This window comes from Sphaerodactylus townsendi, unplaced genomic scaffold (assembly GCF_021028975.2).
Source record: "Sphaerodactylus townsendi isolate TG3544 unplaced genomic scaffold, MPM_Stown_v2.3 scaffold_32, whole genome shotgun sequence".
NCBI classification, from domain to species: Eukaryota; Metazoa; Chordata; class Lepidosauria; order Squamata; family Sphaerodactylidae; genus Sphaerodactylus; species Sphaerodactylus townsendi.
This window is the reverse complement of record NW_025950495.1, coordinates 84,245-227,571: the sequence shown is the minus strand read 5'-3', so window position 1 is coordinate 227,571 and position 143,327 is coordinate 84,245. Positions and strand designations below refer to the sequence as shown.

Here is a 143,327-nt window from a genome sequence, read left to right as displayed (position 1 = left end):
TGGGGGAAGGGAGGAATCGGCACTGTTACTACCATATACATCTAACCAACACAATTCACACACAAAAATCAAGGCACTCTAGTGTAGATAAAAAAGCCCCATTCTCCTACTTATAATTTCTGCTCGAACCCTCTCTCCTGCTGTATGTTTCTAGAGTTTCTTTTTCAATCTGTTGTAAATAGCCTGCAAAGAACCAGTCTGAAACCTTTCATTCTGGAATGATATTTTTTTCAATTTATAAGATGTATGGAATATTTTTTTTTGTTTTTCTCCATTTTTTCAAACATTGCAGTACATGAGGGAAACATCTAAAAATGAATATTCCAACTTCTTACTGTCTGAAGTAGTACAGTTCATCTTCCAACCTCAGAATCCAGAGCAGATCAATATTACTAATGAATCCAAAAAAACCCCTCATGTGATTGAACACTGGCCCGTTCCTCACAGGCCAATAAACGCAGATTAAGGCCGGTAAAAAAACTGTTTTGGGGGGAACTTTGCACAAATCCTGTCCCTAAAATGAGCCTGCCCCATGTTATTTCTCCCAAACCTGTTTTTTTTTTTTGAGATTGCACTATTTGCAAGTCTTTTGAAAAATCCCAGGTTGCAGCCACTTGCAAGCCAACGGCCAGGCAGGAGGCGCTTTATTAGCCTCCATTTTCCTTTTTAATTTTTTTTGCGGTTTACATCTGCGTAGCAACGCAGGTGCAGATGGTTGTATCATGAGACATCAGCATGGCTGTGAGGTGTGTGCATTTCTGCGTAGCTACACATGGGTTGGAAGTAAAATTAAAAAAAGAGATGCATCTCCGTGCGAAGGCATGGCAGCACCCCCGATTGTTTCCATGGGCTCTTATTGCAGCCTGCATGACTGCAACCTACTATACATTTGCTGTATCCTGACTGCAACTTGCTATACATTTGCTGTCCGGAAGGGGCCACTGCATTGAAAGTTGCCATGGCAGAAATTAATAAATGAAATTTGTTTGCCAGTGCATTATTGTCCAGTTTTGTAAAGAATAGAGGTCAGAGCAATTGGCTAGTAGCATTCTGACTGATGAATGGAAGAAGAATGTTTGTTTTCCTCCCTCATTTTCCCAAGTGTATAATAGACATGGATAGAAAAGTGTGCAAAATAAATGATGCATTTTCTTCCTAGAGGAAATGGGATGGGGTGAGAAGAAATTTCTCAAGTCACAAGCACATCAGTATCTCTTGTGCCTTGATTGTAAACTATTTCCCTAATTATAGGGAGAGCAATTGCTGTGTTTGCTAACTTGTAAATTTTTAATTGTGTATTTTGGTCTTTGAATTAGCTGCTGAATACAAAATTAAAGGTGTTGGCGTGCCTGGTGCAGATGGGATGACATCCTGGGGGCATTGTTGCCTTTGATGCTGGTTGCTTTTCCCAGTAAAATAAAACTGAAATGGGCAGTGTGTCACTTCGTTTGTTTAGTTTGGTTTTGTTTGTGGCAATAAAACTCAACAAGCTTTGTTCCTATGTTTCTCAGTACGTGGGATCATAGGCAAGGCTGCTCCAAATTTTGCCAAGCTGAATTATTCACTTAAGTTTTCATATGGCTCTAGATCAGCATCATTCTAAATTACACTGCTGGATTTCGAAAAGGGATGTAAAATTTCCAGATTTTGAACCTGTAACACACACCCCCTCCCTGAAAAATAGAAATCCTTAGAAAAATTAAAATATGTAGTACTTAAGTATTGAGAATAAACTTATTTTTCTGCATTAGCAACATAAAAAGGACAATTTATATCTTAGTACAAAATGGCACTATTGGCATATTTATGTAATTTAAACATATAAATGTCTTCGTTTTCAACAGGAAAGATTGCAAAGGTATTGTCAAAGGTTTTCATGACTGGAACTATTTAAACTATATCTAATATTTGAGGTAGCACATGCATTACTTCTTGTTCGCCTTAGCACAACTGTTATTTTTTACCTCTCAAGTTGCAAAAAAATTGAAATTAGAAAATAAACTTTGTGGTAAACAAAAGTAAGTGCATCATTTCAACTGAAAAAGTGTCATACAGTGAACAATAGGATTGACAGCGTATCCGGATATCAAGTTTTTATAACATTGAAGACACTTAACTGTAAAGATATATAATCATCAAACACATTATAGCTTGTTAATTGCTGTCAACATTATTTACACTTAAACAGTAAACAAATTATTAAAATATGTTGCATATGTCTACAGTATACATGGAAATTATCATTTTCTAATCCTGTAGATTGTTGTGCGTGATTTTTTTCATTATGAGTAGATAATGACTCTTCATAAAAAGCATTGCATTCTTTCAAAAATGGAAAAAAATAGTATATTTTTCCTATGCTCTTCAAATTTTCTAACGAAGAAACTGGAAAAAGGTTACCAGGAAAAATGTCCTTCCCTAAATTTTTCTCCCCCCACCCCATATCTGTAGTGAGGAACCACTCCACTTTCACTTCTGTTGGCGACCATACACGTTGTGCCCTTAAAGATTATTATGGTAGTTGATGGTCTAGTTGGCTTCTCGTGATTTTGTGTACATGTATAATGTCAAATGAAAGAATGGTGACCAGGGACTCAGCATCACATGGGGAGCACCAGAGCAGGATTGTGCACTAAGGTTGAACCGAACTTTCTCAGACTGTACTACCAAGTTGAGTATTTGCTGTTTTGATTTATAAGTTTTCAAGGACCCCTCCCATACTTTCTTGTCAGCATGTACTGCATGCCAGACAGCCCTTTTCCAAAGTCCATGTCAAGCTGCGTATGTCTTGTGGAGACTTCTGTCCGCTACATCCTTCAAATCATCCAAGAACCTTGTCAGATAACTTCAAAAGCCAGTTTTAGCTAGGAAAAAAAAAGGATTCTATACATGGTCTACAAGATCAGATCTCAGTGGATAGCTGACTTAGTGGATAGTTGTGGGGCCATAACTCAAAACCCAAGTTGTAACCAGTCTCACTCCTTGATTAGAAGGGATTGTGAACTAGAGGCAGCAATAAATGTACTTACTGGTTGATAACTGGAAGCTCGAGGCTGACTGAACACATGTGGAAGAGGCATGAAAAAATATTCAGAGCAGTTCATAGAAAACAATCAGCATCACACAAAGTGGGAACTTTTAGCATTTAGGTGTCAACCGCTGTTATTGTCTGTGAATACAGATTGGTATGTCTCTTGTTTACACTGAAACCTTTTGCACTGGAAAATAATGTGAAAACCAGCTCAGTTTTATACTGGGAGTAATTATGATGACTGTATATCTCTGGTGAACTACTCAGCCAACAAGATGTTTGTTTTTTAAAAAAAGTTTAAAAATTTATTTAAAATATATTCATGATCAAAGAATAAAATACAGTCGGGGGGGCAAAACAGGGTTATGATACAAAATAATAACAACCATAATATTCAAAGCCAATAAGCTTTCTAAGAATGGCAAAAAAACCCAAACAAACAAACAATAGACGATAGAGCTGGACCTACTAAAATTCTAAATAGGCAGCAACTCCAAAATCTCATTCCCCTAGCTATACCCTCTCCCCCCTTTCCCAGCCTCAGACTCCACCATACCATCCAGCACACACACCATGCTCCCCCGCAGACAGAAAATAATAACCCTAGAGCAGTGGTGGAATTCAAATAGATTAACAAACGGTTCCGGTGGTGGGATTCAAATAATTTAACAACTGGTTGTTTACAAGTGCCATTTTAACAACCGGTTCTGCTGAAGTGGTGTGAACCGGCTGAATCCCATGACTGCCCTAGAGATATAACCACATTCAGAAACAACCCCCTTCCCCCCCAATCTTTAATCATCCCATCCCATAAGGGAGTAGCTGGTAGATGTACCTGCTACAGAAAAAGTGAATACTTGACAAGGGGAGGTAGCCAAAGTTGGGGGGAAAAAAGAAAAAAGGAGAAAAAAACGGAGGGTGGTGGTGGGAATTATCTGTACATAACTTGCATATCAGTGACAGAGAAGAAAACCGCAACAAAATAAGGAAAATAGTTGTCTAAGCAAGACCTACACACTAAAACAACAACTAAATAGGGGTGGGGGTGGGGGGGGAAGGAAAGTCCAAGCAAAATTTGTGCAGAACCAACATCTATGCTGGAGGGTGTCTGCTCTACATTCCCAATCTGTTCTCATACCCTCCCACTCCTGCTCTGTCCCTGACAATAGCCCCCATCTGCATAGATATGATCTAAACAGCCATCTAAGATCTTACCAAATCCTGCATCGTTTACAATGTATGACTCAATGCTCAGAACAGAAACAAAAACAATTTTGACCACAAAAACCCATCTACTACAAAAATGATGGCGGTTCTACCGTTTGGACTTCCAGTTCAACATTTCCCCTCATTCTTTTCATTTTCCTTCTTTTCAGATTCGTGAAATGTCTACACCACTTGAGGTCCTTCCGTGGTTTCTTAGGATACCTGTTCTTTCTCATCCCTAATCTATAGTGTTGCATCTTGCCTTATATTGGCCTTGATCAACCAACAAGAGTTATTTAGGACTGAGCTATTGGCTTCCAGTTGCCAATTGGGACATTTTCTGGCTAGTGTTCTCAGTGAAATACGTGGAAGCTAGGTGAATACAGGTGGTGGCAATTCTATGAGCTCCCACCTTCCCAAAGACAGGAAATCCAGTTTTATTCTTTTTGTGAGGGTGGCGAGTTCCTGTCTTTTTTCTGTTGAAAACTGAGATGATTCATTTTGCAAATTATTTGGGTGGCTGTGAAGAGGTCTCTGTCTGTTCAAAAGATTCAAAGTACCCTCATGGACTTCCAAGGTAGCCTGGATTTCAGTTTGAGAAATGCTGTGGTGAAATGTGTATAATTTCTTAAGACAAAGCAGGTGAAAGAAAGAGGAAGGAACTCATGAATCTGCCTTATACTGAGAGTCAGATGGTTGGACTATCTAGCTTAGTTTCGTGTTCACTGAATCATCTACCTACTCTTGCAATGACTTTACAGGATGTCAAGTGGAGAGGAGTCTTTTTCCATTCCTAGAACTTGAGATCATTTACGTTGGGCTTAATATGTTCTGTATGAAAACCATGTGCTATACCAGTAAACCACAACTCCAGCCTTACTCTTCATCCAATGATATGTAGGCACTCTGTTGCGATTGTGTGTATATGGGCTTGTGGAAGGAGAAGATAATGTGGTTAAGTTGGGTTTGGCATGGAGTCATTTTGAAATTTCACACCAGTCACAAATTTGGTAGTGTTCCAGAGTTTGACTTAAACCATATTTTTGAAGTTTGAACTTTTTCTTTTTTGCTCTTGAAAATCAATGCGAATGCAGATGGATTCATCCTGTTGTTGACTGGAAAAACGTGTAGCTGGTGAATATCCACTTGGAGGAACAGAGAGGACTCTGTGAAAGACATGTGTACAGATCCCTAATCCTTAAAGTTTTTAAAGTACTTCAGTTGCATTGCCCTTACAAGGACTCTAAGTTTTGCAGGTTTTATTATCATCATCATATATTTTGTGTGTGTGTGGTGGGGGTGGGGAATGCTGCAGCTTAGGGAGAACTTGCCGGGTGCCACAAATGGAGTTCATGACTGTGGTGAGATTCAAACTGTAAGAAGAAAATTAAGGTCTTCAGAGAACACTGCCATTTCCCATGGAAAACAGTGGCATGAAAAGTGAAGAAGGCTGAATTAAAGTTACACAGTGTTTTCCCAACCTCAAAGAGACCTTGGTGCTCTGCAGAGAAACAATTCCAAGTAATGAAAAGTATTATTTTTATCTATTTTTATGACTTTGAATTTGTAACAGATAATAGAGAGCCAAACTGTAGCCAGGGGTGGAAGGCTTCTAGTTTTCACTACTTCTATTCACCATTTTTCTTCAATAAATGTTCTAACTTAGTGGTTCTCAAGCTGTTTCTTGAAGGTGTTGCAAGGCCAAAAGGGAGAAGGAGAGGAACAAAGTGAGCTGGAAGAGGAGGTACTGGGTGGCTTCATAGCAAATTTGGGTTGGCATGGTGCTCAGGAGCTAAGCAGGGTCAGCCCAAGGTAGTATTTGAATTGGAGATCACCAAGAAATACTATGATTGTCGAAGGCTTTCATGGCAGGAATCACTAGGGTGTTGTGGGTTTTTCGGGTTGTATGGTTGTGTTCCAGTAGCATTTTCTCCGGCATTTCGCCTGCAGCTGTGGCTGGCATCTTCAGAGGATTCAGGAGAAAATGTTACTGGAACACAGCCATACAACCTGGAAGACCCACAACACCCTAATACTAGGGTTGTTATGCAGAGGAAGGAAATGGCAAACCACCTCTGTTAGCCTCTTGCCTTGAAAATGCTACTGGGTTGCCAGAAGTCAACTTATGGTACTTCTCACTCACACGTACTACATAGTACAAAATGTCCATGAGCCGTTGGGTCAGTAGTGCTGAATATTCTGCAAAACGTTGTATTCATTAAGGAAATAAATCTTTGTGTATATGCTCCAACGTTTCATTGATGAAAGTAGGAACGTGCTTGTAAATATCTCAGTTCTTATAAAAGGAATCACGGCCTGATACCTCTTCCTGCTGAAGGCAAATGCTTTACAATAGCTGTGTCCTCCATTGATCTGAAAACCACAAAGGAGATTTTGGTAAAGCAATATTTAAAAAAACACAGTAGTCCTTGAACACTGTCGTCACAATTCAAAATAAACATTAGCAGCTGCTGTGTGCAAAGTGGAAGTTGCTGCTCAGTGTGATGCCTTAATGTTTGTTTTCTTTGAAAACATGTGTCTCGCAGTGCTTACAACCAGTGGCCCAAAGGATTATTATAAATGATAACTACAGTTAAAATAATTATAAATCACGCTTAACAGTAATAAACAGGAAGCTGATATGAGATAAAAGTGTGAAATAGTCTCCCCCTCACTGGGCTTCCCCTTTAAATCACAGTTGCAATGTGTTTATTTTAAATAAAAGTTGGGGAACATAATCAGTCACAGAATTACATGTTATATGTGGATCTTCCTTCAGTGTCAGGATCAGCTGTTGACCCAACCCAACTATTTTCTGTTGGAACATATGGACCACTTTGGTTCCATTAGTGGTTCTCAACCAAAGGTATTTGTTCTACTAGCAGGGTGCAGAAGGTGGGACTAGGGAGCCCAAAGCAGACCACCTCTTGCCTTGACCTTGGTCCCTTGTTGCCACTTGATAGGGGAATGCGGGGTGGTTGTCCTTCAATGTCATGATGTCACTTCTGTCTGTGTAATTGGAAGTGATGTCACGATATCGTGGGACACTCTAGGATTCCCCCATAGAATTTTGGGTTATGGTTGGACATCACAGAATATCACTTGAGTGAATCTCCACCCCACCCCCAGTTTCCTGAGGTTGCTAGCCAAGAGCTGGTACCGATAGGTGGGATGCTGGTTTTTCATTATGGTCCCAAAGAAATTGCTCTCCCTCACCTGCAAGTGAGATGTGTCATTTCTTACCCACCCTATCTTTCATGAATTATTCATCGGGGGCCTTTTTTGGTATGCTGCCAATAATGACAGAATGCTTGTAAATGTATAAATCCTTCTTTTTAAAAGTGGGTTTTTGTTTATATCATGGTGGGACCCAGGTTCTTTGAATGATTAGTGAGACATATGAGATATGAAAGGTTGACAGCTACTAGGTATTTAACTACAGTCTGCAGTATATACATGTACAGTTGTACCCATGAGGATACTAATGCGTTGGATGTATATTTTATGTTCCTTAGGTAATTGCATTTAAGGTATGCAAATGAACAGTTCATCATTGCAGTTTGGCTTGGAAGAGTCTTGAGCTGTGTTGCTTGTGATGATTGGTGTGAGCAAACCTACTTTGGTGTAACTCATTTAATATTTTGATGCATGGAATGTATTTCAGGAGGATGTATTTTGTTCAGTAATCCTTAAAACAACAGCCAGTTGAGGCTGGGAGTGGGTAAACTGATAGTGAGGTGGAATTAAAATGTGGCAGCTCCTTGGCTCAGGTCGCAGGCCTTCTGTAGGCTACGACTGCCTACACTTGACAACACCAAAGCTAGCTAGCGTGGTGTAGTGGTTAAAGTGTTGGTCTAGGGTTTAGGAGACCCAGGTTCAAATATCTGACTGATGGCAACCCCACAGGGTTTTTAAAGCAATGTTCAGAGGTGGTTTGTCATTGCCTGCCTAGCATCACCACCTTGGTATTCCTTGGAAGCCTCCCACCCAAATACTAGCCAGGGTCAGGGCCTGGAGTGTGTGACTGGCCCAGGGTCCCCCAGCAAGCTTCCATGGGGCAAGTGGGAATTTGAACCTGGGTTTCCCAGGTCCTAGTGCAACACCCTAACCACTACACCCCACTGCTCTCACGTTACCTAATAAGAATTATATGCTTGCCAACTAGTGACTTGTGCAGTCACTACCTGCTCTCAAGGGTTGTCCCCATACCTGCTTTTTTTGCCTTTAGCAACAGTCTGATATGGAAGAATGCAGAAGCTGGGGTTTTCCGCACCATTTGTCTCCTGTAAAAGTTTAACTTGCTCCATTTTTATGTGACAGGTGGCTGTTAAAAGCATGGGAGCAGATCCAGTAGTAAAACGTGGGTACTCGAAGCCCCCCTCCTCTGTACAGGCTTGGAGCCAGATAGATGGGTGACAGGAAGACCAGTCAGCTGTCGTTTCCGCTAAGCTTATTTTCGCTCCCTGGAATCCTCCCAACTTGCCTGCCTTAGCAGACCCAGTAGTATGAGAGCAGCCCTGGAAGTAATTACTGTGGAGGAGAAGAGTAGATTTTGAAAAGGCCAGCCTGTTGCTTAAAAGGAAAGACTGTTGTTCTCCTCCAAGGTTGTAGATCTTCAGCTTTGTGCGCCGTCTTTCATCATGTGATTAAGCTCTATGCTTTGTTTATTTCATTGCATGCGTATCCCACCTTCTTCCCATTCCAGCACTGACCAGTTCAGGACTAGCATAACTTTAAAAAGTCTACTGCATCTTGTGCCCCTCCAACCGGTCCAAACTTTGACTCACTGATTAAGGAGAGATTTGAGAGCGGCAAGGGGAGGGGGATTGTTATTATGGAATTTTTTTACCTCTTGCTTCTGTGGCCCCTGGCCTGCAGCAACTTGAAAGGAAACAAAAGAGAACGATGTGGTGGAAAACAGCAATTACTACCGATGACAAAAAACCAACCACACTGTATCAACATATAATGAGTCAGGAGGAACACATATATCCAAATACAAAAGCACAACACAAGTCAAACAAAATGACAGCATACAAATAGCAAACGAAATAGACTGAAATTTACAAGCACAAAATACCACAGAAGAAACAGGTAGGGCCAATAATAAGCAACACTTCAAAGTAAGTGTGCAGAAATTCGAGATTCTCCACTGTGGGAGGATTCTTCACACGAGGGAATCTTTTTGTTATGAATTCTTCAAAACAAATGAATGTTTCCAACAACGCTAGCATAGAATGGTTTAGTTTGGCGGCCTCGGGATCCCATCTCAGCCTGCACACTCTGGCCCTCACTTTTATTGCACCGCAGGGCTCTCGCTTGGGCCTCCAACTCGTGCACGTGTGAGACTCCTGGACCCAAACTAAACTATTCTACACTAGCTTTGTTGGAAATATTCTTTTGTTTTGAATAATTGACATCTGACAAGATCAGGCTAGCCTGAGCTATCCAAGTCAGGGCAGAAGTCAACAACGCTTTAAAAAACTAACACTGATTCCAGCATAGACTTTTGTGAGTCTGCAGTCCCTGCTTCAGATGCATAACAGAATAGTTATGAACGAGTAGTTGTTTTGTTTTCTTCTTCTCTGTTCTCTTGTGCTGCTGTCAGCTAGCATGAGATTGTGAGTGACCTCATTGAGTGATTTGGAAAGACCTTTAAGCTGCAAAAAAATGAATGTGTTCTGGTGAATAATGCTAAGTCCATCCACATCCCAGACCATGCTATGTTTAAACCTAGTGCTTGGAGGGTGAAGCTTATGCATTCCATTGCCATGAGCCATAAAAAACACTGGTGGCATTCAAACCTTGTCTAGATTCCTGTCATGGCAGCCAGTACCCCTGTCTGGCATGAAATTAGCTCTCAGTATGCCATTGTGTTTGATTGTGGTTTTTTGTTTTTGGGAGTCTTTACCTGTAGTCTGGGTTGTATGACTTAGTAGAACTTCCCTGTATCTTTAGCAATGTTTTGCCTTCACTGGATAGCTCTTGTGATGATCCCAATTAGATGTGAGAACTCTCTGCCAGACAGCCCTTTTCCCCTCTCCCAACTCACCAAATTATAGCTCCCTGGCAGACAGAATGATTACTAAACCAATTTAAATTTGTCCTGTAAGTATATCTTTTGAGTTTATGATCACTTCAAGAAACTAGAAATGGCTCACTTTCAGTGCAATCCTAAGGGCTCCCTGTGTTGAAGCAATTGTCCACTGGTGTAACTGTGGCACCGCTAATCTGCTCCCTGAAGGGTTTGGTTAGTGAGTTGCAGGCAGGAAAAAGAGTTCATAGCTAGGCTTTTGAGGTTACAACTGCATCAACATCCCCAGCAACTGCACTGTAGCATTCAATCCATGTCTTGTATTGCAACAACTGGGCTGTGATGGACAGGGCAGGCAGAGCCAATCACAGTCTTCCAGCCTTGGGCAGGTGTGTGTGTGCAGCCTAGAGCTGGTCATAGCCTAAGGGTGTAGCCAGGGATGCTGACTCAATGTTGAGCCCCATCAGTCATTTGCCATGCCCCTCCAATCAGCACTAGGGTGTGACATCCATCACAGGCCTTGAGCCTTTCAAGTGTAAATTCTCTATGTAAAAAAAGAAGGAGCTGGGTAAAAAAAATGAGAATCCTGTCATAAATCCTCCAAATGTGAATGGGAGACTATCAAGAAAGTCCCGGGTTGGTACACAGAGATGGACAATGGCAAACCACCTCTGAACATCTCTTGTCTTGTGAACTCCTATAGAGTTGCCATTAAGTCAGCTGTGATTTGATGGCATTTTCCTTCTCTACCACCACCATGGAGGAAGTATTTTAGTTTTATCGATCCAATTAGCATGGCTGTAATTTATTTAACATTTTCCTGTCTCTCTACAGGTTTTCAGCAATTAGCGCAACTGTCTTCCTATGACATTATTGTCCCCGAGAGGATTACTAGAGAACGGCGAGAACTAGCTGGTTCCTCTTTGGCACAGGTATTTTCAGCTGCAAAATAACCAATGGCCGCATCTCTTGAATCACTTAAAGAGTTGGGATAAGCTCCAGTGGAGACAGATGTAGCATTAGTAGAACTATGGGACTGGTTTATTAGCACTGTACTGTACAGTGGAACCTCGGTTTTCGTTGGTAATCCATCCAAAAAGAATAGATGAAAACCGAAACGGATGAAAACCGGGGCAAACTTTTCCATAGGAATCAATGTAAATCCAATTAATCCATTCTAGGCACTCCAAAAAACATACCAAAAACCCATTTTTTGGTGAATAAACATAGTGTTTAATGCTGAAAATAGTAACAAACAATAACACTAGGATAGCTTGAAAACCGAGGTTCCACTGTATATGTTAACATTTAGGAGGAAAGACGACCCACCACTGTTACAAAAGCAGACTGAGAAAAGCACTAATTATCCATCTAGTGCCAGTGATGTCGTCAAGACACTTCCAGTTCGGCTACTACTGATTTTGAATAGTTCTCTTTTAGCAATAAAGGATGCATGTGTAAATTGACAAATGTATGTGGGGTATGTCTGGGAGTACCTTTGCCCCTCCACACACTTACACTGGTGAGAGAAGGTTGTAGGGATCCTCCCCCCAGCCATGGGAGATGGCAGTTAGCTGTGCAGGAGGGGGAGACTTGGAGGAGCCTGGTGAGGCAGGTAGTGGCAACAGGGAGGTGGCTGGATGTGGTGATGGCTATGGGGAGGGGACTGTGGTGGTGGCTGCAGGGAGGTGACAAAGCACAACAGTGCATGAAGATGCTGCCCAAGGCTTGACCACCCAGCCTGGCGGTGATGAGAAATGTGGAGAGGAAGATAGAGGAGGCTGGTGGATGGGGCTGACTGAGGGCAACCTTGCCAGCTAGGGTCCAGCCTCAAGGGTGCTGATTGGAGGAGTGGCAGGAAGGGGAAGGGAAGGTTCTGCCCCTTCCTAGCTCCAGCCTTTAAAGGCTCCAAGGGGGTGGAGAACAATGGCAAGGGTCTTTGCCCGGCATTGAATAGGCTCAGGAGGATCCTGCCCCCATTAGGGGATAAGTGAATGAAATCAGACAGGCTCCATTCCTAGGAAGAGCTTTAAAAGGCGAGACAAGGGCAGGGCAGGGAGGAAGACCCAGCATGTGTCTGAGTACTTAGTAGAGTGTGGAGGTGTCTGAGGATAAGCTGGGGAGAGGAAACAGTGTAAAGTCCAATCCCCACCCCCATCCCTCCTCACTTTTCTGAGGCTTGCCAATAGACCTGCTGGAGAGAAAGGAATCCTGAAAGGCTTAGCATCTTCAAACTCACTCTCAGAACCCCCAGACACTCACAGGATGCTTTTGTTTAAAGGTGTATGTCTGGGGTATATGTGGCCCATCTAAGGCTAGAGAAGAGACCCAAAACTGACAGCGGACCCAGTATTTGACTGGACAGAATGTGCACCTGTTGTGAAAATTGAAGAGCAGGAAAGAAATTGAAGAACCTGCTGTGACTTTCCCCTAAATATTACATGTGTCTTCCCCATAGTTGGGAGGCAGTTCAAATCCTTGGGAAAGATGTGTGAGGTTGAAGAGGGAAATCCATTTGCTTGAATGGGGATATAACCGAAAAGAGTAGTTGGGAAGAGATATGGTTTTATTTAGATCAAAAAGAACAGCAGCACTCAACATCAGTGTGCAGAAGAAAGGAAGATAGATATCACCTGTTAAAGAGTACATATTTATTTATTTATTTATTTATTTATTTATTTATTTATTTATTTATTTATTTATTTATTTATTTATAGGTATATTTTACTAGGAAAGCCTTCAGGCTGCTAACTCTCAGGGTATGGTGGCAGGGTGCAATGCCCAGAAGGTTCAAAGTGCATTGGGAATGTATTGTCGAAGGCTTTCACGGCCGGAATGACTTGGGTGCTGTGTGGTTTCCGGGCTGTATGGCTGTGTTCTAGCAGCATTCTCTCCTGACGTTTCACCTGCATCTGTGGCTGGCATCTTCAGAGGATGATCATGATCCTCTGAAGATGCCAGCCACAGATGCAGGCGAAACATCAGGAGAGAATGCTGCTAGAACACGGCCATACAGCCTGGAAACCACACAGCACCCAAATGCATTGGGAATGTTGGATTAAATAATGTCAAAGGCACCCATAGAACAAAATTAAATAATAAACAACTATTGTTATGGTTTGGGATCCTCCATCTGCTGAGGCCTAAACCTAGTATGGAAACAGAAGCCATCTTACGAAGGCGAGTGGTGAGAAGTCAGGAACGAAAAACAGATAATTAGCTTTGCCTGTTGAATTTTTGGGAGCTCAAACTGGTTCTGTATGATGTCTGAAACTGTGTTTGCAACCCCATTATCTTCATATTTAGTGTTTAGAGATGGGAGTGATTAATTGATGATGCCTGCAGAACTGGGTGGCTGACAAATTCTCTCCCTCCTTTTCCCCAGGACAAATTATCATATGTTATTGAAGTTGAAGGAAGGAAACATATCATTCACTTAGAAAGAAACAAGTAAGTGGCTTCTTTTCTGTGGGGTTGGGCTTATTTCCTTCCTCCTGGATATTCCAGTTTACCAGAAATTGGCACATTGAGTTCTTTCCCTGGACCTGTGTCTGATCCACAAAATGCTTAGTGAACAGATTTCATTACAGCCATCTGAGGAAACTGCCACAAGAGGCTTGATGCCGCCCATCCTATCTGTTTCCCTCCCAAATGCCAGCAAAGCATTTGTGGCTTGGCCTATGTGATAACATATTGACTTAATTTTGGTAAAGGAAGCGACATTTTCATGTAAATGTTTGCTCGCCATGCCCTCATGTGCTCAGTTTGCATTTAGTCATTTACTCATTTTTAAACTGTATCAAATTTATTTAAATAAGTGAATTATTTTGCTTTAAAATTTGCAAAAACATTCACAGTTGCAATTATAGTTTAAAAATGTATTTGTTTTGTTAAATTTATTGATGTTTTCCCAGGAAAACCTTCTTCACGGTTCAATTACTAGAGTCTTTCTTTTTCCTAATCATTCTTTTCTGGCTATTAGACTTTATAAAGTTGCTACTGGGGAGGGGGATGGGAAGTGAGTTCTCTGGGTGTGTGTTGGGGGTGGGGTCAGCTAGGTTAGTAGCTGCTGCTGCTGCTGATCTTATTCTACTTCTTCTCTCTTACCACTTTTCCCTTTTCTTGGGGCCTGGCCTTTTTTTACTTTTAAAAAAGGAGATAAAAAACTCAAATCAAATTTTGCATTAGAAGCTCTGGTAAAGAGTTTGCAAATTTATGTGCACAGTCTTCCCAATCCATTAGTGAAGAGATTGCAGCCCAATACATTTAATCTGGGTACTAAATTTTTCTTCCCTTTTCTCAGTGCCCTGCCCCTTTCCCTATCTTTACTTTTACCTGATTTAAAAAGTAAATATTTTGTATCCTTTGTTTTCCATGCCAGAGGACTTTTGCCTAAAGACTTCACAGTCTATACATACAATGAAGATGGAACACTGCATTCTGAAATTCCAGATGTCCAGGTATACCTTATTTCTCATGTTCAATACAGTCTCTGTTCAAGAATAATGCCAAATCATAGTTTGCTACTAGGTGAATGAACCTGGAAAGTCCTTTCACTCACATCCCTCTCTTTCCCCCGTCCCCAGTGCATGGCCATCTAATGCATGTTTTCCACTTCCATGGCAAACCTTTGTTTGCTGGTGCATCTGAACCAAATGTACTTTGTTCTTTCCCCAAGAGCCAGAATTCCAAACAGGAAATAAATTACTATCTGGAATCTTAGACTGCAGGAAAAGTACAAATCCTTAGTTTGCTGATTCAGATTTACTGACTGTCTGTGAATTGCTATGAAAATGGAAATACAATCATTAACAGTGCCATCCTTAGCAGAGGATTGATATCAGATATTGGCCGAGCCAATCAAGGGAGCACAACTGTCTTTCTAGCTATGTTAGTAGAAGGCAGTAGCCCCTGAGCACTCAAATTCTTAGCCATCTTGTTAGATCACATCCCAGTCAGGAGGTTGCTGGTTCAGATTCCTGTACTCAGGTTTGTCTCCTGCAATGACAAAGGGCCCTTCCGCACTGTGCGAAAGATTATATTTGTCAACACACAAAGATTATATTTGTCAACACACATCTGCTTTTGCCTGTATTGATCACATCTCTTCATGAAAATAAAGCATGGCAGTCTGCTCTTTAGAAACTCAGAGAATGGGTAGTGTGTTCTGACTGCTGTAGAGCATTTATTCAGCAAATGGCTAGGAGAAGCAGCCTGACAACAGGCAACATTTTTGTGACAACTGGCCCAGACTGAAGGGTACTGCGGCCCCTACTCAGAAAGCAATAATTTCCAGGATAGCCAAAAGGCAATGATTCAGCATATGTTATTTCTGATTATACCAGATGTTTAGTCCTGAAAAGAGCAAAAATTGCTTTCAGGCAATCTGGCAGCATGTGAATGCAAATTATACAAGGTGATTACTTTTAGGGCTTAGGGGTAAATTTCTTTCAAGCTTAAAGGTGTGACAGGAATTCCTTTCAGGCTTAAGGTGTGACAGGAATAAAACAGGTATTATTTGGCAAACAGGCCAGTGAAGTTTCATGGACCTCTGCACAAGTCTGGATTACCGTTTTATTAGAACTTTTCTAATGTTTTATTGTAAACAGCTTAGGTTGTATTTCAGAATGAAGCTTACATTGGCTTTGTTTTTTAAGCTGCTCTGAGCATGATTAGTTGCAGCAAACTTTCAGTTTCTGTTCTGGATTCTCCCCCATATTAACTGCATTCATTAGGTATATTAGGCAAATAGCACCAGAACCATTTCAAGTTAGGAAAAGGGTATAGGGGAGGAAAGTTTAAGCACCTTCAATCTGTAGTCCTGGTCTGAACCGGGCCCCCTTGTGCCTGGGATTCATAGTGGGGAACTCACAGTCCACATCTGATAAAAAGACCTCATGCTTGTCATGACACAAGGACTCTGTAACAGGTACTTAGACCCTAAATAACATGAATGGAAACTGTCTCAGGTTGCAGTCATATGCACACTTACTTGTAAGTCTTATTAAACTCTGTGCAACTTTTTCCGAGTGAAGCTTTGCACATTAATGATCCATTTCTGGGGTACTCTGTTCCTGTCCATTCTATCCTCCACTGCTGGCTCTGAATAGCCTACAAATTTCCTGTGCCAGCAGACACTGCTTGTGGAATAAATGGTTGCCCAACTCCTGATGGAGCCTGGAAAACTAGAATGACAACTGATCTTCAGACGACAGAGATTGGTTCCCCTTCAGAAAATGACTGCTTTGGAAGTGTGACTCTCTGGCAATATGTCATGCTGAAGTCTCTCTCCTCCCCAAACCCTGTCCCCGCTCCCCAGACTCTAGTCTGAAATCTCCAGTATCTTCCCAACCTAGAGTTGACAACCTTAGCTTGCCATGATGTGCAGATGTATATCTAACACACTGCTTGGTTTATTATTTAGTTGTTTGTACTGAAACTTTTATCCCAGCATGTGGGATATGCTGGGGATCATTAGGAAAGGAACTGATAATAAAACTGCAAAGATTGTCATGCCCTTATATAAAGCAGTGGTGCGACCACACTTGGAGTACTGTGTCCAGTTCTGGTCGCCGCATCTCAAAAAGGATATTGAGGAGATAGAAAAAGTGCAGAGAAGGGCAACAAGGACGATTGAGGGACTGGAGCACCTTCCCTATGAGGAAAGGCTGCAGCGTTTGGGACTCTTTAGTTTGGAAAGGAGACGAATGAGGGGGGATATGATTGAAGTCTATAAAATTATGCATGGGGTAGAAAATGTTGACAGAGAGAAATTTTTCTCTCTTTCTCACAATACTAGAACCTGGGTGCATTCGTTGAAAATGCTGGGGGGAAGAATTAGGACTAATAAAAGGAAACACTTCTTCACGCAACGTGTGATTGGTGTTTGGAATATGCTGCCACAGGAGGTGGTGATGGCCACTAACCTGGATAGCTTTAAAAGGGGCTTGGACAGATTTATGGAGGAGAAGTCGATTTATGGCTACCAATCTTGCTCCTCTTTGATCTGAGATTGCAAATGCCTTAACAGACCAGGTGCTCAGGAGCAACAGCCGCAGAAGGCCATTGCGTTCACATCCTACATGTGAGCTCCCAAAGGCACCTGGTGGGCCACTGCGAGTAGCAGAGAGCTGGACTAGATGGACTCTGGTCTGATCCAGCTGGCTTGTTCTTATGTTCTTATGTTCATGTGGTGCAGGAGTGCCTTTGGGAGCTGCTAATAATACCATATGAAATGGTTACAAATAAAGCAGTTTCTGTGAATTGTCATTATATATTATCATACCTTTTTAAACATTAAAAAATAACAAAACAGTGGCTTCTAAGTTATGAGACTCCTGCCCACCCCACACACCCATTGGAAGTGCCTGCTGGAATTAGAACAGTTTAATATTAAACAAAAAACAAGAAGAGAACTTCTCTGTCATATGTGTTTGGGGAGGGGATTATTTTCTTACTAAAATGGGGTTTGTCATTTGGAGGAGGACAGGGGTTAGACCAGGGCTTCTTCCAGGTATTGGTGAATGGGGAAGGGGCTCATAAAAAAAAAGGAAGTGTTCCCTAAGGACCAACAGTCCCTCAAATAGATGTATTGGGGGAATTCCAGATTTCAGTACATCCCACCACTTCTGTTTATTTAAATTATTTATGTTCAGATAGTTTTTGTTATACTGGTTAATGTTGACATTGCACTCTTAAAGATAGTTGCAGATAGTTTTAACCAGAAATACTGGTTAATGTTGACATTGCACTCTTAAAGATAGTTGCAGATAGTTTTTAACCCATGTTCTCCAAGATGATGCACAAAAAAACAATTAAAACTACAACTGGAACAATTAAAAAGTGAGCATCTTTGACTGTTCTTTTGGGTGCATCTTTTTTATCAGTTTACCTCACCAAACAACATCCCAGGTTAGCCACCTTCATGCTTCTCCACTTTACCAAAAGATGCCCACAAGAATACTGGTTAGAGATACAGCTAGATTCGAGTCCAGTAGCGCTTTAGACATCATCAAGATTTTTGAGGCATGAGCTTTTATGAGTCAAAACTCCCTTCATCCAACCAGCACAGCTACCATCTGAGACTGGTCTGAGATTTGTTTTGGATATAACAACTAACCCTAACCCTCATATCTATCCCAACTGTCAGAGACCAGGCTGAGATGGATCATTACTCGAGCTAGATGTAACGCATTCCCCTCTGCTGTTCTTAAGGGCCGACAGTTGAATATTCCGCTTCAAGATAGAACATGTGCATATTGTCAGGATACGGTTGAGACCCTCGAGCATATTATGTTTTCTTGCCCGAGGTACGCATTAGCTAGACTCTCCCTACTTGTCCCGGCACCAGGGAATAAAATAAGTTGTTCGGAGCATACAAAGACTATTCACCTGCTGAATAATAGCAGTGGCGGAATAACTGGAAAAACAGCTGAGTTTTTATTAGATGTGCTCAAGTCAAAAACATGATGGAAGTTTGATCACCTCTTCTTTCCTGGCCTTACACGATTTGTCCAGTCTTATGTCCTGTTTTAAGACCTGCTCTGTCCTGTATTTTGTTTTATTTTTTACTGATATGCCTAATAAAGGTCAGTTGAAGTTGATATAACAACTGCCTGTGGCTATCAACAGAGGCATGAGGTAAAATTGACGGAAAAGTGAGAACTTTTTTTAAAAGCAAAGAATAACAAGGTTTATTTGGCACAATAAGAACTTAAGTAATAACAGGTAACACAGAGAAATTGGATTAATGCTCTAACATGCTTGTACATTCTACATGCCAAGAAACCCTTTGCTGGCAGGCTTGAATTTGCTACAAATAAACACAGTGAACCCTGCTGTAACTTTTAAACTCAGTTCCTGGACAGTATAAGACGATTTAAGAAGAAAGTCTTCTCCCTGTACTAATCCTTATCCCTTTTTCCTGTCAGGTTAACACTCCTTCAATTAATCCTCATCTTTAACTGACCTTTTCCAACTGTCAGTCCTAAGTGGCTCAGCTTCTCAACAAGCAGCTCCTCTTGGTTTGCTGGAGTTTGAGTGTCTGGGGCTCTTTTGTTGCTGGGTGTTTGTTGTCCATTAAACCACCCACTGTTAAATTTAAATCGGCAATCTGTAGTAAAAACAATAATAGCAATAAAAAGTCGAGTAAAAGCAAAAGCAGCAGATAAATTCCACAGCCTGCAGTCAGACTAACAAAAGAGTCTTGCAACACCTTAAGCGCAAACCCATTTATTGTGTCAGAATTTTGTGGGCCCGTTTCATCTGATCCTGGCAGTTTTTTTACGTCGTGTATAGGCCATACTTTCAGCAGCTGATGAAACTGGCACTGCCTCGTGGAAGCTTCTGCCATAATTCATTTGTTAGCCTTTATGGTGTCACAAGCCTGTTTGTTACTTCAGCAGGAAATAAGCACTTTACGGGAACAATAAAACACGGGGCAGGCTATTAGCTGCAGCAGTAGAAATCAACGGAATATTAATTCAGCACAAAGCAATGTGCATTATGTGAACAGCAATGGTTATAAAATACTGAAATGTCAGAGCATTAAGAGGTGGCATTAAAGGGCTGGTGGCAGAATTCTACAAAGCTCAAAAAAGGTACTCTGTGGCTGCTTTTCAGACGGTGTACAAAATCACACCCCTGCCATGGCAGTGGCAGCAGCCAGCCGCTTGGAGTAGGTGGGAAGAGCATCCAACACACACCCATCCTGCTCTCTGCTGTCCCCAGTCCTTCTGCCCCTTTTCCCCTTTGGTACAACTAAGCTAAGTGGCAGATGTGATAATGATTGTGCCAGACACTATGCAGTCTGGGCCCCATTCTCCTTCTGTGCTGAGCCATGCATGGCTTGACCAGGCTGGGAATGGAATTGAAGCAAGCTAGAGCAGGGGGCATAGTATTTGGCAGTGAGCGGCCACTTTTGAGAATGAAGTTAAGCTCTGTCTCTCTTCTTGGGGTGACTGCAAGTAGTTTGTCCAGACTGATGCCCTGCCAATGGTCACACGTTGGTTTTTGTTTTCCTCCTATGAAAGACAGAAGTCATGCTTTGAATGACATTCCCTTAAACACAGGGGCATTTTGTGTTCCATGTAGGGGGAAAACGCATATTCCTATGCATGAAAAACTGGGAAAGTGGGGGCCCGTTCTTTCCGTGGTAGAGTGGCTGTGTTTGAGTTTCTTTGCTTCTTAGTAGAAGTGTGATCCACAACTACCAGCCAAAACTACACACGATGCACAGTCAGAAATCATGACTAATTCCAATCATACAAGATTTTGCCCGCACCAAGCACAAACACCGCTCCCCTCCGTCCTCTCACCTCCTGTCTTCTCTTGAATGTGGAGCTTGATAATAAACTTGCCAGGCTAATCAAGCTCCGTGACATGAAAATGCTGGCATCTGGATAAATTTGTTTACTAATGTGCCTGCATTTAAACCCCACGGCAAATTGGAGCTTGATCCAACTGGGAAACTTTCAGACTCGGTGCATGAGAGGAGGAGAGAGGTGGAAGGAGAGGTGGAAGGAGCAAACACAGCAAGCAAGCCTGTTTAATTAATGCTTGCTTGGATGTTGCATTTTGGTTTTTAACAAATTGCAACCAGGGAGGCCACAATCCACAGCAAAGACTGGTGTGGGTGGAGGTGCTTCTGAACTCTTTGCCCTATGGTAGTTTTTCAGTTAAAAAGAAATCCTCACCCATCTTCCGTGGGGACAGAGGAAGAGAAAACAGTTGGGGAGAATGATTTTTCAGCACCCCTCCCTCTGCCAAAAAATCCATCCATAGTACAAAGGTAAGATGTTTCCCCTAGGTTTCTGCCGCAGATCTGCAGCATCTACACTTGTGGTTTGTCAAACTGGAAAATGCTGGAGAAAAAGTACACATAACTGAGTCCTATGCCCTGTTTGGCATTTAGTTCAGCTGCAAATTAGGTACATTCTGTGAGTCTCAGCAGTGTCTAGAAGATTGGGCCAAAGACCACCAGGACTTAAAATGGGAGACATAGATGGACAAATCAATACAGATCAGCACTTTGCAGTGCTGGACACCAAAGCCCTATTTATTGACTTCACTTTTGTTTCACTTTTCTCCCATCATGGAGCCCAAGGGGGCAAACTTAGAATTTCCAAGAGGTCTGCCTGGTAGCCACTGACCAAACTCAGACTTGCTTAGTTCACCAAGGTTGTTTTATCATGTGCCTTCTAACTGAAATCAAGAAAGGCCCATTATACATGGCTCACTTACTTCAGGGGCTTAGCTTCACAGTGGAGCTCCAGTGTGGTCTCCTTGTGTTTCTCTGGAGGCAGCCCACTGACTGCCCTGCTGCTGCTTGCTGAAGTCTGCAGGGCCTCTCCTTTCTCTGGTTCTCTGAACTCTGCCCACCAAGTGGGCCTTAAAGGCACAGATCTCAAGACTGTTGTCTTTATTAAAGTCCTTTAAATTGCTATTATATCGATATATCAGTTATTGCAGTTATACCAATATTGTACACCCCACAAATGAAAGAGGTCAAGCAATTCCCTGTACCACACACTACTAAAGTGCTTCAGCCCATATTCTCTCCCACACACTACTAAAGTGCTTCAGCCCATATTCTCTCCCACTCCACTCCCCCCACATTCATTCTCTCTCTTCTGCAGGAGAAGAGTGAGGCTTGGTTTAAAATAGAGACTTGTATGAAATAAAGTTTTTAAAAGCCCTCCTGATCATCGCAAAGGTCGAAAGTAGAGCAGGGGAAGTGGGGTGGAGCCAAAAGAGACAGTTCTTGAACTGTGCTTTGGAAAAGACTCATCTGTTATTATTATATTGAGATATTGATATCTTGATATGAGCACATAGAGAAGGAGGAAGGAGCTGACATCTTGGAAGTTGGGGTTGGGGAAGGCATGGGTGGAGCAGGGTAGAACTAGATAGATTGACTGTGGGTGGAGGGAAGATGTTCAGGGCAAAGCTGTGCTCACTGGCAAATCTGCCTGCTCTGGCAATGAGGCAAATTAAACATCATTTTTGCTTGCTGCGGAAAGAATGGAAAGTGAAAGCAGGGCTGCAGGAAATACAGCAGTACAAGAAATCTTGCTGCGACTGACATTCTTACCCATTGTGCAGCAGATTTCTGTCCATAATCCCTGAAAGTGTACTTTCCCCAGTAAGTAAGCAAGCCCCACTCAAACTTGATTGGACCTACTTCTGAACAAACGTGATTATGTCTGCACTGTATATTTTCTGCCATCAAATCCAAAGGTTCTGATGCCATGGGACCAGACTCTGACGTTACAAATGGTTGAACAAAACTCTTCATGTGACTAAGAACAGGTGGTAGCTATTTAGAAAAAAGGGTTTTGTATAAAGGAGTTTGTGCATTCTCTATGTTGGCTGTATTTGTGCAAGATGTATTACTTTGTATGAACTTCACAATGTTGAGACTCTTGGCTGCCACAAAATCATAAGTGCTTGGAGTCCGCTGGGGTAATTCATGACTGTATAGAGTTGTTTTAACCAAATAAAGTGTGCCAAGTAAGTGTTGTTTTACATTGCAGTGCCATTTTATGCAGAGCTACATCTTTCGAGCGCGTTGACTTAGAAAAATGTGACTCCACTGAGGACTGGACAGCTTTTTTCTTAGTTTGTTTTCTTTTTTCCTTAGGACCACTGCCACTATCAGGGATACGTTGAAGGAATGCCAGGTTCTGCAGTTGCTGTCAGCATTTGCTTTGGACTCAGGTAATGGATGTGTTCTTTTTATTTGCTGAATTTACCAGCTGTCACCTTTAACGGCACAGAGGAGAAACATTTGAAAAACAGCAATGAATACTAAAAAATGCAGGGCACATTAATTCAGGTTCCTTCATACAGCAACATAGGCCCCTTCCACACACGCAAAATAATGTGTTTTCAAACCACTTTCACAAGTGGATTTTGCAAGTGAATTTTGCCATTCCGCACAGCTTCAAAGAGCACTGAAAGCAGTTTGAAAGTGCATTGTTCTTCATGTGCGAAATGAGCCATAAGTTAGAAATTCAGCCACTTTTTCCTGTAATTTCAGGGTTTTTATCTGATAGAAGAAATGTGATGTTTCTTTCATCTGGCTGATGCATTTCTGGTAAAAATGACAAAATTTGTTGGACTCACCTGCCATTGTATCTTGGACATTATAATAATATATGTTTCGTGGTTTTGGGGACCCTTAATGGACATGGACATATTCTGTCCTCATGTGGAACTTGCCTTTATCTACCAGTTGTCATTTCAGAGGGAAAAATATTCAGTGCTGAGCTACAAGTGTACTTTCTGTCTCCTGGAATATATCAGATGGAGTTCTTCATTCAGAAATTACCTTTTGCAGATGTGGGAACTGTGACTGTGGCTCGAAAATGTGATTTTTTAACCAGGGCTTGAGCACCGCTTCAGTAGTGCAGCAATAGTGTGTTGTGCTGTCCTTCCTGGACTTTTCCACATAAGGGTACAGATTAGGGAAAGCATGTCTGAAATATACCTGAAATAAATATTTGGAAATATTCTGATACTAAAAGCAAGGAGAATGCCCCAGTCCGGTTCTGCATCCTCATGAAATTCACACGAAATGGCAGGTGTCTTTTTACAGGAGACCTTCCCTATCTTATCGCACATGAAATTGCCTCACCTTGAGCCAAAGTATTAGTCTATCAAAGTCAGTATTGTCTACACTGGCTGGCAGAGGTTCTCCATGGTCTCAAGGAAGTTTGTTTGAACTCTGCAACAAACAGGAGGTCTTCCCACTTGCAGTCTGAAGTGGACTGTGCCACATTCTGCTTCTGTGTCGTTGGATCAATCCTTGATGGCCTCCCTATGATGTCATATGACCTTTGTTGGGAGAGGGCTGTTTTCCCCAACCCTGAGAATGATTTTTGACATGTGAGGTAATGTAATCGCCAGGGGGCTGCTGCAAGTTGAGAACATCACCTATGGAATTGAACCTATGGAGTCATCTTTTGGCTTTCAACACATCGTCTACCGCATGGAGAATGTGAAGACAGAGCCCATGGCTTGTGGGGTTGCAGATCCAGATAGGAAATGGGAAGCAACAGACCATTCACACCACCATGATGTGTCTCAGCTTCTGAGAGTGAGTACTTCAGAGGAAGGGGTTGTTTCTTTTTATAGCTCAGAACTGAATTTATGTTTTTTCTCCTTGTTTCATGTTATTCTTTTGATTGACAGCCCTCTTTCCTACAAAACCCCCCAAAGTGGTTTGTGAATGAAGCAAAAAGGTGTGTCCAAATATGTTTAAAAATTCCTAATATGTTTTGTAGCATTTCTCTATAAAGTTCTGGTCACGAGCTGGAGCTTTACCAGACTTTTGTGGGGTTCTTTTTGCAGCCAAAGGTGAAGCTCTAAAAGAGCTTCAACCCACCCTTGGAAAATAACTTTTAAATTAATACCATCACAAGAAGTCACAGGCTATTCATGTCACACTGAAGCTCAGTCCTCCCCCCCTCCCAATTTTGCACTTAGGTTAAAGTATGCATAGTTATTCATATGTACTTTGCATATCTATTCTACTACAATGCAGTAGTCATTGACATGTTACACAATCCTTGCATCTTGTCCAAGTCTACCACAAAATATTTTTTATTAAAAACTCAGTTCACAAGAAAATGGTAGCCAAAATCAGGTTGGGACCATGGTGTGTAAGTAGAGGGTTCTTATGTCTTCCTGCCACCCTGTTTTTCGAACCTGGAATGGCCCTGGGTAGTGCTATTGGGTCTGCTGCTAGACTTGCTATTAGCCCACCCATGATCACCCCCTGCCCCCAATCCCCTGACTTCAAGAAACTGAGGAACAGGATTAAAAATGATTGCAAAATGGCCCCCATAATGATACTCGAGGAATTTCCCTTTGACAAAATGGAGGTTTCTTATTTTGCTCATCTTAACTGCAGCCCATTGACATCCAGAAAGAATGAGATGGCAGGGTCTGCAGCGGGAAGAAGGAATTGACGTAAACTGCCAGTTTGCTCTGGATCCAACCCCATTGTCTGTGAAAGCCAGAAAGCTGCTGCTTTGGTTTTGAGAAAGATCAGAAATTGATCTGGACGTGGGTGAAACTGCTTTGGTGAACATCAAGTTAATTCTATTGTGATTCAGTTTGATTGTTCTTTTGGGTTCTTGACAAATGTTGATCTCTCTACAAAAGAATTGTTGGGAGTGTTTTGGCTCTTTCTGTTTTGGGTGTGTATCTTAATAATGGACTGAGTACAAAGTGGAAACAGGGATTAGAATGACATCATTCTTTGGAATTTAGGCAAGCGATTCAGCTTACTGTAATGTTTTTCTCTCCTCCCCGACCCCCTTCACTTTTTGCAGAGAAAAAGAGGTGTCCTCCTACAGACAAGATACGTGGAGCTCTTCATAGTTGTAGACAATGAAAGGGTATGATTCTTCTGCACTGGCCGGCATAAACCTTTGCCCTTGTCCCAGTGGGAAAATAGCTTTGCCTGGTTTAGCAGTGCTGAAATGTTTGAAACACAGATCTTGCTGGACTTGAGTTTTATCCTCTGAGCAAGTGCTTTGCTGCTGGAAAGGCCAAATGGTTAACTTTCTTCACCCCTCCCCTCTGTGACTGATTGTAGCCCTTTTCGTGTCCTTACATTTCCTTTTCCTGTTAATCGCAGTCATTCTAGATAATCTGCTTGGAAAAGCTAACAGTAAGTTATCTCATTTGGAAATGACACCAAAGAGGTACCTCAAAAAAAATGCCTAACGTTTCATATCTTTAAAAAAAAAAATCCTTAAAACAATCTATTAACATATACATGAAACGGCACCTTTTCTGTTTCCTTTCTTTCTGATACACTTTGTTCTGCTATACAAATACCTGTTTTGTAGACGGGCAGCTTCTGGAGGCTTGTTAGCCATACCACAGACAGCTTATAACCACTATGGCTTGAGGTTTGGTACTTAAGCTGCCCGTGTGTTGTTCTGTTAAAATAATCTTGTTTTTCCTCTCATGCACAAGGCTTTTCCTTCCCTTGTAGTATGTGCAGCTTGGCAAGAATGAAACTGCTGTGAGAGAAGAGATGGTGCAGCTGGCTAACTACTTGGACAGTGTAAGTGAAAATATACGTGACGTGACAGTATTTTCAGCAAAACTACAAACCAAACGCCAGCAGTGCAAGACCTGGACATATCTCGATTCCCTCCTCCTGTTTATTCAGGGTCATGTGCTTTCTGAGCTTTTTTAAAATCCAAATTTTACACTGTCAAAAGTCAAATTTTGCAACTTTGAGCACTGGGGCATGCGGACAGCTCCCAGATTGATTCTCGCTTTGCTCAGTCACTCAGAGATAGAACTGTGCTTTCTGGACTGTGGTAACTCTTCTATTCATTTATTTGTTTGTTTAAGAATGTAAGAGCCGTGCTGGGTCAGAACTGTGGTCCATCTCCCCCAGCATTCTCTCTCACACGGTGGCCAACCAGTTACTCTGAAGGGCCAACAACGGGGCATAAAAAAATACACGACCTTCCGCTAATGTTGCCTCTTGACATTGGTGATCAGGACATTAGTGATCAGAGGTTTACTGCCTCTAAATAAAGGTTTCCTTTATTCACCATGGCTAGTAGCCAGGCCTAAGCTCCTTGAATCTGTCTAGTCTCCTTTTAAATCTGTCTGTGCTTGTGACCATCACTACATCCTCTGGCAGTGAATTCCACAGTTTAATCACTTGTTGGATAATGTTTGTTTACAATGTTTACATCCTGCTTTTCTAGCCAATCAGGGCCACCAAAGCAATTAAGAATTACAACAGCATAGTAAAAATACATTTTAGAACCAATTAAAAACAGAGCTTGTTATTTATATGTGCAATTAAGATCAAAATACAAGAATGAGGGATCATTGAGGGCGCACCAGACAAAACAAGAAAATCTTCACTCACTGGCCGAGGAGAGTGATAGAAGGGACAGGCAAATATCCCTGGAGAGGGTGTTTCATAATTTTGCTGCTGTGACTGATAAGCCCCTAAGATTTCCCTGTGTGATCACCTGTTGCTTAAAATCTCAGTGTACCCCCCAGACCAACTTTTTGAAATGGGACTTTAAAAAGCAAAAAAAAAAAAAAAAAAGATTAACCAGTGTATTTTGGATATAGAATTTCAAAATGAATTGATCCTTCTTCCAACTCTATATATAATAAAATCAAGGGGCGGGACTTTCTGCTGCTGCATATCTAACCACTGTTACTTTCTGCAAGTTCAGGTGGGCTTTTTCTAGAGCTTGTTTTATTGCTCTCTCAGGGGCCTTGCTTACAGGGAGATTTCAACATTGACCTATGGAAGCCCACCTTTGCCACTGTAGTGCTGGTACAGTGGAAACACTTGCTCATGTCTTACTTTATTGTGAGTGGTACAGAGACGATAGGACCCGTTTAGTTTTACCTCTGTTGCACGGAGCCTTCAGCCCCCTAGGACACACTGATGACTTTGTGGTAAACTATGATAAACTATTTGCTTGCTGATAAGGATGTCACAGTTTCTTATATAGAAGTGAAGCTCTGCTACAGTGCTTTGAAAATGCAGAAGGCTTTGGTTGGTAAATCTGCTAGCCAGAGGTTGTTGTGCAATATTTTTGTTCTGAGTTTTACTGTACTGGTCCATGACTGTATTAAATAAACTGAACAGAACTCTCAGTGTGTCCTTTTCTCAGGATGATGTAATTATTCCTGGCAGAGAGAGGGAAGTCAGTTTGCTGTAGGGACATAGAATGGTAGATGTATGCGACCTGCTGGCTTAATTTTTCAAAGCAGCCTTCAGCTCCTCCGGACTGAACAGAGTTCCTTACCACACAGTTTAGGAATAACTGAGATAACTAATTAACCTTGGTGAACCCCATACTAATTCCCACTTTTTTCTTCATGTCTTTCTGCTTTTCTAGATATACAGTATGCTGAATATCCGTGTCGTCTTAGTGGGCTTGGAGATCTGGACAAAGACAAATAGGATCAGCATAGAAGGAGGTGCAGGGGATGTTCTTTCTAACTTTGTCCAGTGGCGAGAACAGGACCTAATCTTGCGCCGAAGACATGACAGTGCACAGTTTGTTCTGTAAGAGTTCCCCATCCCCAGCCACTGTATCACTAAGAGCACTTAAAGGCCTGCAGGCAGAAATTAGGAGTAGGCTAAAGAAAGGGGTTTGGTTGCAATGTTGTTTATGGTTATAAATATGGGAGGTATATTTTATGTCCAGCAATAACTGATCATGCTTTTGCTTGCTTTTTGTTTTGATATATTTCAGAAAAAGAGCGTTTGGTGGAACAGCAGGAATGGCCTATGTGGGAACAGTATGTTCCAAAAGTCACGCCGGAGGGATTAATGTGGTAGGACGTGGTTTATTGCTTCTCTGTAAAATCAAAAACTGAGGTTATGATGTCTGTGGTGGAAACTGTGGGTTGAAATGAGCCTGTTGCGCATTTATTTCGAAGACCTTCCATCCTCCTAGCTTTCAGCCTTAAAACATGATACACACAACAACTCCTCAGCACGAGGTGAAAATACTATAAAATTATAATACAAGTTGCAGTACATCTATATAAAATCTACAAGCTGCCAAGAAAAGCAATCCTAAAAAAGTAATTGTCCATCTATACTGGTTTACATACTCTGTTTCATCCTGCCCGGGAAGTTCCTTAGCAGTTTGGAGCTGCTCCATTCTCATTCTGATGAAAGATGTCTATGCTCTTCACTGCCTATTTTTTAATCTGTGCGCTACAGTTTTTTTCCCAACATGCCCTATGCCTTTTGGCCTCCCTTTGCAAGAGCATCTCTTACCCCCTGCTGTGCTTCTTTAGTTTGTATCCATCTCTCCATAAGTGGTACTCTGGCTCAAGAAAGCACAGTAGTATTTAATAGTGCTAGTCACTAGGGATCCACAAGACACTTTGGCTCATTCCGCACATGCAGAATAATGCACTTTCAAACTGCTTTCAGTGCTCTTTGAAGCTGTGCAGAATAGAAAAATCCACTTGCAAACAGTTGTGAAAGTGGTTTGAACATGCATTATTTTGCATGTGCGGAAGGGGCCTTTGTTTCTTTGAATGAGACCTTATCCTGAAAAATCTGTCCTTAGGGTCAAACAACATGCTACTTCTTTATGAGGTGAATTTGGGTTCCTGGGACCCACTTTGCTTTTCCGGCAATCACAAAGCAGCTATGGGGAAAGACATTTTAAAAGTCCTTGGAATCCTGATTGGGCTTAGGAAGATGGCACAGTGGAAAGAGGAACTCTTGTCCGGCACTATGCCATTTTCTGAAATTGAAATGGCTGGGAGGGGAGTAATCATGGGCAACCTGGACCCAACTCATTAAAAAACATAACATGTAGTTTGGCCCTTAGTTAAACTATGGTTACTTTCTTTCACTTGCTTGTTTGTTTTCACTTCACCTTTCAGTTTGGACAGATGAGCGTGCAGATGTTCGCTTCCATTGTTGCTCATGAACTTGGCCATAACTTGGGAATGAACCATGATGATGAAAGAACCTGCACCTGTGAAATAAAGAACTGCATTATGAGCTCTGGAGCCTCGTAAGTAATGTTTGTGCTCCTGGATGGCTTTTGAGTAGCAGACTATAACTGCAGCCAATTAGGGAGGTAATGGTAGCCATGTGAAACCCAGGAATACCAGACACCAGATGTGGCCACTTTTTGTAGATGCCCCTTTTGTGTTTTTGAAACATGATTGTGAAGGCTCATATCTTGCTAGTTCTAATGCCAAGTCTTATGCAAAAGAAATCTCACAAAGTATTGCATAAAGTCCATGTTCACTGGAGAGCCAGCATGGTATAGTGCAGGGGTAGGGAACCTGCGGCTCTCCAGATGTTCTGGAACTACAATTCCCATCAGCCCCTACCAGCATAGCCAATTGGCCATGCTGATAGAGGCTGATGGGAATTGTAGTTCCTGAACATCTGGAGAGCCGCAGGTTCCCTACCCCTGGTATAGTGGTTAAGAGAGACAGACTCTAATCTGGAGAACCAAGTTTGATTCCCCACTCTTCCACACGAAGCCTGCTGGGTGACCTTGGGCCAGTCACAGTTCTGCAGAACTCTCTCAGCCCCACCTACCTCACAAGGTGTCTGTTGTGAGGAGAGGAAGGGAATGTGATTGTAAACCACTTTGAGACTCCTTCAGGTAGATGAAGACCTATTCTTTATCAGGCCCTTTCACTTTCTGCTCAGCTGTGTCTTGATCTGGAGGGTTCTCTGGATGTGTTTTCTGAAATGCTATTATTTTATGGCCTCATCTGTTGTGGGTTTGATAGTCACTCGCTCTCCTGTAATTATGTGATCGGGTCTTAGAAGATCTTTTATAGAATTCTCAGCACACTACAGTGCAAGTTTCACTGGGGCAGAATAAGCTATGGTGATAAAACTGATGTAACCTGACCGTGTGCTTTAGAGGCTGAGTGTGCCTAGGTTAAGGACTGTTTTTATGTTCTGTGTTTCAGTGGAGCCATGAACTTCAGCAGCTGCAGTGCAGAAGACTTTGAAAAGCTAACTCTGAACAAAGGTGGAAGCTGCCTTCTTAATATTCCTAGGCCAGAAGAAACCTATAGTCCTCCATACTGTGGCAACAAGTTAGTGGATGCTGGAGAGGATTGCGATTGTGGATCACCAGAGGTTGGCAACTGGGATTGCAAAGAGGCACCTCTTATTGGGGCAGTAGCGAATATTTGATGGGATTCCAGTTTGGGGTTGAAATCTGGCGTTTTCATTGAAAGAATGGGAGCTGCATGAGAACATAATTGTGCACTTGCATAGGTCACATTAACTTCTAGTGGGGTTTGATGGGCTGTGTCTAAAATATCTGGCCCATCTATTGCATGTTTATAGGCTTTTTAAAAGTGCTATTTTGTATGTTGCCAGCTTTAGTTTCGCTCGCTGGTTCTCTTCTCCTTTGAGCCATACCTTGCCAGCTATATGGAAAGCTATTTTTTTTAATGAGACTCTGCCACTTCACCAAGGCCAATATGTCTCTAAATACCGTATACTGGGGCCAGATAAACTGGAGACCTTCATTACTATTTGTAAGCTTTCAAAAGCATCTGGATGGTGGCTGTTGGACTGAACGGGCATTTTGTCTAATCCAACAAGAATTTTATTCTGTTCTTACATTCACAGAAAAAGTTTAAAAACTGATAGTAGTTTTTTAAGATGAAGGGGGGAAATTGCTGCAACAGTGGCTCTGCATGGAGATCATGCTGGCCATGCCCACCCAAGAGGCCAGAGGGCTGACTGCAGTGCGCAGCTGCACCGCCCTGCCAGTGGACTTCAGTGAACCTAGGAGGATGTGGCTCTACTTGGGCTGGCTCTCGAAATGTTTAAATAAAACCCTTAACCATGGCTAAATGTTGTATCTGCCTTAGCACTGGTCTGAGATGAGCTTACTATATTCAATGAAGTGTCTGCAGCGTTGAAAACTGAGAATGACCTCCTTTTTCCTCCGTTTTTTCCCCCTCTTTCCCTAACTTTTGAAGGAATGTAAATCCGATCCTTGCTGTGAACCAGGAACTTGTAAACTCCGCTCAGGAACTGAGTGTGCTTATGGAGACTGCTGTCTGAACTGTTATGTAAGACCTTCCTATCCTTAAGTGTTATAAGAAAAAGCTGAGACAAGGGGGACATTATACTAGAACTTAAGGCTGTAAAGTATGGTAAAGATAGCTTGGTCTGCATTAGAGCTACTGTGGGGTAGTGGCTAGTATGTTGGACTAAGACCAGGGAAACATGGGTTCATATCCATTCTCTGGGTAACCTTAAGTCTGCTGCTTTTTCTTTTCACCTGACGTACCCTGGTTATATGGCTGTAGACAGGGTAAAAAGTGTGGTGTTCGGACCTTGAGTTAACGGTAGGATAAATTTGTGATGACTGGAGTGGATGGGCAGGTTCATATGGGAGAGGTCTTTCCTTAAATTATGCAGGCTCCATATAGGACTTTAAAGGTCAAAACCAGCACCAGAGTCGGGGCCAGAAGCAAATTGGGATCCCCCTGCCAGCAGATTAAAGCAGCCAGAAGGAGCAAAATGGCAGTATGTGGCTGGTCTCAAACGTCCAAGAATTCTGTCCACGTCCTGAGATTGGGCACGCTGAAAGGTTTCCCACACAACAATAAGTGCTATATCATCCGCAGTTTAGAATACAGTTGAGGACTGTTACATCCAAAAGCTTGAAAAAATGCAATATTGAGACTGAGCTATGGATCGAGAAATACCTGATTCAAATCTTGCCTATTATGAACTCACTGCCTTAGGCAGCCCAGTCTGTCTCAGCTTGAGCATCCTCCTCCTTCCACCCATAGGTAAATAACATTATTATACTGTAGGAGCAGCAGTGGCATAGTGGTTAAGAGCAGGTGCACTCTAATCTGGAGAACTGGGTTTGATTCCCTGCTCTGCTACTTGAGCTGTGGAACCAGATTAGCCTGTGTACTCCAAAACACACCAGCTGGGTGACCTTGGGCTAGTGACAGCTTTTTGGAGCTCAGCCCTACCCACCTCACAGGGTGTTAGTTGTGGGGGGGGGGAAGGGAAAGGAGATTGTAAGCCCCTTTGAGTCTCTTTACAAGAGAGAAAATGGGGGGGGGGTTATAAATCCAAGCTCTTCTTCTTCTAAAGGTTATTGTGAATACCAACTGTTTTGTTTGTGCTTTTTTGCCTTGTTGTGGGGTGATGTTATTGGACTATTGAGTCTACATCACTGAATTTCTTTGAGTTTATTGCTGCACTGGAAATGAGTGGCAACTGACATTGGCCCCTATGTTTTTTGGTCCCATGCTAGTACCTTTCCCAAGGCACTGAGTGCCGAGAGAGTGCCAGTGAGTGTGACCTCCCTGAGTACTGCAACGGGACGTCCCCATTCTGCCCACAAGATGTTGCCATGCAGAATGGGCACCCATGCCACAACGACGAAGCTTATTGCTACAATGGGATGTGCCAGTATTACGACGCACAGTGCCAGGCCATCTTTGGCTCAAGTAAGGAGGATGGTTGTCTATCATCTTATTCCTCTTCGGTGAAAACACATACAAGTTTTGACTTTGTTGGTTTCTGCACAAACAGAGGCTGCAATTGTAATCAAGGAATTAGCATTTCTTTATGGATTTCATAGGAATACTAAAAATTTATAAGTTTGTTTGCTTCTTTTAAAGAATCCTTGGAATTTTAGTTTGGTGAATTGTGCAGGGAAGACTCCGTTAGAGAATTCTCATTCTTTGAATCAGTTATAGTTTCTAGGATTCTTAAAGATACCAGTTTCAGTGCTGAACATGCAGTTTCCACTGAGTATTTTGTTTATGCAGAATCCTAGAGGATTAGCAATCCTAACAGTGTTCCACTTTCCTGCAATTAGCTTGTCAGTAAGTTTGGCTTGTTTTGATTCCTCAGGCAGAAAATCTCAACCTCTCACTAATCCTTTTACTAATTAACACAAGGCACATTCCAGTTCCAGCACTGCCCATTTTCTACTGGTTTCAGTGAGATTTTTTGCTGGCTCCTGTTGACACTTGGGGCTAATTCTATCTTTCATTCTGCTGTCCTTTACATCTGAAAACTAGCACCTGAAGAAGATTCCTTTCCATACCTCATGGGAGACCTACCTGTGGTTTGGCTGAAGCATTTGGCCCTGATTGAGCAAGTTGCAGAAGCTTGGGCAACTTATGCACATGCGGGTGTGTGTGTGTGTGTGTGTGTGTGTGTGTGTGTGTGTGTGTGTGTGTGTGTGTGTGTGTGTGTGTGTGTGTATGAAGCAATAGAGTATTATTTATATTGTCTAAACTGGAGCCTTTGAGGCACTCATGCTGCTAAGTAGTCTGAAATTTGTGGTATGTATATATGCATGCATGTGGAAGAAGTGGTTTGTTTATTCAACAGTGGCATAAACCATTCTTGCTTGCTCAATTGCTTTATGTTGCTGTTCTTGCTACAGCACCATAGAGCAGGAGTCCACTCTCCAACATTGGTAAGCCTGGAAGCACTTCTGAAATTCTGAGAAAGATTGTGGAGCATCACCACAAAATGGCTACTGTGGGAGGCAGAATCAGTCACAAAATGGCTGCCATGGGCAACAATCCCGGAATGCTGAGAGATTCCAAGCCAAATATCTTACTATGATGGGAGCAGCTATTTCTGCATGGCCTCCTGGATTTTCAGAAGCTGCTGTTGCTATAATGAGGGGGAAGAAAGGCAGGATTGGTTCTTTGAAGAAGACACTTGTAGGCAACATAGCACCCGTGGGCACCAGGTTGTGGATCACTGCACTAGAGGAGCAAATTCATGTGCCACACGTGTGAGTGATGCACTGATTGCTAACCTAGTTTTCTAAATCTGTTTTGCAGAGGCAAAGACCGCCCCTGAGGTTTGCTTTTCGGAAGTGAATTCCAAAGGCGACAGGTTTGGAAACTGCGGTTATCATGGCCACGACTACAAGAAATGCTCAAGCTGGTAGGTTGATATGGCTTCACATGCAATGAATTTTTTGCAGCTGTTGTGGGTTCTGTTGAAGGACATATATAGGCTAGGAGTGTTTAATTGAAGGACATATATAAGCTAGATTGCCAAGGGTCAAACCAAGAGGTTGGGGGTGCATGCTTTGCACCAGAGTGCAAAGAACAGCAGTATTTGTTTCATCGCAAGTTTTCCACTGTCATATATAAACCAGCAAGTGGGTCGGTGGGACTATCATTCTTGCATTAAAACATGCATGCAGATGAGGGGAGGTGAATCTTCCCCCAGCTGCATTGCCTGCTGTCAGTTCATTATTTCCAGCAGTTTTCCTTGGTCCAGCTCTGATACCTGACTAGAATTAAGCATGACAGGGGGGCTATTTGCATCCTTGTGCACTTTTGATGCTATACTTCATTTGAGTCAGGAATGGGTTGTGCATAAACAAAATCTAGGTGCCCCAGGCCACATACAGTTTGGTCTGCAGAATGATATGAGATGGGCAAGTTGCTGTAGAAATAGGCAGCTAGGAGATGCATCGTTAGTCAATAATGAATTGCAAGTGCAGCATTTAGAAAATATGAAGAGTCCTGATGGATCAGATGAAATTCAGCTGGCTGTCCAGGCACTTTGGAAGGCCTATGAGCAGAGCACAGAGGCCAAAGAATGCCTCTGTTGTCGCCTCTCCCAGCAAATATTATTCAATTTGTACTATGGGAGGGGGAATAATGATAATTTAATTTGGTTTTGGTGCATATTATGTTTTTAAAATCAGTTGCAGTTTGTTTTTACTTCTGTTTTAGTTGTTTGTAGTTTGCTTCAGTTTTTAGCTGGTCCAGTGGGTTTCTGTGTTTGATTATATTGCTATGAGTGTTTTTTTTAAAGTGGGTTATATTCTTGTGACCTACCTTGGGCAGTTGTGGCAAAGAAGCAGCACCAAATGTCAAAAGAAACACACTGCCTCTGACAGTGGGCATGCTTTTTAGTCTCTTTGGACTTGCTGCAGTTAACTAACAAATAGCAAGGTAAATTCCCATTCGGCAGATAAGGTTCATGTGCCTTTATCTCGTTTTGTTTATCCATGCCAGTGACATACATAAACCCAGGCTCTCATCATGCAATTATACCAACATCAGTCTTGCTCTTTTGATACCTGATTCAAGGGTTACTGTCAGGGAGTGTCACTTTCTGTAAATCCCTAAATCATGCCAGCAATCATAACAGTAATTTAAAATGTCATGCTGCAGGAACGCCATGTGTGGGAAGCTGCAGTGTGAGAATGTGAAAACTCTCCCAGTCTTTGGGATTGAGCCTGCTATTATTCAGTCTCGCATCAAAGGCAGCGTCTGTTGGGGAGTGGACTTCCAGCTGGGGTCAGATGTACCAGATCCAGGGATGGTGAATGAAGGCACAAAATGTGCCCCTGGAAAGGTAAACCAGGAGATTTCTCTACATATAAACTCTGTTGCGCTCTGCAACGTTGTATGGGCTATTCAGCAGGCCCAGAATTTTGATTTGCAAACCCACCAGTTCATTGTGGGGCAACATTTAATCTCCGAAGAAAGCTTTTAGGAGTTAAAATTTGATTGAATGGTGAGTTGATTTTCAAGCTTGCAGCCCCGGTCATCATGAATTTGGGGTGTTGTGTGTTTATTTTTCCAGATATGTAAGCACTACCAGTGCGTAGATGTAGCTGTTCTGGGTTATGACTGTGACATACATGATAAATGTAATGGACATGGGGTAAGTAAAATAAAAATCACATATAAGTGTGTATTTCACCTGGGATGTAACACTGAGGTTTGTTTTGTCTGACAGTTTATAATAGCTGACTTACAGGCCAGAAGAACCACCCTTAAATTCCCAGCTCCTGAGTTTTGGATGAGCTGTCCTGGAATATTCACAAACATTCTGAGTTCCAAAAGAATGAAACAGGTAGCACAGAATGTTCACAAATGGACTTATTCGAGGAAAGTGACAGGTCAGTTGGACTAGAGCTTCACACTGGCCATGTGGAGAGGAATAACTATGTGGGCAAAGCAGGGAGGTTAAAAGACAAACTACACATGTCACAGTCCTTTCAGTGTGTCCAGGTCCATCTTGAGGACTTTCAATCAGATGTATGCTGCAAGTTCCACACTGGGAACTCACAGAAGACCAGTGCTGATCAGGATCCTAGCGCGCAAGTGGAGAATGCCTAAACCTTCCCCTCTGTGCTGTTGTCTTGACTGAAATCACCCTGGAGGAATGGGGTTTCCCATGTTGGAGAAACATATATATCCAATAAGCACAAATAGAGCAAGTAGTGCCACGTGGGCCAAGTTATTATGGTAGAGCTGAAGAAAAGTATCTCAGGTCCCACTGCTGTAATCTGTGATTTGAAATTTGAAATCCCTGGTTCTTTACAAAATTAGGTTAATAATATGCTTTTTTAAACAAACAGGTGTGCAACAGTAATAAGAACTGCCACTGTCATCCAGGATGGGCTCCCCCCTACTGTGACTCCAAAGGCTACGGGGGCAGCGTGGACAGCGGTCCTACGTATAATGGCAAGTATCCTAAGGAGAACTCTGTGGTGTGTCCCATCCTCCTGCAGTCAGTGGTAGGTGAAGGAACTGCAGGTGCAGGGCCTAGCTGCTTCCAAGTAGCTAAGTTCCGATTGGCTAACTTGGTGGTGGCTGACTCTGTCTCTTAGGTTTAACTTTACAAGTGGAAGTGGAACTTGGGCTTTGATTTATCTGCCTTTGGAAACTTCTGGCTGCTGTACTTTAAGGTGGGGTGAAATGTGAATCTTTCTAATTCTGGGGCTTGTTCTCTTGGGCCACTTTTTGCAAGAGCAACTGTATCCAAGTTAAAATAAGATTATTTCCAAATATATGCATTTATTAAAAATGTGTATCCCACCTTGGCCTTGATAACTAGACTGGCTTAAGGCAGTTTTTAAAAAAAATCAGAATTAGAAAGCATACAAATATATATAACAACACATTTTAAAATCCATGTGGCAAATAAGTCCAGATACTAATCCACAGACATTTTCACTAGTTTGCCTGTTTACATATGCAAATACAGTCATGTGGGGCAACAAAGACTTGAAAAGGGGTGGGGGGAAGTATCTCTTTCTGGTCATGAAACATCATTCTTTATTTACCAAAGGCAACTAGCCAAGTAGCTACTTACAAGCCTGTGCAACACGCTCATCCAGAGAAAACGGTTTTAAATTATTGTTGAAAAATTCAATGTTTAACATAAGCTAATTGAAGATAGCACCTTTTTGGACTGATGGCTTATTAACTTTAGAATCTGAAAAGATTATTCTATTAATGTTACAGTTATTATTTTACATTTTAATAAGTTTAGGGCCCACTAGTCAACCAACAAAATTACCTTTAAATCACTATTCTTCAGGTTTCTTTCACCCCTGCTTACATCTCCAACCTGCCCTGTTCCATTCCTTAAACACCGTTCTTACAATTTAAATCCTCTCTAAAGTTTCTCTTGATTTAAAAAGTCAGATGTTTTCTTACAGACCTTTTACGCTTTCCACCCCTGCTTTTACCACCATACATACAACAGAGATGTTTTCAAATAAGCAGGAAGGATTAAACGACAAAGAAGGGGAGAAAAGAGGGTCAGGGAGAAAAAAACAAGAAGGGCAAAGAAAGGGGGGAAAGTATAAAGAAAAACCAACAAAAAGCCTGCTTTTCCTGCTGTATGGATTTCCCCATATTTCTTTAAAGCTCTCCTGCATATCTGGATTTTTATATGCTGCTTCTTCCTTGGCTGAGGTTCTTTAAATGAAGGCAATTTATCTTGGGGCGTCTTTAGAAACAAAGCCCAAAGGTAAACATTGCCTGGACAGCAAGTGACTTGTTGCAGATCGTATACATCTGCTGTGTCACAGAGGTGTGGCTGGTGAAGGAGGGTCTTGCTTCTAGCTTCCAATGATATTGCAACATTGCTGCCTAATATATTTATTATTTGAGAACAGACTCTGCACTGCATGTTGCACTCAATGCAGACAATAAGGCAACCCCTTCCCCAAAGGCCTTACGTTATCGAAGATCGATCCAGAAACAACCGCAGACAGATAAAACGAACCCGAATCAACAGCTGGTAGATAATACGTACTCAGTTAAGCAGCAGACCGATACTTTGTACCCTCTACAGCACCCAGACTATGTACCCGGCTATTACCCGGGTAATAGCTCAGGTTGGTAACTATTTAGTTCATTTTCCAAGTCATGCTGTGCAATCTTAGTCTCTCCTGAAGAATACATTAGATTGATGGGCTACTTTTAGAAAACAGGTCTTGCAGGGATGTGGTACACATGTGGGAAAGAGGGGGAAATTTTAATATAGAATAATAGCATTTTGAGGAGGTTATTGAAAGGTAGATGAAGAACTGAGAGCCAGTGTGGCATAGTGGTTAAGAGCAGCAGGCTCTGATCTGGAGAACTGGGTTCAGTTCCCCACTCCTGCACCTGAAATTTTCTGAGTGACTTTGGGCCAGTCACAGTTCTCTCAGGACTCTCTCAACCCACATGGAGGAAGGCAATTGCAAACCACCTGCAAATGTCTCTTGCCTTATGGCGACTCTTTGTGGCCACCATAAGTCAGTTATGACTTCCGAGTACACACACACACCCAGAGAGAGTTGAAGAAATAGAATGATTAAGCTGAGGTGACACGGTCCAGGGAAGAGCTGTAGCCATCTGGAGACTGTAGCAAACTGATCTCCTTGCTTGTTCCCACCTTTCCTCTGAATTCTATCAAAGATATTGTCCAGCCCACCTATTAACATATGCCTCACAAGGCCTGCGGTCCGTGTCGCTGCTTTCAGAGGTGAAGTGGTTGGTGATTAGAGACAACACCTCACATCTGGGATGCCCTCTCCTTTGAGGATTGCCTGGCGCCTACATTATTCTCTTTTAGGCACCGGGCCAAACCACTTTTGTTTATACAAGCTTTCAGTTAAGGGGTTAATATTTTAAAATCGTTTTATAGTGCGCTCTGAGGGCCTTTCCGCACAGGCCAGTGAAGCAGCTGCACACCGGTATACAGGATACTGGTGGAGCCCTGGGGCTGTTCACACGCTTCCATGCGGGGGTCCCAGAGCTGCCACAGCTCACGCCTTCGCGCTGGTATTATTGTCTTCATGGAATATTTGGGTGGGGGATGAGGCAGAGAGGGAATGACTTACCCAAGGCCATTTGAATGAGTTCATTGCCGAGGAGAGATTCGAAGACATCTTAGCTACAGCAACTTTCTTCCCTATTGAATTCATTGCTCATTGTTTTGGCTGAAGTGATACTAGAAAAGATCTAGTATCATACTTCTTGGAATCATAAACGAGGACATGACAGGACACAGCTATATTTGTATTTATGTGCCCAAAGGTGGTAAGGCTTAACTTGTTTTGGAAGAATGTAACCGAAAATAACACATTGGCTACTACTGATAACCATAGAGAGCCTTCTAACCTTCACAAAGACACTACTACTTGTCTGTAGCATTCTTTCAGTACCTGGGTTCTTCTTTGTTAATCTCTGAGTGAGGGAGAGAATGTAGGTGAGTTGAACAAGACTCTCTACTGATATCCAAAGCAGCTCTCAAAAATGTGTCTGATATGATTCACAGGCTCCTGTGTGACCCAGTCCTTTCTTCTGTTAGATGACTGGAGTTTTAGACCTTGACTCTAAGCTTTGGCTTATGATTAGCATTGTGTTTAGTATGATTAGTATTGTGCTTATGTAGCGTTTGCATGTAGCATTTGCATGTAGCATGTAGTAATATGATTAGTATTGTGTTTTATGCAGCATTTGCATCCTTCGAAGTGGCTCACATTCATTTTCTTGTAATTTTTATCACATCCCTTTCAGGTGGTCCACTATTATTCTGTCTGTTTTGAAAGAATGCAGTTTCCCTGAGGCCATGCATTGAACTCGTTAGAGGAGAGATCTGAACTAGTGACTTCCTGGAGTAGAGTTCAGTCTCTCAACTCTACCAGCAACCAATTTAGGATGCTGCAAAGTAACTGCTGAGGATTATGTATACTCCTCTGCCCCCCTGATTGTGTTCCATTTGCTCTCCTGAAACTCCCACTATCTCACCTCTTGCTTCAGCTATCACAAGTGCAACTTTATTTGAGCTTCTGATGCTGAACAAGAGGTTGGAGAGGTTCCTGTTCCTGCAAGGCATCGCCATGACCATTGTATAGGGACCATGGCCCAGGGAATAGCTTAGATCATTGTATGTGTTTTGTGTGTGGAAGGATCCTTGGTTCTCGAGTTGAAGGATCTCTGATATCAGGTGTTAAAAAGACCATGTTTGCTTGAGACCTCTCATCAGTTGGCATAAGCAGTACTCCACTAAACTGATCTAAATAAAACAGCTTCATATGTTCATTGTTTAACAAAAGACTTTGAGTTAGGCCCAAGCACTAGCATCCAAATGTAAGAATGGAGCCACTGGTCAAACCAATGTGGCTAATTCTGCTTGCTGCTACCTCATTGTAGAGGCTATGGGATAATTCAGTCAGTGAACATGAGCTGGTATGTACACACCAGTTATCACTGTGTGGGTGCTGCTCGTATCTTCAGGACTGCTGCAAGCCTTTTAGCCAACACTGTTGTGCTGGGGGCTGCCTGCAAGGACAAGCCAGGCCCTTGTGTGCTGTGGCAACTCCATTTCTGTTCTTGTTTGTCACGTGAACTTGAAAAAGCTTTGCAAGAGTGAGTTTAGGAAAAAAAATAACCAAAACTGCTTCTCATCTTTCTCTCCCCCACCCCAGGAATGGACGAGACAACAAAAAATTGGGTATTTGGATTCTTCTTCGTAGTGGTTCCTATACTGCTCATTCTGCTGTTCTTTCATTTAACAAAAGACAGTTGGGTTCATTCCCTAATGCCACTGGTAGAGCAATGTAGGTGAGTATTCCTCACTCCTTCCTGATCCTCCTCTCTAACTCTTAAATGATTAGCATTTGTACAACAGTCTCAAGTGTTCAGAGCACTCATAATCATAACCTTACTGTTATCCTGTAAGGTAGGGTTGGAAGAAGAGGAGTTTGGATTTGTACCCCGCCCCCTTCTCTCCTGTAAGGAGACTCAAAGGGGCTTACAATCTCCTTTCCCTTCCCCACCCCCACCACAAACACCCTGTGAGGCGGGTGGGGCTGAGAGAGCTCCGAAGAGACTAGTCCAAGGTCACCCAGCTGTTGTGTGTTGGAGTGCACGGGCTAATCTAGTTCCCTAGATAAGCCTCCACAGCTCAAGTAGCAGAGCGGGGAACCAAACCCAGTTCTCCAGATTAAAGTGCACCTGCTCTTAATCACTCCACCATTGCTGCTACTACAGTATAATAATGTTATTTACCTATGGGTGGGAAGGGGGCGGGATGCTCATGCTGAGAGAGACTGGGCTGCCTAAGGCAGTGAGTTCATAATAGGTAAGATTTGAATCAGGTATTTACTGATCCATAGCTCAGACTCAATATTGCATTTTTTCAAGCTTTTGGATGTATCAGTCTTCAACTGTATTCTAAACTGTGGATAATATATGCTGTAAATCTCCCTGAGCCCACGTGGGGAAGGACGCCCTATAAAACAAACATACAGTCACTTTAAAGCTTTGGAAGGAGTTAGTGGTGTAATTCAATATTTTTATATTTCTGTTTATTGAGATGTTGGGGTGAGCCAACAGTGATTGCAACTCCAGAGCCTGTACACACGGAATACCCACCGAGTCTTCCCTATTCTCCAAGGCGTGCATCTGTTCAAATGGTAAGAGATGGTGGAATATGATTTTAGCATGCAATTATGAAAAGAGCTGGGAAAGGAGAGCTCAGTCACAATCAATGGGAGCAGTACAAGCAGAGCTCTGTAAATGGCAAGTGTACCCCTGTTTAAATATGTCTTTTGCCACCAATTACTGGAAATTGTATCTTGGAGAGAATGCTGAGAATTTTCTTATGCAATCCTCAGCTCCCTCACAGAACTAGTTCCTAGGCTTCCCGGAGAAGGGGGAGGGGATTGCCTTTTAAACTGGTTTAAGTTGGTGGCCTTGAAAAGCATGATGTTTTTTTTAAAATGGGGGTTGGAACTCTTGAAGCTGTCTTATATTGTGGCAAACCATTTGCTCATCCAGTCTACTGCTGCCTACTTTGACTGGCCGCAGCTTTCCAGGGTCTCAGACAAGGAATTATTATTATTATTCATTACATTTGATAACCCGCTCACCCCCAAATGGTCTTTCTAATCACATGTTATCTCCCCCTTTAACTGGAGATGTCACTGGAATGTTCTGTGAAAAACATAACATGCATTGGCTGTAGTTGAAATGTCATTCCTGTATTTGAAAAAAGAAGTAATTTTTATATAACAACAAATATAGGTGATAGATTACAAATATTAATTAACTAATTAATCCATTAATTAATCCATTAATTAATCCATTAATTAATCCATTAATTAATCCATTAATTAATAAATATCCCAGAAGGGCAGTGTACAACACAAACTTCCCCACAAAAATAATTAAACCCAACCCCAACAAGTGAAGCAAATGGCTAATACAAATAAATAATTTAATAATAATAAATACACAACTCTATTTGCTATGAGCTAAAAATCCATTAAAACAACAGTTAATACAATAAAACGGCGTCCAGCAAATATCTGAATTTAAATTTAAAACTCTCCCAGAGAGGGGAAAACGGTGGGTCCCATTGATGTTAAGGGACCCCTGATAATATATGTGTGTGATGGATTATATATAATATATATGTGTGTGTGTGTGTGTGTGTGTGTGTGTGTGTGTGTGTGTGTGTGTGTGTGTGTGTGTGTGTGTGTGTGTGGTTAGATAACTGGAGAGGATCACCATGTAGCCTGTGGGGTAGAGGGGGATGTGAGAAAATGACAAGGTCTGAAAATGACATGGTTAGTTTAGGGACGGATTTGGAAGTTTGCCTGATAGATGCCGTCAACTCATGACACCAATGCAACAATCTTTTGTGAGTTACCTTTTCATAATACCGGTTTCCTCACAGAACTTGCATCCAAATAAATGCCATGTGCCATCATACACAGTTAATCCGCAGCCTGATTGTGAGCCTGGTAGTTACACTTCTCCTCTTCCTTCTCTGCAGCACATGGAACAGCAGTGTATACCGCAGAGGTCAGTATAATGACAAAATGGAGAAAGATTCAGTTGTAATGTGAACTCTTTTGCTTCCTATCCCTCATTTCTTCCCCCCCAGCTGTACTTTCCTGCTCACCAGCTCCACCTGTTCTTTCAGCTCTTAAATGTTGCTCATTCACCTCATTTTATTGTGACCCACGCAGACTGCCTGCTTGATCCTCACCATTCTCTCTGGCATGGCAAGGAGGGTGAAGCATGTGGACATGGAGAGAAGCTGGAGTTGGATGTAACCTTGGCTTCTCCTGGGGTCTATTGCCACCGTGTTTTACATGGCATCTTTGGTTGTTACAACAGCCTAGGTGCTGCCCAAATTCCCTTCATTTTTTTACAGTTTCTGTGCATATCAGAAAATAGTTCACAATTTAACTTTTAAGGAAAAGGTACCCATTTGAGTGGACATGGGAGCAGAGAGACTTTATACTTTAATGTTGCACATCATGTATCAGATTTTGAACCTGGCCTACGCAGTGTGTACTGAAAACCCCACACAATGGGACCAGGTACAGATTGGGGCAATGTTTGTAAAAGTTTGGGACAGCCCCCAGGTTTGCACAGACATCCAAAAATGGGGGTTGGGAGTTGATTGGAATATTAAAGCTTTTAAAAGATAGCTTGCAGGAAGAAAAACTGAGATCTTGTGATTATGGTTCAAGATAGCTGCCATTTTAAGGGCTGCTTAGCCATCCCATAAACAAAATCCAGCATCAGTAGCCAGAAGGCATCACTGCTGGCTGGGCCAGGAGGAGGAGCTATTCCAGTGATAGAGGTGATGGGTGAAGGGAAGGGGTTGGGGTGGGGATCGTAACAGATGAACCACCAGGTGAGCCAGACAGGTGGAGGAAGAGGTGTCACTGAGAGTGGGTGTACATGCCGGCCTAGCAATGACTGGGAAAGCAATAGGAAAAGAATAAGTGAGGGTGGGTGGGTGGGGGGTGCAATTGTCACATGAGCTTGGTGGAAGAAGTAGGTGATGTATTCTTTTGTGCAATTTGTGGGGCAGACTTCTGTATAGTTTTGAGGCTATATTTAAATGTATGTATCTATTTCTATTCTGGTTTGCAACTATAGTAGGAAATGAAAAAGAAGAAAAAGGCCATATTTTCTAACAGTGAGTGGTAGTACTTATAAGTTAATCATAATTGTTTTATTTCTCAAAGACTTGAGAATGTTTACTCTTGTATGGATCTTGTACTTATTACACACTCAGCAACATTACGAGATGGTGGCGGTAGGGATCAGGGCCTTTGCCTATCATTGGTAAAGCCCAATGATAGTAGTGTAGTATTTTGTGTAGAACTGGACACTGTCAATCAGAGCCTTGTTGCTGCTACTCGTCTGGGTTGTTACTGTCTGCTGTCTCTCTGGTGGAAAGAAGCTTTGGGGAATGATGAGAGCAATAAGGAAGAGCAGGAGCAGCCATCTCTACAGTGGTAGTTTAAGTGGTGGCCATTTCTGAAGGAAGTTTCTCTGATGGTTTTCAAACAGAACCAGCACTGGTGGCAGTGGTGGCAGTGGTATGGTGGTGGTGGAGAAGCTAGGGCACTGGCATGTTGTGTTCAGACTACCAAGAAATAGTCCACTTGAGCTACAGTCAAATCACATGATTGAAAAGCTACGAGAATGTCATCTCAGCTTTAACAGGGAAATGAAATTGTTGCCATAACGTTTTATCATCTCTCGCTGTTTAAAATAAATCTTACCAGTGGCAGCCATTGAAATGACAGCCTATGTGCTAGATTTTTTTTTTTTGCAATGAAAAAAAATTAAACTATTTCAGACCTGCCTTGTGGTAAAATAGGTACGCTCCAGCGCTTTACAATGTCAACAACAGCAATGCAAGATGGTGCCCTAGTGTTCATGCATGTCTGTTTACATGCATGTGTGCTACAGTCAAGATCCATCCACACCTGTCCAAAAGGATTGACTTTTAAAAAAAAAACTTGGGGAAAAGACATCAATTTCTGCAAATCACAATTATTGTGCATGTATGTTTGAACTAGCAATGTTTTAAAAAGACATTCTCAACCTCTTGCTGGAAGGCAAAATAGTCCATAATGGGTTTACAGGGATGAATACCAGAAAGTATGGATTATCCTTGGTAATAGAAAGGATTGGAGTTTATGCAATATATTTATTTACTTAAAGGCTAATTGATTAATCATTTAAAAAGCAGATGATTAATCAACGGTAGTATTTTTAATTGTGAGACCGTTGCTTGATAGTAAAACAATTCTCCATCTTCCTTGCAGGCCTCCACCACCAGTGCTGAAGAAGACAGCTCAGGAACACTATCACCCTTCTCGGCCAGCACCATTGCCACCTGTATAACTTTCAGTTTTCTTTCATGAACTGACCTGTTCACCAGGATGGAGCTTTATCTGTCTTGCATCAAGTGGCCCTTGTAACTCTTCCTTCTCCCTTGGCACTGGATAAGGAAAACAATGAAATGCAAAACCAAGGAATGTAAACTAATCAAGCGAAAATACCTCTACCAAAGCTGCAGAAACTGAAATGAGCAAGCCTGTGAAGACTGTCTGTACAAACTGCAGTGGGCTGGACCGGTTGAAAGCGGATCAGTCTAAACATTTTTTTGGTGTAACTATCTCTTCATTCTTATGATTAAATTTAATCACAGGAAACTCATATTTATTCACAAAGCATAACAAATGGGTGAAGAAGTCAGCATTGCTAGCTCTGGGTTGGGGAATACCTGGAGCTTTTGGGGATGGGGCCTGAGGAAAACAGGATTTGGGGAGGGGAGGGATTTCAATGGGGTAATTTTTAGAGCCACAGTTTGGAAAACCCCTCATTGCGTTTAATCCAAATTTACTTTTGTTGAATGGGTCAAGCTCTGGAACAGACAGTCCTGCAAGTTTGAAACAGAACTTGGCTGTGGACAGTACAGCCACCTACTTTCACCATCTCCAGAGAACTTCTGCACTTTTAAGAAAACAGTTTCCTTTATAATGGGCAGTCCAGCTGAAGCATAGGGAGGAGGCACAAGGCAGATGGTGGAACCAGCATTTGACTTGTTAGAATGTATGTCATTCAGATTGAAAACCAGGTTTGCAGTGTAGCTGAGGGACCTGCTATGACTTCTCTTTTCATGTAACATCTGTCTTCACCCATAGTTGCTGTAGGGGCCGGCATGAAAAATTGCAAATCAAAGTGGGCCAATACGTTGTTGTCAAAGGCAGCGTAAAATTCTTCAAATGTTTCTGTCTTGCGGCAACCAGATTTGTCATTTCTGTGCACGTGGCTAAAAGGCATATGTTGACGTGCGAAGCAAAATTAGTCTGCTTCTCAAAGGAAGATGAAATGTGTTTTTAATGTGCTTGCACCCGTTTTAATGGTATGTGAGACAGTGTTCAATTTTATGTATAGTATTAACATAAAAACAGACGATTTTATGCTGGCTGACACTGAACTGTAGATAATAAAGGATGTTAGGGAAATTTAACATTTTTGTTAACAAATAGAAGCACAACAAATGATTCTAATTTACCACTAATCATTTATCAAAATTAAGATATGAGAAAGTTACCTTCCTTAGGTCTAAACAGGGGGTGAGGTAGGTTCACAAGGCACTTCTATTCATCTCCTATGAACTCGCTGGAATCCTAAGCATTCTAGCTTTGAATTTTTAAAATAAGTATCTATCTTTCACGATTGCAGAGGAATGCTTAAAAATGTGATGACAGCCAGTGCTGAAGAACTGGAACTGAGAAAAATAAAGTAAAAAGAAGCACAAATTCATTGCAAGTCAGTTCCCATGGCTCCAGTGTCTGTGTATCAAGACTTTTTTCAGGGCTGTTTTGTATTTTTCATTTTTGGGGATAGCAGCTTCCAAATCACTCTACTGTAGAGCTGTCATGTGTCTCCCAACTACAATTTGGCATTGATCAGGTTCACAAAAAATGCTATGCAAATGATGCTAATGACATGAAATTAAAGTATGCAAATTAGCAGCAGCCTTTCAGCTTACCATAGATTTCTTCCATGTGGCCTTCAGCAGTCCATGCCAAGATAATACTGTTAATTTTTAGGTATATTACAGTAAATGTGTGGTTTGGATGTAACAGCTGGTGACTGAGCATATTAACCTGGTGGGTAGTATGGGCTGTCTCTGGCTATCCACATTCTCGAACTCTGCACAATTATTGTAATATATTTAGTCTGAGAGCATCGGTATTGGTGCAAAATTCACTTTTATGTAATGCCCTTGAAAATGTTATGAGCACTTTAACCTCTAGCAGCCTGCTGAAGAATTCAGTATACATATCTTTTTGAAAAGTGTTGCTTTTTTTTTGTCAGGATGTTTACACTGGCTAAATCTTTTGGATTGAATTGCAGTCAATCTTTGCACCATTGATTAAGCCAGATTTTTAAATTATATCTGCTAAAAAGATTTCCGTTAGACCAGGAGGTGTAGATTGATATTTTACTGAGGTGATGGGACATCTTGGTGGCTATACATAGATATAGTATATTGTTTGTTCATAATGGGTAACGACTGTTAAGAAAGACACGTTTGCTGCACTAGCTACCGTGAGTGAAAAAAAAAATACTTACTAAATTATATTAAGACATTCCCATTTAGCAGTAGCTGTTTGGCATAAACTTGTTTGGTAAATTCCTCTATAATTCTTGCCAAAAAGTCTTTAATGGTGTTTGTATATATTCACGTATATGTCTGCATTTGCAATAATAAAATACTTGAACTATTGTGCCAGAATCCTACTGCTGTTTATTTCAAACCATTATAAAAGCTTGCATCTTTCTGTGGTTCTTGTCCAAGTGGATCATGGAATCATCCAGCTGAAAGAGTCCCTATAGACCATCTAGTCCAACCCCCCCTGCTCAATGCAGGATCAGCCTACAACATCCCTGACAAGTGTTTGTCCAGCCAATGTTTGAAGATGGACAGTGCGGGGGAGCTCACCGCCTCCCAAGACCACTATTTCCACTATTGAAGTACTCTCTCTATAATTTTTTTCCATAATATTTTGTAACTATCACTTGTCTCGGTCTGTTCCTTTTCCAGTTTGCAGACTTCTGTTTCTTTTGGACTTCTCATTATTCTGGAACACTCCCTCTTCGTAGATCTGTACTTTTTCTACTCCAGAGATTCTCAATCTTTCAACCATTACTGCCCACCAAATACAGAACATTATCATCCAGTGTTCCCTAAGCCAAAGGTTTAAAAAGGACATAAAAACAGGTAGTTGAGGTACAACTCGGGACCACACGGCTGTATCGCCTCCTAAGAGACTTGCTATGCTGTGGTCAGCAAGCAAAAAGCAACATTGCCCCTTTCCCTGTGCAAGGGGGTTATGCAGCACAATGGGCTGATTTTGCTGGCATAGGTGTGTGCTGGCAAATGGGGGAGTTCTGAGTCCAAAGGGCTAAGGAAGCTGACCAAAGCCCCCAGTCCCCTTTGGCACTGGCACAGGCTCCTGCATCAGAGGAGTGCTGGTGCCACAGCTGCAATGGCACCTGGGCATCATGCTGCAGTGTGGTTCCCCAGCACCGGCATAAGAGCCCCTGTGCCAGTGTACACGCCCCTTATACCGGTGTAAATAGGACTCGTGCAGGGATCATGCTGCCTTCTCAGCCATTTCCCTTCCCGCTTTGGATTGTATTGTAAATTGTTTCCTTTCCTAAAATTAGCATGATGCATAATGCAGGAAAGACAAGCTCCTGTTTCCCCATCAGTTTTCTGACCAAAGATGTGGAAAGCAGATGTGTCTGCCAAAGTATACGATGAACAAGTACAATCAAGCTGCAGTTGGTGAAAGCGGTAGTCCTTGAGCATATAAAGCTGTCATATTAATTGAAACCAGTAGTCTACCTAGCCAAATAATGTTGATTATGACTAGCAGACACTTTCCCATAAATCCAACTTCCAGAGAGAAAGAACATGTTCTATGATGTCCTTTGTTCATAAATCTCAAGAAAGATTTTCTGTCCTGAAAGAGAATCAGGATGTGTATCTTTTATGGAGGAAAGGGATGGGAAACTTGTACAGCTTTATTATATTATTTACTTAATTTATATCCCACCTTTCTCCCCAGTGCGGACACCAAGCATCTTATAACTTTTCTCACAATCCTGTGGGGCACGTTAAGCTGAAAAATGAATTATGGTAGGCTGTAGCAGCAAATTATAGTAAAAAATCCAGTGACACTTTAAAGACTTACACAGTTTATTCCAATTTACGTTTCTGTGATTTCAAAGCACCTAATAAAGTGAGCTCTGACTCTGGAAAGTTTATGCTGAAATAAATTTTGTTAGTCTTTTAAGGTGCAACTTTGTTTTATATTATAACCAAGAAGCAACTCCCTAAATCACCTCTTATGAAGGAAACTGAGTTCTACCAAGTATTTCTTTTTCAAAAGTCTGGCTGATTTGTATTTTTGGGACTGGCTTTTGTATAAATGTGTAGGTGGAGGCTGCATACAGCCCTTGAGAATCAGTCCAACAGAAGAAAGATGACTGTATAAAAGAAGCCCAGTTATCTCAGCTGCTTCCTAACCTCACAAAAGGGAGATAGTTTGCACTCCTCAGAAGGGTTATGTGTGTGTGATAATAGGAAAGCTATTGCTGCTGGACAGTGACTCAGCATTCACACCCAACTTTTTGCGGGTGTTCAAAATACACTGTCAGCATTAATGTGGCAATTGGAGTATTTGGGGTTGCCAGCTCCAAGTTGGAAGATGCTTGGGAGACTTTGGGGGTGAAGCCTGAGGATGGAGAGATTGGGGGGGGGGGGACCTCAGCGGGGTGTAATGCCAGAGTCCACCATTCAAAGCAGCCATTTTCTCCAGGTGATCTCCAGTCACCCCCTGGAGGCTGGCAACCCTAGCAGTATTATTTCCATTTACCGTGTTTCCCCGAATATAAGACAGTGTCTTATATTAATTTTTGCTTCCAAAGATGTGCTATGTCTTATTTTCAGGGGATGTCTTATTTTTCCTGTGTTCTGTTCGTCGGGCATGCTTCCAAACAAAAACTTTGCTATGTCTTACTTTCGGGGGATGCCTTATATTTCGCACTTCAGCAAAACCTCTACCATGTCTTATTTTTCGGGGATGTCTTATATTAGGGGAAACAGGGTAGCTCAGTGGGATTTAGTTAATGATGTCAAAGCTGTAAAGCTGCAGTCCCTACATGGTCTAAACATCCCATAGAGTTCAGGGGTGCATCTGATATTGACTAAAGAAGCAGACACAGCTGGGAAGCTGTAACCCGTCCTTGAGCGAGGGGCAAAGGCGGGAATACTTGAAAGCAATCCAGTTTCACACTGAATTCCTCAGAGTGCGGGCGCCTTTCGCCTAATTGCAAACTACTCTCCGTTATGGAGGTACAATCGGGAGCCCAGCGTCACTCACACACACACATTTTCCCCTCCCACTCGGCCGGGCCTGCTGGGTGCCTCTCACAGCCATTGCCCCGGGTTCCAGCCGCCGTTGCAGGCAAGACCGTTAAGCGGGAGGCTGAGGCCAGTGAGGAGCCGAGAGGACGACATGTTGAGGAGCCGCCTAGCGTTGCTTCTGCTGGGCGCCGGCTTCTTTGTGCATCTTGGTGAGTGAGGGTGACGAAGGGCGACTATGCAACGCACTCCTGGCAGGCTGTGCCCTGCCTCTCTCCATGGTCGTTAATTTCTCAGGTACACGACGCCCACCTGCCTGCCTCAGGCTCATTCCGCACAGCATATTCATAACGAGATGCAACCGTGATACATGAACTCGTTTTCCCTTTCTATCAATGGATTTCATTTATAAGGATTGCAACCCGTTATAAATATGAGCTTGAGGCTCATTCAATGATCAGTATGAGCCTGAGGCTCCTTCCACACATGCATAACAAGGCATTTTCAATCCATGTTCACAATTGTTTGCTCGTGGATTGTGCTGTTCCGCACAGTAAAATCCATCTGCAAAGTGCAGTGAAAGTGCATTATTCTGCATGTGCGGAAGGGGCCTGAGCCTCATTTGATTGCAATTCGATTTATAACGATTGCAACTCATTATAAATATGCTGTGCAGAATCCACTTAAGTCTCTCCACACTTCTGCCTGATGATTTTGGGCTAGCCACAGTTTTCTCAAAATCCTCTCAGCACTGCCTAGCTCAAAAGGTGTCTATTGTGCAGAGAGGAAAGCAATGTAACTGTAAACTGCTTTGAGATTCCCCAAGGGAGAGAAATGCTGAGTATTTTTTTTAAAAAAACCTTGAAGTTTGAGGGTAGAGCCCAGGAGAATGTGATCTTGATAGGATGTAATGCCATACAGTCCACCTTCCAGAACAGCCATTTTCTACAGGAGAAGTGGAATAAATGTTTAAGGTAAATAAACGATTTATATAATCTGGAGAGTAGTTGTAATTCCAGCAGATATCCAGCCTCCACCTGGAGGTTGGCAACTCCAATTTCCATGCTGATGTTATCTCACTTTTTAAGAAGAAGAAGAGTTTGGATTCATACCCCCCTTTCTCTCCTGTAAGGAGACTCAAAGGGGTTTACAATCTCCTTTTCCTTCCCCCCCCCAACAAACACCCTGTGTGAGAGGGAGAGCTCCGAAGAGCTGTGACTCGCCCAAGGTCACCCAGCTGCCATGTGTTGGAGTGCACAGGCTAATCTAGTTCCTCAGATAAACCTCCACAGCTCAAGTGGCAAAGCAGGGAATCAAACCCAGTTCTCCAGATTAGAGTGCACCTGCTCTTAACCACTACGCCACATTAAGAGATGTATGTGATTCCTGCGTGTAGTGAGTGTATCATACATAGACATATCAATGTGTAGAAGCTGCTTTATACCAAATTATATGTGTGAAGCTGCCTTTTACATGTAAACTATCCTGCCACCGGAGATATTCTCCATGATCATTCCCAGTCCTGCTACTTGAGATTCCCTTTAAGTGGAAATAGTCTTGTCATATATGACATATAATTCTTAACAAAAATGGCAACAAATTTTGTATTTACTTTTCTCCTCTAGATTGTCAAACATTTTTACATATCACTTACCCACGTAAGATAACAGCCAATCTAACGGAAGATGAGGAAGCAGAAGATAAGGTATTTGGAATTAAGAAATTTAGTTCTTTGAAAGCTTGTGTTACAGAAGTTAACATTTTATTATTTAAAATGGAATCAGTTAAATTAAAAATTATCCTAAGTAGCTTGGGAATTATCCTAAGTAGCTTGGGAATTAGAATCCCAGGTTCGAAAACATTATTTGGAGGAGCTAGGCTCACCTGAGATAATGGATGAGCAAAGTATAATTTTATTCCTGAATTAGAACTGGAGGCAGTGTTTTGCTAGTAAAAAGTGCTCACCTTTAGTGGTTCCCATAACATAAACTACATAACGGTACCATGTGCAGAAATAAAGTAGGGTATTTTATCTGAGGATGGGAATTCTATTCTCTCTGTGGATTTCTTGAAGCAACTGATTTCTCCGGGAGACTAGGGTGATGTGAGATAGTGGATTCTCCCCTTTCCTTCCCCAGGACTAGGAGAAACTTTACTCAAGAATTCTCCCCTTCCCACTCTGTTGTGATCACTCTCTTGCTTAGCTCCCTCATCCACTGAGGGACACATTTGGCTTTCCAATGGCTCACCCTTACCCAAGTGCCCAAGATGAGGACTAGAATAGTTTTTTCTTCCAAATGCTCAGATGCTACTTACAGTGTTTCTGTTCAGTATAACTTTTTAATTAATGGCCAAGAGCCAACTATTCGACTGGTTGTTTCTCGTTAATCAATAATGATTTGTTTTCCTCTCTCCTTAGACTTCTGTCTCTGACTTCCTTCTGTTTTCTCATTCTTTGGGAACAATTCCGGTACTAGTTTCCTAAACATCCCTGGCAGATTCTTTTTTATTTGTCTTCTCAGGCCTCTGTTCCTTCTTTTATTTGCATTTGCCCTATTCCTCATTGGGTAAGGGGCTAAGTCAAGAGCACTCAGTTAATGGCAGCAGGAGGAGTTTCTGTTTGCTGCCTCTCTCTGTGGCAGGTGCTACCACCACCAATTAATTCTTTTATAGTATTGAACATGAATGTAATGTGCAGAAGTACTGTTTCAAAATGCTCTTTTTGTAAATTGTCTTTGTATGCTTTGGAATGGTCCAGAGTACAGTATCCTATACAATTACTATAGAAGAGAAGATATACACAGTGCATCTGAAGCAACAGTAAGTAGCTTTCTGTTTCCCTTCTTTTGGCTGTTATTTCTACAGGCATTTAAAATGGGTTGTAATGGTTCAGTAGCAGGCCAAATATTTTGAGTCCTCTCTCCCCATTGTTTCTTGCTGATGAGTTCTGAAATAATAAACACATTTATTACTACCAGTGGCATAGCGCAAAGGGGACATGGGGCATGACACACTGGGCGCGTGCCCCTGTGTGGGCATGGTGGGGGCGTTCCTGGGTTGGCGGGGGTGCAGGGCACACGCATGCCCCAGTGGCAGTTTTCCCTCATTCCACCCCTGATTACTACTAATAGCTGCCACTTATTAAGTAGAATTTGATTTCAGTTTTATTATAAGCACAGGGCTGACTCTAGAGCAGGGGTAGGGAACCTGCGGCTCTCCAGATGTTCAGGAACTACAATTCCCATCAGCCTCTGTCAGCATGGCCAATTGGCCATGCTGGTAGGGGCTGATGGGAATTGTAGTTCCTGAACATCTGGAGAGCCGCAGGTTCCCTACCTCTGCTCTAGAGTATAGTGAGGCTGGACATTTATTGGAGCACTGGAACACTGAGACTGGCAAACAGTTTGCTTCTCATTTTCCCCGTAGTACCCCAGAAGGTGAGAGGCAGTGTGAGATAATTTTCAGTCTGCTTACCCTGCCTCTTCCAGGTTAAGTGAGCTGACTGAGATTACTTCTAATGTTTCAATCACCTATATATAAAAAACAAGTTCCCCACTTCTGCTGTTCCTAACCGAAAATATTCTTTTGTTATTTTTCTGGACAGAACTTTTTTGCCTGATGACTTCATGGTTTATACATATAAGAAAGGGGGGGTTGTGCATCCTATTTTCCCGTATATTAAGGTAAGCTTTATGGTGTTTTGCAGCTTGTTGATTTATTCAGTCATCCACTTATTACGGTCAGCTAACCCCTACAAGCAACCATATACAGATTACAAAATACAATACAAAATCAATTGAGTAATAAAATAAGTTTTGTAAATTAATTAAAATGAATAAACTATTAACACAAGAAATCAGCTTCAGGGGTTCTCTCATTTCTAATTCTGAATAGCTCTGCCAAAAATTTTGCTACTTCCAGTTTGATCTTGAAGTTTTTGTCTTCTAGCAGATAGTAAATGCACGACTGTACTAAAACTTCCTCTCAGATTTGTCAATTGAGGGAGAATCATTTGTTGGTGCTCATAATGGTAATTTTTACAAAATAAAAGAATGTGCTGAAAAATAAGAGGGACGCAGTCTAAGAGAATATGGAACACTTGTAAACTACCACCAAGTTTTTCCTGATGGAAGTACATTTAAACTTGCATTTGTAAACAGACTGTAATAATGAGAAACAGTCAAGGTCTTCAGAGATGCACAGTGATAAGGTATCATGTAGTTTATATGAAAAAAGGCTTTACAGCAAACAGCATCCGAACAGGGCCAAAGATTTGCTGATCTAATATCTCATACTCTCTACTCTATCGATTTAAGTGAGCAGCAGTGGCGTAGGAGGTTAAGAGCTCGTGTATCTAATCTGGAGGAACCGGGTTTGATTCCCAGCTCTGCCGCCTGAGCTGTGGAGGCTTATCTGGGGAATTCAGATTAGCCTGTACACTCCCACACACGCCAGCTGGGTGACCTTGGGCTAGTCACAGCTTCTCGGAGCTCTCTCGGCCCCACCTACCTCACAGGGTGTTTGTTGTGAGGGGGGAAGGGCAAGGAGATTGTAAGACCCTTTGAGTCTCCTACAGGAGAAAAAGGGGGGATATAAATCCAAACTCCTCCTCCTCCTCCTCCTCCTCCTCCTCCTCCTCCTCCTCCTCCTCCTCCTCCTCCTCCTTCTTCTTCTTCTTCTTCTTCTTCTTCTTCTTCTTCTTCTTCTTCTTCTTCTTCTTCTTCTTCTTCTTCTTCTTCTTCTTCTTCTTCTTCTTCTTCTTCTTCTTCTTCTAAATTGTACTCCAGAAGGCAAGAAAAGAGGAAGAGATTGAGGCAGCTTTTCATGCTACCATTTTCATCCAGCTGCTGGAGTAATCATCCTGGGCTAGGTAGATGAATAAACCTGGGCTCTGTGTGAAGATCTTTATCTTGAGCCAAGGACTGAGTGCTGTAAACTGTAACCTTAGTTCTAGTGATGGTTAGAAATGGGTGATACATAGTAAAATTGTGGGATGTGAGGGTATTTTTTGTTTGGGGTTCTGTGTGGTTTCTGGGCTGTTTGGCCATGTACTAGCAGCATTTTCTCCTGACGTTTCGCCTGCATCTGTGGCTGGCATCTTCAGAGGATCTGATAGAATCTTCAGAGAATAATGCTAGAACATGGCCATACAGCCCGGAAACCACACAGCACCCCAGTGATTCTGGCCATGAAAGCCTTCGACAATACATTGTTTTTTTGTTTGTTTTAAACTTGTTTGTAAGCCTGGTTAATAAGCTCAGTTGGAAAAGTATGCAAGGTGCAGTGCTTTTTTTTTAAAACAGTCATTTTGTAAAACTGTCTTTAGAGTGATTGCTTCTATCAAGGATATATCGAAGGGTTTCCTAACTCTCTTGTAATACTCAGCACCTGTTCTGGGCTCAGGTAAGGGTACAACAGCTTTGGCTATCCAGCTCAGTCTTCTGCCCCTGATAAGATATGCTCATAATGCTTCAGATAAGTTAATGGTGTTTCACATTCCATATTATCCTAAGCAAAGCTGGTTGGAAGTTAATTTCAGGTGCTGTTAGTTTTTCCTGAAGCCTTCCTGCAACTTGTTTTCTGTTTTTTCCCCTCCAGAGGGCTGCTGCAGTTTGAGAACATCAGCTATGGAATTGAACATTTGGAGTCCTCCACTCAGTTTGAACATCTTGTTTTTCAAATAAATAACAAAGATCTCAAGGGTTCAGTGTTGTTAGATGATTTCATACCTATAACAGGAGAAGAGGAAAATAGAGACATCTCTCATACGCTGCTTTCAGATGCTGTAGTGAGTGCTGTTGTTTTTTTTAAAAAAAACTTTAGTCAGAATTGTTACTGTCAACAATTGAAAGAAATCATTTGCCACAATCCAGATCTTTGATTTCAGTGCCATACTTAATGTAGCAGTCTGCCTCCTCTTTCATCACATGGGGCTGGTATGCTATTATCTGCTTCCATGCTTCCAGTTTGCCAAATGATGCTAGTACATTACAATCTACTTTTGTGCTTCCATTCCATGCCACCAAAGTGTCCACATAGAGACAGGAATGGTTTCATGAACTTCTAGTTCTCCAGAATACTGATCCAAGTCAAAATGCTTGTTTTTTCTTTACCTATTTGCCGTCCCCTGACCCTGAGGCACTAGAGAGAACCTAGTTTATTAAACCATTCCTGTCTCTATGGTGATCATGGCCATTCTGATTTGGACTGTTCTGCCTTTGCCTATAGTAACACTCATGATTGGTTTGGGCTAATGATGTGGGTTTTTTTAGAAAAAAAATACACTGGAAAATTTTGTACCCCAAACAGAGCATGATATATAGAGCATATAGTAAACAGGATTTTAGAAGGGCCTGATTAATGTTATGTCTCAATAGCAACAAACACTTAAACTGAAATATTTGATTAGGTAGAAATAAATTGTGTGGTTTGTGAAAATTATTTTATTGTAATTATACCTGTAAAAATTGAAATGGTAAATGTAGCATATTTCCTTTACACTGTTTAAGGGGGGAAAGACACTAAAAAGGTTAACAGACTGCTTTCACATCGACCAGTTGGGTGTCCAAACCAAACTGAGCATCCCTACAAAGTTGTCCCTTCATCATTTATTTCAACATGGAGTATATGGACTCTCTTCTCAAAATGATGGCTGTGTGGGGCAGCCTGTTGACATAATCAGCCCGCCCCACGTGGTTCTGATTGATTGGGCAGAATTCCAGCTGAGTTTGGGATTCTGTCCATGCAATTTCACATTTTTCTCCACGTGGGGCTCAAACGAGAGTCCTTGGCTATGCTGTGCCTGCGCCTTTCTACTTCACCATTCCATTCCTGCCTTCATAGTCTCCCCAGTTCTGCATGGCTGGTATTGATGCTGAGACTGCAGTGCTGAGAGATGCCTAACGCAGTCCAGGTGGCTTGTGTTTCTGTGTGCCCAATTGTCTGGTCAGGAGACTGATCCTAAGTGTGTGCGATATGGTTTGCATGCTGCTTCTTCCACCTGTTTTGCCACTGATCTGCCGGTTTAAGGCAAAAAATCAGTTTTGCCTTCTGGCTGGCATTACCCTTCCTGGGAATTGATCTTATACCTCTCATTTGCCATATGGGTGTTTTTCCATAGTGACAGAATTGCCTTGGAGGTGACAGGATTGCTTAGGAAGGTGCAGTTGTGTGTTCTCATGTTGCTGCCCCAGTGTGCATGTTCCTTTTCCATGGGAAAAGTCTAGAGCAGTGGTGGCGAACCTATGGCATGGGTGCCAGAGGTGGCACCCAGAGCCCTCTTTGTGGGCACATGTGCCATCGCCCCAGTTTGGGCACTCGGCAATGGCACAGTGATAAAGGGGGCGAGGGGTGCGCAATGCACTGGGAGCGTGGCCCTGCGGGGGTGTGGCGAGGCCGTTCCAGGGGTGTGATGGGGGTGTTTCGGCGCGTTCCAGGGCAGGGGGGGGGCAGGCAGGGGCATAGAGTGCACACGTGCCCTGGATGCAGTTTTTCCTTGCTCCGCCCCTGGCACTCGGTCTTTAAAATGTTCGCCATCACTGGTCTAGAGCTTCGGCTATCATGGCTGACCCTTCTAAGTGAGCTATAGGAGCACAGGTATACTGGGGGTGGAGACTCCTTCCCTTTGTGGGCTCTGGGGAAAGACTTGGTTAGAGATGGGGACTTGAACCCTTCATATGAAAGCACCTGACTTTTTTGATATTCTTTTACATGATTCAGTGTTGCAGAAGTTTCAGCAAGCAAAATACTGGAATGGTTACTAAATTACATTGTCTGTCCTTAGCCCCTGCAAGAAATCACTGAAGTTCATAGATATGTGGAAATGTATATTGTTTTGGACAAGACTTTGGTAAGTCTGTGAGCTTAAAATGCATTTCCTTTTAAACTTTCTAGAAATGGACTTTTGTAGGACCAGTGTGAGCTCATGGATAGAGACAACAAATTGCCTCGCTGCACCACTTCTGACAACCAGCAATATGTATGACTGTTTGCTTGTCTCTGAAGAGCTTATCACATCAGGCCATGTCCTGGGATACTGGAAACTGCTGTTAAACTTGGTTCCGGCTGATTTTCTTAAATGGAAACTAGCACGGCAATTATAACAAGATAAACACCTTAAGAACATAATAAATACCTTGTTAGCTCAGGACAGTACGAGGGGATCTATACACCAGTGAAAGCTGGATGGCCCTGGGTAGGAAGAAGTGGCAATTGGGAAGAGAGTGCTTAACCTGTCCCTCATTTGACAATTCTTCATCACTGTCTGTGTGAAAACTCAAAAGCCCTTTCCGCACATGCAAAATAATGCACGTTCAATCCACTTCCACGTTTGTTTTCAAGTAGGTTTTGCTATTCCGCACAGTAAAATCCAGCTGCAAAATGGATTGAAAGTGTATTGATAGTGTATTATTCTGCATGTGTGGAAGGGGCCATAGTTAGGTTTTGTGAAGAGTGCTCTTTTGGAACATTAGCTGAACAGCCTCCTCTCCAGTCCTTCCAGTGGAGAAGAGGGATCTGCCTGCCTGCGCAGACTGGGGCTCTTACCTGGCAAACAGATTCTGATTAGTCCCCCGTCCCCCACCATGCTCTGAAACTGAACACAAGCCTGGTTGAGGAAGAATTGGGTTGTGAAAGGGGAGCTGTTTGAGAATCAGACTGTATTATCTGGTGGTAGTGGTAAGTACTCCTCCCTATGCTGATAGCCCAGTCCTGTTATCTCAACAGATGTGGGTTAGTTCAGCTCTTAGATAATAGTCCATGTAGCCTAGGATTCTGTTGCCAGCAGTGGGAGTACATGCAGCTAAAACAGAACATAATTAGTTATGGGTATTATTATGCTTTCTTCTTCTTCAGTACAACTACTTTGGTGGAAATGAAGATGTCGTAACCCAGAAAGTAGTCCAGCTCATGGGCATTCTCAACAGTGTAAGTTTCTTTGTTTTATTTTCTGGTGACCATGAACTGTTTGGACTCTGTCATTTGGCTGCTGCTCTGCCCAGTGAGCATTTATGTTGACAAAATAATAACATTAAATGCTAGGAATGCAGGCTCAAAGCAGTGTCTTTCCAGCACTATGTTTGTCTGTTCTGTTTCATGCACCATTTCAGACAATGTAGCCACCCCAGGTAGCTTATAAAAATTGTATCAGACAGTTAAATTCTGATCCAGCAAAAGCTCGTAATAGCTTATGTCCAGAATATCTCAAGAAGCTCTTTCTCCCTGTACCTGAACACTGAGATCTTCCTGGAGGCCCTGCTTGACCTACCTGCCCCCACCCACTCCCCACCCCCGTCTGAATTGCTGTAGGTAAGAGCATCAGTGTTACCGAACAATCAGAGAACATCTTCCTCCATTTCTGCTGGTTTTACAGTGCAATCGTAATCAGAGTTGCACCCTTTTAAAGTCCACTGAAGTTAATAGGCTTAGAAAAGTATAATTCTTCCTAAGATTGCCCTGTTAGACATCAGTTAAAGATGGCTCTCGTTCAGAAGCTTTTAGGGCAGTGGTGGCGAACCTATGGCATGGGTGCCAGAGGTGGCACTCAGAGCCCTCTCTGTGGGCACGCACAAACAAAGTCGCTCCCACCACTTACCCCCCCCCCCCCACACACACACATCTAGGCTGGCCTGGGCTGCTGGGCTCGATTATTAGCATTAAACCTAAGACCTAGTTTTGGGGAAGCAGTGTAGGTAACCTTGATAAGCGTTGTTAAACCCCACTGATTTTCATGCAAAGAACTAAAGCGCGATCCTTTACCTGGGAGTAAGCTCGGTTGCTGGCAATGGCGCTTGCTTCTGAGTAAACCCTCCTAGGGTCGTGATTCACCCATTGGAAGAGTTTCATGGTTGCTTCAAAGCAGAGCCACTGACTACCATGAAGCTTACTCCCGAGTAACGCATGCCTCCGAGCCAACCTTTTTTCCTAAACTAAAACCTCAGTATTCAGGTTAAATTGCCGTGTTGGCACTTTGCGATAAACAAGTGGGTTTTGGGTTACAATTTGGGCACTCGGTCTCGAAAAGGTTCGCCATCACTGCTTTAGGGCCTCATCAAGCATTTTTATAAGCTTAATATGACTGCCTGTGGTTCTGCTGTTTATTGGTTTCTGCTATTATATTGTGCCTCTACTACTTAATAGTAGGTATTGTGGATTTTAAGGATGCCTGTTAGCCACCTTGTAGATCTGTAGATCAAATGACAGCATGTCAAAAATATTTAATGAATAAAATTGGCCTTAACAAACCCCCACAGAAACTAGTAACACTAGTTCTGTCACAATTGCCTTGCATCCCATTGCTTTCACTGGGGTTTAGTCTGGACTACCTTTGGCTGGATCAGCATTGTACTATACAGTGGTCAAAATATGACTGGAAAGACCTGGATTCACTGGATGATCTTGGGCAAATCATTCTTTCTCAGCCTAAGCTAGCTCCCGTGGTTGATAAAATAGAGAAAAACAGAGAAAAACACTGTATGCCATTCTGAGCACTTCAGAGGAGTGAGCAGGATAAAAATGATGATAAATAGAGTATGTGAAAGATAAAGTTGTGTATCTGGGTGTTTTTCTTTTTAATCTCTCTTGTGTGAAGACTTTCTATTATTAGCCAGTGGTGAAGAAAATGTACTATGCCTCTACTCAGGGGCAGTTCCTCTATCTTTTACCCCTGACTTGCTGTAGCACCATGCCATCTAACCTTCATAATTAATGCTTAAAAATTATTATGCATGTGCAAATTTCATTCAGCGTGTATTTTCCATCTTTTCAGATTTTTACCAGACTTAATGTGACAATTGTATTGTCTTCCTTGGAGTTCTGGACAGATCGTAATAAAATCTCTACTTCAGGAGAGGTGGATGTATTATTGCAAAGGTTTTTAAACTGGAAAAATTCATACCTTGTTCTAAGGCCACATGATACAGCATTTTTATTTGCGTAAGAACTTATTTCTTATTAAACAGCACACCTACATAAGCTCTAATTCTGTCATATTTTGGAGATGTGCATTGGTGCATTTAAAATATCTGTTAAAAGAGAAATGTCATGCTAAGGGTGAAAGCAGACCGCACTCAAAACATGGGACTACAGCAGAAAAAAAGCAATCCTGCATCATCATCCTCTGCTCCCATAACATGGCTGCTGCCGGGGGAACAAGGAAAATGTATACTACAATGACATCATACTATGAATGGGCCTGTTTGTATAGTGGTAAGAATATTGGACTAAGATTTGAGAGACCCAGGTTTGATTCCCCACCCTGCCATGGGCCTCACAATGTATGAGGACAAAATGGAGGAGATGAGAATGACATAAGCTGTTCTGGATCCCCACTGGGGAGAAAGTGCAGTATAACCGAAGTACATAAATAGCTCCATTACTGCATTTTCCCGAGAAGAGGGAGATTGACACTTAACTGATTTTCATTTATTCATTCCTCACTATTTTTCAGGCTTTTTGTGTTTGTTGGCAAACCATTGCAAGGGTACCACCATCTGGTTGAAACCAGTGAAGCTTAAGAAAAAACAAAACCAGAAGTGATTTTGTGCCTTTGTTGTGCTCTAGGACATTTCAGTGTTGTTGGTGTGTGGCAGAATAGAAGAAGGGAACCACTGTAGCTTTGTGTTCACATTATGGATGCATTAAAGAAAGGTTGACTTAAACTTTACATGTGTGGCAGAGCCCATTTCATCAGGGTGGTGTATGTGCGTGGCAGCATCATCGTAAAAAAAACTACAGCGAAACAGACGATGATAAAAGAGATAGTAATGTGGTAGTAGAAATAAGCAAATCCCCTCCTCTCTTTGCTATTCAAATAATTCTGGATTTTAAAAGAATTATTAGTTGTGAAATAGCTTCAGGAAGGGAGATCTACTGGGAAGCAGAAAGACGTATAACCTTAGAAGCACAGATGGAGAATGCTGAATGCCTGCTCGCAACCTTTTGTTCCCCATAACAAAGGACTGTAGCAGATGGTTGTGGTGGGTTTGCCGGGCTGTGTGGCCTGGTCTAGTGGATCTTGTTCCTAACGTTTCACCTGCATCTGTGGCTGGCATCAACTGTAGCAGGCTTTGGTGCTATATGGCATCATGTATACTACATGGCATCAGCCAACTTGACTTGGATTAGCACAATTCTAGGATATTATTATTGGATTCTGGCTTGAAATGGCTGCCATTTGCTCAGTCACCTGGTAATCTGGGTAGGTGAGCTCATAGGGAATCTGTGTCTGTCCTTCAGAGTTCTTGAGCTAAGCCAGTGGTGGCAAACCTTTGGCACTCCAGATGTTATGGACTACAATTCCCACCAGCCAGCATGGCCAATTGGAGCTAAGCCCTACGCTAGCCCTATGCTCCCACCACGGAGCTAAGCCCTACGCTAGCCAACACCAACGGAAGCAACAGCAATGGATTGGGTGAATAGCAGTGGGAGGAGCCAGCTATGACTTGTATGGATTTGTCATGTGACTTGTAGGTATCCCTAAAATATGTGTTTTGCCATCTCCTTTTCTATTTTAGTTACAGGGAGAAGCCTAACTATGCAGGATCAACATTCTTGGGAAAGCTGTGCCTGCGGAACTATGGTGCAGGAGTTGCTCTGGTGCAGTATCACTGAATCTTCTTGGCTAATGGTTATTCACTGACTGGCTTTGCTTAAGTGTGGATGCTAGTGAAGAATTAAAAAATAATAATTAGGGAGAGCATGTTTGTTTATTTGCTTGAAGAATTATACACCTGCCTTTCTCCCAGAAATCGTGGGATTCACGCTCAGTAACAAATTAAAAAAGCAGTACAAAACAATTTAATAAAACAAAACAAATAGGTAAAGAAATTTGTAATATAAAGTGGGCTACTCTTAGGCCCATGATCCTTTTGAGAGCAGTTGAAAGAAATCTGAAGTTGAGATTGGCTGGGAAGCTTAAAGATACTACTGCTGGAATTCCAAGGTCTCGCCAGTCACTTATTTTCATTTATCAGCTTATTCTGGAAACACTCTTATTCAGCAGCTGTGCCTTACTAGGCTGCAGAGTGCAAAGTTAATGAAAAATTGCAATGATGCAACTCGGCCTGGCCTGCTGCTCTCACTAAATCATGTTTGATTATTATAGACTGATAAAACAATATAATTTATTGGCACCTTGCATAGCTCCTGAGATCTGATGAGATTGGGTCATCCTGGCCTATCCAGGCCAGGGCATAGAGGATGTAAATATTGTTAAATAAAAATAATTTGCTTCCTGTTTCCAGTTGTCCCTTTTTCTTCCAGTACCAAAAGTTTGTAAACTTGGAGATATTTTCAGTTATCATTGCACAACTGCTTAGCCTGAGCCTGGGAATAAGCTATGATGATAACAAGAATTGCCAGTGTCCAGGACCTGTCTGCATCATGAATACTGAAGCAGTGTAAGTCTCTTAGGGCCAAACCACATGAGGGATGTTCTGTGTTTTTATTGGTAAGCAGCAGATACTTCAGTTCAGATCAGGATGCAGTGGGGAAGGGCTGCAATTCAGTGGAAGAGCATTGGTTTTGCTTGCTGACTGTCCCAAGTTCAGCCCCTAGCATCTCCAGTTGAAAGGATCAGGCAGTAAGTAATATGACAGACCTCTGCCTGAAACCCTGGAGAGCCACAATTAAAGTAGAGCAGGAGTTTCTGCCCTTGTTGAGCCTATGGACACTTTGGGGATTTTGAGAACAGGTCTTATGTATCACAACAAAAGAGCTGCCAGGGGGAATAGGACCAATCACAAATTAGTTGCTATAGAGACTGTGTCCACAAAATATTGGAGGTTTCACAAAATACTATGAGGTTCCAAGCCAAGAATCTTCCTGAAATGAAAATGACTGTTTCCAAATGGGCATTCCCCACAGACACAAAAACCCCTTCCCCCCCACACATATTCATGAACTTTCATAAGGTTCGAATGTCTAATGTCCTGACAAAGATTGCCTACCAGGTATTGTCTTGTCTCAGTACTCATGGCTCACAATGCTATCCTTATAGTTGTTTTGAGCTTTTCCTACTTCCTCAGAGGCAGGTCATTCCACCAGGTGGGAGCTAGGTCAGAGAAAGATCAGGTATGGGCCAGCGTTGGTTTTGCCCTTTTGCAGAACAGCACCTTAAAGAAGCTTTGCTTGGATGAGTGAAGCTGTCTCAAAGGGAGATGGAGGAATGCACTTTTCACAGCAGAATCTTATTGTGCTGTGCCTTGGATGCCTTATGGAAAGTCAAATCAGAATCACGTATGTATATCCATTTTATATTTCAGACATTCAAGTGGAATTAAAGTCTTTAGTAGCTGCAGCATTGAAGACTTTCAACATTTCATTAAACACAAGGGTGGCAATTGCCTTTCTAATAGGCCACATTTACAGCACTATAAGAAGAGAAGTGCAAAGAATTTTTCATTTTGTGGGAATCGTATTATAGAAGCTGGAGAAAACTGTGATTGTGGTTCACCCGAGGTCAGTAACTGGGAAATTATCACTGGATTTGTTTGAATTTGTATGTTGTCTTATTCAGGTGGGGAAGGACCAGCGTTTTTAGTTGCAGTTTTTTTTAAAAAGGCGTGATGATGTTTCTTGCCAGCAAAAACCAGCCCAAACAAAACATGTCTTGTGCTCTTATGGAAAATGCTCAGACCTGGACTTTGCTCCTCTGTTCCTCTACACTGATGCAAATCCTGCTTTTATGTTTAACCTCAGTAATTTATTTTACTCTGTTTGTGAAACCAAATAGTTGCACTCACCTCCAATACAGCACTGGAATTAAACTGTACAGTTAAACAATAAAATAATGTTATTAAATTCCGATGAAGTTCAGTCAGCTCACAAGAAATAAAAGCCAACATGCAGCCACAGATATTACCAGCAGTAACTTATCAAACCTACATTCAAGCAGCAGCACACTCTAATAACAGATGGAAGTTGCTTTTAAACCAGGCCTTGACAAATTCTCTTCGGCTCTAGGAACCACCCAAACATTTAGAAGCTATATTTGCTTTTTGGCATTCAGAGTTTTTGTATTTTAAAGACTCTATTTTATAATTATTGCTACCAGGAAACCTAATCTGTTTTACTTACAAAAAAACCTGCTACCAGGAAACCTAATCTGTTTTACTTACAAAAAAACCCCAAATCCCAGCAGTGTGATTTTATTTTCAGGAATGTAAGAAGAGCACATGTTGCACCAGTAATTGTAAATTGCAAGCCGGAGCTGTATGCAGTAGTGAAGCATGCTGCCAAAACTGCAAGGTGAGGTCTGGAGTCTGGGGTGTTTTAGAAGACTACTGATGGCTTTCCCTTTACTTCAACATTGACCATCCATTCTCCTCTGGCACTCAGTGGCTTTGCTCCTAAGCAGTCCTGCTGAAGTTCATCTTCTGGGGCGAGTTCACTTTGTCTCAGTGGGCAGATTTTTAATCTTGATGGCCACAATTGGGTCTCTGTCTGCTTTTGGAGTTGGATGCTGACTCTTTTTGTTTCAAATGCTTCATGGGACACTTGGTCCTTGAGCTGTTAATAGTTTTTCTGGAGTGTCTATTAGTTGATGATGTAGTATGATATATTAACCCATCAAAAATAGTTAAGCAGCTTGAGGGCAGGAAGAAAAGCTCCCGCAGGCCAGATGTGACCTTCCCTCCAGCACAGGCATTCAGTCCAAGTCAGGGAAGAACTCCAGAGATGCAATTCTTGACTTCTGTATTCAATAGGAGCCTCACAAATCTGGTGAGGTTGTTTGGCTGGTGCTATCAAAACACCAGTTTTTGTTGTGCTGTTAATGTATTTATAATAGTTATAACCATTCTAATAGCCACACAAACTGTTAATTTCTCTCTGTGTTTTATGTGATTGACACATTTAAAGTGGAAGAGGTAAAGAAAGATGTGTGTGTTTTGTTATTATTAGGTAAGTGAATATATTAAGTGTTTAGGGTAAAATAGATTTTTAAGCAAATTCTTTTGGAAAACACTCAGGCAGATGCTTCTGTATATAATATGAGCACCTAGGCCCTTTCCGCACGGGCCAATAAACATGGGTGAAAGGCGGGTTAGATGGACCTGTCCTCGCCCCGGCCTGTTCGCATGCAAACAGGGCGCACAACTTTGCACAGAGGCGCATTTTTTGGGGGGTCCCTCCCTCCCGCTTTGGAAGCAGGCACAACTGACCCCCAGAGCCATGAAATGGCCCTTTTTCCCTGTGTGGCTCTACAGATGGGAGCCAGAGACTGCGATTCTCTTGTTGGATTATAGCCATTTAATGCGTTTCACAGGTGCTGCCTTTGCTTGGCTGCAGCTGCAAGGCACATTAAAACAAAAGAATCGCATATAAAGCAGTTATTGAAAACCCCCGGGGGGGGGGAACACAGCAGATTCGCTTTAGGAGCGGGATCCATGCAAAATTCCCCCCTAACCTGGATTTTATCCCGTCCTTAACCCATGTTTATTGGCCCGTGAAGAAAGGGCCTTAGTGAACAATAAACTTAAGCTGCATCTTTACTTGGACTCTGGTAAATTAGGGACTGGCAGTTTCCCAATGAACTTGCTTGTGTCCTGACATCGTCACCTCAAAAGAAAGGCTGTAGGGATCAGGATCTTTTGTGCGGTGTCACCAGATTTTGGAATGCCCTCCACTGAATCACATGCCTAACTGGTTCCTAAAAGTTAACACATGCCTATTTCATGTGTTAACTTTTAGGCACGAGGAAAAATCTTTTTATTTTCCAATTGTTTGCCAGTATTCAAGGAATTTGTTAGCTGGTTCTATTTATTCTTGTTTACTTTTTTGTTTAATTATATTACATTGTTTTTAATTATGTTCTGAACCACACTTAAAGTAAATTAATGAATTTTTTAAACTTAACACTAGTCAAAAATACATACAACAAAGATTACCACTAATTCTGCTTTTCCCCCCTGCCTAGTATACGCCAAGCAACACAGTATGTAGAAAGGCAATGGATCGTGCTTGTGATTTGCCGGAGTACTGCAATGGGACTTCTGCATCCTGCCCATCTGATGTTTATGTCCAGAATGGACATGCATGTGGTGGCAACACTGGTTTCTGTTATCGAGGAGCTTGTCAGTCGGCTGATCTACGCTGTCGAGAACTCTTTGGTCCAAGTAAACGACACATCTCTCTATATTTTTTACTGCTTATAAAAAGGTTGTTGCATTAAAAAAACACCACTTTTACTCATGACAGTACAAAACCCCCCATCGCATTCTTATCCCTCTCTTCCACAGAAAGCTGAGGGTGGTGTATGTGATACTCCACTCCTCTATTTTGTTCTTCTACCCTATTAGGTAAGTGCACAAATGCTCCATGATGGTGTGGGGAAGCACTAAAACCCCCAATCCCAACAGTATCAAACCCAGGGAAAGAACCCATGAAGAAACACCTTATTATTAGTTTAAGCCTGTTGTGTAGGCATGCCCATGATTTTAAACCGAGGTATAAATGACTTGCAAAAACAAAGGGGTGCAAACTGTGGCAAAAAAAATCCTTTTGTTCACAGACATGTACAAATGCCTATCATAAGCAAGAAAATTATTTCGATTTTTATGAATGTGTTCATTGTTCTTCCAATATTGACAGGTGCAAGAAATGCTCCAAATGCATGTTATGAAGAAATTAACCGTCAAACAGACAGGTTCGGTCACTGTGGAATTGATCCATTTGACGGTTATAAGTCTTGTTCTTTTCAGTAAGTGATTAGGCAGTGGAGAAGAAGTAGAAATTAAGAATTCTCTGTGGGTTGTATGAGTATATGAATGTTGTATTTGATGGTACGTGGTTTTTCTGTGTGTTGTACCAGAATAATGCCACATTCCTTTTGGAGCTCTAGAGGTACAAAGATGTCATCCGTCAATAGGAACCATTCAGATTGAAGAAAATAAGTTGTAAATCTGAGCCAGGAGCCCTTAAAACTCATGCTACATTTGCCAGACCCTTTGCACAGTCCGCTGTATTGTCCCTCTTTGTTCCTATACTGGCTCTGGTTCCAAAATTGATTGTTCCCCCGCCTTTTGCTGCCCTCCTCCCATTTTTCACTGAACTGTCAGCTTTGCTTCTGTATGGCTACCTGATTAAAAGTTTATGCTGCTTTATTTACTGATTTCTAAAACATTATGGCTGACACAAGTAACAACAAAAAATTGCAGGGATCAGGTTTCCAACAGCCTCAGGAGGAAATATCCTGCCCTTTTAATGAAAGTGTAATGTGTAGAAATGGGCAGTTGAAGCTTGCTTGCCATGGCATGGAAGTAAATAACATCCCAATAAGTATGCTGAGAAAAAAATTAAAAAATGATTAATTAAAAAAATAACATCCCAATAAGCCTTGAGTAGTTGGTGTAGTAGTAGGTGGTATAGCAGGTGGTGCAGTAGTTAAGAGCAGCGGACTCTAATCTCGAGAACCAGGTTCAGTTCCCCACTCCTGCATATGAAGCCTTCTGGGCGACCTTGGGCCAGTCTCTCATAACTCTCTCAGCCCACGCAGAGACAGGCAATAGCAAACCATCTCCAAACTTCTCTTGCCTGTGGGGTCACCCAATGTCAGCTGTGACTTGACAGCACACACACACACACACACACACACTTTTATTAAAGGGGCAAGACATTTTGTCCAGGCTGTTGGCAACCCTAACTGGCTAGATAGGTCTCCCAAGAATTTGGAGTTTCTAATAAACAATCCTGCCTCTTTTCTTTTTCAAATGCTCTTGAAAGGGATTTCAGATGTGGAAAGTTAATTTGCCAGTATCCAAACAATGTTCCTTTTGCTAAAATGAAAGTACCTGTCCTGTATACTCCAGTGAAAAATATTATTTGCGCGTCTCTGGACATGAAACAGTCAGAAACTTTGCCAGACCCTCTGCTGTTAAAAGACGGTACAAAATGTGGACCTTCTAAAGTAAGTATGCAATCTAACATATTGTTGAGATACTGCAGTCAGTATACACAGTGGTGTACTGCATTACTGAATAACACGAAAAAAAGAAAAGATAACATTAATCATGTATTGAAGCCATTTATAATGTAATTCTTGAAAATCGAGCGAGGGCTGAAGCTTTAGATAACATCATTGGGGGGAGGGAGGGGGCTTCAGCATCATTGGGGGGAGGGAGGGGGCTTCAGCAAATGGAACCACTTTGTTCAGCCCCTTTGGGGGTTGGCCTCCACTTGCTGGTCTGGAAGGGATAAGTACGCTTTCCACATGAGCTGCTTCTTCCCTTTAATTTGCATCCATCCCTGTTTTTAGAAATCTGGCAGATGCTGGGGTTCTTAGGTGTGTGTCTTGCAAAGCATCTAGTGTGTTCCTAACTTAGCTCCCTTACTTTTGCTAGTGATAATACTTTTTTTAGAATTATGAAGCCCATCATGACACCAGGCTGGACTATTAGAGTGAAAACCAGGCTTGCCCAGCTCTGAGAAATAGCAGCATATTGTGGGGACCAAGACATAGACATTAGAGCACGAGGAGCAGTAAAGGGTTCCTTACTTAGGCCTGATATTGTCAGAGTTTTGGAAACTGAAATTCAATTTTATACGTATTTCAGGTTTGTATCAATCAAGTGTGTGAAAACTATGAAATCCTGAAATATGATTGTGATCCTAAAGAGAAGTGCTCTGGACATGGGGTAGGTAAAATTAACATCATGTTGGTCTTGATGTTGTTTCACCATTAAAGGAGGCAGATGTTTCTTTCTCAGACTGTCCTTCAAAATGGAGTGCCTGAGACAGTGCTACTCAGTATCTCAGGAACCACATGTGGCTATTTGACATGCCATCTCTGGCTCTGCTGAGCACCATTCCCCGATGTGTCATCTGCCCCATGTCCCAGGAAAGTGGGCAAGGCCATTGCCCAGTGAGGTTTGTGGTATTTAAATAGATCCCATTCTTGCAACAGGCCACTGTGTTCCACAAAATTAAATTAAAGATAGCAAAAAATTAAAACGGTTGTTTTTATTCTGATCTGTAATTTCAGATCTGCAACAACAAGAAAAACTGCCATTGTGATCCCGGATGGGCACCTCCAAATTGTAACAAGAAAGGAAGCCACCTGGGAGGAAGCGTTGACTGTGGCATTCACATTTTGGCAAGTGGTTAGTTTCAGTGGAAACAAATGCAGTAAAGGCAAGCCCCTCTATCCTAGCAATCTGCCCAAAGGCACAGTCAGCAGTCAGGGACAGCAAAGCAAGGGGCATCTGAGATGGAAAATCCAAACAACGTCCATTTTCCCACTGCCTAAATCTTTGTAGTGAGATCTCAAACCAGCAACTTCCCAGGTCAATTCTCTTAGTCCCTGTGCTCTAACTAAGCTGCCAGCACAAAGTTGTTTTGAAATCTTTTCCCATCCAGAGATCACTGGAAGACGCATGCCAGTCAGTACAAAGTCGTGGATTCTGCTAAGCTTATTTTTCTTTCTGCCGGTTGTTGTTGGGTCAGCCATTCTGCTTTTCAAGGGGAAAAGAAACTGTGATTATATTGCAGAAGAGGGTGACTCACAAGACTATCAGTAAGTGACTTTGCCCAGGACCTGTCCTGTACAGACCTGAAAACTTCCCAAGTATTAACTTTGTAGGAAACGGAAGATCACATTGCATGGGCACATGTAGAGAACTGTCTGAGAGAACTAAAAATAAGCAAGATTTTTTAATGACAGATCGCTGTGCTTCAGTTTGGTTTCCTTTCACTTGATGCATGCAAAATGATGCTACAAAGTTTTATTGTGGTGGTGCGGCCTGCATGGAATAGATATCTTTTCAAATCCTGAACTGGGTATCCACTGGAGTTTGGGCTGGTGATTGCCCTGTTGGCACTCCAGCCCACCCCTTTCCTTTCCCTTCTTTCACAAGTACCTGCTGGTGTACAGAGGAGAAAAGTCCTCCGTATCCTCCACCTCCATCAGAGCACCTAGAAAAAAGGCTGCAGTGGTAGCATCTGACACACAAGGAAACCACAGCTGTCAAGTCGGTCATAGGCCCCCTCTGCAGGGGTCATTGAGCACAGTTGTAGGATGCTGAAAAACCCATCTTCTTCTATATTTACACTATACGGGGTAAACATGAATTAAATATTATATCATGTAAATTGTTATGGCTGGGAAGTGCAATTTGTATGCAAGTGCTGAGCAGAACATTCTCTCTTATAGATGCCCTATTCCTTTCATAAATCTCTCTGGATTTGGTTGTGGTGGGTTTTCCGGGCTGTGTGGCTGTGGTCTGGTAGATCCTGTTCCTCACGTTTCGCCTGCATCTGTGGCTGGCATCTTCAGAGGTGTATCGCACAGAGAAATCTGTTACACACTGTGTCATACCCAGTGCATATCCAGTTCAGGATTTGAAGGTATATCTGGATTTGTTCAGAAGCAGGAATGATTGTTACCCCAGTTTACTTGTTGGGTTATAGCAAGTCCTAGTGTTGGTATGAAAGGGAAGATGAGTTCTCTGGTACTTCTCCCATTGCTGTGATCTCCAGTCCTTAGCTGTTAAGAGTTCCCTGCTTCTTTAAGCTTTCTCCAAAAGTCCTGTTCCACAGTGGAAAATCACTTTAATGAAGCACAATCTCTTCTGTTTGTTTCTTACTCACTATTCCCTTCCCCAAATAACCTCTTATTTAGATCCTCATTTATGTTAACAAGTTTTGGGTCTAATTACTGACCTTATACCTCATTCTCTAGATACTCCCCCAGAACAGACTCAGTTCAACTATTCTGAGTCAGGTCATGGTAGAAACCCATGGAGGCTAATCTAAATCATTGCAGGGGGGAGGGTTCCCCCCCCAAAGTGATAGTATCCTTGATAAGAACACAATGTTCATGAAGAATGGAATTCCCCTTTTAGAGTCAAACTTATTTTGGGATGAGGATCATTATTACATCTGTATAAAGATTCATTTTGATCATCTTAATATTCATTTTGTTCTAGACCAGAAGATAGCAGCATATCTGGCAAAGAAAGGTATTTGTACATTGTTATAAAGGTAACATCTCTTTCTATGATTGCCTACAAAGGCTAGAATGTAGGCATTCTCGTTGCTTCTTTTGTGCCTTTTTCTGCAGCAGTGAAGGGTGGATTGCGCACTGGGTTTTGTCTTTTGGCTAAAGGATAGGCTTGATTTAGTTATATAGCTCAATTACTGTTTTTCTATCCAGAGATACTTGAGGCAGTTTCAAGGCATAAAAACATTAAAATAATCGCTATGCTGAAAAACAAAAACAATCTGTATTGGTAGCCCTAATAGAGAAGTCACAGAACCTCTCCAAACTACCCATCCCAAAATTCTCTGTGAGAAACAACAGCAATTAGAGTTAGAAACCCATGTAAGTTTGCAGTATTCTTCTAGCAGTGTAAAACAAACTGAAAAATAAACAGCAGCAGCAAAATAGATAGAACAGCATTATCCCAGGAAAAAGCCTAAATTAAAAAACGCCATGTTAAATTTATTTCTACAATTCATATTGTGTGTTAGTAGCGCAATGGGTTTGCAAAATCGACAGAATATATAAAATTTAGCATAACAATAAGATACAGAGACATTTTCGAAAGCTCTAAGACCAAACGATGTTCCTACTGGTCCCTTTTCCAACTTCTTTCTATTGATACCATTAACTTTGTTGGTCCCTGGGACTCTGTTCTAAATTCACTGCGCTTTTCAGGACCCAGTTCTAAATCACTCCATGCTACTTTCCTCCTCCCCTACATAAAACATAGTAATCTCATATCAGTTAACAAAGAACAAGTTTATAATTTATTTTTAATGTGTAACATGTATAACTATATAGCATTAATTATTTCCTAGCACATTATGCAGAGACAAACTCCAATTGGCCATCAAACCTCAAAGATTTTCCTTTACTGGCCTCACAATCAGGGACGCAGCGAGAGGGAAAAGTGCCCGGTGCACTGGTGCATCCTCTGCCCTGCCCTGCCATGCCCTGGAACACCCTCGCCACACCCCTGCAGGGGCACGCGCCCGGTGCGTCGCACCCCCACCTTGGAGCTATGCCTCTGCTCACGACCCACCTGCAAAGGACTGCTCACTCACTTTCTGGGTCCTGATCCATGTTGGGGAACCATTACTTTTGCTCATTAGTCATTATGAGAAAATGAACGCACACAATTTCCCCCCTCATTGTCAGCAGAAATTTCACAAACGGTTCAGGTTCTTCTTACTCTAACATGTCCTTCTCCCCTGTCTCCTGCTCTTTTGTCACAGTATGTCAGCAGCAGCGAATGCACATTCCTAATGGAGCCAGACCTGGCTGGGACTCTTGCAGTGCAGGGAAGAAAAACAAGACAAGGAGATCGCTGTCCACTGTTGTGCTACAGTTTGCCTCACCATTGCTTAATAAATGCCTGCATGCCTACAAAGCTCCAATGAGGACAGTCTGAATGGTCTTCTCGATCTTGCATTTGATGTAGGGACATATGTGGAGATTGCCCAAGGGTGTAGCTCTCACATGCAGGGATTGAGATCTATGAGAAAGCTACACATGCATTTAAGAGGCTAGTAACAATGGATGTGGACAACGACCGAAGCAGGATAATTATGAAAACTCTCCCAACACTGTACACCCCCAGGGCTGGATCTACATCTTTTTAAAGAAGGCAAAATTACCAAATGATGCCCACCTATATTATATACATTGTACTATATACACATGTATAATCAATGTATGCAATATCCGTAATCAACACGATGGAATAATTTGTGCTGCTCACCTCCCAGTTGAAAAAGCAGCTCTAGGAGGGCAATTTTCACCAAAAGAACAGCCTGCAGTGACTTCCCTGGTGTATTTCAAAGATGTCAAGATCTGTTCACAGGTCTTCTCCTCCATCACATCTTGTTTAACCACACAGCACAGGATCTGTTCCCAGTCTGTTCACACCAGCAAATATTCATCATCCTGAGAGTCTTAACTTGGGGACAGACTAGATGTAACAGCAGGAGAGCTGAGAACTCTTCCATGTCAAGGCTTAAAAGCAGCATGGGTTGTGCTGCCACTTAGCTCACCAGAACGATGAACAGGTACCCATATAATTAACTTATGTTTCCCCGTGAGTCAAATTCCAACCAGTGGGTGGGTTTTACATTTTAAAAACTATGTATGGGGGAAAGTATTCAAACTGGGCTTTCCTCTTCCTGCTGCTGCTCCATTAATGGATCTCCAGCTATCATGTTTGGTCTGCTCCTCAGTTTAACCCCTAGTCACTGAAAACAAGACAGATACAGGAGAAATTAATGAGACAATCTCTGTTCATACTTGGTGCAAGCAGATGTTCCAAACAGGGGCGTAACGAGGCAAACTGTAGCCCTGGGCAAAACCTGAGTTGGATGCCCCTTCCCCTCCCCCATGGGCGGCCACCCCACCTCGACCAAAAACATTTTTTTTTGCACCAGGTCATTTCAAATGTAAACGATTTTTAAAATGATTTTTAAAGTTGATTTTCTCCATTTATTTCCCTTCTCTCACACACTGTAATGGAAGGGTAGCACTGTGTAGCCTGAAGTGGCTGTTAATCTAGTGAATTTCATTCATATAGCACATGCTGTGGGGTGAGTGGGGGAGTAAGAAAACCCGAAGAAGTGTCAACGTGAAAGGAGAAAAAAGTCGTATTTACAGAGCATTTTAAAACCGCAGGGATTTTCAGATCTGACAGTACGGCTAGTGTTAAAGAGAGGAAAATGTGTGCATAACTGGGAATCAAACCCAAAGGGAATGTAGGCTCAAAGCGACGGAGACCGCATCTAACACTTTATTAACAGGAACACACATATATATGCGTGTGTGTGCGTGTGCGCAAACTGAGGAGCTGGAATCTCCCAGATCCTAGTTCAACACTCTAAGGACTATACCATTTTGGGGCAGTGGTCAGGGTTTTTTCCCCACAAATGAGGCTTTGATTGGTTTCTGACGGGTGCAACACACAACAAGAGGCAACACTACCCAGTTTGGCTTTACCTTGGAACATCACTTTAAATTTATCTCTGAAATTGTCAATACAGTGACTATCAAGGAATTCCTTTACTTTCTGCCTTAAAAGGGATCTCATTTGGCGTCATTTAGGATCCAAGGAAGTCTAGGGGGCGTTGCAATTCCACCCCCCCCCCCTCTCTTGCTCAGAGCTGTTTATGTCCTTGCCCCGACATTCAGTGAGAGATGGCTTTTAAAATCACAGCCTGGAATATCTTTTTCTCCTCCACCTGCTTTTTTATTTGGAAGAGCATCTTTTGTGTCACTGTAGGCCATTACCAAATTATGTAGGGTGGTGAGAACCACAAAGGATTGCGAAGAGCTCCAAGCCGACCTTGATAAATTAGGTGAGTGGGCTAAGAAATGGCAAATGCAGTACAATGTAGCAAAATGTAAAGTGATGCACATAGGGGCAAAAAATCCAAACTTCACATACACGCTACAGGGGTCAGTGCTATCAGTCACAGACCAGGAAAGGGATTTGGGCGTCTTAGTGGATAGTTCCATGGGAATGTCAACTCAATGCATGGCAGCTGTGAAAAAGGCAAAGTCTGGGGATAATTAGGAAAGGAATTGAGAATAAAACTGCAAAGATTGTCATGCCCTTATATAAAGCAGTGGTGCAACCGCACTTGGAGTACTGTGTTCAGTTCTGGTCGCCACATCTCAAAAAGGATATTGAAGGGATAGAAAAAGTGCAGAGAAGGGCAACGAGGATGATTGAGGGACTGGAGCACCTTCCCTATGAGGAGAGGCTGCAGCGTTTGGGACTCTTTAGTTTGGAGAGGAGACGTCTGAGGGGGGATATGATTGAAATCTATAAAATTATGCATGGGGTAGAAAATGTTGACAGAGAGAAATTTTTCTCTCTTTCTCACAATACTAGAACCAGGGGGCATACAAGATGCCAAATCGGGGAGGCCATCGGCTGGAAGCAGCCATAGCGCGTACATCTTCGGTTGCCACTCCCCCAGTGCTCTCAACGGACGCATGGGGGGCCAGCAGAAAAGCCTCAGGTATGCATTTTCCCAGTCCTACCGATTATAGTTGCAGGGGGGAAAACATGCTGCATGGGGTGGCAATATTAGCCACCCTTTTGCCCTTCCCTGGAATGGGCTCGGGTTGTTCAAAAGGCAGGTTTACTCGTTCGATCTGCTGGATCCCGTACCGTGTCTGGAGCCTTGCTGGGTACCCCCCAAAAAGACCCCCCTGCTGCCTATGGCTCTTGCAAACTAGTCGCTATCTCTGCCCTGCGTGCACTGACGGCCTCATAGCGTAACAAACCTGCGCTCTGCCGTTTTGGGAGAGGGAAGGAAGCGCCTGCTTCCCTCGTGCAGCGTTAATCCGGAGCGGATTTCTGCCCCCGCGCCCTTGGGGGCGCCCATTGCCTACCCCTCTCTCGGGCTGGGACCCCAGAGCCGACTGACTGGCAGAGGGAGCGCCAGGCTCGCCTCGGCCGCACAGCCACGCAAAGCAAAGGCTCCCCTAGCCCCGACGCCCGCCCGTTGCTGGCCTCTGCCCGGTCTCGTTCTGTCGCTCCCTCGCCCGTTACTGGTCGCTGGGGGCTGCCGGCCCGCGATGGCTGTCCTAGGCTGGGGGGTGGCGCTGTTTGCCCTCTGCCTGCCCTCTGCGCTCGGTGAGTGAACGCCGGGGCCCCTCAAACTGGGCACGATGGCACCCCCGGAGGGTGGGAATGCCCCGGACAGGCTGGGGCCGGCTACGGGGTGGGAAGGGTTGAGGGAGCGCTCTTCATCCTGTGAGTTTTCAACAGGAAGGGAAGCTGAAGCCTGCCCAGGAAGCGCATCTTGGTGCGGGACCAAGTTCCTCTTGGTTGTGTGTTTTTGACGGATGAAAGGAAAAGCCCTCTGCACATGCTCGGAGATGCTGTCCAATGAAACTCGGCGGTAGCTCCAAGAATGCGCCACCGTGGTCTGGCAGCCACAGTGATGCTGGAAGTGTTTGAAACAATGTAAAATAAACTATGTAAAATCTCGGAGGAAGTGATCCAACAGAAGCTCCTTCCGACGAGCTCCCTTTTCCTCTGCCCAGACCTGTAATGAAAGACATGGGGTATGGCATAGCCACACATGGAAGCAGGTGAAATCCCCTCCCCCCAAAAAACTCCCCTTGTTGCCTTTTAGTCTAATTGTGACAATTTTAAATTAAAGGCAGCTACCAGGAATCCCTGAACTGGATTGGGGCCACTACACTGAGCGAGGTCATATTTAACTCTTTTCCTCTTCAGAAGGTACAGTTTACATCAGGGTCCCAATGTGGTGCCCATGGGGGCCATGATGCCCAACTGCACCTTTGCCCCCTTTCTGGATTCCCTGCAAGAACAAGAACCTCTACATCTGATGATCCCACTAAAAGGAGAGTTATTAAAAACATTTTGTTCTATATAAGATGATTCCGCTGAAAGGAAAGATATTTTTTTAAAAAATTGTTCCTTTTTTTTAGCTAGAACTTGTATGTGAATTTAAAGTTGTTTCCTTTTTTGTGACAGAAAAAAAAAGAATCCTAGTCATCATTTTAAGTAATTGGTATACTACACTGGCATAGCTGGGTAATTGCATACAACACCTGAAGGGAGAGGCGACATTAAATATATAACATCTGTTTCAGGATAATTTCATTTGCCCTGAGCATGAAATTGTGGGCAGATTTCCTAGTACACCGAGATTAACATTTGGTGGAGTGAAATTAAATTACTTTGGTGTTTCTAGCTGATGACACCCATCCTTAATTGCTGCAAACAGATTTCACATATGTATCACCCAAATCCCACATGTATTGCAAAGCCTACAAAGTCATTGTGTATTAGTCTTTCATCAATAATTATATCACCGTAGACTGCCTGCCCCATGAAGATGATGAAAGCAGCAAACCAGACCACCTGTAGACCAGGGAGAGATCTCTATCCACTTGGGAGACTCCCCAGGTGTGCAGAAAAATAGCACTTCCCAAATGAAAAAACTCTATAAATTGTTATTGAAAAATGCTCCAAAAGGAAAGGGATGCTGAGAGCAACGGAGTTTTAGTTAAACATGAAAAAAGGAAGGAGAAATTTGTCTTTTTCAAACACTGGAGAGAACAAGTTTTGAGCAGTGGTATTTCAAAACTGTTGCCTTCTCTCAAGGCTTCCAGCTTGTGAATTCAGAAGACTGACACACACACGCATTCAAAACTGCCTTTCTCTTTTTCACACATGCATTCCAATAGCAAAAGAGAGAGAGGCTGAAAGTTGTGCCTTCCTTCAAAGAATCACGAGAACTGTTATGATGCTGAAAATTCTCTTTATAGAATTAAAGTGAGGAAAGGGGAGTAGTTTGTTAAACCTGTCCAAGCTCGCAATGTAAGCATAGCCCGCAGCTTACCTGAGGCTCAGTATATCCTTATACATAATTGCCTAAGGGATGAATGTCTGATGTCAAACCCCCAGCCAATGGGTGTGCAGGACTCACAACATTCCATCTCACTCCCCACCCACCTTCCCCCAACCCAGGAGCTTCCCCAACCCCGAACAATATGGACTGTTTCCTGGAGGGGAGTGGGAGGAGGTCCCCCCCCCCGAGCCCATTTTATTTTAATTTAAAATGGGCTTTAGTGCTGTTAATAAACAATCATAGTTGTCTTTCTCCTGTCTAGGTTTTCAGCGGACACTTATGCAGGTGATTATTCCACAGAGGATTCCATTACATGCCACTGGAAATCAGGTATGGTACCTTGTTTAGATGAAGAATTGCTGAGATCTAAACAGCACTGTCTGTCTGGACTTGTGGCATTTTCACACAAGATACACCAAGTGTGTCTGGCAAGAAATGACTCTTTTCTCCTTTCTGGGCCTGCATTTAGAACATTTGCACAAGCACGCATATACTAAAGGAGATTCTCAAAGATTGCTGTAAGATTTTCTTATAACTTTCCTACAAGCTCGCCTACTAGAATGTTGTCTTTTGGGGGGGGAGGGAGAGTCATTGATCCCAGAAGTTTGGCAACCTCTGATGCCTTGAGTTCCACACTCCCCAAGCTGATCTTACAAGATCAAAACTGATTTGACAAGCTTTTGTGATCAGCTAGGACTTCTGTAGACCACTGGTTGTTTTTGCATTGATTTTCACCAGACACTTGCCTTACTAGACCAGACTCACTAATTTAAAATACTTTTAGACTGCATTTCTCCTTTTAAAAAAATGACTCAAAGCTGCTTACAAAAAGGAAGTTAAAACAGCAGTTTGAATTGCAAACCATGATAACTCAGGACTGTTCTTCGACAGGCTGGCTTCGACAGAGGCCAGGGCTTTTACAGCCTTGGCCCCGGCCTGGTGGAATGTTCTCCCTGGTGACATCCGGGTCCTGCGGAGCTTGTTGCAATTCTGCAGGGCCTGTAAAACAGAACTGTTCCACCAGGCCTCCTCTGTCGAGCCAGCCGGACCTTCCTTTTTCTTTTAAATCACCTCCGGTCCTCCTTCGGATGTGGCATGTGCACTCTGGTTTCGTTTGTATGGGTTCCCATTCTGGATTGTTTTTACGCCCTCTTTGTAATTGTTTTTATATTTATGTATTTATGCTTTTAAAATGTTTATTGTATTTTTGAATTGTTTTTATTGTAAGCCACCTTGTGTCATTGAGATATGGCGGGGTATAAATGCAATAAATAAATAAATAAATAACAAAAATACGCTACAATCAGAACAACAACAACAACAACAAAATGTACAGCCCAATCCAGAGCTGATGGACGGAAGGGGATGGCATTGCTTCCTCACCTGCTCCAAAGGGCTTTCCCACACTGTGGGAAGGCCAAAAACGTAGAAGAAAAAACATTCACCTCAACCCCCCCCCCTCCAAAGGGGTGAATAAAGATACGCCATGAAAATCACCCAGGGTCACCCAGCAAGCTTTCACAACAGAACAAGGATTCAAATTTGGTTGTCTCGGGTCCTAATCTAACACTCTTAACTATTGCTGGATTTACCACCTGGCTGAGCTGTTTGTGCAGTCTGGATTCCCAATAAAATATCGGAGTAAAACAACTGCAGTTTTTACAACCTTTTTGGCTGTTGTAGGACAGGATGACCTTTGTTATCAATATAGATGGGAAGTCGTACACGGTTCATCTGAAGCAACAGTAAGTAGAACCAAGGTCTACTGGAGTTTGTTGAATTAATCTTGGAGAGTTCCAACAAAGCTGCTTGGAGAAGGAATTCTAACGAAGGAAGAAAACCAAACTTACTTCCAGGTGCATATTGTTATCATGTTCCCTTCTTTCCCAAGTGGCAAGAAATTTCAAGGGCAGCCCTACCGGATGTGGTTACCTTTGGACAGGAGACCATTAGAGCCTTACAGTGTACAGTAGCCCCCACTTTTCAGTTGTTGGGATTTAAATACCGGCTGACATGTGCTGCAGTCCTGATCTGCCTCCTTCACTGATTGAGAGGAATCCCGACCTCTCCCAGCCATGTCCTCCTGATCAGATTTTTCCCCGTGTTCACTGACTTCAGTGCTTCAGCTGCTGGGGCAATTGTGGCTGCAGTAGTGAGAGCATCTGCCTACCATTTGGTGTCAGGGAAAGTCCAAATTATTTAGTCTTTAGACACAGACACTCACATTCAAATATCTTCTCCTCTTCCGGCTGAAATATCCATAGCCAAGCAGGCTATGCAATCTGCCCCCCACCCCAATAGGTATTCCAGGCCTCCTCTCTGATTTTAGAGCTTTCACACTTACAAGAACAGGGTATCTCTTTTACTTACATGGAGGTAATTTGGGGTACCCTGCTTAATTCAGGTTCAGGCTTGTAAGATTTTAAGAAGACCTGCAGAGAAATTATCTGAGCGGAGAAGTCTGGTCTAGCAATTGGAAGTGGGTGGCAGGGTAAAGGCAAGCTATTCAGGACCAAGGAGAGCTCCTAGGGAATGCTGATATTGCTCCTGCAATAGTAGGAAACTGAACACAGAGTGAAGGTGCAGCCATATTTGTTCTTCATGGGCCTGTCTAATACAGGGGCCTGCAACCTGCAACCAATTGGCCATGGTGGCAGGGGCTGATGGGAATTGTAGTCCATGAACATCTGGAGAGCCACAGGTTGCAGACCCCTGGTCTAATACATGTCTACAATAGAACTATTTCTTTTTAAAAAACAATAGAAGAGGATTGTTGACTTGTGCAATATGCGCACACATTATCTCCCAGGTAAACCTCAAAGTTTCCAAAAGCGGGCCAACTACAAATCTTTCTGAGCAGCCTGTGCAGGGAAACTGAAAAAGACAATTTGTCCATCCTGCTTGATTCACCTTTTCTGCTCCTCTCCGCCTTTCTCCATCCATGCATTAGCAGTTCTGCCCACTCCTAGACAGGCATTTCCAGAGGATTGATGGGTCTCCTTTTTTCCAATTTTCACACTGATGTTCTTTTCTTCCAGTTCAACACCAATATTGGAAGTGCAAAAGGGAAAGTATTTTTTGGGATTTAAAAGTAGACAGTCTAGCCCCTGCTTTAGACAAGAATGGGGCGCGCATGCATACATTCATACACACACACACACACACACACAAAGACATACACAAATGGCATGTAAGCTGCCCTGAGCCCCTTGGGAAAGCATGGCCTGAAAACCAGACAGACAGACAGACAGACAGACAGACAGACAGACAGGCAGGCAGGCAGGCAGGCAGGCAGGCAGGCAGGCAGGCAGGCAGGCAGGCAGGCAGGGAGGGAGGGAGGGAGGAAGGAAGGGAGGCAGGCAGGCAGGAAGGAAGGAAGGAAGGAAGGAAGGCAGGCAGGCAGGAAGGCAGGAAGGAAGGAAGGCAGGAAGGAAGGCAGGAAGGAAGGAAGGAAGGAAGGAAGGAAGGAAGGAAGGAAGGAAGGAAGGAAGGAAGGAAGGAAGGAAGGAAGGAAGGAAGGAAGGAAGGAAGGAAGGAAGGAAGGAAGGAAGGAAGGAAGGAAGGAAGGAAGGAAGGAAGGAAGGAAGGAAGGAAGGAAGGAAGGAAGGAAGGAAGGAAGGAAGAATGTAGTGTGTCGTTTGCTTATGAACTCTTTCAAATTGTGGGGCTGGCCTACTGAATGTCTGAGACCTGCCTATGAGGCACCAGCTAGCAGAAATGTAGAAGATGAAAGCCCTGGCGTAGAACCAGGACACCCTAGTATTGTGATGCTTCAGATAGTACATTTCAGAAATTGGAGCCTTCCAGTCTTGGGTGCAGAATCAGTCATCAGTTCTGATCCTTGAGGTGGTCTGAGTAGTGCTAGCCTTTATTCTGCACTTTTGGCTGACTGGGAAAAGCAGGTTCCCTAAGAAGACTTTGGTTGATCTGTTTGTCTGCAGCCCCCCTGTGTTGCAAAGTTAGTGGTCCAAAGGGGATGAACAGGTGCTTGGATATGACTGTAGGTGCTGTTGTGACTTTCAAAACAAAGTCACGCTCTCTTTATGCCTCATCTCACTGCCTGCTTATGTTTGTAGATCACTATTAACCAACAATTTCAGAATTTATACCTATGATAGTAGAGGGATTCTGCAGTCTGCTGTCCCGTCCATCAAGGTAAGATTTTTAAGACATGGGAGGCAAGATTTTTCCCCCCCATTCAGTTGCTGCTTGATTACTTTGTTGCTGCAAAACACGTTTTTTTTTCCAACTTGATTGATTCATTGTAGGGATTTACAACCCAACTTTTGACTAGTAAAATGGCGCTCAGGGGGACCTAAAATATAAAAGTGAAGAACAGCAAATACAATAAACTTGCAGTACATAAGTAGGCACTAGCAAAGCTAAAACAATAATGCAAAACTATTTTTTAAAAGAACAAAAGTAGCAACGTGACAGCAGGAAAACAGTCTTTAAAACTAATTATGAGAGCAGCAATCAAAATTGGTGATCAACAATAAAACGGGTTAGATTCAAGACAGTGACTTATCTTCTGTGTCTGGGGAGGACATGGATACAGGACAAATGGAAGCCTTCCTGTGTTAAGGAAGCCAAAGTAGAGCAAAACATCTGTGAAGCAGTCTCCAATGTCATTTGCAGCACAGTCCTATCTCTTTTGGAAACAAGCTGAGGTTTTGCCACTAGACTAGCATTTTGCTGGCATGAGCAGAATTGTATCCTCTTAGATAGTCGCTATAATTAGGGGCTACAAAGCCGGACGAAATCCAAAGCAGGGCCATTATCATTCTTTTGCATTTGCCTGCTGTCATTTTGTACGTTCTTGTGCTAAGCTGCTATAGAAAGGTGGTAGTTCTATTTGTAATGCAGCACATTAATTTGAGATAACCTGTCCTGTCTTTTGCCTTCTGGCCTCTAGTTTAAATGCGGGGTTGGGTTTCCCCAATGCAATCGGTGCAGCTGTTAGATGTATACTGCCATAATTCCTCTTCCCCATCCTCAGATGCCCTCTGCTAAAATGCAGATTATTCTGATATTCTTCTTCTTTTTTAAAGCGGGATTGCTACTACCATGGATATGTTGCTGATTACATTGATTCACTTGTGATGCTCAGCACCTGCTCTGGGCTCAGGTGAGGCCTTATTTTTGTTAGACAAAGTCCTTTGCATCACAGTCCAGATGGAGGTTGGGGGGATCTAATTACTTTGGTCCAGGGGAAAATCATCACCCCACTGAAACTGGTGGGCCTACTTCCATGGCTTGGCTTGGCTGAATAAGCTGCAAGCAGTACAAAGCAGATCAAGAACTTGTTTGTGGGGCCAAATCTGTTTCTTCTTTGAACCCCTTTCAAAACCACCTTGTCCTTGAAGCCCGTGCCTTAACTCCCCCCCATTTTCAACTGGAATAATTCCTACATATTTCTAGCTACAAACCGGTTCTTGTTTTGGTGGTCTGCTGTTATTTAGGCTGGACCATGTCAGGCGGGAGACGAGGGCTCTTATTACTGAATGCTCCTCCATGCAAAATAATCTTTACCATACCTAGAAGTAGTGCATTAAGGAAAAGCTGAGGGTAGGGCATTCTTTCCTTTCTGGGTAGAGGGAAATTGTCTTGAATGGAAGAAAGCTCAAGTCATGTAAAATAGGCAGCCTGAAGCTGGGAGGTTGAGTGGTTGAGCACATGCTTGGAATGCCGAATATCCCAAGTTCAATCCCTGGCATCTCCAGATAAAAGGATTAGGTAGTAGGTGTTGTGAATGACCTCTGCCTGAGCCCCTGGAGGGCAGCTGACAGTCAGAATAGTCAGTACTGATCTTGATAGACCAGTGGCATGACTCAGTGCAAGGCAGCTTCATGTGTTTGTTGTGGGTTTTCCGGGCTGTGTGGCCATGGTCTGGTAGATCTTGTTCCTAACGTTTCACCTGCATCTGTGGCTGGCATCAGCCCAGAAACCCCACAACAACCAGTTGAATCCGGCCGTGAAAGCCTTCAACAGCTATATGTGCGTTCAAATGGTCCAGTTTAGTAACCTCAGTGAGAAGTAGGCCTGCATGTTGTAACATTCATCCCTCATTAGCCTTGACTCCTTCCCTCCTTGAGTTGTCTGCTGATCCTGCATCAGATAACTCCAACGCAATCCCCCCACCCCACCCCCGGCTTTCTCTGGGCCAGCTGCTTGCACCTCAGAGACCTTGCACCCTTTCCTGTTCTCTTTGTCTCTTAACTCAGACTTAAGGCAAACACTTTCTCTGCCACTGCTGGACAGTGTCACCTTCCAAAGGCTAGAAAGAGATTGCAGCCATGGTCACTAATCAATGTTCTTTTATCAAGTCCTTGGTTGCTCATCAGAGGCATTTACTGTGATCCAAATCCATATGCTTCAGATAGTATTGATACAGTCTTCAGTGTGGGTGCTTTGCAGAAAAAGCATTCTGCAAATGTAGTAAATACAAGGGAAACTGTTAATGGCTGATGTAGTCTTTTTTGGCCCCAACGGGATGTTAACTGAAGGAATGGCTACCTCCAACCCACCTCTCTTCTTGCAGTGGCTACTGCTAGCATTTAGCTGCATATGTGTGATTTGATGTCTTTGCAATCAGCACTCCCAACACATGCAGCAAATCAGTGAAGGGTGTGCATGCTGGAGAAAAAAACCTGAACATCATGGCCTTGCATGATATGTTTGCTTCAGTTGACTGTGGAATTGATGGCAGCCCAGAGGCGTAGCTCCAAGGGGGCGGTGTGTGTGTGTGTGTGTGTCGCATCGGGTGCGTGCCCCTGTGGGGGTGTGGTGAGGGCATTCTGGGGGAGTGGTGGGGGCATTCCGGGGTGGGACGGGGGCGTTCCGGGGTGGGACTGGGGCATTCTGGGGTGGGACGGGGGCGGAGGACGCACCAGTGCACCGGGCACTTCCCCCCCTTGCTACGCCTCTGTGGCAGCCATATGTTCCAGGCATCGGGCTTGCCTCTGAAATGATGGGATAGGAATGACGAGGCACAGCTCTGCTGGAATGGGGAAGCTGGACTGCTGACCGCCAAAGTCCTGGATTGTGCAATCCCTTTTTCTTTTGCTTTCCCTTCTGCCCAGAGGGCTGTTGCAGTTCCCAAACATCACCTATGGAATTGAGCCCATGAAGTCTGCGCACGGGTTTCAGCATCTCGTTTATCAAACACATTACGGTAACGCGAGCCTTCCGATTACTACAGAGAATTATCACATTAAGTGGAGCACAGCACTGATTCAAAAGATCGACATAAAAGTACCGGTACGTGCTTTTTTAAAAAAATTGTGTGTGTGTGTGTGTAGATATAGAGATAGAGATAGATAGATAGATAGATATATATAACAATAACCAGGTAGTCTTGTGGCTTCCTATTTGCCCATGTGGTAGAAAAACTTTCACAAAGGGGAGCTTCTTTGTCACCGGAGAGTACTGGAGACTTTCAGTGCCTTTTCCATTTTTTTGTCTGTTTGGACATGCAGAGGAAGCAGGCCATTTCTGATGTGGATGACAGAGGTCAATTCTGCCCTTTCCCCAAGCTATGGCAGCTGTATACTCTTAGACTATTATCTGTATCTGGTAGTGATGGGTAAAGATACCTTGTGTCCACTAGTTCAAGCTATTTCCCTGTTAACTTACCTCTTGATAGTCAGCAGTTTTTCCCTCTGGTTGCGAAATTCTGCACTTTCCCAAAATTCAAGGGCAATTATGACTTTGTTTTCTGTAGTACTATTAGTGAGCTTGCGTGCTAAAGAGTGTGGTCATAAAGTCTTCAACTTGGTTTCTGCTTTCCATTTAAAACAGGCTAACTTCAGTACCCAAAGATACCTGGAAATGCATGTGATTGTGGCCAAGGCGCTGGTAGGTCGATTGCAATGACTGTCTTATGACTTCACCCAAAGGCCACTACAGATCTCTTAGCAAAACAGACTTAACCAGAGGTTGCTGTGTGTGGCCCCTTGAAGCCTCTTAGGGACTGGCATCTGCAAACATACGCCACTAATTGCCACCTTTACCAGTGCACAGTCTCTTCTTGGGGCCTTTCTAATATTTAGAAGTGTGCAGAGAAGCATTTCTATGGTTAAACTACATGAAACACTGGGAGATCGACGATTCTATCTGTGCAACGTTTTTAAAATGCTAACAGAAGGGGTGAGTTGGTTTTGTTTGTTTGTTGGCAAAGTGTCATGGAGAAATGAATTCTAAGCTACCTCTTGAATCTAAAGTTGTTTGGAGGAGTGTGAAACCCCACCGACCTCACAAGGCTCCTGCTGTGAGGAGAGGAAGGGAAAGGAGTTTATAAGCTGCTTTGAGACTCCTTACGGTTGAGAAAAGTGAGGGATAAATCCAAACTCTTCTTCTTCTACTGTTTGTAAACCTCTGTTGGTTTACTTCAAGCGTTGCATTTTTAGATATTCAGTGAGGATTTACAAAAATTAAAAATGTATGTGAAGCAGACCTGATTTTTTTTTAAAAAAACACTGCTAGCTAACAAGGGAGTGTCTTTTTTGTTTTTTAGTATGAGTATCTGGGTTCAAAAGAAGAAACTGTGACGGAGAAAATCATCCAGCTTGTCAACTTCCTCAATGCTGTAAGTTATCACACCTTTACGTGAGATATTTAGTTGCAATATACTTTTCTGCTCAGGCAGAACTCAAGACAGCATGTATAGGGTCCATCCAGGCTGGGGCATGTCTGCTGAAAACTGCACCCAGGGCAAGCACAGCTCACCCAGTCCCCAAACTCCCAAACTCCATGCGGAGTTCAGGGACAGGGCGTTCCTGCTTGAGACTGGGCTCAGCTGGGTTGAGCTTTACACTGCAGGCTTTGAAGTGAGTGCTGGGTCTGATCGGCTCCAGCTTTATAATGCTGGGTTCCCTCCAAGCTCTGCCGATCTTTGGGGATGGAGCTTGGGGGTAGAGCCAGCAGTATAAAGCTAGAGCTGGTCAGGCCCAGTGCTCAGTTTGATGCTGAGCTTAGCCTGGCTGGGTCGAGCTTTAACTGCAGGGTTGAAGCCTGCAGTTTAAAAAGTGACCCAGCCAAGCCCAGCATCGAACAGGTGTGTACCGTCTCCAAACTCCATGAGGAGTTTGGGGGTGGGGTGAGCCCAGCTGAACACTGGTCTGGGTTCAGCATTCATCTGCATGCCTGTCCCACCCCTGAGTGCCACATGGAGTTTGGGGTAGGGCACAGTTCCTTCCAGAAGCTGCAGGTATGGCACCCCTTGAGGAGCTGTCCTTGGGCATGTGCATCCAGGCTTGATCCAGATTCTGTTGGCTCCAGTAAAGTTTGGGGCATCATGTATCTTCCACCCATACTGTGAAGCCCAAAGAGGCAGAGCTATGGCCCTACAGAAATTGTTTCAGTGGACCAGCTTTGAATACTATACTGGTAGGTCAGGCGATCCATTAGCAAAGGAAATCCCTGTCACACCTATAGAATTTCATTAGTATGGCATGTATTAATGCTCTCATGTGAACATATGAGGCTACTGAGTCAGTCTGTTGGTTTGTTGGTCCATGTAGTCCAGTAGAGACTATAGCAGTAGATCTCCTTCCTCGCCTTTGACACCTCTATTGCATGAAGTTCAGTTTCACATGGTTCATTTTGTGCTGATTCCTTGGCTGGAGAAGCCAAGGATCGAAGCTGGTGCACAACTTGTGCTCTTCCATTGAACTTGGGCACATCATCACTTCTATTTTCAGATGTTTTTCAAACTCAACATGAAAATCATACTGTCCTCTTTGGACTTCTGGATAGAACAGGACAGAATCCATACAACCAGGAGCATGAATGAATTGCTGCAAAGATTTACAGAGTGGAAACATTCCCGTCTCAACCTGCGACCCCATGACATAGCATTCTTGTTTATGTAAGAAAAGCATCTCTTTCCTTATTATTAATTAATGGAATCTCTAGGGTTGTCACTGTTAAGGAAACTTTGTCATTATTATAATCTCTGAGCAGGTGTGGGAGGAGGTCAGACTAGAAGTGCCCCAAAACTTAGAGGAATAAAGAAACATTCTAGTCTCTATAGCTGACAGTTTAAAGGCTTTCATCTCCCTGCCTTCCTCTCTCTCTCTCTCTCTCTCTCTCTCTCTTTCTTTCTTTCTTTCTTTCTTTCTTTCTTTCTTTCTTTCTTTCTTTCTTTCTTTCTTTCTTTCTTTCTTTCTTTCTTTCTTTCTTTCTTTCTTTCTTTCTTTCTTTCTTTCTTTCTTTCTTTCTTTCCCTAAGATCAGGTACAGCTGAAAGCCAAGCTAGACATTACTTTTAACAGTAAAAAGTGGCCATGCTGTCCACTGGTTAATAGTACAGTCCAGAGCGCAGCCACGAGCCTGCCCTAAGGAGCTGGGGGAGTGATAAGGAAGAGAAGAGAAATAACAAAAGTTCAATGTGAGCCAATGCTCTTGGTCTTAGGCATCATTTCAGTTGGGGTGAAAAAGACCAAGAGGTTATGCCATGTGTTTCATGGAAGACAGGCATGTGGTGTAGTGGTCTGAGCATCTGACTAGGACCCAGGAGACTCAGGTTTGAATCCCCTTTCAGACTTGAAGCTTTTTGGTTGCTCTTCAACCATTCATTCAGCCTGACCTACCTCACACAATTATTGTGGCAACAAAATGGAAGGGGTGGGGGGGAGGGGGAGGCCTGCATACCGCCCTAAGCTCCTTGAAGGGAAACACAATAGCTTAGAGGTAGATTTTAGATAAAAGAAAATAAGGTAGTGCCACATAGGTATTCCTGATGTGCTCCTCCACTGAGGATCATCAAGAGGGAATGAGCAGTCTTTGGAGCAGGAAGCAGGAGTGTGTCTTCCCACAAAACATGTGCACAGTATAGAACAAGGGGATGCTACATCATTGCTAGGGTTGATTTCTTTGTGTGATTCTGCTAGCAGGCACTGTCTGTGTCACCATGCTTTTATGTCCCCCCAGCTACAAGGAACAGTCTTATTCTGTGGGAGCCACCTTTGCAAGGTTGCTGTGTGTCAGACCCACCTCGGCAGCAGTTGCTGTGGTACGTATGTGGCTGCTAAGCACCCCCATGCTCATTTCCAGTGCTTTAAAAAAATCGCTTCTTGCTTGCAATGTAATTTTGCCACTCTGAATGAGGCAGTTTGATTGCTTGAGCAAACAGAGGAATCTGTGACATCTGTAAATTTGCCTGTCCAAAGAGATAATACTCCTACTTCTCCCATTAAATTTTTTTCGGTGCAATCTGAATCCCCGTTGATTCTAATACTTTGCTTATGCGTTGCGTTGATGCCCTGTTTTTTTTCTCCCTGAGAGCTTCACACAACTTACAACACAAAGTTAAATGTAATAGAAGTATGCAATAAGAACAAAGTGCAGAAGCCTGTTGGTTTCAGTCAGTGATCTCCTCCATGATAGGTCTGTCTTCTCGTTCTTTTTCAGTATAAAGAGGGATACACACTGGAGAACTTTTCCGTGATTGTCGCCCAGCTGCTGGGGATCAGCCTAGGAATGTTCTTTGACCAGTCAAAAATCTGTCACTGTCCCGGATCTGCTTGCTTAATGACTACTACAGCCGTGTAAGAAAGTAAAATGACTGAAAACGTATCCCTCCCTTCATCCCAGACTCCAACGTAAGATACAACCAGAGATGCAGAGGAGAGGGACCACCTGCTTTGCATGCATAAGGTTCCTGCTTCAATCTCTTTCTGTTTAGAGGCACTGGAGAGCTGCTGTCAATCACAGCAGACCATGTTGTACTAGATGGACCCCTGGTCTGATTCTGTAGTCTGTTGCTGGAGTCATAGGTGACAAATCTGCAAGACCCCCCCCCCCCCAGTCTTTAATTCTAATGGTTGGTCTTATATATTTCTCTGCAATATTTCTGTCCTCTTCTCTCAATGCGAAAAGGTTGGCTGAAGCAGCAGCAACGGTTGTAATCAAAACGCATACTACATAAATATAAGAAGGGGACATAAGCAGGAAAAGTGGTCAAGGGGCAGAAGAGCAACAGGCATCCTAAAAAAAACAAGGCTGTAAACCAGCATCTCAATTGGTTATGGTGGGTTTTCCGGGCACCTCAATGTCAACATTATGTGGTTAGGTGGAAATCCCCCACTCAGAAAAAAAAATAAAAAATTAAGCAAAGGCCAGGGAGAAAAGAAAAGGCTTTATTGTTTGCTGAAAACTTGCAGTGGGAGTTAGCTGTGTGGAAGAATTCCATTGGGCCGCCACAGAGAAGATCCTGCCTTTTGGCCATCTTCTGCAAACCAGTGGTGGTTCACAGTGGGGGTCTGGGCTGCTGTTCCTGAGTCTGGTGCTGCAGTTCACAACTGCTGCTCTCTGTGGTCCTTCTGCTCTGGGCTCTTTCAGTACAGCCATCCATACTGCAACTGCCTCTGTTTTGGTCTCTCCCCAGTTGTTTTTACTGACTTCTGTTTTGTGAATCCGCATGACAGGCAGGCCAGTGGTGTGAAGGCCTTCAGCAGCTGCAGCGTAAAAGACTTCCAGAGTTTCCTGGCACATGGACAGGGGCGGTGCCTCCTGAACAAACCTCGGCTGAATCTCCAGTACAAAGCCCCTTCCTGTGGCAATGGAATCACTGAGGACGGTGAGCAGTGTGACTGCGGCACTGATCAGGTTTGTTTTGTGGGAAAATAACTGGGAGCACAATTGGTGGAGATCCCCCCCCAACAACCTTAGCCCAGGTTGCACAGTTTCATGTTCCTCATTCAGTATTTTTTAATTGTCTCTCTGCTCCTCCCCCCCCCCCCCATATTAGCGATGTATAAAACATGGGTGCTGTCTGGCAGACTGCAGGTTGAAACCCGGGAAAACGTGTGCCCAGGGAGCATGTTGTTGGGAAAAGAGTTGCCAGGTAGGTGGGCCTCATTGTGGGTTTCTCTGCAGCGTCTCTCAGGAATTTCTGACTCAGTGCCAGAGCCCAGATTCTGCACACAAAAGGTCCCGAGTTAGAGGGTGTTGGGGAGCAAGTTCCACTCTTGATCACAGGCTCTGCTCTGGATTCAAGAATATATTAGGCCAACGAGTCTCGTATGTAACGTGAGCCTCAGGCAGAGATCCTTTAGCTGTGATTGCACGGGGCGATGAATGCAAGATCATCCCTGCTAGATTCGGCTTAATGGTCTATCGAGTGCAGCATTCCTCTCTCTCACAGTAAACGACCGCTTGGCTTTGGGAAGCCTGCAAACAGGACCTAGAAGCAACAGCCCTCCCCCTGCCATTGCTCCCTGGCAGCCTGTATTGAGAGGTACATTGCCTCTGAACTGGGATGTTTCATTCAATCGTCCTAAGTATTTTCTGCTTTAAGGAACGATCCTCTAACAATTTCTCTCTCGTCCTTTTCGAACCACCCAAGGTGGTTGCCCTTCCCTCACCTTGTAAAGGTAGTCCCCTGAGCAAGCACTGAGTCATTACAGATCTGCAGGGTGATGGTGCAGCACAGCGTTTACTAGGCAGATTGTGTTTACGGGGTGGTTTGCCATTGTCCTCCCAGTTATCTACACTTTACCCCCAGTGAGCTGGGTACTCATTTTACCAGCCTCGGAAGGATGGAAGGCTGAGTCAGCCTCAAGCAGGCTACCTGAGCCCGACTTCATGTCAGGAGCACAGTTTTGACTGCAGTACCGCAGCTGTCCACTCTGCGCCATGGGGCTCCTGGGAGGGGCGCAGGCATTGACGGCACAAAGTTGTCACATTCCCTTCTTTTCAGCCTCATGTCTACAAGGAGGAACAAGTTGGTGGCACCACAGGCCCCTCATAATTCATAGCTGGCGCCTTTGGCATGCCCCTGTATGTCTGCAGGGGCATCTTAAGGTCAGACTTCCCCTTCCTCCTCCCATCTGCCAGATGAAGGAAAAGGGCACCTTGTGCAGAGCTGCAGCTGATGCTGACTGTGATCTGAAAGAGTACTGCAACGGCACTTCTACAGAATGCTCGGAGGATTTTTATGTCCAGAACGGGCAAATGTGCGAGGACTCCACTGGGGTTTGCATGACAGGAGTGTGCCAAAGTCCTGATCGCTGGTGCCGAAAAGTGTTTGGCAAAGGTAACCGAAAGCTCCCCCCATCCCTCACCCACAAACCCATGCAGTTTCCTCATTAACCTTGGTTTGCCTCCGTCCTCTCCCTTGGCCCTTTATACATTTACTCTGCTTTTCTCCTTCGTAAGGATCTCAAGGAGTCTTAAGGTTTACAGACAGCACATCCCAAACGATTGTATGAATAATAACCACAAAGCTGTACTAATTATGTTTAAAACAGCAAAGTTTGCCAGGGTCAGCAGTAGTTAGTTGGCAGCATTTTGGATCAATTGAAGTTTCTGGAGAAATCTTCAAGGGCTGCCCTGAGCAGAGTGCATTACAGTAGTCTAATCTGGATGTCACCACAGCATAAGTGACAGTAGGAGCACCCCTTTACTCCAGTAGCAGGTGCAGAGGGCAGATCGGCCTAACTGGTAAAAGGCCCCTCCTACTCACAGCTGCCATCTAACATTCCAGAAGCAACTTAGGAAGGCCTCCAAATTGAACAAGTGACCTTTCTGGGAGATTGCAACCCACCTAGAACACACATTTCCCCTGCTAACTGGTCCTAAGTCTCTCCTGCAACTATCAGCCCAGCCTTGTCTGTTTTGAGTTTTGATTTATCCATCCTCATCTATTCCATTTTCAGAATGGAGCTCTGAAGGACTCCATAGAATAAATCCCATATAGAAGAGCAGTCGATCCTGCCCCCGCTCCGAAACTACTTTCTGAGGTCGATATTGCTTCAGGGGGAAGGGAAGCAGGGCACTTCCAAGGATGACGCTCGCAGGCAACTTCTTACGTTGTGTTGCAGCTTCCTATTAAATTCTACCTGGTGTTCGTTTGCAGGTTCAAAAAGCGCCTCGTCACAGTGCTATGAAGAAATTAACAGCCAGACTGACCGGATGGGACACTGCGGCTCCTCCGCGAAGGGATATCAGAACTGTCAGTGGCAGTATGTTTTCGATGCAAATGAAATAATTTGATGAAATGTTTGTTCCCTATGACATCGTTTGTGAAGGGGTCAGGAGAAGTGGTCAGGGGAAGGATACCAATGTCTGATGCTTTTAAAAAAACCAAACTCAACTTCCGTTGATAGGTTACATGTATATGTAGATGAACAGGATGTTGATAAAATCCTTGGCCGATGGTCAATGGAAGGTGGGAGTGTTGACCAGGGGAAAGAACAATACTTTCGACAAATATTGGGCTAGTCACAGTTCTCTTAGAACTCTCTTAACCCCCACCTACCTTACAAGTTGTCTGTTGTGGGGAGGGGAAGGGGGGAAGTTTGCAAATTGCTTTGAGACTCCTTACAGTTGCGAAAAGCAGGGCACAACTCCAAATTGCTCTTTTTCTACTACTATAATGGGACAGTTTCACAGACTTGGCCCCATCCTCAGCAATTAAAACGTGTCACCTGGTGAGCAGGACAGCACGCACACTTCTGGTTTAAAGTATTGTGCACGATGACCAGAACTGGTCATAACATTATCCCTGTTTATACTTTTGGGCAGTTCCTTGTTTCATGCATGGCTGTTCATCCCTGCATGTGCACCTTTTCTTACTCATCTTTGTTTCTTTTGCGGGGGGGCAGGTATAGGGGTTTTTTTTGTGTGTGTGTGCGTGCACTCGTTTATGGTAAGGTTTTTGCAACAATCCACAGCTTGGAGACTGCATTCACCAGCACCTTTCTCTAAGGTTTTTGTAACCTCCTGCTTTCTACACAGCATATCACCAGGGGGTGCTGTGTGGCAGGTAGACTCTCTCTCTCTCTCTCTCTCTCTCTCTCTCTCTCTCTCTCTCTCTCTTTCTCTCTCTCTCTCTCACACACACACACACACACACACGCACACGCACACGCACACGCACACGCACACGCACACGCACACATCTTGCAACCTGACTTGTTTTCATAGTGTGTCTGTTTAATGACCAACAAGCAGCCCCAGTAGAGGCAGCAGCATGAGCTATCTGAAATGGATAAGTTCAGATAGTTTACTTTGTACCCGCTTTGGTGGTGCTGACAGGAATTAAAATTAAAGACATTCCACTGTCTCACCATCCCTTCTGAGAGGCTTTTGGGAGTTATGTTGGCAGAGTCTCGCAGGCACACAAGTAGACATTCTATCCCTCCAAGCCTGGACCAGATCAGGAATGCAGAAACGCACACCCAGCCTGCTGAGACAAGCATGGCACTTACAGAGCACCTACCATCCTCAATTTCTTAGAAGAAACAAGCTTCAGAGCAGCAGGTAGAACGTGAGAGTTTGGCGTGCAGCTGCAGGTCTGAGTGACGTGATGGGACTAAGATGAAGGGTCCAGATCCAAACCCTGAATGTTGCTTGTTACTATTTCATGTTCAGGGTGCTCTTGTCCAGCAGGCTCCAGTGTGCTCCTCCTTCAATGCCCTAAGCTGTAGCCTGATATAGACCACCTGCCCTCTTCCCTTAAGTATCTGTGCTCTTCTCAGGAAACCCTTCTACCCAACCTATTCTATTTACGTTTATTACCTGCCCTATACCACAATCTCAGGGCAGGTTACAATAAAACCTGAGCCCCTGCCCCCTTCTTCATTCATGTGGAAATAAGCCCAGGTCAAGAAGTTCCTTCAGAAAAATATTGGCCACCTAATCATCTGTTGTGCTGCTTTTCCGACTGCGAGGCCTGGGAACATGTGATGTCACCTGTGTAATTTTCTTCTCTTTCTCCCCCCTCCCCTGTGTTGTGTTCCACTTGAGTGCAGGGATCTTAGGTGTGGCAAGTTGGTTTGTGAATATCCACACAACAAGCCATTCATGATAGAAAATGCAGCAGTGATCTATGCAAGAGTACACAATCGCTGGTGTATCACGTTAGACTACCAGAAGGGGAGAACTATGAGGGATCCCTTCTTGGTTCGCAATGGAGCTGGCTGTGGGCAAGACAAGGTAACACTTTAAATTTGAGATACGGGTGGAATCCAGTAGGTTCATTTGCCCTCCTGGAAATCGTGCTGTCCCTCGTGGAGGCAGTGATCCCCAAACCTCTTTCTGTCCATTTCTATCCGGTTATGTGCTGCTGAAGGGGGTCAGTGAGCAGCAGCTAGATTCACAAATTCTTGCATGTTCTTTAGCGTTCTTTATTCACTCTCTTCATTGTCGTTACTCCTCTTTGGACTTGGATTCCCATTCTTTATTCAGTGGAACTGACAGTGAAAATGCACTTCCACCTGTAGTTTTGTTTCTTTATCAGACCGAGGGAGTGAAAATGTCAAAGATGCCTTGCCCGGTGACTGTCGCCTGATGCCAGTATTTGTGGCCTGCTCCTGGTCTTTATAATTTCTTACGAAGTATACCCCCATCTTGGCTTGCCAACTGAAATTTTGGTTTACAGAATTTTAGAAGCAGTTTTAAAGCAAGCAAGCAAACAAACAAGCAAACAAACAAATTGAGCTGAAGCTGAAATGAAATGAAGCTTAAAATGCAAATCCAACGTAATCCAATCGTAGCGAACAGAATTTAAACGAAGCGAGCTGCAGCAAGCCAAGCAAGCAAACAAGCAAACAAACAAACACCAATTACAACAAAATCCTTTCAAAAGGCTTTAAATAAATGAAGGAGGGAGAGGACTGGTTAGGCCGACTGCAAACTGCCCCCTCCTTATGGCACCAGTCAGGGCTTGGGGATAGTCAGAGGTGACAAAAGTCTTCACCCTGCCCTCAGAGGCTCCTCCTGTTGCCACGGCTTCTGTCCTCTGAGAGGCCACAATCGGCCCAGAGCCGATTGCCTCCTGCTCCAAGTTGCTTGCTGAGCTCTGTCCAGCAGTGTTCTCTAGCAGTTGCTGCAGGGGAAGGCTTCTTTATTTCTAAGCCACGGTGGCAGTAGCCTTGACAGCTCCTTTGCCTTCTGCAGTGCTGAGGAATGGCTGGCTGAGTGGGAGGGTTAACAGAACTAAGAAAAATCCTCACAGCAGCCCCACACTGGTCCCACCACAGCCTCAGTTTTTAGCCTGAAACAGTTCTCAGTCGCCTTTTCTTTGTAGGTTTGCATGAACCAGAAGTGCGTGGATTATGCTAGAATCAGACCTTCTTGTGATGCGACAACAAAATGCAACAACAAAGGCGTGAGTAAAAGCAGAATCGCAATGCACACAACTGAAGAGTTGGTTTTGTGCTTTTTCTTTCTTTCAAAAAACAGCCACTGTTTTAGTCAAACTTTAAAACAGTACTGCAAGAAAATGCTTGAAGGAGCAGTGGAGGAATGGCCATTGTGGGAAGCTGGGTCAAAGAAAAAGCAAGGAAAACGGCTGCATCATGTGCCTAAACAAAATGTAGCAAGAAATGGGGGCTCCATTGCTATGTGGAAGCAACCCTGCATAGGTGGATTTGTTCCTGGTGGTGACTGATGTATTCTTGCCTATCAGGCAGATGTGGAAGCCCTGTTGGGGCAAAAGCGTGCTTGGGGTTTTTTTCCTTACACAAATGCTGCTGCCAGAAAGGGAGGCAGGCAGGAAGAGAACTTGTTACTGTAAGGAAAGTAAGTTCGGGTTCTTTTTCATCTCCTTTCCATGAAACTCAGGTGTGCAACAACAAAGGGCACTGTCACTGCCATAAGGGCTGGGCCCCACCTGATTGCAAGACAAGAGAATCTGGAGGCTTGGGAGGAAGTGTCGACAGCACGTTCCGAGGTGGTTAGTGACGTTGCCATGTTTTGCACTGTCTGTTGCTGTTTCCTCTCTGAGGAAAAAAAGCAATGGAAATGGGAGTTATCCGGGGATGCGTTGCAAGAGAAACTGGATAGGCTGAAACAGTGGCGGAGCGAGGGGGAACTGCGCCTGGGGCGCCCCTGCGCCCCGCGCCCCTGTCACAGCACTGTCCACCCCTGCCCCGGAACACCCCCAGAATGCCCCCTCCACAGCCTGGCCACGCCCCTTTGCTGCTCCGCCTGGGGTGTTGCGCCCCACCATGCCCTGTTGGTGCTATGCCACTGGGTTGAAAGAGGGAAGGGAAGCATGTTCCTTAAAAGCTGGGTACAAGCAGAGTGAGTGAATGTCTGCTTCATACTCCTTTCATGGGCCAAAAGAACACTGGCAATTTTAAATGTTTATAGATGGTTTTATTGCTGTGTATATTTATATGTTGCTACTGAGTACTATTAGCTGCCTGAGCCTGGCCTTGGCTCTGGAAGGGGTGGGATAGTAAGGCACATACAATAAAATAAATAAATAAATAAACAAGTGACTAGTGACTGCACCATATTGCAGAGCACGGTACTATTACGTCTTTTGATTTGCTAGCACCACGATCCGGCAAGCATCGTGCTAGTGTCTCAACAAGGAACTGGCTGCTGGTGAGCTTTTTCCTGTTTCTGCCTCTCGTTGTTGGCTCCCTCATCTTGATTGTGAAAGTGAGAGACTACATCTTGTGGCGCAGCGAAGAAGAGGACAAAGACGACGAGGAGGAGGAACAGGAACAGGAGGAAAATGAGGATGAACGGTAACCAAATTAGCTTCGCCATCCAGCTAGTGCAGCAGTCCCTCACTTTTTGATACCTGGTTTAGAATTCCCCTTTCTGGATTATAGTTGGAGAAACATTTTGCTCTGAAACTCTGAAAGATGTATTTTCTTTATTGGTTCTTGGAAAAAAATGGTGGACATTGTGCAACTGTGAGACTGTTTCCACATGAGAATTTTTCCACAAGGTTCCCCTGCTGTTTTTCAAAACTTCCCCATTGTTTCATTTCTTATCCCTTTTGAACTGGGCGAAAGGAAAACCTCCTTTGATCCAGATCAAAGAAAGAATGGCAAGCCGGCTGGGCTTGCCATTTCCCCACAGTGGCAAGAGAACTCCCACCAGCATTCCGCTTCCCCTGTCAGCACTCAGTGGGTCAGTGGGGGAAGAGGGGGAATGGGAGGGGTGAAATGGCCTCCAGAGATGATGGGACATTGCTTCCAGGTATGTAACTAGTCTGGAAGTGACATCACTGTGTCACCAACAGCTCTAGAATTCACCAGAAACTCTGTGGCTCTCCAAATGAGGCAGGAGGACATCTTGGCCGGGTGATTCCCATCCTTCTTTCGGGAGGCAGGAAACAGAATCTTGAACCTCCTGTCTCCTTGGTGTTGACCAGCCCTCTTCAGCCTTTTTCCTGCCTCAGGTGGGAGTAGCAGTGTTCAGAGCAGGCTCTTCACTTGAGTAGGGACTCAATCTTTAAACCAGGGGTAGGGAACCTGCAGCTCTCCAGATGTTCAGGAACTACAATTCCCATCAGCCTCTGTCAGCATGGCCAATTGGCCATGCTGGTAGGGGCTGATGGGAATTGTAGTTCCTGAACATCTGAGAGCCAATTCAAAGTGCAGGTTCCCTGACCCCTGCTTCTTAAAACGTATCCTTTTAGTTCCTTCTTTTTTTTTTAGGAGTATCTCTGATCTCTGGAGATCTTCGTTTTGTCTCCCTCTTTTGCTGGGATCCTTAGATCTTCAATCCTGTTAACTACTCGCCTCCTTTTCTGCCATCTGTCTTAACCACTTCATAGAGGAAAATAGCCTCCTCTCTGTTGTCACCCAGGATCACTGCCTCAGCCTCCAGTATGCATTGTGCTGAGGGTTGCCCTCCACCAGTGGTGCACTGTGCTTATAGAGGGAGCTGTTCTGCAGGGTCCCTGTGGGATTTGGGGGAGTCCTTCCCAGGCCGCATCAGTCAACAGACTCAGGCTCATTCTCCGCTGAACCACTTCAGGCTGCAAGTAAAGAGCTGTTGTGCGTCCGAGTGCTCTCCTTTCCAGGAAAGGAGAAAAATGCTGCCCCATACATAGAACCATGGGAAGCATGGAGGGTCCCACCTGGTGGAGGGAGGAACCATACAAGCCCCCACCCACAGTCTGAGGTGGTATAGTCCAGCAAAGGCTTGCTGTCATCATGCCATTCTGTTTAAAAGGGCAAACTGAGTGTTGCGAGGCTAGAGAAGCCGATGCTCGTGTGGTTTTTAAAAAAATGTTCTCTAAAATTTCTATTTGAAACACATTTTGTTTTTCCTTTAAATCTAGGCCTCAAGAAGCAAGCCCAACAGGGGTCACGAGGTAGGTTTTTATTTATGCCATCTCACCTTTCCTTCAGGGAGTACAGGGCAGTGTGTATGACCTTCCCTTATTATCATAACAACAGTTCTGCAGTCTAGGGGGTAGCTTAAAGATGGGAATTTGAACCCAGGTCTTCCCAGGCCTCATCCAAAACACTAGATTCTACATTACACTGGTTCTTGCTTTAACCTAGAATTATATTTTACCTATTTATAGAATGAAACCCATAGGATCATTCGACAGCTGTGTTTCCTTGGTACTTTGCTGGATTTTCACTATCAGCAGTTTCAGAGTATGTGAAAGGAAAAATGTAATGGTCCAGAAAGGAGCTCAGTTTGTTTCTGTGCATCTCACAGACTGATCCCACTAACTGGAACATAAGAAGAGCTCTGCTGAATCAGAACAGGCAGTAGTCCACCTAGACCAGCATTTTGTCCCATGTAGCGGCCAGTAGTTGTCTTGGAGGGCCAACAAGCAGGGCACAAAGGCCAAAGGTTTCCCCAGATGTCACTCACCATGGCTAATAGCCATTGATAGCAGGGGTAGTCTTAGACTCTTTCCACATGGGCCAAAAAGCCTGGGATAACCACGGGAAAAAAACCCATGTTGGTTGGGAACTTCGCATGGTTCCTGTCCCTAACACGGATCTAAGCCACCCCTCATCAGCGCTGTTGTGCAATTCTTTCATTTTAACATGCCTGACAGACGCGGCTGAGCAAAGGGCTGCGGCTATGAGCCACGTTAAAACACGAGAATCGCCAAGCATGGGAAATGGGCCATTTCATTCATTCATTCATTCATTCATTCATTCATTCATTCATTCATTCATTCATTCATTCATTCATTCATTCATTCATTCATTCATTCATTCATTTATTGGACTTGTACCCCACTCTCCCCCATAGGGCTCAGAGTGGCTAACAACCAACAAAACAGAATAACAGAATCAAATATGAACAATAAATAAATATGAACAGCAACAAGTACACCAAAACCAAAACCCCAGTTTATCAAACCTCACTAAACAGCATATCAACAATATTAACATTTCTTAATGGAATAGCAAAACATATTAGCACTTAGCATAAAATATAACTGCATCATGCACATAATAATAGAATAATAGCTTGACCTCATCAGCAATTGTATAACAACAAGCAAGACATAACACCACAATACTATTTCATGGCCTGGGTAGAGAAACAAAAAGAAAAGGAAACACAGGACAGCCAGCCATGCATACTCTGTGTATACTCTGTTTATGTGTGTGTATATTGGAAGGAAATACTAGTATACAGTGGCTTTAGAGTTTGCATAAATGCCTGTTCACTGCACGTTCTTGTTGATTTTCTGCTTTGTTTTTATTGCATCTCAGTATATAGCCAACACAGACGGGGCTGCTCCATTGCTGTTCAGATGCGAAGACATCTTTTCTTCCCTTCAAGAAGTGAGCAACAACAAAGTGTTTTATCTGGAACATCCTTCTGTGCCACCGTGTAATTTGTCAAGCAAACACTGCTGTCTGCCACTTGAGTTTCTACAATAAACCTACAGTGATTTAAAAAACAACAACTCTGAAACGTTCAACTAAAGTGAATGGGGCGTGTGTGTGTGTGGGGGGGAGAGAAGAAGATGGATGATGGAAGTGGCCAGACCACAGAACTAATTAGCCCATGGGTGGTGATTTCCCTGGTGGAAGTGGTTCTAAAGTATCCTGGGTTACCAAGAGAGATGGTGGGGGCATTCTTCCAGAAACACCAGCTGCCTTGGAAAAGTGCACAGTTTGGACATGAAGTCATAAACAGGATGGGATAAGCTAAGGAGGAACAGCTGGGCAAGAATGATGAAGCTACAGAAGTTCAGCTGGGAGGGATGTTGTAACAGGGATGTAAGGTGCCAGTCGCCTCTCCCAGTGGCCAGGCTCAAGAGAGGTAGCAGCTGTCCATCTCTCTCAGGAACCTGGTACTGAGCCTCAACAGAAGATGTTGAGACACGGTGTTGAGGCCTTCATGTTAGCATGAGCGGAGCCTACATGCAACAGAGCACCCACATTTCTTGCTCACTTGCCGGTTCCACACACTGAGCCACTATTATTCACGCATACCCCTGGTTTTGCTTTTTCAGAGGATTCTCTCCAGCTGACACATCTCCATGCCTGGCTTGGCAGGCCTGTGCCACGGTGGGTTCTGGGTTCTCCAAGCAGCTATGCTCATGATAGGTTCCAGAAAAGGTCCTGGCCTTGGGAGTTGTGCTCCCATGAAAACTATGAGTGTGGAATGCATGTACTCGCTGGCCACACAGCAACAATTTGTCCCATTAGGTCCTGAATATTTGTCCCAATAGCAGTGCTGGGGGAGGGGAGGGGCAGATACATTAATTCAGCAAAATCCCTTATTTGTATTCTGGTTGGAGTTCTTCCAGTCATGCTGTTTCCTAACTGGAGGTCCAGCCAGCTGTTTTTAAATCTTTCGTGGCCAGGCCCACCTCTGACTTCATCTACTTAGGGTCTTATCAGCAACCTTCACTATGTTTACTCAGCTTCACCAGTCATTGGGCGGCATGAGTGCTACACCCAGGCCAAAGGTTCCATCAGTACCCTGAGTCTCGGAGGGAATGCATTGCGTGATCAGCACATACCAGCTGTGATTTGAAGTCAGACTGGCCAACACCGCAAAGATCTCAATTTCCCCCTGATGCAGTAGGGCCTGCATTTCCAGAGCGATCTCCCAACTCTGGCTACGTCAGACAGATAACGATGGAAATGAATGATGAGCATGCAAATGGGACACTGCCTTTCACTTTGAGAAGATTTCATATTTCTGAAGACTATGGCTTCCTTCTTCCAAATCCACTGGTAGGAATGCAAGCTGTACCAACTTCGGGGGGCAGAGAGGGTACTGTGGAGGTGGGGAGGGAGGAGGAGTGAAGCCTTTTAAGAAGAAGGAATTTGCATGTCTTTTACCAAAGTCAATCACTAATGTCTAATTGCGTTTAGAGATTCGCTGGGCTTGTGAAGTTGGTTGGATCGGAGTTTGGTTCTTGGGCTGAAAGCGGAAGTGATTCTACAATGGAGGAAGCTTTTAAGAAGTTGAGGGGAGAAACTCCTCAAAACAGCTTCAGACATTTTGAAATCCTGAATGAGTTAATTTTGAAAAATTAGCCCCTGATTTCAAATATGTCCCTTCACTCCAGATGTTTGAGGACTAGCTATGGTTTCTGATGTAGGACCGCCCCCAAACCAAGAAATGTTTCTACGTTGATTAAAACTCTGTATCAGAAAATCCATCCTGAATCAGGCCAAGGGTCTGACTGATCCACCATCTTTTCTCCAGCAGTGACCAATTAAATGTTTTGAGACAGGCCACAAGAAGTACCTGGAGGGCTCAGATGGAAATCACAACTCATGGGTATTGGTCATGGCATCCAAATGGAACTTCCATGACCAAAGGCAGTGTGTCCTTGTATATCAGTTGTTCTGGGGCAATGCACTGGAGGGATATTGCCTTCAGGCTCTGCCTGTGAGCTTTCTGGAAGTGTGTGTTCAATTGCTTCAGATTGTTGGCCTGATCAGGTTCCTGTCGCATATTTCGACTACATTGAATTTCCCTGGATTCTTTGTTTCAGCCAGAACCTCCACTGTCCCCTTTGAGGGTCACCTCCAAGGTACTAGTCATCCTTGATGTTCACCAAAGGTTGAGAAAGGACTAGCAATATTGCTTCAATTCTAGTCCATGTCTGTACATGTCATAAAACTCCGGATCTTGCTGGAAAAACACCTTCAGTGGCATGTTGGAGTCAAAAGAGTGACTGGACAGCAGCCAGACTTACATACCCACAACAACCTCCCTCCAGTGTATAGTTGCAAGGCTCACGAACAAGGGGGCATCTCTTCGATGGCTAGATAGGTCTTGGGACTTCTATGCTGGCAACCTTGATTTCCCTAGAGCCGTGGTGGTGAACCTTTGGCACTCCAGATGTTATGGACTACAATTCCCATCAGCCCCTGCCAGCATAACCAATTGGCCAGGGGCTGGCAGGGGCTGATGGGAATTGTAGTCCATAACATCTGGAGTGCCAAAGGTTCGCCACCACTGCCCTAGAGGAAATAGGCGGGGTAAAATGTCATTGATGATTGTTAGAAATACCCTTTCAAATTGGAATTCTGGTGATCAATCAACTGTCTGATGAAGAAGCAGACTGAACCCAGCCTGCTTCTTTGTGTGCATGGTCCCCATCTGGATGTTTTTGAGACATTAAGACAATATCAGGAACTTTATTTTATGATATGCGAGAAATGAGATTTGAAGGGCCAAAACACCGTTTCCAGAGTACCATGTTCTCTCCTCACTTTTGTTTTGGTAGTGCCCTTTAGATTGCTGTAGTTTTTGAGGGGCAAAATGGTTATGTTTTATGTACATTCAGAGGCACTTTTCTATATTGCAGAAATGAGCTGGCATCTCCAGATGTTATGGACTGATATTATCAGCCCTACTAGCATGGCCATGCTGGCAGGGGCTGATGGGAATTGTAGTCCATAACATCTGGAGTGCCAAAGGTTCGCCACCACGGGAGTAGGGGTTCATGAGCATGAGCAGCAAATCTCTATTTCTGTAGCCTAGATCCCAGGCATATGGAAATGATCTCACTGGCCTACCTCAGAGAGCAGAATTTATCTAAGCAATTTGAGAACTTGGGGGAAACCACTGTATGAGTACCGTTGTAATTTCCAGTGCCAAGATCTGTCTTTAAAAAAAATGGGTTTGAGGCTGAACCCTTTTTCAAATTAACTCCCAGCATTCTGCACTAAACTGTCCCCAAATCTGCACCCTCCTAAATCTATTCTAAATTTCAGATTAAATTAAACAAGGCAGTAATAATTGGGGGGAAAGGAGGGGGGGTCCTACTAGGGCACAAAGCTTCCCTCCCCTTCTGTTACATTGTGGAGAACTTTTCCATCCAGGTAGACACTAGACCAAAAAAATGTGATTTTTAAAAAGAGAATTAATCTTCCCTGGAAACAAAGTCCATTTCAGTTGGTGTATCAGCAGACTGCGACGGTGATAAGGGCTTTTCTTCAATGGAAGAGATAATATGTCTTAGAATCTGGGTGGACAAAGAGAACAGATAAGATGCTATGCAACACCAGAAAGGTTTGAAGGTGTGTGTGTGTGTGTGTGTGTGTGTGTGTGTGTGTGTGTGTGTGTGTGTGTGTGTGTGTGTGTGTGTGTAATCCCTGTTTTTAGCTAAACAGTTTCCTGACTCTTCCTCCCAGTTTTTGGGATTTCTGCAGACACAGAAATGAGAGAATTGGCAATTTCGTCCATGTCAGCTGCTGGTACCTAATTAATTGGCAAGTTTCCTCACACCCCGATCTCGAAAAGTCTCAATTGATTTAATCTGATTAAACATTCAGACAACTTGGAAGCCAGGTGACTCTAGGGATTATCTCTGTTACAAGTCCATCAGGCCTTTAAAAAAACCTGTAAAACTAAAGCCGAGTTCAATTTATTTTGAAAATTAAGATGAAAAATACACATACACACACTGATAATTAGTGAAACCTAGGACCCAAAGTACTGAGAAACTTTCCTGCATAGCCCCACTGAACTGAACAAGAGCTGAAGAAAGAAGACCTTCTCAGTAGGCTGTGCCTTAGCGGATAAGATGTCAGGAATTTTGTCTCCCTTAATTGTACTCAGTCTGTTTCTCTCCCCTCCCTCAATGGCTGTCTCACACTGCCTCACAGTAGACCTGGCGCTGATACCTACCATCCATTAAAGTTGGCCACATAGTCATCTAGTAGTAATCTGACTGGACGGTCATGTGGCCTTTTCTGCTAGCTGCCACTTCTTTACCTCCTCATAGGGGTCCATCTCTGTCTCTTCATCAAAGTGATTGGGTTAGGTTGCAGTCCTGTGTGTGCCTCCTTGGAAGAAAGTTTCACTGAGAGTTGCTTGCCAGTAAGCATGCACAGTAAATGGCTTTTAGTCTGGGGGAGGCAATATAAGCAAATGACGCACCACCATCTCAACAGCAACACCCCATTCCATAGATGGTCAGAGGCAGAACATGAGAATTCATGTCTGACTTCTTGCAGACTGGAAAAGGCATACTGAGGGTGTCTTCCCAAGGGCCCCAAAATACTGGGGCCAGCACTGGCTTGGGGGACTAGTAGTGAATAAATTGCGAATATCTCTTTTAATCTCTTTGTCCCAAATACTCATCTGTATATTCTAACAGTCTGGTGATAGGGCCTCCTTCCTCTGTTTTACAGAAAGAACTCCCTCCTTTCTACAGCCCTTGGATGGCGATTGCCCACAAACTTCCTCACCTGATTGAGAAACATCAACTTCGTTCATATGTAGAAAAGGTATCAGATTTTATCGTGTGTAAATTTAACGAGTGTGAAGAATTTTAGGACGATGAATGTAACACAGAATTGGAACGTGGGAGTGAGTCCCTCATCCATGGGATGATATTATGGACAAGCAGATTTCTCTATTATTTTGGAATTTCTCTCTGTGTGACATTCCATCTATTGTTGATTCCAATTTCACTAGGTGAATTTCTAAGATAAATTCTGAAATTGAATCATACACAGTTTGTTGCAGCTTTCATTTCCTCCACTTTATCTGCAATTGTTCCTTGTTTGTTACTGATGTGCGAACCTGTATTGACCAAACAGTGGGAAAAGCAATGTGATATGATTGCATCAAGATTCTTTTTGCCCGGTGTTTCAGTAACGTGCATTCACTTAAGGGTTGAGCCATTGGGGTCGGTTCCTTTCATCTCTTTGCAATGCAAGGAAATCTCCTCTAGAGGTCACCAGTGCCTTAGCAGACAATCCCTCAGCAACATGTAGTCCAGAAATATCTGGCTTCAGGTCCTCACATCCAGTTATTTAGAACAGCTACATCAAGAGCTTTTATTAAACTAGCAAGCTAACTCACTGTGATTAATGCATTATTTTATTGATGCGTGCAGAGCTATTTTCTATCTGTTGGTCTGTTCATCAAAATAATAGCGTGGTGTTTCCTCCCTATGGGCTGTCGAGGCAGATTATGTAGAGTTAAATCCAAACAGAATACAATAGATTTTTACAGTCTAGTGCCTGAAACTATGATTTCAAATTGCTAATTAATATAGGACATCTTTTACCAGGAAGCTCTTCCTCCAAGCCCAGTTGACATAAACAGAAACAGCTCAACAGCATTGCTGTGTTTGGCTGAAATTCCTGCTGTATGAACCCCCACTGCATTGCATCTGATGGGGCTTCTCGCCTTTTGTCTGCCCCCAGCTCTGCCACTTTTAATGTTGCTTTGAATCTGCTGCCTGGATGGGTCTGACTCATGACAGACTCATTTCCAAACTCCACATCACAACATAACACCCTGAATCATGCTTGGCAACTTCAACAAAAAGTTTTTTTGGAACAAAAATACCTTAGATGGGACGGCCGCACAATTGGGAGGCAGTCACCTGCCCCCCACCTCCTTTCCCTACAACAGAGTGAGTTGGTGGGCATGCAGCAATTAGAAGAAGAGGAAGAAGAGTTTGGATTTATATCCCACCTTTCTCTCCTATAAGGAGTCTCAAGATTGTTTACAAGCTCCTTTCCCTTCCTCTCCCCACAACAGACACCTTGTGAGGTAGGTGGGGCTGGGAGAGTTCTGAAGAACTGTGACTAGCCCAAGGTCACCCAGCAGCCTCTGCCACTCAGGTGGAGGAGTGGAGGAGTGGGGATTCAAACCCAGCTCTCCAGATTAGAATCCACCTGCTCTTAACCACTACACCATCACCACTACTTCTATCAGGAGTAGCTGCGTTGCTTGTCCCCTTGCCTGCCAGATCCTCTTCCTCTGGGCAATGGCAAGGGTAGGTATTGGCAGCTTTTGACCTTAAGGAGATGTGTGTGGAGTGAGCAGGCGTCATTTCTCTGTTTAATGCCTCCCTTTTCAAACAGATGCCTCTGCTAAGCACTCAGCACCTTCAAGGCCACCGAGAACTGTATTTGGCCCATTTGGTCCTCAGCTTCATCACAATGGGTTACGTCTGGCAGGAAGGTGAAAAGGGGACTGCAAAGGTAAAGCCCACCAGACCTGGTCTTTGTGACATAAATATATTTTGGTATATATTTCAATAGTGCAGTTGTCAATTGAGCGTGGTAAGAGTTTGTGCTGTTTCCTACACATACAAAATCAGCATATGAGGGGAAAGTCTGGACTAGAACCCTTACCCCTAAAATCTGACATTTGTATGTAGTTTTAGGAATAAATGTGTATCATCTGAGAGTTCCACCTCTCAGTGATTGCAGTGATTGCAGTGGTTAGCCTGGAGAGGCCTGGGTTCAACTGCTGGCTGTCCTTCAAGCTTACCAGGGGACCTTGGGTAAGTGTCTCTCTCCTAGCCCAGACTACCTGATAGGATTGTTGGAAAGATAACACATTTAGGGGGAAACTGCAAACACCACAGTAAACTCCTTGGAGGTTGGGTGGGATTAACAGCCCAATCCAGAGGGCTTCCAGGTTGCACAGGAAGGCAGCAAACTCCAGAAACTCCCCAGCTCCCTCCATAGGGATAAATGGATTTATGCCACCCATACAGGTGGTGTAAGCTCCAAATCCTGGTGTAAGCTGGCTAAAGTCAGCTCCACCCCCAGGTATGCACCTATACCATCCCCATCCATGCCAGCATTCAGTTTTAGGCCGGCACGTCTCTGAGGGTGCAGGAGCTTCTGGGATGGGTGCTGTGGAGCTTTACAGCACCTGCCCCAGAGGTGGGATCCAGCAGGTTCTCACAGGTTCCCGAGAGTAGGTTACTAATTATTTGTGTGTGCCGAGAGGGGGTTACTAATTGGTCATTTTGCCACGTGATTTTTGCCTTAGTTACACCCCTCCTCTCAGCAGTAGCACGCAGAACTTGAAGCAGTCTAGCAGGAGGTGCACCTGCGTGCGTGGCAGCCTGCGCCTGCGTGCATTCGTTTCCCGCCCGAGGACCAGTGCAGCAGCTGTGTCCTTGCCACAGCCCCGCCCAGGAATGCCCCGCCCCTGGAATGCCCAGCCATGCCCCCGTCGTGCCTTGCCCAGCCCCATTGGCGCTACGCCACAGTTTGAATCCCACCACCATGAAAACCTGTTACTAAAATTTTTGGATCCCACCACTGACCTGCCCACCTCCCAATTTGCCCTCCCTGCTGGTGCAAATGCCACTTATGCTGGTGGGGTGAGGAAACACACTGGCACAGCCTGCATCAGCTCCAAGAGTCAATTTGCACCCCTGCTGGACTGTAGGATTGACATTAATGATAATGATGTGTTGCATCATAGTCAGCAACTACTGCTAGGCCTAGTTGGAGGAGAGGGACTTCAGCAGGGTATAATGCCATAATTTCCAGCCTCCAAAGCAGCCATTTTCTCCATGGGAGAAAATATAGTCTGGAAATCAGTTGTTATTCCAGATCTTCAGTCCCCACCAGGAGGTTGGCAACCCAAACAGTTCCATGAGCCTTTGCAGCAGGTACTCTCAAGAGCCAGTGACTTCATCTCATTATCCATTACAATTTATCCAGCCAAAGGTCTACATCTGAAAATTATAAGGGAATTTCAAATTGCCTTGTGTCTTCCAGGTCCTGCCGCGAAACCTTGCCGTCCCCTTTGGAGAGATCTCTCAGGCTCTAGGGCTGCCTCTGATCCTGGTTCACGCAGATTTTGTTCTAGTAAACTGGAAGAAAAAGAATCCTTATGGGTAAATGTAAGAGAAAGTCCTTTAGGACTGATGGACAGAAACCAGGGCCCCTTCCGCACACGCGAATTAATGCGTTTTCAAACCACTTTCACAACTGTTTGCAAGTGGATTTTGCTATTCCGCACAGCTTCAAAGAGCACTGAAAGCAGTTTGGAAGTGCATTATTCTGCATGTGCGGAAAACAGGAGCCTGAAATGTTAAAGCTTTGTCTAAATCTGGTTCCTCTGTTTAGATCAGTCTTGGCTCTCTGAATTGAGAGTACTTTTAATGGTTGGTCATGCAGACAGTCTTGATGGTGGTGCTGGCCCCACAAAGGGATGCACATTTTACCCTGGCCTGTATTTGTGATCAGGTTTGCAAGACTCCAATTTGAACAGTAAAAGGTCTCTCTGCAAGGGGAACAAAGGTCCTTTCCCATGTGTGATGGCATATTGAAAACCTTTTAAAATCAGGTTTTTTCAATTTATTGGCTTACATAAAATATTTGTAGGCTGCTTTTCAATTTCCTAACTGGCATATGCTCTTGAAAAGCAACATTAAAAATTAAAAAACAAAACAAAACAATTATAAAAAACACCTTCAAACTACCATTTAAGAGCCAAATCTTAAATTCAAACCAGCAGTCATTCCTCCTCTCCTAGTGAATCACTGCGACCTTGACAGAAAGGTTAGTGATCTTTAACAGAATCTGAGCATAACTCGTCAAATTACAAATGCCAGGATCTTTCGGGAAGAGAACATCCAACCAGTTAAGTAGAATAAAATTCATATATGTTTTGTAATTTTGATGTCCCTCCCCAATTATATTAGGGTTCTGTGGGGTGAGGGAATGATGTCTATAACCATTTAAAATGCTATGGGGAGATGGGGATGAGACATAGTTTAATGATAGGTCACAAGCACTACATGCAAAAAGTCTCTGGTTCAGTTCCTAGCATCGCTGGTCAACTTGGGTGCCTTTATTAAAATACTTGTATAGCCCCAGGCTAGCTCGATCTTGTCAGATCTCAGAAGCTAAGCAGGGTCAGTCCTGGTTAGTATTTGGGCAGGTGATCTTCAAGGAATACCAGGACTGTGATGTGGAGGCACTTCAGGTGATGGAAAACCACCTCTGATCATCTCTTGCCTTGACAACCACAACAGGGGTCACCATAAAAAAGCACACCACTTTCCCCCCCTTTGCATAGCAATTTATAAAAATCAGTACTGGGGCTATAACACATGACCAAACAAAACTATTTAGAGCTCCTGATCACCTTTTCTCAAAGGCCCTTTTAAATAAGGCAGCCTTGCACAGTTTTTGGAAACCAGCAACCACAGTTGTCTTCCTTGCCCCTTTCGGAAGGCCGTTCAAGAGGACTGGAGTCACAGCCAAAAAAGATCTCATGGGTCTGAGATGTGGGACAGAGGGCACTCTGGGCGCCTTGCACAATAAATACAAACATGAGGGGCATTTGGTGAGATTTCAGTTTTTAGAAGAGCACAATGCTACTTTGTGGTCTGGACTTTGCTCCTTCACTGACTTACCCTTTCTGTTTCCTTTCCTTGTGTGCTTGCTGCTGATACCTCCCATCTCTCAAAGGACTCTGGAAATCGAGTAAGTGTTTGAGGTGGTGTTTGTTTAGTGCTTCAGAGTTTATTCGGATATATGAAGTCGCTGCTCAGGGTTCTTGAGGTTAAGCCTCTGCTATTTGTGGGGTGATTGTTCAGTGTGATCGTTTATTGTTGGTTTTTCATCAGGACAGTTATGCGTTTTTATTCTTACTGTTCTGCGTTGTATGGAATTGTGCTCTATTTTATTTATTTATTTATTTATTTATTTATTTATTTATTTATTTATTATTTGATTTCGTATACCGCCCTATCCCCAAAGGGCTCAGGGCGGTGAACAATATAAAAGCATATATAAACATAAATATATAAAAGTTTAAAATTTTCATTCTAAAACAGTATCCCACGAACCCATATGCAACCCTCCCAAGAAGAGTGATGGGTCCCGATGATGTTAGGGACCCTATACAGCAGGGGGAGGATGAAAGCAGGGCACCCTCAGCGGCTGGTCTCTCCGAAGGCCCGGTGGAACAATTCGGTCTTGCAGGCCCTACGGAACTCTCCAAGGTCCCGCAGGGCCCGGACAGCTGGTGGTAGAGTGTTCCACCAGGTAGGGGCCAGAGCCGTAAAGGCCCTGGCCCGAGTGGAGGCCAGCCGCATCATTGAGGGGCCAGGGATCTCCAGTAAATTGGCCTCTGCTGAGCGCAGAGGTGCGAGCTCGGGAACATATGGGGTAATGCGGTCCCGAAGGTACGAGGGTCCCAGGCCGCGTAAGGCCTTAAAGGTCAACACCAACACCTTGAAGATGATTCGGAACTCCACTGGGAGCCAATGCAGTTGGTGCAACACAGGCTGGATATGATCCCAGATGGCACTGTCTGTGAGCAGACGTGCAGCTGCATTCTGAACCAGTTTTGGCTTCCGAATCAGACGCAAGGCCCGCGTAGAGCGAGTCACAATAGTCTAGCCTGGAGGTGACCGTTGCATGGATCACAGTGGCTAGGTCAGCGTTGGAGAGGAAGGGAGCCAGCCGTCGGACCTGTCGAAGATGCGGGTTGTAGGGGCCACCTGGGTCTCCATTGAAAGAGACGAATCCAGGTGGACCCCCAGGCTGCCAACGGAGGAGGTCGGTGCCAATGTGACCCCCTCCCACCCCGGGCGGCTGGAATTCCCCAATCTCCCGGCCAAGCCAGAGGATCTCCGTCTTCGATGGATTAAGTTTTAACCTGCTCTGTTGTAACCAACCAGCGACCGCCTCCAACATTGCTGTAGAGCTGCAGGGGCGGTGACAGCTCCCGCCTCCATCGACAGAATGAGCTGAGTGTCATCAGCATACTGATGGCAGACCAGCCCAAAGCTCCGTACCAACTGAGCAAGGGGTCGCATATAGATGTTAAATAACAGTGGGGACAACAATGCCCCCTGAGGCACACCACAATGAACCGGGCACCCCTGGGAAGCTTTGTCCCCACACCACACTTGCTGACTCCGAAGGAACAGAGACAATCCATTGAAGGACAGTGGGACCCCGGAGGCTGACCAGGCGGTGGGCCAAAAGGTGGAGTGAGTCGACCACATCAAGCCTACTTGGTGAGATCTAACAACACCAGCAGCGCCGATCCGCCTCGGTCAAGTTGCATACAGAAATCTGTGACAGCGACGAGAACCGTCTCCGTCCCATGCCCAGCACGGAAGCCGGACTGGAAGGGGTCGAAAGCTGATGTTTCATCCAGGAAACCCTGAAGCTGCTCCAACACCACTCTCTCAATTACCTTCCCCAGAAACGAAAGATTCGAGACGGGGCGGTAATTGGCCAGATCTCCAGGATCTAACGATGGTCTTTTCAAGAGTGGGCGGACCACTGCCTCCTTCAACCCATCTGGAAAGACTCCTTGCTCAAGAGAGTCATTGATGATTTTCAACAGGTGGGGTCGTAACTCCTCCCGGCAAGTTTTAATTAGCCAGGAAGGGCACGGATCCAGAGGACAGGTAGTAGGTCTAACAGCAGCCAAGATCCTGTCAACAGCAGCTTCGGAGAGCAGGGAAAACCGGGCCAAACAAGGGCCAGAAGACGGCAAGGGAGCCTCCAGTTAATTTTGTAAACCACCTTGAGAGCCGTGGAGTTCAATAGCAGGGCAGACAATTCTGTACCTTGTCTCTATCCCATTCTCCTTATCTGGTTTCCCTCAGATTACATGGTTCCAAATTACATGGTCTTGTTTACAAGGTGGGATTCTCCATTGTTTAGTTCTTATTTTAGATATTCATCAAGAGCAGTAGTTTATGAGTGGGTTGCCAACTCTAGCTTGGAGGTGTCTATTCAGGGCAAAGTTTGGGGAGGAGAGGAATCTCAGTGAGTATGTGATGCCTTATATTCCACTCTCTGAAGCTGCCATTTTCTCCAGAGGGACTGTACTGTGAAGCTCCAGTGTGGTATCATGGTTAAGAGCGGTGGCCTCTAATCTGGAGAACTGGGTTTGATTTCCCACTCCTCTTCCTGATGTGTTTCTGCACTCCTACATTCCTGCTGGGTGTCCTTGGGCTAGTCACAGCTCTCTTTGAACTCTCTCTCAGCCCCACCTACCTCACAAGGTGTCTGTTGTGGGGAAAGGAAGGGAAGGACTTGAGACTTCTTACAAGAGAGAAGAGCTGGGTATCTTCTTCTCTACTCTATTGCAGTTAAAGGAGAACTCTAGACCCTATTTGGAGGGTGGCAATTGGGCCTGGGCAACTTTTTCCCCTGTTAATTTTCAGGTTCGACTTTCAAAGACCTGAAAATGTTCAGGAAAGCTGAAAAAGTGATACCCTGTATTGGCTTTTTAAACTTTCCTAAAAATGTTCGGATTTATAAAGCCGAACCTGAAAAATACAAGCCCTGCACAGTTGAATGCAGGAGTTGGCTGAGCTCACCCCACATTCAGCTGTGTGCAGCCCCCTCCCCACCTGTGAAGTCAAAACCAACTTCACAAGGGGGGAGAGGGTTTCCTGCAGAGACTGGAATTCCTGATCTCTGTCGGCAGTCCTGCTGGTCTCCTTCCCATGAGGAGGGAGGGCTGCCAGTGTGACTGGGAATCTCCTGACCCTGCAGACAGCTAGACAAGTAAAAAAAAAGCTGGAATTTATTTGTTTTTTTCTGGAGCTAGACTATTGGTTCTGCCGAACAGCCTGCTTGGGGGGGGGGCAACCCCCCCCGAAAAACCCAAAATGACCAGCCATAGTGACAACCCTACTTATCATTCAATTCTTCAAGTCATTTTTATCTCCTCCTCCTCTCCACCTTCACATTACCACTGAGCATAGGTGCGTTGCTAAACCAATGCAAATAATTAAACTATTTGTGATGGTATCCTGCTAAACCAATGCAAATAATTAAACTATTTGTGATGGTATCCTTAATTGTATCAAGATTTTCTGTTTGCAAGAGTGCCACCCAAAAAGAGAGGCAGAAATTAGAAGTATGCAAGTTGTAACAAAGCATGCCTGATGTCATTCCAGAATTCATATTAGAAATCCTCTCAGTTAAAATGCAATTAAGGAGTCTAAAACGCAAAACAAATTTTGGAACAGAATGCATAAAATCAGCACAGCCATCTGTAAAATACATATTTCAAAACATCAGCAAATAGAAAATGGCGGTGGGGATTGGGTTGCAACCCATTTATGCATTCTGACCCACCAGCTGAAGAATAGTGCTCCACAACAAACCCTACATACCTCTGCAATGTGTGGGTTTCTTAGCAAATAAAATCATGTGGAAAGGATTCCTTGAGATTATTACCAAAGGGCTGAGGGGTAAAAACTACACACACCCTACCTCCAGAGCTCCCTTTAGAAAACTCTGCTAAATTTCTAGAGCAAATCCAGACAGCAATGAAATAATGGGGAAAATCTCTTTTCTGGCAAAACCACTACCTTCCTTCCAAAACCTGGGGCCCTGACTGGAAACTCATCATGCATGTCCCATGCTTTCTCTTCTTCCTGTAGGAATTTGGATCCCATTGTTTCCTTGCCTGGAGGAGACAGCATGAGAGGCTTCATTCTTGTCACTTTCCTAGTAGAGAAAGCTGCTGCACCTGGGATCAAGGTATGGTCTGCTCTGAATCTTTTACTTCAGTTGCCTTATGAGTAACTGGTCCAGGCTGTGCATTCTATATATATATGCTTAAAGAGACAATAGAAAACTACCATTCCAGTTTGTAGAGAGAAAACAAACTCTCATTTGCCCCAGCTTCTGTCTTTAGGCACAATTTATTTATTATTTGTGTTACTTATGGTTTTTTATACACCTTCCTCACTGAGACTTAAGGTGGATGTATCAATAGGATGAGTCAGTGCATCAATTTCCTCTGGAATTGCTTGCTTATTGCTTGGAAAAATGGAGAGTTGGGAAGCCATTCTGAACTTTTCTGGAAGGCCTCTGGTAGACACTGAATCCAACACTGCCCCAAGATGATTGTTGGTTTTATGCTTTATTTTGCCTTTGTATTAATTTGAAACCATGCAGGCCTAATTGAGTGTCATTTTTATGGGTGTATAAGATCAAGCATCTTCTTGTCTCCCGCAGGCAATAGTCCAGGCTGTGAACGGCATCCTGCAACTAAATAACCGAGTTCTAGAAGAAGCACTGCAGGAACTGGCAAAAGCTCTCAAAGATATGACTCGGGCTTTGAAGAAAATGCATGGTAAAGCTAGGAATTCTCACTTAGCTGCATGACTTACCGAATATTAACCAACAGGACAAAAAGAAAAAGCTAGAAAGAGATAATATGTCATTTTTATGCAATGAAGTTTCCAGGCCTGGCCTGGCAGCCAATAGAAAATTGGGGGGAGGGGGGAGCCTCAGTGATGGTATAATATCACATTGGGAACAACCAGAATTGATGTCAGGCCTATGGAAAAACATAGATTTTTAGGTGATTTCTAGAGAAGCCAGACATAACTTCTGGGTTCTCCCAAAGTTGACTACAGTGCTTCCTCGAGTTGTCCACCTCCAGGTGGGGGCTGGATATTTCACAGACTTACAAGTGATCACTAGATGACAGAGATCAGTTGCCTTGGAGAAAGCGGTGGCTTTGGAGGGTGGATTTAATGGATTTAATGTTATATAATGTTGAGATTCTTCTAGGGTACCTAATTGCCTGGTAATGGCAGGCAATCACCCTCTGATTGGTTCGGCTTCCCACTGATGTTTAGCTGGTTGGCAGCCTGAAGCAGTCCAGGGGCACAAAGTGGGAGTGATTGGTGTCCCCTGCATGATGATGCCACTTCCAATGTATGCAGAAGCACTGGCATTGCACGAGTTGGACTGCTCTAGAACTCTCTCCAAAAACTCTATGGAAACCATAGAGGGCTTTTGGGAAGTCCTGGAGTATCTCCCTGGTGCAGTGCCAGCACTTATGTATCTACTGGAAGTGATGTCAATGCATAGATGATCCTCTGGACACTGATTGCTGCCCCTGAACTCACCTCCCTAAACCTCCCGCTGGTTTGCAGGAGGGACCTGGCAACCCTAGTCCCTCCTCTGCCCAAATTCCACCCTCCCCAGGCTTCACCCCAAATCTTCAGTTTTTCCCCCAAATGGTAGTTAGCTACTCTAGGCTCTATGGCAGGAGAATGGATAGAAGAACCAAGGGCCTAGGATGGGAGGAGATCTGTCAAATCTATGCAGGGTAGTATAGGAAAGGAAAGTTGGAAGGAATGTGGGGTAATGGAAGAAGCCCCAAGGGAGGTTTCTCACAGTGCAAAAGGAGAATTGAACACCACCAGACCCTGAAGAGGCTGGGAAACTTGCAGCTCTTGTATAGTCTAACATCAACTGCAGCTTTGTCTGCCTATATCTCGGCACTTTGTGTAATGACATGGGGGGGGGAATAAATGTGTGTGTGTGTGTGAGGGAAGGGGGAATTGGATTCCAGTTCAGCACCGGTCTTTTTTTTGGCTTTCTTTTGTGTGAGCTTTACACACAGGAAAAGTGACGGCCGGTTTATCTAATAAGCCTTGTTCTGCTTTGTTACCCAGATTATGTGGATCCTGCAATATTTTATGGTGTGATACGAATATTTCTTTCTGGGTGAGTACTGCACACTCCTTTGACTGTTAAAAAAAAGGTAACTTTCTCAGCCAGCCCTTTATGGCCCTTGTGCAACAGAGAACATGACAGAAGGTCAGCAAGTGGTTCCTGCTCGATGCTTCGCTTCCTGGGGCCACCTCAGCTAATTCTCTTGGCTTCTCTTAATCAGTCTTCCTCATTAAACGCTCATTAAAACTTGGCTGGAGCAAAGTGGGAGGGGGAGGGCGGGTTTTGATGCCATAAGGACCTGAATGTTGGCTTCAATCCAAGCATTTTGCTTTGGGGACTGCAAACTCTCTGAATGATTGCTGCATGGGTTTTTTCCCCAGGCTCCTGATTTTAATTGTATGCTGAAGGAGGTTGGATGATATCCTTTAGTATTAAATTGTAAGAGACCCAAATGCAAAAGAAAAGAGGCTAAACTTATCCCTCTGGATCTCATGAGAATACACGTTCATTTAATCAAGGGATTTTAATGCTCCTTCCTCCAAAGGGAACTCGAAGTGGCCTACAACAACTGAAATAAAAAAAAAATACAGACCCAGAATATAAAACAATGAGTACCAATAAATACAACATCAAAACTAACTGTGCAGACTTGAGATGACAAAATGCACCCAATTTAAGGCTGCATACAGATCTGGAAAGGCACTTCTAAACATTTCTAATTCATGCTAAGTGACCCTGATCTCCCAGAATAAATGAGATTATAGCCTGCCAGAGGGAAGACAAGAGGAGGATACTTTAAATGCATGACTACTTTTGTGAATACACAGCTAGTTTTGACTCCAGTAGCACTTTAGAGACCAATATTATTTTCTGGATATGAGCTTCAAGCGTCCAGTAGCTTGTTCTACTGCAGACCAGCACAACTACCCTCTGAAACTAGACATGAACACATGAAGCTGTACGATACTGAGTCTGACCCTTATTTTTTTATTTGCACCTCCTGAAGATCTCCAGGAATTAGGGTTCCCAACTGCCACCACAAAACCTGCCTCTGTAAAGTCCAGTTGCCAGGAAAGACCTGTCTCCCTACCAGGGATGCTCCCCCATCTCTTCAGGAAGCCCATTCCACAGAGTCAGAATTATGCCAGAGAAGGCCCAGGTTCTGGTCAATGCCAGATGGGCCACCCTAAGTGGTGGGATAGTAAACAGATGACTGTATTGTTACTAGACCAAACCATGGTGGATGGAGGAGTCCTGTTTTCAAGACAACAGTGTCTCTACCTATCCTGCCAACCCTTGGGATGGCCTAGTGGTGCAGTGCCAAGATTGGGTGCCATTCCCTGCATTGGCTCAGTGTCACCCATAAGAAAAACTGTTGGATTAGCCCTCATCAACATCTGCCTTGCAAAATAACCTGCCTCACCCGCTTCCTAAAGGGATTAGGGAAGAGACAATACCCCAGCTTGGGAAAGCTAGTTCCCATCTCTAGTCCTAGTCTGCATGCTTCCATGGAACAAAGAACATCATCAAGGAATTCTTATCAGAAATATTAATTTTATTTTTCTTATCTCTGACTAGCCTCTCCAAAGATGACCTTAATTTACAATTGGTATTGTCTAGAAGCTGTGATTGAGTCAGCTTCCCTCTATCTTTGGGTACTCCCAGGCTTAGAACATTAAACCAAGTGTCTAGTCAAACTTCACTACATAGGTATCCAAACTGTCCTTCTCTTGTCTTCCCTCTGGCAGACTCCTTTGTTCTGGGAGATCAGGGTCACTTAGCATAACCTGAGGGCCATTTCTCTCTCTAACTAGTCTCCTCTCCAAGCACTTGGTGTTCAGTTTTCTTCACATTTCTCTGTCTAGCTGATACTGTCACCAACATGTTGTCTTTCTTCTTCTATCGGAGTCACTGGTCTCTGCTTGAACAGACCATTCCACTGCTAGACCAAGTAATTATCATCTTTATTCCCCCCAAACTCCTCACTTTTCCAAACCTATCCACTGTATATCCTAGGACTGTGTGAATTCTCTGCTGCTGGGATTTGTGTGCTTGTGCATTTATTATTTTTTACTTTTCAATAAAATTGTTAAACTTTTACTTTGTTCTGCTGATTTCTTGCAGTGACCCATCTTTGTAAACATTGCCAACAAAGATCTTGAGCTTACCCATCCTGTTATTAAGCAAGGTCTCTCCTTGTTAATTCCTCAAACTAAAGGGGGCAGACCCCAGCATTTTGGATAACAGCATGATGACTGCAGCTGGCCTACAGGGACATATGAAAGGAGACGGTCTTTCAAATATGTGGGTCCCAGGTCATAACCAGACCCTTGAACTGAACGTGGAAACAGACTGGCAGCCAATGTAACTGTTTCAGAATGGACAACATACATTCCTTGGTCTGTCAGAATTGGTACTGTCTGCCCCAACTGGCACCAGCTTTCCAGAGACTCAAACAGATGTCTTTCATATTACCTACAACCAGATTATTTTACCGTAACTGGAAATGCCAGAGGTTGAACCTGGGATCTTCTGCATGCAAAGCAGATGCTTTCCCACTGATCCTCAGTTCCTTCCCCCTATACCAGGTTTATCTCCAGTTGGTTTCTAGATCCTACAGAATCTGTCCTAAACCTGGACTTCACTATGGTCGTGGGAACTATGGTGGCTTTAACAAGATGTATCCAAGGTTTGAAACTCCCAGCAACATCCACCCCGCCTCCCAGCCTCAGTAAATCTGATGAAGTGTCTGCATGTGGAAGCACAAAGAGCAGAAATCATAGTCCTAGTGACAGGCTTGTCTGCTTTCTTTCCCACGCTGGCACCAGCATGACAGCTAGTTTGCAAATGACTCGAATCTTCAGAGGAAGTTCAGGGTTATAGAGGATAAAAGCCACTTTTCCATCCTTGATCTTATCTAAAAGATCATCAGCCAGGGGGAGAAAAATTCTTTTTCAAAAATATTCTCTCTGTAACTTCTTGTCATTAGAGGCTCCCTATAAATACATTTCTAGGGCAAGTTAAAAATAAGTTCTGCTAAGAAAAGTATTTTTCTTTTAACAGTGCTCAAGCCAAAGAAAACAGGCCAAGCTCTGGTCAATCTTCTGTCTGTCTCTCTCTCGCCTCCTTAGATATATTTAAGCAAATTTCATTTAATGTATTGTCGAAGGCTTTCACGGCCGGAATCACTTGGGTGCTGTGTGGTTTCCGGGCTGTATGGCCGTGTTCTAGCAGCATTCTCTCCTGACGTTTCGCCTGCATCTGTGGCTGGCATCTTCAGAGGATCTGAACGAGGATCCTCTGAAGATGCCAGCCACAGATGCAGGCAAAACGTCAGGAGAGAATGCTGCTAGAACACGGCCATACAGCCCGGAAACCACACAGCACCCAAATTCCATTTAATTCTCAAGTGTGTCATTCCTGCAGAATGAGGAAGTGTCCATCTGGGGCACCAGACTTCTGTTTCCTTTCTCTGTCCTTACCCCTTTCCACTCTTATTCCTGCTGTGAATTTCTTGTTTGTGGAATGTGTAAGACATTATTCATACAACTCTAGGAAAGCAGAAAACTCACCATTTTTTCTTTACTAGCTTAATGCCTTTAAAGCTTTACCTTCCCTAGAGAAGCCTATGCCATGAAAAACTTCAGATGCTCATTTTTGCACATTAAGTGTGTATTAAACAGAGACGAGACATTTTTATCCAGGTTATTGGCAACCTAGTGTGGCTGCTGTTCCAGACTGTCCTCCTCAGCAGAAAGGGTCTTCATTTTGAAGCAGGAGTTGGCTAATCTTTATCTTCATCTTTATTAACCTTTAATAGGCATAAATAGATCAAGATTGACACAGACACATTCTTCAGTCTCAAGTATAGTTTAGCAGCAAGGGAACAGACCACATAACCTGACGGTTGACCCCAAGGGGCTCAAATCATTTCAGATTCCTTTTTTTTTAAAAGAAACAGCCAGAGCAAACGACAACAAATACCCCTGCACATCAATGCAAAAATACAATCCAATATAAAATTGCAATAAAAATAGATCTGTTTAGCAAGTTAAAAGCAAAATGATACAGCAATAGGTATCCTACCATGCAGATTAGACAGATTGGAGATGATACCTATCTTTTATAGGAAGTTCTACGTTTGTTTTATGTATCATATTTTATATTTAAAAATCTGATTCTGTGCCAAATAATAAAAAAACCAATTTGGTTTAGTGTACTGGTATAGTATATATATATATATATATATATTTAAAAAATACAGTTAAAAGTAATAAAATGGGAATAAATTAGCACTTTAAAATGGTTGTCAGGTATAGAGCTACCATACGTGTTGTATGAGCATTGTAATCTCCAAGAGTTGGCTAATCAGGGAAGATCCACTGCCACTAGAGCAAATGAGGAACTGCTGCTTTTACTGTTTGTACATGTTTGCTTTGAAGAAGCAAAAGGAAGTGGTTCCTCCATCTTTCCATGAAGCCTCCGCAGTCCTCTCAATAACATTTGAGCTGATGAGGCCGGTCAAGTGAGCATGCCTTCATTATTTTATCCATACATTTCTAAACTAGGGTTGCCAGCTCTGGACTAGGGATTTAGGGGTTGGAACCTGGGGAGGGATCGATTTGGGGAAAGGAAGGACAATGCCTCCCTAAACAGGGGACAGTGCCCCCCAAAGCAGCCATCTTCTCTGTTGCCTGCAGAACAGATGTAAAAAAATGCTGTCATAAGGATTTCACCTGCAAAGTCCCCATAAAAGACAACCCATTCAATCCAAAGTTCAATTTGCATGGGATGCAAATTTGCATGGGATGCAATCCAAAGTTCAATTTGCATGGGAGACGCAGAGGAAGACAGACAACCCTGACCTCACTTCATAACAGTAATTCACAACATGTAGGCTCTGAAGGGAAATTTCTCCTTTATTCTTTTAAGACTCACAAAACACCCCAGTTGAGTCTAACCCTCCCCTGAGTTCTCTGCACTGCTTGGAGTCAGCTCTACAAGGCTTTCCAGTGAGTCAATAGAGAAATGGTTTCAGCCGATGTTTTGCTGTGTGTGACTGTTTTAACAAAACAGCAACCTAAAAATAGATGCAGCCAAACCTTCAGAGTCTCACCAACATCTGGCAGGGGCAGGTGGCAAAAGACAGCTAATGAGCACATGCACAGCTTGACTCCTAGACACTCACAACCTCCGGTTCTATCTAAAGCACATCTCTTGCCATGCAGAGATGGAGCTACATGAAGGCTTTGTAATAGCTGCCAGCCTGCCGTCGAGAGGACGAGCACATGGATTTCAGCCAGATCATTTCTTGAAAGTGAGAAGCACTCTTAGTTGGCTAGTCCGAGGGCCAATTTGTTCAAGCACAAACTCAGCAGATGCCTCCATGACCGCATGAACTAGTGCTTAGACTAGAACGTCAATGGCTGGCACCCGTTGCTGCCCTTTGCCAAACACCTGCAGTGTGGCAGAAGACGAGGAGTCAAGCTGCAGTACCAAAGTGGCAGCTGAACGTGAGGAGTGCTTGACCCTTTACCTACCTGCCAATGTCCTGCTGCAGTTCCCTGCCCCAGGCTACTTTTTCTCATGAAGTAGCAATGAGATGCCTGGATCTTGTCTGTGGGTTAAAAGAAGAGCTACCAGGAAGAAAGCAGTGGGATGGCAGCAGCAAAAATGGAAGAATTCCTATCACCACTGGATAACTGGCAGCCCTACAGCTCATTGTGGGAGGGAGTTCCAAAATCAAAGCCCCCCAATTGAACAGGCATTGTCTGAAAACAGTCCCCCACCCAGATGTTGGTCTTAATCATGTGTCTTTCAATGCTGAAAAAAAATGATGGTTTAATTTTGTCTGGGCCCACACCCTGTGCATATTTAAGAGCTTGTTGCCTTCCTCTGCGTGTATCACTGTGCAACTTCTTACTACTCTTTGCTAATTCAGATGGAAAGACAATCCAGCGCTGCCAAGAGGTCTGATCTATGAAGGTGTCTGTGAAGAGCCTCTGGCCTATTCAGGAGGGAGTGCAGCACAGAGCACAACATTGCATGCCTTTGACGAACTCCTCGGAATCCGGCATAATAGAGACAGCAGTAAGTACCTTGCTTAAGTTGCTTCGAGCCTATGGAGTGGTCCAGAACCTTGGCAAGGCCGCTGGAGAAAGGCTACAGCTGCAGAAAGGAGCACATTTATTTGGGGTCGCTCACTCCTGGTAGCAGAGCTGGGATGAGAGTGAGCCATCATGAGAGCGGGAGAAAGAGTGAGAAGAAACCTGCTTTGGAGGGTGTGCTCTATGGATTATACCCTACTGAGGTCCCTCACCTCTCCAAACTCTGTCCTCACCAGCAGAGGCGTAGCTCCAAGGGGATGGGGGTAGGGTGCGCAACGCACGGGGTGCACGTCCCTGTGGGGGTGTGGTGGGGGCGTTCGGGGGCATGGTGGGGTGTGGCAGGAGCAGAGAATGCACCAGTGCACCAGGTACTTTCCCCCCTTGCTATGGCTCTGCTCATCAGGCTGGACACCACCTCCATCACCAGGTATTTCCCAGCTACTGTTAAGCTTTAAAAGGGGCTTGGACAGATTTATGAAGGAGAAGTCGATCTCTGGCTACCAATCTTGAAGGCCATTGCTTTCACATCCTGCATGTGAGCTCCCAAAGGCACCTGGTGGGCCACTGCGAGTAGCAGAGTGCTGGACTAGATGGACTCTGGTCTGATCCAGCAGGCTCTTTCTTATGTTCTAAGCTATGTTAAATGCATTCACTCCTACCTTCTGTGTCCTCTTGGCAGCTGCGTTTTTGCACAGAATGAGGGAATATATGCCCACCCACCATCGGGCCTTCATCAAGGAAATCCAGTCGGCTCCTCCGCTGAGACATCATGTGTTAACTTCAGAAAACAAGGAGCTCCATGCGGCATACAACGAGTGTGTGGCTGCCCTTTCGGACTTAAGAACCTACCACATCGCCATGGTCACCAAATACATCACGGTGGCAGCCATAAATGTCAAAGCCAAGCAAGGCCAGGCCACTGCTGCTGTCCCAATGAGCCCCCCATCATTCCTGGAAGGGAAAGGAACGGGTGGTTCAGGGGTTCTGAGTTTTTTAAAAAGTGTTCGGGACACAACAAGGGAAGCATTAATCAGTTTTTAAAAACCCACTCTTCCTCTTTCAGGTAGGGCATATCAGCATAATTATTGGGCCAAAACGCCAAGTTCAGGAAGGATATTTATGTGGTAATGTGAGCCATATTTGCTAGTAATAACGGTGATAGAAACAGTGGTTCATACAATCACTTATTCACCTATTTCCCAACATCTGAAGATCACTTTTAAGCTTAGGTTTGCATCCATAGGGGCTGGAAACCTGATTTAGATTTTTAAAATCCACAAAAAGCTGAGGTATTCCGGAGGTCAAATTCTGTATCTAATACCCCATTCTGCATTTTTTTTGGCAGAGTGATGGTGTAGTAGTTCAAAGATGGGTTACTATGGCTCAATGGTAGAGCACATTCCCTCAATGCAAAGGTCCTTAACTCTATTCATGGCATCTGTAGCCCTGTAGCTAAAAGGACCCAAGTAACAGGCACCAGAAAAGCCACCAACAGGACACACATAGCCAAAACAGGCAGCGATGCTAGGACATGTCATATGAGCAATCCCCCCACCCCTCGGTGCTGGGGAGCAGGCTGCAGCATTTAGTTGACAAACTGAATAAAAGCCTTTTGATTCATTAAAGCGATTCCAATCTTCTGATTTTTCTTCAGATTTTTTTTTTAAAAAAATAATTAGTTTTTTAAAATGTAAATACTTAGAAATCTGGGGGTAGACATCTGCTAATAAATTATTTTCTACTAATAATTTAATTTAATATTACTCTGGCTCCATCCCAGGTATGGTTATGATAGTATCTCTAGATCTTCACTTCCATGTTCCGCAGCGTCCCTCCTCTGCAACACTACCGATGCCTATGATCTTGTGTTATGTATTTTGGCACTTTGTACAGCTGGAATTGGTTCGCAGTTATGAGCCACCTGGGCAGAAAGAAAGGAGTTTCAGCAATTGTGATGCCTTCCAAAGAATCTGATGGCTGTTTTCTTGCACCCAAGGCCCAGTATAAATAAACAACTTAGCAGAATGCAGTAAATAAATCACAACTGCTTATAAAAAGCTGCGTGTTCAAAAGGCACAGCAAACTCAGCTAAATCTTTTCCTTCTGGATAGTTTCAGATCCAGTTATTGCAAGCTGAGTGTAATGGAAAGAGAGAGAGGCAAGGGTGCAGAGAAAATGAGACATCCCAAGACAGGTCCCGCTGCAGACTGAGATGATACAGTTATTTCCATCAGAAGATGACAGTGCCGTTGTCCAGATGGGAAAATGCAGCATAGCAGTGGTCAAGGGTTGGTGCACAGTTGCTGTTTGGATATGTGCCTTTAAACGAGGGTTGCTAACTACAAAGGAAAAAAGGGCTCCTGCACAGAATTGCTGAACCAATTATGTTTATTTCATCAAAAGAAAAGTGTCCCTCATAAGGATTTATAAACATACATAAACAGCTCCATGAAGGTGAGCCCAAAGAAGCTGATTCCAACCATTAATAACCAGAGCCACTGTAGTGTAGTGGTTAGCAAATTGGACGAGGACCACCCATGGGACCTGCCAAAAAAGGAAATGGAGGGTAAAATAGGGCATCCTGGGAGGGCCCTTTGAGAATTCTTTCCCCCTCCAGCCCTGTTTGTTTGCTCCTCACTAATTTTTTTTTGTTAGCTGTAATGGCATTTGAGCTAATGAAACCTCTGACTGATTGACTAACTTGGTATCATACATTCAATGTTCCTGCATCTTTTAACTGTTCGATAGAGTGTTTAAACTATTAGAATACTTGCAGTCCAAATTCTTCAGAGGCAGAGGACATTGTCCGTTTGGCTGGGGCTTCATCCTCACATCAGGACTTTATAAAAGTTATACTGACTTAATACTGAGAAGATGGGCCTAGGAAGGAGAGGAGGAAAGGGTCAGTGAGTTCAGAAGCCAGACAAATTACTGCAGGGGTGATGAACTGAAAAACAGGGATCTGAGCGAATGGTAGGTGAAAGAGGAAAAGGCTTGAGGAAAAAGGAAGAGAGTACATGAAACTGAGGCAAAAAAAAAAGACCAGTGAGCAGAAAGGCTCAGATGAAGTCGAAGTGCTTAAGGCCAACAGGGTGTGTTTGTGAAGGCAGGGGTCTGTAGACCGCCCAGAGTTCTAGGGATATTGGTCAAGAGACACAGTGGCTTAAATAAGTGGGGAAAGATAACAAATTGACTGAAAAATACTGGATAGTGTAGATAAGAAGGTGAAGGTGGGATGAGCCGAATTTATTAGAACTAAGTACTCAGTTTGGCTGCAAACTGCCAATTGGAGTATGAAATCAGATGTGTTTCCACATCTGTTTTCAGCAATGATTTCTTCGAATGCTTAACATAGCTGGAGGAGGCTCCATCTAGAATGGGGCCAAGGATGAAAAAATTGCTGCCAGTCAGCAAGCTGGGTTTCCCAGCTCTGTCGTGTCCCTATAAAAGAGGCTTGCTAGGCTGTTATTCACCAGGTGATGTTCTTTACTTCCAAACTGTTTATGCCCATTTTGGCCATTTATGCACTTGTGGTCTGATCTGCAGTGAGTATATACTCCTTTCAGGGCAGATTCTTGTTTGTGTATATGTTTTCCCCACTCTCAAGCTTACTGTGCCACAGAACAGAGAATCCCATGGTTTCTGAAAGCGGATAAAGTGCGTGAAGGAGATGACCATGCATTATTGTCTTTGGGTTTTCTCGCTCCTCCCCACCTCCACCCAACCACCAAACAGCCACTGTGTTCTTTTTATTTTAACACTGCTGGTCTACCAGTAATGTAATAGACCAGTGAGATTGACATGGTCTATTGAATTATGGATAGAGCAAATATGGCAAGCCCCACCCCACCCCACCCCAAAAGCCACCAGGCAATCTCCCCAGAGGTTCTTACTGGTGTGATTCAATAAACTGTGCTGACTTCTGGATTCAAACTTCAATATGGTGGTACAATATGGTGTAAGGATGAGGGATTTGGAGTGAAAATCTGCAACCCCTCTGTGAACATGCATCCATGTGCAAAGACGGCTACAAAAAAGCATGGTTTCTCAATTAGTCAAAAAAATCTGACTGGTGGCAGCTTTGTTGCATCTCAGCTTTGTTGCATCAGCAAAGCCTTTATGATCTTCACAGGAACTGACATTCTTCTATCTGGAGTCGGTTTACGGAGTGTCTGGCACTGGTTCTAGAGCAAATAGCACTCTAGACAGGGAACATCTCCCCAGCTCCATTTACTTAAATTCTGTCTTATTTTTTGAATTGCTTTTTACAACTTTGATGCATAATTTGCCTGCATAATACACGTTCTGTTAAAAGGTGAGGTCAGTACTCACAAACTTCAAGATGTGCTAGGAATTTGATGGTAGTAATAATACCACAAGCACACTGTTTGTTGAATGGGAACAAATGTTATAGATTATATCATTTTAACACATCCACACAGATCAGTATTGCCAGCTTCACAAGGGAAGGTGAGCTGTTTCTACTATTTGTTTCAATCAGTAAGTAGATAGTTGGGTAGACAGCCCACGACAGGCATCCCCTGAGCCCAGAGTAGCAGGTAATCCCCTGGGTTATGTGCCCATAAATCTAGTCCAGTGGACTGGCTATTTTCATGTTCATGAACCTACTAAGAAATTGTTCAAATGCATAGTGCAGTGGTGGCGAACCTTTTCGAGACCGAGTGCCCAAATTGCAACCCCAAACCCACTTTATTTATCACAAAGTGCCAACATGGCAATTTAACCTGAATATTGAGGTTTTAGTTTAGAAAAACAGTTGGCTCCGAGGCACGCGTTACTCTGGAGTAAGCTTGATGAAGCAACTGTGCAACACTTTGAATGGATGAATCACGACCCTAGGAGGGTTTACTCAGAAGCAAGCCCCATTGCCAGCAACCAAGCTTACTCCCAGGTAAAGGATCGTTCCTAGGCCAGCCTAGATGTGTGTGTGTGTGGGGGGGGGGTGATTTTCCGCCCCCCACATGACGAACTCTGTGCACGCGTGCCCACAGAAAGAGCTCTGAATGCCACCTCTGGCACCCGTGCCATAGGTTCGCCACCACTGGCATAGTACAATACCCTGCAGAAAAGAAAGCAGGCATCGGAATGTGTTTTGCTGCTTGACCCTCCTCTCCATTTGATTGTATTGCTTGGCCCCCAAAGTATTTCTCTGGCTTTGCCCAAAGATGTAACTTCTCTTTTGCAACGGTACAACCTTAATTTAACCAAGTGTGGATGGGAACACACTCAATTCCCACAGCATTGCACCTCACCCATATCTGAAGTACAATAAAAATTCTCTTCAGTTCAATTTCAGCAGATGGCAGCAGTGGGCTGCCTTTTTTCCTTCTGAAAAGCTGCTTGACCTGAAGTAACTCTGTCAGGAGGACAGAACGGGTTCCATTGTGAATTTTAGAAAGAAACCCAGGGTGGGGGGCAGGAGGACTGGGCAAGGGCCAGACTATTTTGGGCAGCAGGACATTTTTTCTCATGGAAGCGTAGAGTTTCCCCAATTTAATCAGGGAAGGGCACCTGCATATTTGACCCTAAAAGAAACCAATGTTCTTTTAGTTGAACTGAGCTCTAGCACAGATCTTGCAATTAGAAAAGCACCAGGGCCCAATCTGTTGGATGGAGAATTTGTCATGGACTGCGAGCGGCCATGGACTCTGCTTCCCCTCAGAATAGCTTAGGGTTCCCAACAGGCCTGGAGAAAACGTCTTGCTTTAATAGAGGCTCAGTATGTGGAAATGGGCCCTTGAAGCTTTTTGTGGCAGGGAAGTAAATAATGTCACCTGGCAAATCACATCTCGTTAAGCCTCTGTTAAAAGGAAATGACATTTTCATCAGGCTTGTTTGCCACTTTAGAGTGACTGGCGCAAGGCTTGTCCGAGACATTTCCCTGTAGACAACCCACACAGAATCCTTCTCTCTCGTTTAAAATTGGGCACGGTCTTCTAGGAAGAGGTCACACTCAGCGGCATTGAAAAGACTGCGTGGTGCATAACAGCATCACCACAGAACGGACTGTCAGAAGAACCCAAATGCCCATTTTTTCTGGATCAAGTAGGCTTTTTAAAGTGTAAAATGGTAGATGAACAACTAATGGCTGTGAAATATAGAAAAAGAAAGAACAGACTGCGAGGCAGATGATCTGCCTGTCTCCCTACTTCCCTGCCTTTAATGGCACCCCCAGTTTGCTTTCATCCCGAACACAATAAAGCTGCTTTACACTGAATTGGACCGTTAGTCTATCAAAGTCAGTCCTGCCTGACTGGCAGTCCAGAGTTGCAGGCAAAGGTCTTGCGCATCACCTGTTATCTGATCCTTTCAACCGGAGATGCTAAGGAGTGAACCTGTGACCTTCCACATGTAACGCAGGTGCTTTACCTCAGAACTACAGGAGCTCTAAAATCCACCAGCCTGAAACTTTGGCTGTCAGGTAGCAGCTCTCAAACTTTTTCTAGTAGGACCTACTTCTAAACTTGCTGTACTTTGTGGAAGTGACTGACGTGGCACCACAGGCTACAAGTAGCATGGATCCATGAGAAAATAGGTGTTGGCTATGCCCATCATTTCTCACACTGGGGCAGCTGGGAGTGAGCCAAATTCCTGGGAAAGAATGGGGATGCTGAGCAAAGGGAAAGAGGATGAAGGAATGCAACCGCTCTTTCTCCTTGTTTATCGTTGGGAGTGGGGGCCTAGGAGCATAGGAATTTGAGTCTTGTGCCAGTGAGAGAGCCGTCACAGTTTGGGACACAGTTCATAGTCTGAGAGCCACTGCTGTAGGAAATATGAAATGGGATTAAAACTGTATTGAGTCACCTCTTCCTGCCTCACAGTTGGGCTGTCTGAATGTTTATCCTCAGAATCCCCAGCTATATCATTGTGTAGAACAGACGTATCTCTGAAATAGATGGTGCCCTGGGCAGTAGGCTATAATTACCACAGGCCTCCCTTGCCAACAAAGACTGTCATTATGCTGCCACAAGAATTAGGTTTATTTAATTTAGGGGAGAGCAGAGGTTGATACAGGAGGTGGAAGACAGAGAACATTGTGGGTAGATCCTAGAGTTATCCCTGATCTTTCAGAGGACCTGAAATTACGGTAGCTACAAAAGGTATATTAAATGTTGAACATGTTTACTACCCTAAGCTTGCCCTGAATGTAGACTATCATTATTTAAACATTTCCTGGTTGAGAAGGTGGGTGAGATTGAGGCAATAATAATAACCAAGGGATGCTTGTTATGGATACTGCCTTGGCTTGCCCAGATCCCTCCCCTGCCTATCACCCCAGAGTTCTTGCACAGTCCAAGCCAGAGTACCCAACCAGACAATCTTTACTTGTTTGACCAAGAAGACCATTTCCTGATGGCTGGTGAGTCTTGGCTCCCCATCCATACGTGCAGAATAATGCACTTTCAATCCACTTCCACAATTGTTTGCAAGTGGATTTTGCTATTCCGCACAGTAAAATCCAGCAGCAAAGTGGATTGAAAGTAGATTGACAGTGCATTATTCTGCATGTGCAGAAGGGGCCTTGGTGTATGAAAAGAAAAAAGGTTGTGTCAGACTCTGCTCTAATGTCTTCCCATATGTTTGTCTGAACCTACTGCCACCTTCCTGTTGTCACCTTTATTAGTTATTTATTAAACAATTATACAATATGTTTCCTTTTGGTTCAAGGTGGCTAACAAAGTAAAACAGGCAAAACATTACAGATTAAAACAAAATATAATTTTAAATGCCCCAATTACCTCCCTTCCCTCCTTAAAAGATGGCCATATGGTCACACCCTCAAAAACCCTGGCAAATGAAATGAACAAGACTTGCAGTGCCTCCTGAAGGTCTCCAAGGGAGATCCAAGGGAGGGTTTCTTTTGCCTCTTCAGGAAACCCATTTCCCAGAGTGGAATTGACAAGGCCCACCTTGAATAAAATTTTAACTGGTAGACAGACTTGCTTAAGAGGCTGGATTCAGTTTGCAGGCCACCATTTGGCCTTTTCTGAGTTAGGCTAGTCTCCATCCCCAAATACCTGCTCTGTACAAGTTCTAGCCAAAAGTACCCATCCAATTAAAAGCAGATTCTCCTGCTTGGAAAGTTTTGTTTAATTTAGTGTTTAAATCTGTGGCTGCTGTGGCGGCCCTGACATGGAAGCCAGAGAGAGCCACAGGATTGGAACCCTTTCCTTTGAAAGAACCACCCCAGAAATGCTTCTGCTTTATCTAGCCAGCTTTCACTGGAACTGCTGTGTGGACAATGGGTCAATTTAGGGTGGTAGAAATTGCTTTGTCTGGAGCGACTGTTCGGGCATTCTAAGCTAGGACTCCAAGCTCCTCTATTCCCCCACAAGGTGGCAGAAAGCTCAGTGTAGCTCACATCTGTGATTCAAGTGGTTTGGTAAAAAATTCATTTTGTGCCCCAGCAAGAGCCTTTAAAAATTGCAGGTTAGGATAAGTTGCTGTTGGTAAATGGCTGCTGCTGTAGTTTTTATCACCAATGATTTTCAATCTTCGTGAGCAAGTCAGTGCTTTCAGTCCTTCATATTTCTCTCCAAATAGCTACCTCATCTTTTATGCAGGAAGTCTTTGACCTGAACAGAATGTCTGGGTCTGTTAATGGCAGCCTGTTTCAGAAAACACCAGTAACAGATGCTTTTTTGATGCTTTTTATTTTTGTATGTTTTGTATGTTTGAAATGATTATTATTGGAGAATTGCCCAGACCTGGGTGGCCCAGGTCAGCCCGATCTCATCTGCTCTCAGAAGTCTTGGTTAGTACATAGCCCTGGTTAGTACATGCATGGGAGACCTCCAAGGAAGTCCAAAGCTACTACACAGAGGCAGGCAAATGGCAAGCCACGTCTGAACATCTCTTGCCTTGAAAACCATGCATAGGTGTCAAACTTGCGGCCCTCCAGATGTTATGGACTATAGTTCCCATCATCCCCTGCCAGCATGATGCTGGCAGGGGATGATGGGAACTGTAGTCCATAACATCTGGAGGGCTGCAAGTTAGAGGGTCATTATCTATTGACTGGGTCTTGATTGCACTTGTGATCAGCACTGGAGAATTGGTTGCTACCTTCTAGTTGCCCTTGCTTAAGGTCACCTGTGAGGCATCTATTAGAGCTTAATCTTGCTCTCTGGGGGCTCCCACCTTTGTGGAATGGGCTCTCTGAGAAGGTGGGGGAGTCCCCATCTTTAGACATTTTTAGGAGGCACTGCATTCCATTTTGCTTGTAAAGGCTTTTAATTGGGTTTTCTTGGGGAGCGAGTTAATAAGACCACACAGCCCGAAAAACCCACCACAACCAGTTGAATCCGGCCATGAAAGTCTTCGACAATACATTGGAGTTAAGAAGGTTTTACTGTGTTTTATTTAGTTTTTATTTACGGTGCTTTTTGTTCTTTTTACTCACACACACTGGCATTGAATTTTATTTTTTTTACTCTTGGAGCGGCAAGCCACCTTGAATCTCATGGAAAATGCAAGGTCTAAATATGTGAATGAATAAAAAAATTTTAAAGTTGCTTATACACAGCAAACTATTATTGAAGAGTGTTTTTATTGTTGGTGTGTCTTTGTTTTACTGGATAAATCTTTGCTTTTTGTGTTGTTTTAAAATGACAACCAACCTGTGCACCGCCCAGAGCCCTTCGGGGATGGGGCGGTATAAAAGCTCAATAAATAATAATAATAATAATAATAACCAAGTGTGAGGGTGGGGGGAGAAAGCACCTTGTGGGCTCCCTCATCTCTGGAAGTGTTTGAAAAGGAACCTTTCCGAAGGGAAGTGGCTTATGATCAGAGCTAGTATTACGCGGCAAAAGCCCAGCAGAGGATATCGCCAAAATAACATCACTGTTGGGAAGCAGGAAAATAATGAGTTTGTGCACACCTGTCTACACTAATCTTTTGCAGGTCCAGTCCTCTTGGGGAAAGAGAGCACTGGAAACTTGCAGACTTTTTCAGAGAACTGTTTATCTACAGAAATGCCTCTGGGGGAGCAGACAAGCACTGTAGCAAAGAACTAGACTTCAAAGAAGCATCAGTTCTCAAAGAAAACAGAGTGCAGTTGGAGCTCGATTCCCAAGGCTACTCACTTGCCAGCCAGTTAGCTATAGAAACTCACTCTTCTGACTCCTTTCCTGGACCCCACATGGCCTCTGCATTGGATGGGTGAGTGTGAATGACCACTAGCTAGTTGCTACCAGCTATTGAAAGTGGGGAATCAAACCTGGTTCTCCAGATTGGACCTGCTCTTAACCTAAGGTGACCAGATGGTCACCTTTGTGAACCGGGACGGGGGGCTAGGTGGCCGCCACAGGAGCGCACTGCCTTCTGGGGCGCTGCCGTTTCCCACCCTGTCTACAGAGTATGCGAAACTTGGCAGCGCCCCAGAAGGCCGTCAAGCTCACAAGGGTCGCGGCAAGCGATCTTGAGGAAGGCTTCCGCACTGCCTTGCGCCCCAGAAGGCAGTGCGGCAGCCTCCCAAAAATCGGGACAATTGAAACAACCCGTGGGATGCGGGACAAATTGTTTGAAGGCGGGACTGTCCCGCCAAAAGCGGGACGTATGGTCAGCCTATCTTAACCACTACATCACGCTGGTTCTCCTAAGCTGAGCCCCGTGAGGAGTCCAGGCCCTAGCCCTGAGCCCCTGTGACCCAGTCACAGGACCCCTGTTTTTGATAGATTTAATTTCAACTGTACTTCAACCATTTCACCATGGCCTCAAGACACATGGCCAAGACATATGGGATGGTGTCCGACTGATTGTGCATCAGCAGTTATTGGTGACAGCCTAGTCTGAAAATCTGAGCCAGCTGGGCAAGGTGATGTCTATATGTTAAAGAGGATAAGGGAGAGGATCCCCCACCTCGCGACTCCATGTAGCAAATTGTTATTATATTGCTATTGCTATTGTTATTATATTGCTGTACATCACCCTGAGCCTTTCAGGGGAGGATGGTATATAAATTAAATAAAGATACAATACAATTAAATGACCATAGAATTATGGACTCAAAGAATCATAGAGTTGGTAGGGGCCATACAGGCAATCTAGTCCAACCCCCTGCTCAATGTAGGATCAGCCCAAAGCATCCCTGGCAGGTGTCCATCTATCTGCTGATTGAACATTGTCAGTGAGGGGATGCTCACCATCTTCCTAGACAGCTGATTCCACTGAACTGCTTTTCCTGTAATTTTTTTGCCCTAATATCCTGCTGGTATGTTTCTGCCTAAATTTAAACCCATTATTGTGAGCCCTATTCTCTGCTGCCAACAGGAACAGCCCTCTGGCCTCCTATAAATGACAGCCTTTTAAATACTTAAAGAGTGCTGTCATGTTCCCCCTCAACTTCCTCTGTTCCAGACTGAACATTCCCAAGTCTCTCAGCCATTCCTCATAGGGCCTGGTCATCTTTGGCAATCAGTTCCTCAAAGGCCTCTTCACTTGGCACCGCAACATAATAGCACAGGGGGAGGCAAGCTCTTTGGCATGTGCTGGAAGAAACACACAGTGAGAGTTGTACTTGATCAGCTGCAGTGAGAGCAAGTTGAGTCCTATCAGCATGGCCAGCACCACAGGGGCTCATCTCAGACTCAACGGGCAGCTTTTGTGCCACTGTTTGGCACACATAGTGGGAGATATCTACCACTGCATTTTCCATCATAATAATACGTTTTATTGCAAGAGATGGCATGAGTTGGAAAAAAATAGGTGGAGAGAACTTGCTCTCCTTCTCTCAAAACATTAGAATCCAGAGAACACCAACTAATTTGGGTAGTAGATTTCAAGACATACAAAAGGAAGTCCTTCACGCAATGAGTACAACTCACCTCCACGGGATGTATTCAAGGATACTATTCTATGTATTCAAGGATTCAAGTTTAGATGGCTTTAAAAGGGGATTAAACTATTTTGTGAAGGAGAAGTTCATTAATAGTCGTGATGGCTATGTGGAATTTGCACCTGGGATGCTGGTTGTTGGGTGGGCACAAGATCTCTACTTGTGTCCTTATGATCTTACTGATTGGAACTGGCTTCAACTAGTTAAAGGTATAGTCTGCTTAGGGGTTCCACAGAAACCCTGTTGACACAAATGGAAGCTCTGCAAGAACATACTATAACTTTGGTTAATTAATCAAATTAGTCCTACAGACCCAGAATCAGAAGAGGCCTTATACGCCATCTTGTTCAATCTTTGTTCAATGTAGAACATCCAGAGCTAGAACATCTCTGATAGAACATGTCTAGTAAATAGCTGTTCAGTCTTTGTTTGAAGACCTCCAGCAAGAGAGAGCCCACCACTCTAGGTAATTGCTTCTGGTTTGGGGAGTGGGCTCTAGCTCAGTGGAAGAGCCTCAGCTTTGCATGTAGAAGGTTACAGACTGAATTCCTAGAATTTACAGTTAAGACAGCAAAGTTATGGGGGACGTGAAAGACCTCTGCTTGAGAACCTGGAGGGCTGCTTCCAGTCTGAGAACCAATGGAGGATATGACTGGACACCTGCTTCAGGTAGGCTAGACCCCTTCCACACATGCAGAATAATGCACTTTCAACCTACTTCCACAATTGTTTGCAAGTGGATTTTGCTATTTCGCGCAGTAAAATCTAGCGGCAAAGTGCACTGAAAGTGGATTGGAAGTGCATTATTCTGCATGTGCGGAAAGGGCCTTAGTGCAGGGTGTGTTTGGTTTATGGAGATAATCTTGGCCTATAAACTCTTTTGATCTTGCTCTGAGGCCATGGGATGGAAAGCCACACTCCTGTGTGTAAAGCCTGATTGAGAAAGCAAGTTAGCTAAATTACTCCTGCCTCTGCCTCTGCCTGTCCATTTTCATGACCCTCCTCTGAAGCTGTTAAAATCATTTTCCCGCTCTCCCAAGATGAGTCAACATTTTCAGTTAAGCCATGTTAGCTATTTCCAGCCTGTTCATAGTTTGGCGGGTATATTCCAGCAAGTGGCCAAGTTACGCTGGATGTTCTGCTTATGCCCGGCTCTGGATTTATTGCCACATGACAGACTCCGGGAACAGTTGGATCAAGATAAACCTGGACTGTAGCCAGCGACAGGCAAAAACTTCACAGCAACCACCTTTACGCACTTCTCCCTAGATGATGACAAAGGAGGATGCCGAAATATTTAAGTCTCTCTGTGCCTGAATCTTTTTGGTTCAGTGTGCGATGGGCAAAAGAAGCATCTTTGTGACTTGGCTGTGTACTTCAGCACGAAGGGAAATAAGAGTGTCAGGGCAGACCCCAGTGTAATGGGGAGACGCGTACTGTCATCACAAAAAATGGGATCCTGCCTTGTCTTTTATTTCTGTCTCTCTGAAACAAGTAGTAAAAATGTTTCCAAGGTCTTCCCCGTACAGGTTTTCCCTATCAACTGCAACCAAACATGTGAAAATGGGGCAGGAAAATGCACATTGCAATTATACCCAGGCATGGGGTAAACAGGGGTGGAATTCAGGTCAGGCAGAGGTGGGTTCGACCAATCTAGTCATTATTTTTTGAGGGTCTTGGTTAACCTTTCACTTGTGGCAGATTGACGAATGCAATTGAAATATTTACAGCAATGAATTAATTTCAAGGCTTTATTTTTATCGGACAATTCTTTGCATTTATGATATAAAGTACTAGCCTGGAGCATAGTAGATTGATAGAAATGCCTTTGTGTAATTTACTAGGTGTGTATGTCTGGTTCTTCTTGAGTTCAAATACCACCCAAGTAAGCATGTCAAAATTACACAACAGGATCACAGTCAAATCCCTCTAATGTGGTTTTATGTATGTGTTCCTGGTTGGGTACTGAACAGAGAAGTTTCTTAAGAAACTTGGATTAGTTTTCTGTGTTTATTTATAAGGTCCAGGGTGTGTTTTGAGTGCATGATATGGCAGCCTTCTTAAAGCTAAGTGAGGTTACATATGCTCATTGTTTAGATGGAAGACTGCCCACAATTTCTGTGAGTTTTATGACCAAAGGAAGGGGAGAAAAACACAAACCAGGGATACACCCTTTTTGGCAGCAGCTGTGCAGGTGTTGTAAATTATACATCTTTCCTTCGTGGGCTGCTCTTTGGGCCTGTCTATTATTATTATTACTATTATTATATTGTTGCTATTGTTTTTGTTAAATCCTCGTTTGGGTACTGATGGAACAAAGTTGATTGACTTTTTGTGTTTAGGGGAATGGCCAGAGGCATAGCTCCAAGGGGATGGGGGGTGGGACACACCAGGAGCCTCCCCTGTGGGGGTGTGGTGAGGGCGTGGCATGGTGGTATGGGGGCGTTCTGGGGATGGAGGATGCACCAGTGCACCGGGCACTTTCCCCCCTTGCTACGCCTCTGGGAATGGCTGAATGGAGGATGATTGGCTGATGTTTCATCAATGGGAAATAATGACAGGGCATGGTCTGTTGATAGCTGTGGGCTTCTCTCCGAGAGAGTGAAAAAGACAGGTTTTATACACAGAGAGGGAGGCAGACTTGGAGAGGCAGAGAGAGAGAGAGAGACTGAGAGAAAGAGAGAAGATTCTAACTTGAGGCATTAGGATGCTGGCCTGCATGTGGGACCTAGGGACCCCCAGAATTATAGCTCATTTTCAAACTGCAGAGATTAATTTCCCCTGGAGGAAATGGATGCTTCAGAGGGTGGGCTCTTTGGTATTGTACCCCACTGAAGTTCCTGTTTCCAGGCTCCATGACCAGATCTCTAGAATGTTCCCATTCTGGATCTGGCAACCCTACACCCGTTCCCACGCTGGTAGCCATTGGAGACAACTGGGGGCTGCACAAATTCTTCCCTGAGGATTTCTTGTCTGATCAGGTAACTCTTGTTTTCTGGTTGTATGTTGTAGAGAAAGCCAATATGTCCTCACTGCTCTCTCCTCTAACAATCACATTTTTTCCTGAATCACACCGTCATTTGGGGAAGTGGAGATTGTGTAACCATCATAATTAATTGCATTGTTGTATCATCATCATCAATCACTTCCCAACACATCTGTATTCTGAAATTGCTTATGCCTGACAGAAAGCCTCATAAGTAATTGTTTCATTCTTCCAGAGGGAGGACTGCATTGGCAGTTGGACCCCTCCTCCAGTTCAAGGGCTTTATGGAGGCCACAGGGTCTCTGGCACCAGAGTAGGGCGCTGCTCCTACGAAACAGATACCCTCGGAATTTTGCGGAGCCATCTTGTTGTTTTCAAGCCTGGGCAGGAAGGGGATTAGCAGCTGACCTTTTCCCCTAGCCTAAAGGTGAGCCTGGCTTAACAATGGCTACGCTCTAAGCAAACCATTACTCACCATATCTTCATCCCACAAATCAATTACTATTCAAGGGAATAGCTCAGGCATTCTCTTGGGACCCAATGACCTATCAAGCCTCTCCTATCCTTTTGTCCAAAACCCATAAAAGTAATCAATTCTTTGCTCACTGACTTTCCTGCCACAACACCTAATACCACCCGATGACCCATTTTTGGGTATAAAACCAAGTCTTTTGATCCCCATATATGTATGTGTGTGTACTGGATCCGTGCATTCCTCCGACTGGCGTGTGAGTCTTCTCTTGCTTCTGGAAATGCTGGTAGTTTTCCTTCTCAGTGCTGCTTTCATCTTTTCAAGACTGGTAACTATCACCCTTCCTCAACTGCTATCCAGCCTCCTCTCTTTTCTATAGTTAGCTCTTGTGCATTTGACTTTATTACAAAAACCACCCTGCTCATTTAAGAGTTTTTACCTGAGACAATCCTGGTATATAGTATTGATCCTAGTTAGGCCCTCTCACTCTGTCTTCAGCTAATTTCCCCAACTTAAGTGGAGACTGCCTGCCCAGGGTAACACCTGGATAAAAACTCTGTCAATCACTTCTTGCAATATTTTTTGCCACCTCTGTCTAGTGAAGAAGACAGGGTTGCTTCACAACAAACTATTGAACAGTTTAGCAATTAATGTTGTAAATGAAAATAAAGTGTCCCTTGATTTTATTTTAGAATAAGTTTTATAGGGTTATGTTTTTTTTGGATACACAATTATTTCTCCCCTTTTTGTGTGTGTATGCAATTTATAGCCAAAATCTATATTTCTCCAGCGGTAGATTTTGCTGACGCTTCACCCCTCTGGGCAAATGGTCTTGGGCCACCTTTTGGTCTAAATTCATGTTGATAGTTCAACACGGTTCGCACAATCTGCCTCTTTGCCTGCGCCCCCCCTCCCCCCGGTAATTGCAGCTGCAAATGCAGAGATGTTTGCACTAGTAGTGGAGCATGCGCATTGGAGTTTTGTGCACACTTTCCTCCATCATATGCCCTTCTGTACCACTCTTAGTTCCTCACTTTAAAAAGAAAGCTAGCAGATGGGGCAATTGATTGTTATAAAGTTTGTGTGCTATAGAGATCTAGCGATTACAGATTTTTGAAAAAATAAAAGGCCTCAAAAAGCTCTCTGGTGGTACAGGAGAAAAAATGGTGGCTATGAGAAGTGGACAGAAGGAAAATGGGTAAGAGCTTCAAAACTGCACACCTTCCTTCCTCAATAGCTTTAGTTGCATTCTTTCTGGAGCGATCATATCAAAATGCGGATTCCAAAAGAAGGTATAGAGGATGGGGATTGTGTGGAAAGTGGATGATTAGAGGATGACATCTTTGGATGCCCCCCCCCCCACTCAAACCCATGACAATTTGGAAGCCAAAATAGAGAAGTGTGGGAGCAGCCTCCATGTTGGCCATGGCAGATGCTTTCTTGGCTGCAACACCTGCATGACTTCCCATGCTGATTTTCAAAATGGGTGGTGGTGGAAAACATACTGGAATTTGCTATGTCCCCTAGAGACTGAGAGATGTGTGTGACATCAAGTCACAGCTGACTTATGGCAATCCCATAGGGTTTCAAGGCTAGAGATGTCCAAAGGTGGTTTGCCACTGCCTACCTCCATGCCATGACCCTTTTTATTCCTTGGAGATCATCCAACCAAATTCTAACCAGGGCCAACCCTGCTTAGCTTCTGAGACCTGATGAGAACAGGGTAGTCTGGGGCTATCCAGGTTAGGGAAAAGGCTGAATTAGAGTATGTATCTACATTCCAGGTTCATCCTTGAGCTGGATTGCTGCACCCACTTGGCAAGGAGGCCTTTCTAGTGCTGTGTTTCCAGTCTGCAGAAGAGGAAATTGCTTCAGGTGCCAAGTTGTTCCTATCTGCAGCCCGGCGATATGACAAGCAGCTATGGGAGGCTAGCCATTAAGTCTGATCAACCTATTGCAGATGAGGTCTTGTGCTGCCAATCTTGCCTGCAATTCCCACTACCTCTTTTAAATGTACATTCGTTTCTGTCCCCACTCCACTTGGCAAAGGGCTCCGTGATTTCTCTCCATTGCAGCAATTTTTTTTAACTGCAGCAGTGACAGTTGTCTGTCTCTCTTTCTTGTTACTGTTTATTTACCGCTCTGTTTTTGCAGCACTTTCCTTCTCTGCCCGGCATTGGTTGTCTTGCTATTCACAGTCATGTCTTTTAATAACTCAGAACCTTGCCAACTCTTTTGCAAGTGCCAACAGACTACTTATTTTGGTTTCAAATACACCAGTAAGGTCACCTGCAAGAGCTCCTTTGAAATGAAAGGCAACTTTGTTAAGTGTTGCTGGATGCTAACCCCGCAACATCTTTATTGCCAACAGAACCTCATCACAAACAGCCCTGTCGTCACAGGTGGGTGTAAACATGACATATTGAAGGCTGCACAACACTCCCACTCAGACGTGATGGTAAGGATGTGACAGCATCCTGGAATGACTATTAAAAGTGCCCAAGCAGGTCCACTCAGAAGTAACTTTTAGGATATTCAGTATGTCTTACTCCTAGGAAAGTGTCTTTAGGATTGCAGACTGTATCCTGGTTGCCAACTTGCATGGCAATCCTATACACCTTTGCACTGAAAAAGGCCACACTGTGTGCAGGGCCTGTAAACCTACACTTTCCCACCAGGCATTCAGTTGAGGCTAACCCTTCACCTTTCCGGCCAGCTCCCTGTTTGTATTTCAACCCAAGCTCATCGAACTGTGAGGAGCAGGAGGTATAGTTTGCCGGTCGCCTGTTGGTTAGTTGTTTGTTGCTCAGTTAATGTGCATTTTAGTATAATGTTGGGTTTGTTGTATTTTTTATGTAATTATGATGTTTGCCTTGTGAGCCTCTGAGCCCATGTGGCATATAAATTTAAATAAATAAATAATAATCCCACAGCTGGTGAATTTGGGCAGTCTGTCTATTAGAATTGTTTCTCATTTTTCCAAGTGGTCATCATAACAACCAGCTAGGTGCCAGTACTGATGTCTTTAAACTAACTAAATTACCACATTAAATGAACTAATTTAGTTTAAACTAATTTGCCACACTAAACTAACTAATTTACCACATGTGTGCAACTGATGAAGTACATTAAAAATCTTCTTTTCTTTTCTTCTTTTTTGCCACTTAGTGGAAGAGCAAGCTTTCCCCCAAGATGCTGGGGAGAGAGGGGTCATCCGGGAGTCTTTTGGGGCTCTTGACATGCTGTAGATTAGAACACAGGTGGCGTCCAGATCCCTTCTCAATGCAACAGCGTTCTCCAAAGCACTCTCAGAAGATACAGGCTGGAAAGAGTGCAGTAACTTGCTAGGCAGTCTAGATCTTTGGCGAGCATTTTCTCTTTCCCTTTTTAAGGAGAATTTTTCCCTCCACAATTCCCTCCAGGCATTTCCCCCCGCCCCCGCCCCCGCCATACCATCTGTAGCCATTTCCTCATGAGGCTGGAATTCCAGGCCTTATCTCCTGGGGCATACATCAGCAGCATCCTTCGCAGGAAGGCAGCCTCCTCACTGAAACACGTTGCCTCTTCGCCCGTCCCCCCCTCCCATTCCTATGAGCTCTTTGTTGCTGTTTCTACCGCCACAAATATTTGAACATGGAGAGCGTTTCAAACACTTGGCTTCTGGTTGTTTCTTAGCCTCCATCTTTTCTGTCTTTCTTGGATGGTTTCCTGGACATGTGCGAGTGGGGGAGAAAAGGAAGGCAACAGAGCGGCTTCCGAATCTCTCCCTTGGTTAGTTATTTAACACAGCGTGTTGGGATCGATCTCGGTCTCCCTCCAGCAACAGGCTTCCCTTTGTGTTCCCCCCTCCTGCTCAC

General features: G+C 43.8%; 4 protein-coding genes across 5 annotated transcripts in view; all 4 read left to right on the top strand.

The window, feature by feature from the left end:
• The window catches only part of ADAM9 (ADAM metallopeptidase domain 9), a 55,716-nt gene extending 7,057 nt beyond the window's left edge, over nt 1–48,659 (top strand). Inside the window, exons 2-22 of one of the 2 annotated variants that reach the window (XM_048482970.1) lie at nt 11,106–11,203; nt 13,657–13,721; nt 14,653–14,731; nt 22,912–22,988; nt 24,180–24,369; nt 25,610–25,675; nt 26,281–26,352; nt 28,175–28,344; nt 28,535–28,616; nt 29,688–29,821; nt 30,744–30,915; nt 31,773–31,865; nt 33,074–33,269; nt 34,629–34,734; nt 35,982–36,165; nt 36,397–36,477; nt 37,178–37,283; nt 41,528–41,663; nt 42,418–42,517; nt 43,783–43,910; nt 46,184–48,659. In XM_048482970.1, the coding sequence (XP_048338927.1) occupies nt 11,106–11,203; nt 13,657–13,721; nt 14,653–14,731; nt 22,912–22,988; nt 24,180–24,369; nt 25,610–25,675; nt 26,281–26,352; nt 28,175–28,344; nt 28,535–28,616; nt 29,688–29,821; nt 30,744–30,915; nt 31,773–31,865; nt 33,074–33,269; nt 34,629–34,734; nt 35,982–36,165; nt 36,397–36,477; nt 37,178–37,283; nt 41,528–41,663; nt 42,418–42,517; nt 43,783–43,910; nt 46,184–46,262 (2,414 nt within the window). In that variant the 3' untranslated portion in view covers nt 46,263–48,659. The remainder of the gene's footprint in view (nt 1–11,105; nt 11,204–13,656; nt 13,722–14,652; nt 14,732–22,911; nt 22,989–24,179; nt 24,370–25,609; nt 25,676–26,280; nt 26,353–28,174; nt 28,345–28,534; nt 28,617–29,687; nt 29,822–30,743; nt 30,916–31,772; nt 31,866–33,073; nt 33,270–34,628; nt 34,735–35,981; nt 36,166–36,396; nt 36,478–37,177; nt 37,284–41,527; nt 41,664–42,417; nt 42,518–43,782; nt 43,911–46,183) is intronic. The other variant, XM_048482971.1, reaches the window with a different exon arrangement.
• A 2,784-nt stretch (nt 48,660–51,443) lies between these two features.
• On the top strand, nt 51,444–74,663 carry LOC125425360 (disintegrin and metalloproteinase domain-containing protein 2-like). Its single transcript, XM_048482974.1, has 21 exons — nt 51,444–51,518; nt 52,932–53,011; nt 54,065–54,126; nt 54,911–54,989; nt 56,633–56,709; nt 56,905–57,094; nt 59,090–59,155; nt 60,160–60,231; nt 62,072–62,238; nt 63,819–63,900; nt 64,567–64,703; nt 65,568–65,763; nt 66,463–66,552; nt 68,222–68,420; nt 68,896–69,004; nt 70,027–70,210; nt 70,857–70,937; nt 71,285–71,402; nt 71,659–71,815; nt 73,227–73,259; nt 74,518–74,663. Exons 1-21 carry the CDS (start codon nt 51,461–51,463, stop codon nt 74,546–74,548), a joined length of 2,268 nt encoding a protein of 755 aa, XP_048338931.1. The 5' UTR covers nt 51,444–51,460; the 3' UTR covers nt 74,549–74,663.
• A 2,517-nt stretch (nt 74,664–77,180) lies between these two features.
• Nucleotides 77,181–94,658, top strand: LOC125425354 (disintegrin and metalloproteinase domain-containing protein 2-like). The gene is given in 14 exon segments (XM_048482966.1): nt 77,181–77,292; nt 79,925–79,992; nt 81,346–81,407; nt 83,739–83,817; nt 84,714–84,790; nt 86,745–86,922; nt 87,463–87,519; nt 88,178–88,249; nt 89,364–89,530; nt 91,074–91,101; nt 91,104–91,210; nt 92,090–92,270; nt 93,501–93,699; nt 94,522–94,658. Coding segments are annotated over 14 exon segments (1,524 nt in total).
• An 8,685-nt stretch (nt 94,659–103,343) lies between these two features.
• IDO2 (indoleamine 2,3-dioxygenase 2) lies at nt 103,344–125,193 on the top strand. The gene is made up of 10 exons (XM_048482972.1): nt 103,344–103,585; nt 107,006–107,101; nt 108,695–108,814; nt 110,357–110,475; nt 112,058–112,072; nt 116,011–116,110; nt 116,591–116,708; nt 118,045–118,096; nt 123,987–124,135; nt 124,832–125,193. The coding sequence occupies exons 1-10, from the start codon at nt 103,487–103,489 to the stop codon at nt 125,191–125,193; spliced, it is 1,230 nt and encodes a 409-aa protein (XP_048338929.1). The 5' UTR covers nt 103,344–103,486.
• Nucleotides 125,194–143,327: the final 18,134 nt, after the last annotated feature.

Coding starts and splice junctions, on each gene's coding strand:
- LOC125425360 (XM_048482974.1), top strand. CDS start 51,461: ATGTTGAGGAGCCGCCTAGCGTTGCTTCTGCTGGGCGCCGGCTTCTTT. Junction 60,232..62,071: donor TCATGGGCATTCTCAACAGT/GTAAGTTTCTTT, acceptor CCATCTTTTCAG/ATTTTTACCAGACTTAATGT. Junction 71,816..73,226: donor GGTGACTCACAAGACTATCA/GTAAGTGACTTT, acceptor ATTTTGTTCTAG/ACCAGAAGATAGCAGCATAT.
- IDO2 (XM_048482972.1), top strand. CDS start 103,487: ATGGAAATGAATGATGAGCATGCAAATGGGACACTGCCTTTCACTTTG. Junction 103,586..107,005: donor TCCTTCTTCCAAATCCACTG/GTAGGAATGCAA, acceptor TCTGTTTTACAG/AAAGAACTCCCTCCTTTCTA. Junction 124,136..124,831: donor CCGGCATAATAGAGACAGCA/GTAAGTACCTTG, acceptor TCCTCTTGGCAG/CTGCGTTTTTGCACAGAATG.